Here is a 144,179-nt window from a genome sequence, read left to right as displayed (position 1 = left end):
TATGAGCGTTATAAGAGCGTAGAATTGCTGGCGCATGCCGATGATATTAACATTATCGGCCTTAACAACCGCGCTGTTAGTTTAGCCTTCTCCAAACTGGATAAAGAGGCAAAGAGGATATGTCTGGTGGTGAACGAGGACAAAACGAAGTACCTCCTGTCTTCAAACAAACAGTCGGCGCACTCGCGTATCGGCACCCACGTCACTGTAGACAGTTATAATTTCGAGGTTGTAAAAGACCTCGTTTATTTAGGAACCAGGATTAACACCGATAACAATGTCAGCCTTGAAATCCAACGCAGAATCTCTCTTGCCAACAAGTGCTAACTAAGGACTAGGTAGGCAACTGAGCAGTAAAGTCCTCTCGACGAACAAAGCTAACACTCTAAAAGACTCTCATCATGCACGTCCTAACGTATGGCGCAGAAGCTTGGACTGGTCATGTCGGCTGGGTCATGTCGTCCGAATACAAACGCTCCGCCTTTGAAAGTATTCGATGCGGTACTAGCTGGTGGTAGCAGAGGAAGAGGGATGACCCCTTTGAAAAATCAGGTGGAGAGGGATTTGGCTTCACTTTATTAAACTCGACCAAAATCGCGTAAGCGGTTATCGCGCCAATTAAGAAGAAGAAGAGAGTCAAGTCAGTTGTACTATACGGATGCGAGACTTGGAACGCGTCTGTGCGTGACATACATGACCTACAAGATTTTATCAACCACAGCCTATCTGCAACAACAATCTTTGGGCTACGACAAAGCAAACCCCCGTCCACCTTGAAATTCAGAGTTTTAGGGGGATATATACGGAAATGTATATATATATATATGATTCCTATATAGCAACCTTCTGAGCAATAATAATTGTATAGCAATTTCTTTTTGTTTCTTCCATTAATATTTTTTTTTTTTTTTGTCGGGACAACTAGCAAGTGCAGCACTCAGACATTAATTGAGTCCATTGTACTACACTTGGATTCCCTTTTAATTTTCTTTAAATCTACCCGATCTCCGAAGAAATCTGAGTAGATCTTGTGGTGCCAAGGAGCCAAGATGGTCGCTTCTTAACACATCAGTGCCAAAGACCTCAAACCTGATTCGGGCGAAGGCGGGGCAGACACACAGGAAGTGGTCCGCCGTCTCATCCTCCTCTTCACAAGCTGGGCAGAGTACACTGTCTGAGATGCCCAACCTTTCCATGTGCTTTGCCCACAGAAAGTGGCCCGTCATTAGTCCAACCAGCCGTCTGCACTCCCCTCTGCTTAATGACAGAAGGGTTTGCGACAGTTGATCGGACATGACAGGTAACATCAGTTTTGTCCATCTGCAGCCTCTCTCAGCCTGCCAAGCTCGCTTGTGGGTAGTAGTTACCCATTTGCTAACCGTGGCCGTGATGGCCGCAGAGGGGAGTGGCAAAGCGGGCTCTGGGCCAAAGAAGTTGGCTTCAGAGCCCATCTTAGCTAAGGAGTCAGAGGTCTCGTTACCCGCGATACCCACGTGTCCCGGGACCCATGTTAGCATCAGGCTGTTATGTCTGCCGACATAGTTCAGCCTGGATTTACAGGACTTCACTACCCCTGATGTGGTTTGAGGGCTGTCTAAGGCCATAAGCGCTGCTTGGCTGTCGCTGCAGACACAAATAGATCTGCCTCTCCATCGTTTTTCCACAACAAAGTTCATCGCTTCTTGAACTGCATACACCTCCGCTTGAAACACAGATGCATGCATTCCAAGAGCAAAGTGCAGTTTTGTCCCGCTGGATTCCACGTAGACCCCAGAGCCGGAGCCATGCTCGGTCCTGGAGCCATCCGTAAAAATGCGAAAACAGTGTTTGCCGGGCTCATTTTCTGAGTCTCCCCACAACTGAGCCTCTGGTAACACTACACTGTATCTCTTTTCAAGTACGACTCTTGATGGCATTGAGTCAAGGGGCATGGAGAGAATCGTTGGATCGATGTCCATGCCTTCTCTGTGTTCCAATGCTGGACAAGGGCCGTACCAGTTCCCACTGTGTTTCAGTCTGCAGATGGCCTTCAGGGCCTCTCCTCGGATGAAAGCATCAAGTGGTGGTAAACCAATCAGAGCATCTAGTGCCGGGCCTGAAGTAGTCGGAAAAGCTCCGGTGCAACAGATGGCCACAGTGCGTTGTAGTCTCGATAAGGTCCTCCTGACTCCCACTAGGGATAGTCTACTCATCCAGACCACTGATGCATAGGTGATAATGGGTCTTATCATAGCTGTGTAGATCCATAGGACCTTGCTAGGAGAGAGACCCCACGTTTTCCCAAAGACACCTTTGCACTGCCAGAAGGCTGTCAGCGCTTTGGATGCCTTTGTCTCAACGTGTGATTTCCATAGGAGCTTACTATCGAGGATTACTCCTAGATATTTAATTTCCTTGGATAGCTGGATTGTGACTCCTTTTAGCTTTGGCAGAACTATTCCGTCAAGCTTCCTCCTTCTGGTAAAGAGGACAATACCAGTCTTGGCGGGATTTGCCGACAGCCCGTTCGCACAGCACCAAGTGTCAATCCGATCCAGAGTTTTCTGCACTTTCCTGCAGATGTTCATAAGCGAAGAGCCTGTTACTAAACAAGCAACGTCGTCCGCATATGCTTGTGCGTAGACTCCCGAATCGTTTAAGGTGGTGAGCAGAGGATCGATTACCATGCACCAGAGTAACGGAGACAGCACGCCGCCTTGGGGGCAGCCTCTGTTAACCCCAGATGACACCAGCAGATCTTCCTCTGCTCGCACCGAAACGATTCTTTGGGCCAGCATCGAACGAATCCAATTTACTAGCACCCGGTCTACGCCGTGCCTACTAGCAGAGTTACACATACTATCAAAAGTGGCATTATCAAACGCCCCCTCTATGTCTAAAAAGATACCCATAGCGTAGTCCCTCCTGTCGATGGCCAGCTCTATCCTAGCAACAAGGTTTTGCAGTGCCGACTCGCAGGATTTTCCACTCTGATAGGCATGCTGAAATAGAGACAGAGGGTGAGCCTTCAGCGACTTCTGACGTATGCGCAGTTCCACCAGTCGTTCGAGACTTTTCAGCATGAAAGAGGTCATGCTGATTGGTCTAAAGCTTTTGGGGCTGGTGTAGTCGTCTTTTCCAACCTTTGGGATGAAAGCGACCCTCACCATCCTCCAAGAGCGTGGTATGTAAGCCAGTGCCAGGCATGCCGAGAAGATTTTCTTCAGGGCTGCTGTCACGAACTCTGCACCCTCCTTCAGCATGGCAGGAAATATGCCATCTGGCCCGGGCGACTTGTAGTCGTCAAAAGATTTGATGGCAAATCGAATGGCGGCCTCATTCACCACAGATCTGGCAACGAACCAGTCATGCCGAGAAGGTGTAGCAGCTCTGACAACTGCCTCTATCAATAAGGGCTGTTGCCGGCTGATGCTTATCTGATTACCAGGAAAGTGAGACTCCATCAGCAAGCTGAGTGTCTCACTTTTCCGCTCCGTGAAGGAGCCATCAGATTTCCTAAGTGACCCCAGCTTTGCCGTTGGGTCCCTTTTCAGGATCCTAACCAACTTCGCCGTGTCACTCAGAGATTCAATACCGCTGCAGAATTCCCTATATGAGGCTTTTTTCGATTCCCGAATAAGCCTCTTGTAGTTCTTCTGAACATCACGGTATCGCTCCCAGTCCTCTGCAAGGTTAGTCTTGAGGGCCCGGTTTAGAAGTTTTCTCGACTCACGCCTCAACATCTGGAGCTCTTGGTTCCACCACGGAACGGGAGTCCGGCTCGGGAGAGGTCGAGTTGGACAGGCTGACTCAAAACAGTCGGTTAGGGCAGCGTTAAGTTTCTCAACAGCCGCCTCAATGGCCTGTTCTTTTCGAAGTCTTGGTGGCGCAACGTCAAGGTCCCGCAACGCCTCCCTAAACTTCTGCCAGTCTGTTTTTCTTGGGTTTCTAGAGGGCAATGGCATATGTGCCTCCTCGCCACACTGAAACTCAATGTACCTGTGGTCCGAGCACGAATCTTCGGCAAGGACTCTCCAGTTCTTGATTGACCACCCAAGTTTTGAGTTTGATAGGGTTAGATCAATCACCTCCTGTCTTCTAGACGTTACAAACGTTGGCTGTGAGCCCTTGTTTTGTATGTCTAGGCAGGAGAACGCGATAAATTCGAATAGTCGAGAGCCCCGTCCATTGCACTTGCTGCTGCCCCAGATTGTATGCTGGGCATTAGCATCGCAACATAGGATGAGGCCCAGACTGCGCCGCTCACAGAACCTCACGAGACTAGTGGCCTTCCCGGGTGGTGGCCCTTCCAGAGCATCGTAAGGAAAGTAAGCAGATGCAATCACAAACTTCGACCATCCGCGTCTACCTCTATAACACACCTCAGCCGCTACCAGGTCTTGGCAACAGAATTGCTCAAGACCCGTCACAGTGAGATGGGATGATACTATAAGACCGGTCCTAGGTCTGCTAGAACTCCTGTCATATAGTAACGTGGCCCCTTTCAGCGCACTTAAGCCACAGAGACGGCCCCTAAAGACCCAGGGCTCTTGCACTGCTGTTATGTGGGGTAATGTGTGCAGCTGGGAAAGCCTTCTACTTAGTAGTGCAGTAGCGGCTTTGGAATGCTGCAAGTTAATTTGCGTCACCGTCAAGGGACGATAGCTACAGGAATCGTCCGAGTCAATCATTTGGGAAAGACATGGAAGCTGGCCGTCCCAAAGAAGAGACTCAGACGGTTTCCGTACCGTGAGCCCATGACATGAACACTGGCCTCGTCCACTCGCACCACAAGAGTAGCACCTTCCTTCCCGTCCCGGTTTTTACTCTTGGTGAACGAGACGACTCGCCAAAGCCTCGTGTTGATGCCCGGATTCTGGGCACGTAGACAGGATAGGACATCCGCCGTAGACAGGTCTGGATCCGGAATCCAGCAGATGGCCTTCCTGAGGGGTACACTCTCCTCGCTGTAGACGCGCACGTCACCTTTATGGTGCCGTCCTTTGTCTCATAGCCCTTCGCGTTGGCTTCCGGACCGGAGGCAATAACCCAACGCATCAGCTGGCTTTTGCAGTGTTTGATTTCTGCATCCGTCAGCTGATGGTCAGGCCCCAGTTTTCCAATCACAGCCACAGGTCGTGGGCCAGCAGCCTTCTCGCTATAGGATGGCTTGGCCGCACCCTTGGATGTGCTTGGGCGAAGGTCCAGCTCCCGATCCTCCACTGACGAAGATTTCGCCGGGCAGACAACTGTGCTGGACTTTTTGTCGAGGCGCCGATAGAGACGTGGCTCAGTAGAACCTTTTCCCGCCACATTGACTGGCGCCAAGACCGTGCTCGTACCTTGGGGGGTCGTGGCTCGGCCATTGGCGGCAACCGCAGGGCAGGGAGGTGTGCTGCTTTCAGCCGCCGTCCTTCTCCGCTTGCCTCGAGAGCGAGACAACTTGGGAGTGCCTGTGCCCACCGAAGACCCGGTAGCTTCCGTGGGTGTCACTTCCGCTGACCGAGGTCATTTGGAAGACACAGACGCAGAAGGGCCGGCAGAGCCACATGAGGATTTCTCCCGCATGAGCTCAGCCCGCCGCTTTCTTCTCTTCCTCCTTGCCGCGCTCTTCGATTTCCCTGCTTCTTTGGGAGGTCGTGCAGCCACCGAAGAGACCTCACAACTCAGGCCCTCAGAAGCAGGGAAACGTTTTTCAGACTCTGAAGGAGAGGGGATTGCGATAGCAACCCCCGTCTCCTCCAGGATGCGCTCTCGCTCGTAGAGCTGAGAGACTTGGGTAATGGTTGGGGCCTCCAGAATCCATGCCCCTGCCGCCGAAGCGGGTGGATTGCCACTTGTGTGGATTCCACCTGGAGTAGTTAATCCATCGTTTTCCATTACCTTTTTGGTTTTTGTTCAGGACTCCTCCCTAGCCAGTTTGGTTCGCGGCTGGCACCCTGATTCTATGCCAACTTTGAGTCATCACACGAGTGTTGAACCCACCCCATCAGGGAAGGCCACTCTTGTGATGCCAGGGCTCCCTATCCACCACCTGGGACGCGCCCGATGGGAGATCAGGCAACTCCACACCCATTAATATAATACAACATTTTCTGGTCATTATCGAAGGTTTGTTAATTTTTTTTTGGTTTGGTTTACCCTTTCACTGAGGTTTGATAGCTAATTTTGATAAAATTCCGATAAACATGAGGGAAGACAGCTACTGGTGCGTAGTTCACGACATAATGAATTACTTATAATTTTTTTCCCCCCCAATGCACCAAAGATCCAGTATGTGTAAACACTTAACTGCAAAATCCATCACTCCTCAAACAAAAAAGAAATTAAATGTGCCCTATGCGGCGAAAATCACATCGCAAGTTATAAAGGATGCATGGTCTACAAAGCCCTACAAATTCAAAAATTCCCCTCCGCCCGTAAAAAAGAACTACCAGCAACGCAAACGCCACCCTCAGATCAGTATCACAACACTGGTGCAAATAAACTAATAACCCCAGAAATACGCAGAAGCACTTGCCAAAAATATGCCTTCATCAACGAGCCATAAACAGCATTCTCCCGCAACTAAAACCTACCCGACACAACAACAAGACGACTTACAAGAATTGAAACAACTGATGAAACAACTAGGTGCTTAAATGACCAACATGATGAATATCATAACCATGCTTGTAACTTGTAACTGTAAAGCTTGTAAACTTGATAAATAATAAATTAATAATCCCTATCTGGAATGCTAACGGACTATACCGCCACTTACTAGAATTGAAAATATTTTTAACCGACAATGCAATTGCTATCATGCTTATTTCCGAAACCCATGCCACTGAGAAGGTATATATAAACATACCAAACTTCGATATTTATTATACAAGTCACCCTGACAACAAAGCTCATGCAGGCACAGCTATCATAATAAAAAGAGAAATAAAATGCGTAGAAATGGATGGCTATAAAGCAGAACATATACAGGCGACTACAGTCTGCATCAACACTTTGATTATATATATATATAATTGGCGCGCACACCTTTTTTTGGTGTTTGGCCGAGCTCCTCCTCCTATTTATGGTGTGCGTCTTGATGTTGTTCCACAAATGGAGGGACCTACAGCTTCAAGCCGACTTCGAACGGCAGATATTTTTATAAGGAGCTTTTTCATGGCAGAAATACGCTCGGAGGTTTGCCATTGCCTGCCGAGGGGCGACCGCTATTACAAAAATGTTTTTCTTAATTTTGGTGTTTCACCGAGATTCGAAGCTTCGTTCTCTCTGTGAATTCCAAATGGTAGTCACGCACCAACCCATTCGGCTACGGCGGCCGCCTGCTTTGATTGGCCCAATAAATATATCAACTGTTTATTGTCTACCCAAGTATTATATAATAATTCAAAACATCAATACCTCGATTATCTTAAATCAATTGGAAATCGGTACCTAGCAGGGGAAGACTACAATGCTAAGCACGTGACATTGTGATCTAGGATAACCACCACGAAAGGAAGACACCTATATGAGACCATTAAGGCAAATAACAACAGCATATTAAGCATAGGAGAACCGACGTATTGGCCAACTGACAATGAAAAACTTCCTGGCTTAATCGACTTCTGCATTACGAAAAACCTGACTCATGAAAACATTGCACTAAAATCATGCCTTGACTTATCATCAGACCACTCACCAATAATAATAACGCTCCAGGATAGACCTGTTGGAAAAATCACCACCTCGCTATATAACCATAAGACGAACTGGAATATATTTCGTGATGTCATAAAAGAAAACATTTAAACTCGAGTCTTTTTGAAATCCCCCACCGAGCTGGACAATGCAATTGTATACTTAAATGATAACATAATAAAAGCAGTAACACAATTGACACCAATAAAATAAACAAAATAAAACAAAAACGCAAACTCAGAAAAGACTGGCAACGCTCCAAACACCCAGCCTATAATACTAATCTAAACAAATCATCAAATGAACTCAAACAAATTCTCCAAGAACATAATGACAATCAACTGCAGTAGTACCTTAGCAGCCTCGAAACAACTACAGCTACCAACTATTCCTTATGGAACCACCTAAAAAACTCACTAAAACAACTATACACAAGCCTCGAATAACAACAAATTCCAACAAATGGGCAAGAACAAGCAAAGAGAAGGCTGTAACATTAGCTGACCACTATAAAACAATATTTACAAATATCATGGATAATAAAAACAATGAGCTGCCAAACATAATTGAAAATGCAGACCACGCAATACAAAACACCACAAAAGAAGAAATCAAATATTATATAAAGAAACTTAAAGACAAAAAGACACCGGGATATGACCAAATAAATCGAAAAATACTAAAGGAGCTACCCGATACTATAATAAACTACATACGAGACCTCTTCAACGGAATAATTAAGCTACAATACTTTTCAAAAGCATGGAAAGTTGCAAACTTCCAAACAAGAACGCCACTGCTGCTAGCTCGTGCAGACCAATTAGCTTGCTGCCCATCCTCTCCAAATTGTTTGAGCAAATACTGTTTGACAAAATCGACCCGATTCTAAAACAAGAAGACGCTATCCCCTCACACCAGTTCGGTTTCCGAAAACAACATTCAACTGTGCAACAGATTCACAGAGTAGTAAACAAAATTACAGACGACTTCGATAAGAAGAAATATTGCATTGACGTGTACTTGGACATCGCGAAAACTTTTGACAGAGTATGACACAGAGGACTTCTATGGTATGTAAGCTAAAAAACATTTTACCACTTAACATATTTAATATCCTTAAAAGCTACATGACTGATAGACACTTTTTTTTTAAATACGACGATGAGTGCTCTGAAATCTTGACGGCGACAGCTGGAGTACCTCAAGGAAGCATACTGGGCCCCATACTATACTTAGTATACACAGCAGATATACCAACGCCAACTACTCGAGGATCAATGATAGCTACATTTGCAGTTTTAATGTCAGCTAACAACAATGAAGAAGCAGTAACAAAAACACTTCCAGATACGCTATCAGCTAGAACACAATGGTTTGAAAAATGGGGCATTGAGGTCAATAAAGACAAAACACAACATATACAACCCAATCCCAAATTAAATTTCCGAACGAGTTTTTTCCCTTTCCGTAATCCTATTATCCTAAATAAAAATGTTTTTGCGGAATATCCCACTTTCCGCTTTCCTCCTATCCTAAACATCTTCGAAAAATTTCGAACACTAAAAGTAGGTATTTTAAACATGAAATTATTGCGGAAACTGTTCACATTCCGTTAGAAATTTTTCATCTGTGTGAGTATTTTAATAAAATGAGAGAAAAATTCAAAATTTGTTTGTTTAAGGACGAAATCAACAAACCAATAGTTAATCAGTGTATGCATGCAAAATTGGGAGAATAATTTGTAAATGCTTCAACTATACAAATGCGTACATTGTTTAATTGTTGAATCCTTTATTTAGGTATGGGCAGACCAGAAGAAATATGTTCGCCAAAAAGTGGTGAATAATATAAAAATGCAAAAAGGTACTGGGGGCGGCCCAAATATGGAGAGGGTACTTCCCCCCCTTGAAGAAGCAATTTTCAAATTGATTGGCATTAGGCAGTCAGTAGAGCGGCTGGCGGACTTGGATATGTCCTGTAAAGAAAACTGCCCAGAAGTGGAGTCACTAAATTTGACCCAAACTGGCACATTGGATGGATTTATGGACATCAGCGGAGTAAGTCCTATAAGTCCACCAGTTGTCTCTGTAGATTCCTTGGCGTTTACGAATGAAGACCTCTCTGCAGATAAAAGCGAAGTGGCATCATCAAGTAAAAAAGCATATTCTAGCCAAAACGCTTCGAAAAAAGAAAATTTCTTATATGCACTAGAAGAGGAAATAAAAATACAAAGGGAGATCAGCGCTAATATAAAGACTGCGGTTACAAACCAGGACGAGCAACGTGAAAACTTAAAAAAAATATACCAGAGGCTAATATTATATTAATTTTACAAAAATTTATAAGTAATTAAACATTTTGCTTCATGCAGGCTAGGTAAATTATATGAGCTAAAGAAGACGCATTTGAAGGCAATCGAGGCTATTAAAAAGGAGTAACTGTGGGAAATCAAAATTGCTAACGCTATCAAAAAAGAAAAGCTGGAAGAAAATAAAAGGCATAACTATGTAATGGAACAAATGAGAAGGAAAGTGATTGAACACAAATTAAAAAAAATAAAAGACTGCTTGGAATACAAGAACTGGAAACATGCAAGCGCCAAAATAATTAATTAATTTAATAATGAGACTTATAAGCTAAGATTTTATGTAACTGAATTACCTGTGTTTTGTTTTAGTTAATGTAGTTTTTTACTTAACTGATTTTTTATTAGAACATAAGCATTTTACTTACCTATAACTAAACTTACGAAAATTAAATGATCGAGCGTAGAAATAGCAAACATTTCTGTTCTTACATTTTAGTTATTGAGGGAATCACGGATATTATTTCTTATTGATCTCGCAACCTCCATATTTTGTGTTGGTATGTTGGAATGTACGTCGTGAATTTCAGGAAGGTTTAACTCCGCTTCGGCATCGGGTGTATCGGGTATATTCGGTCTGAAATGAATGCAGATGTTATGCAAGCAACAAGTAACATTTACAATTTGTGCTGCTTTCTCCAGAGCGTAGTGTAGTTCTCGTCCACCAAGAATGCACCTCCATCGGTTCTTTAAAACACCATTAGTTCTTTCAATTATGTTGCGACATTTTGAATGCATTTCGTTGAACTTAATTTCTACTTGGTTCGGCGTCCGATAAGGAGTAATAAGCCATGGTTTTAACGGATATTCAGCATCACCTTAATAAATAATTGGAAATAGATTTTCTCGGTTAAGATACATTTATAAATATGTGAGTATATAAATTTATAAAATAAAATTTAATAAATAAACAATTCTTACAAATGTAAAATTTTACCTAACAACCAGAAAGTTTTTGGTGGTTTGAAAATTGTGTCTCAAAATGTGAACGTAATTCGCTAACGTTCCAAATTGGCGAATCATGACTAGCACCCGGATGAGAAGAGTCGACGTAGCATATTTTTAATTCATGGTCACATACCTATTATTATAAAGAATCATTAAAAGTACTTCAGAAAGTATTTAATAACTTACCAGCATAACATTTACGCTGTAATAACTCTTTCTGTTGTAGTATAGGGAACTATTTTCGGATGGATGGCGCAATATCTTAATGTGCTTTCCATCAACGCAACCGACAACAGATGGAATTTTATGCTTAATGTAAAAAGCAGTCGCAATTTTACTTTTTTCTTCGGCTGTCACTGGAAACTGTATCCACCTTAGATATTTACATATATTGTTCAAATATGAAGAGGACGTCCGCAAGTGCTTTGCAGAAACTGGACTGCGCTAGCCCCACGTCGTGGTCTTTTCCCACACCCGTCTGGTAACCGCCTTCCGCAAAGAATCGCAAACATGCGCAAACATTTTCGTGATGAAGGGTCCAATTGTTGACGAGGTTGGGCCGAACCCGGGCGACGCGGTTTTTCAGCCGAAGGAGCACTTCTTTGTAAATGCCGCATTTACAGTGCTTCCTGGAGGTACAAACTGTTCAGCTTTACGCAAAATTTGATCGAGTAACGTTGCTCCAACGATCTCTGCATTTTCGCCACTGCAAATCCTAACACACTTTTAAAACAGCTTTCACACGCGGAGCGATGGTGACTGTACCGCTGTGGCCAGCGAACTGGGACCGGTTTCTAGTAGAAGGGGAAGGTCCAACGATCATTTTCCCGGAGTAACAGCAAACTGCTTCCTAGCTGGTTGTGTATGAGTCGTCACCACTTTTAGCAAGTACCTACTCAAACGCTGGTTTATTCAACCTGAAATACTTCTGAAATCTGTTTAAACAATTAAAAAAAGTTGAATATTTAGTTATTTTAACACACTTTTCTTCACTCGTTTACTTACAAAGATTGAGGCATCTCCAAGGGGTTCATTAAGTCCCGGAGTTTCCTCCTCGCCGCTCGTGGCCCGTTTAATTGCTCCCTTTCCTCTTCATTTATTTCACTCACTAACATACTTATTGCTAAGCTATTTATTTTTCAGTTTGCTATTTAAATGCAATTTATATTTCGCAAAAATAAACCATATTCACATTTTAAACGCATTGCAAAATTGACAACAATAAGCAAACCAGCTGATTTCGAAAAACACAAGAGAGAAAAAATCCTACTCGCCAAAAATCCCTTTCCCTAAGGGTTTAATATTGGAGGAATTTTTCTTAGGGAAATTAAAAATGCGGAAAGGAGAAATTCCGCAAGAATATTTAGGATTGGGCTGGTAATATACGCGTAGAGAAAATCTGCAAGACATCCAATCCAAATTAACGAAGAAGACATAAAAATACACTTAGTGCAAAATATTTAGGCATAACGATTGACTCAAAGCTCACATCGAAAAAACACATACTGAACAAGAGAGACGAGATGAAAAATAAATTCCGGCTACTAGAGAAACAATCAACCCAAAGCTTATTTAATAAACAAATGATATACAAATCAATAATCAGACCGACATGGACCTACAGACTAGAAATTTGGGGGACTGCCAGTAAATCAAACCTACAAATCTTGCCGAGAAGTCAATCTAAGATGCTAAGGGACATTTTAATTCCAAACCCTAACACCAATGAAAAAAAAATTGATAAATAAACTACTATTTTTTTTAAGCAGTTTTATTAAACCTTTTGGCTTATACAACTAATATTCTTCAAAATAGGACCCTTGAGCTACAATACACCGCTGGTAGCGCTCCTTCAACTGCAGGAAACATTTTTTAAATTCATCCGCCGCAATCGCGTTCAATTCGGCTGTCACAGCTTTTTGGATCGCCTCGATGGAGTCGAAACGCCTCCCCTTCAGCTTTGTTTTCAGGCGCGGGAACAAGAAGAAGTCCGGAGGGGACAAGTCTTGGCTGTAGGGAGGGTGGGGAAGCACCGGAACCCCTATCTTGACCAATACAGAGGTGCAGAGGAAGGCGGTGTGCGCCGGCGCATTTTCGTGATGAAGGGTCCAATTGTTGACGAGGTTGGGCCGAACCCGGGCGACGCGGTTTTTCAGCCGAAGGAGCACTTCTTTGTAAATGCCGCATTTACAGTGCTTCCTGGAGGTACAAACTGTTCAGCTTTACGCAAAATTTGATCGAGTAACGTTGCTCCAACGATCTCTGCATTTTCGCCACTGCAAATCCTAACACACTTTTAAAACAGCTTTCACACGCGGAGCGATGGTGACTGTACCGCTGTGGCCAGCGAACTGGGACCGGTTTCTAGTAGAAGGGGAAGGTCCAACGATCATTTTCCCGGAGTAACAGCAAACTGCTTCCTAGCTGGTTGTGTATGAGTCGTCACCACTTTTAGCAAGTACCTACTCAAACGCTGGTTTATTCAACCTGAAATACTTCTGAAATCTGTTTAAACAATTAAAAAAAGTTGAATATTTAGTTATTTTAACACACTTTTCTTCACTCGTTTACTTACAAAGATTGAGGCATCTCCAAGGGGTTCATTAAGTCCCGGAGTTTCCTCCTCGCCGCTCGTGGCCCGTTTAATTGCTCCCTTTCCTCTTCATTTATTTCACTCACTAACATACTTATTGCTAAGCTATTTATTTTTCAGTTTGCTATTTAAATGCAATTTATATTTCGCAAAAATAAACCATATTCACATTTTAAACGCATTGCAAAATTGACAACAATAAGCAAACCAGCTGATTTCGAAAAACACAAGAGAGAAAAAATCCTACTCGCCAAAAATCCCTTTCCCTAAGGGTTTAATATTGGAGGAATTTTTCTTAGGGAAATTAAAAATGCGGAAAGGAGAAATTCCGCAAGAATATTTAGGATTGGGCTGGTAATATACGCGTAGAGAAAATCTGCAAGACATCCAATCCAAATTAACGAAGAAGACATAAAAATACACTTAGTGCAAAATATTTAGGCATAACGATTGACTCAAAGCTCACATCGAAAAAACACATACTGAACAAGAGAGACGAGATGAAAAATAAATTCCGGCTACTAGAGAAACAATCAACCCAAAGCTTATTTAATAAACAAATGATATACAAATCAATAATCAGACCGACATGGACCTACAGACTAGAAATTTGGGGGACTGCCAGTAAATCAAACCTACAAATCTTGCCGAGAAGTCAATCTAAGATGCTAAGGGACATTTTAATTCCAAACCCTAACACCAATGAAAAAAAAATTGATAAATAAACTACTATTTTTTTTAAGCAGTTTTATTAAACCTTTTGGCTTATACAACTAATATTCTTCAAAATAGGACCCTTGAGCTACAATACACCGCTGGTAGCGCTCCTTCAACTGCAGGAAACATTTTTTAAATTCATCCGCCGCAATCGCGTTCAATTCGGCTGTCACAGCTTTTTGGATCGCCTCGATGGAGTCGAAACGCCTCCCCTTCAGCTTTGTTTTCAGGCGCGGGAACAAGAAGAAGTCCGGAGGGGACAAGTCTTGGCTGTAGGGAGGGTGGGGAAGCACCGGAACCCCTATCTTGACCAATACAGAGGTGCAGAGGAAGGCGGTGTGCGCCGGCGCATTTTCGTGATGAAGGGTCCAATTGTTGACGAGGTTGGGCCGAACCCGGGCGACGCGGTTTTTCAGCCGAAGGAGCACTTCTTTGTAAATGCCGCATTTACAGTGCTTCCTGGAGGTACAAACTGTTCAGCTTTACGCAAAATTTGATCGAGTAACGTTGCTCCAACGATCTCTGCATTTTCGCCACTGCAAATCCTAACACACTTTTAAAACAGCTTTCACACGCGGAGCGATGGTGACTGTACCGCTGTGGCCAGCGAACTGGGACCGGTTTCTAGTAGAAGGGGAAGGTCCAACGATCATTTTCCCGGAGTAACAGCAAACTGCTTCCTAGCTGGTTGTGTATGAGTCGTCACCACTTTTAGCAAGTACCTACTCAAACGCTGGTTTATTCAACCTGAAATACTTCTGAAATCTGTTTAAACAATTAAAAAAAGTTGAATATTTAGTTATTTTAACACACTTTTCTTCACTCGTTTACTTACAAAGATTGAGGCATCTCCAAGGGGTTCATTAAGTCCCGGAGTTTCCTCCTCGCCGCTCGTGGCCCGTTTAATTGCTCCCTTTCCTCTTCATTTATTTCACTCACTAACATACTTATTGCTAAGCTATTTATTTTTCAGTTTGCTATTTAAATGCAATTTATATTTCGCAAAAATAAACCATATTCACATTTTAAACGCATTGCAAAATTGACAACAATAAGCAAAACAGCTGATTTCGAAAAACACAAGAGAGAAAAAATCCTACTCGCCAAAAATCCCTTTCCCTAAGGGTTTAATATTGGAGGAATTTTTCTTAGGGAAATTAAAAATGCGGAAAGGAGAAATTCCGCAAGAATATTTAGGATTGGGCTGGTAATATACGCGTAGAGAAAATCTGCAAGACATCCAATCCAAATTAACGAAGAAGACATAAAAATACACTTAGTGCAAAATATTTAGGCATAACGATTGACTCAAAGCTCACATCGAAAAAACACATACTGAACAAGAGAGACGAGATGAAAAATAAATTCCGGCTACTAGAGAAACAATCAACCCAAAGCTTATTTAATAAACAAATGATATACAAATCAATAATCAGACCGACATGGACCTACAGACTAGAAATTTGGGGGACTGCCAGTAAATCAAACCTACAAATCTTGCCGAGAAGTCAATCTAAGATGCTAAGGGACATTTTAATTCCAAACCCTAACACCAATGAAAAAAAAATTGATAAATAAACTACTATTTTTTTTAAGCAGTTTTATTAAACCTTTTGGCTTATACAACTAATATTCTTCAAAATAGGACCCTTGAGCTACAATACACCGCTGGTAGCGCTCCTTCAACTGCAGGAAACATTTTTTAAATTCATCCGCCGCAATCGCGTTCAATTCGGCTGTCACAGCTTTTTGGATCGCCTCGATGGAGTCGAAACGCCTCCCCTTCAGCTTTGTTTTCAGGCGCGGGAACAAGAAGAAGTCCGGAGGGGACAAGTCTTGGCTGTAGGGAGGGTGGGGAAGCACCGGAACCCCTATCTTGACCAATACAGAGGTGCAGAGGAAGGCGGTGTGCGCCGGCGCATTTTCGTGATGAAGGGTCCAATTGTTGACGAGGTTGGGCCGAACCCGGGCGACGCGGTTTTTCAGCCGAAGGAGCACTTCTTTGTAAATGCCGCATTTACAGTGCTTCCTGGAGGTGCAAACTGTTCAGCTTTACGCAAAATTTGATCGAGTAACGTTGCTCCAACGATCTCTGCATTTTCGCCACTGCAAATCCTAACACACTTTTAAAACAGCTTTCACACGCGGAGCGATGGTGACTGTACCGCTGTGGCCAGCGAACTGGGACCGGTTTCTAGTAGAAGGGGAAGGTCCAACGATCATTTTCCCGGAGTAACAGCAAACTGCTTCCTAGCTGGTTGTGTATGAGTCGTCACCACTTTTAGCAAGTACCTACTCAAACGCTGGTTTATTCAACCTGAAATACTTCTGAAATCTGTTTAAACAATTAAAAAAAGTTGAATATTTAGTTATTTTAACACACTTTTCTTCACTCGTTTACTTACAAAGATTGAGGCATCTCCAAGGGGTTCATTAAGTCCCGGAGTTTCCTCCTCGCCGCTCGTGGCCCGTTTAATTGCTCCCTTTCCTCTTCATTTATTTCACTCACTAACATACTTATTGCTAAGCTATTTATTTTTCAGTTTGCTATTTAAATGCAATTTATATTTCGCAAAAATAAACCATATTCACATTTTAAACGCATTGCAAAATTGACAACAATAAGCAAAACAGCTGATTTCGAAAAACACAAGAGAGAAAAAATCCTACTCGCCAAAAATCCCTTTCCCTAAGGGTTTAATATTGGAGGAATTTTTCTTAGGGAAATTAAAAATGCGGAAAGGAGAAATTCCGCAAGAATATTTAGGATTGGGCTGGTAATATACGCGTAGAGAAAATCTGCAAGACATCCAATCCAAATTAACGAAGAAGACATAAAAATACACTTAGTGCAAAATATTTAGGCATAACGATTGACTCAAAGCTCACATCGAAAAAACACATACTGAACAAGAGAGACGAGATGAAAAATAAATTCCGGCTACTAGAGAAACAATCAACCCAAAGCTTATTTAATAAACAAATGATATACAAATCAATAATCAGACCGACATGGACCTACAGACTAGAAATTTGGGGGACTGCCAGTAAATCAAACCTACAAATCTTGCCGAGAAGTCAATCTAAGATGCTAAGGGACATTTTAATTCCAAACCCTAACACCAATGAAAAAAAAATTGATAAATAAACTACTATTTTTTTTAAGCAGTTTTATTAAACCTTTTGGCTTATACAACTAATATTCTTCAAAATAGGACCCTTGAGCTACAATACACCGCTGGTAGCGCTCCTTCAACTGCAGGAAACATTTTTTAAATTCATCCGCCGCAATCGCGTTCAATTCGGCTGTCACAGCTTTTTGGATCGCCTCGATGGAGTCGAAACGCCTCCCCTTCAGCTTTGTTTTCAGGCGCGGGAACAAGAAGAAGTCCGGAGGGGACAAGTCTTGGCTGTAGGGAGGGTGGGGAAGCACCGGAACCCCTATCTTGACCAATACAGAGGTGCAGAGGAAGGCGGTGTGCGCCGGCGCATTTTCGTGATGAAGGGTCCAATTGTTGACGAGGTTGGGCCGAACCCGGGCGACGCGGTTTTTCAGCCGAAGGAGCACTTCTTTGTAAATGCCGCATTTACAGTGCTTCCTGGAGGTACAAACTGTTCAGCTTTACGCAAAATTTGATCGAGTAACGTTGCTCCAACGATCTCTGCATTTTCGCCACTGCAAATCCTAACACACTTTTAAAACAGCTTTCACACGCGGAGCGATGGTGACTGTACCGCTGTGGCCAGCGAACTGGGACCGGTTTCTAGTAGAAGGGGAAGGTCCAACGATCATTTTCCCCCACCAGCCGATTGGGTTGATCGCTTGGCAGACGCTCCGCGCGGGAAGGCTTATTACTTTTCAATCAAACCCTGTATCTATAATTTTCATATATAAGTACGTTTTTCTTCTGATAACGGAAGCGAACGCTTGACAATATATGCGTATTTGGTATTGTTGAAATGCTTCAGAAAAAATAATTTTAATACCCGTGGAATAATTTCATGGAAATTGTAAAAGCTATGACAAAAAAAAAAAAAAAAAAAATACGCGAATATCTAGGATTCAACTTACTAAAGAACAAATTTTTAGTAAAATTCATCCATTTTAATTCTCATTTCAGCATTTTCATTTTCATCTCACCATACTTATGTATTAGGTTGGATTAAAAATTTTTTTTTAAATTCTTATTTCGGCCTTTGCGGGCCTCTTTTATTATCCGGTATACAATACGTATACCCAGGTATACGTAGAGTTCCAAAAAATCGACTTACATAGACAAAATATAAGAATTTGGTACAATTCTGTACCATCGAGCAGTTCATCAGTAAACCTTTTGCACTTGACGAATACACACTGCTCTGAAATGGGAAACAAGCGCTTTAGTGGAAGTTGGGACAAGAGTAAAGGTGAAAGAAAGAGATCATTTAAGGGGAATCAATTTACTACAGAAGCTGATACTGATTTTGTGAGTACAAGCGCAAAAAAACTGAAAGATAACAGTGATTTTGAAGTAAACCATGACTCTAGTTTCAAGTACGTTTTAATCAGTTTCGCTTTGGTGTTTGGTGCGTTAGAATCGCAGTTAAAATGTAAACTTTGCAACAGTGATATTAAATTTTTGAAAAATTCACCTAGAGGATTTAAATTATGTGTGAAGTGTTCGTTCCTAGAATATCTGATTAATTCGTGTCCAATGATAAAAAATGCGTATGAAATTAACCGACGATTTACTTATGTAATGAGATTGCTTGGCATCGGTCACGCTGGATTTAATTTAACTGGATTTTTGCTCGATGATGGATTTAAATAGTTTTCATAAGTCTCTCTATTATCAAGTGATACAGCAAATAAGTGTCGCTGTCAAATCTGTTACTGAAGTTGTGCTTAAAACAGCAATAAAGGAAAAAAACGAAAAGAACGTGGCAGAAGGTTTCCCAGAAAATTACTTGACTGTTTCAGGAGATGGTTCGTGGGCTAAGAGAGGTTTTTCCTCCCTTCAAAATGATCGCCATTACTTACACGAGCGATTTCATGTAGAAACAATAGCAAAAACGTAGTTGAAAAAAAGTGCGAAACAGGTTTTTTACTTAAAAATTCATTACTCAAAAACAACTCATTTTAGCTACTGGGCATTCAGCACAATTGAAGTTTGAGGTGTTCTCTTGATTTGGAAAAAGTTAAAAAAAAAACAAAATACACTTTTTGAAATATTGAATTTCGAAAAAGTTTCGAATCTTTTTTGTTTTTGCAAAATAAAAAATTTTCAACAACGTTTTCGCTATTGTTTCTACATGAAATCGCTCGTGTAAGTAATGGCGATCATTTTGAACCCAAAATTATTAAAATCGGTTCATTTTTGACTAAGTTATGAGCATTTAAAAAAAAAAGTTTCTTATATAATTAAAAAAATCGATTTTGAGGCCGAAAAAAAAATTGCCGATAAATCTTGAAAAAAAAATTTTTCGGGCGAACAAAAAAATACGTGTCTCAATATTTTGACCAGAGAGCAACATATTTGAGTTACATCGAAATCGAAGAACCTGACCCGAATAGCCCGGTTGAATTGAAATGGAAAGCACCTACTACTGTTCTCAAATGCAGCCTCGCATGGGCTGTCAAATTCTTAGTTATTACAAATCTATCCTTTAGTGATAATTCTATCGATTATACACTCTCCTCTATCCACTATCCAACTGAAATCTATCCCTCGTTTTTCTGTGAAGTCAACACTTAAATTAAAAAAGTACTCGTAATAATAATAACAAAGTTGTTCTACTTACGAGGGCGGGTCAATAAGTCCGTGACTTTTTCTATTTCTGACCTCTTTACTGAAAAAGAAATACTGCTTCTGTTAACAGGCATCTCTCAGTTGACTCCTGTCAAAATTTGAACGTGCTGCGTCAGTTAGTTTGTGTTTTACAGCTACCTTTATCATGATGCCTGTTATCAGGAGCAGTATTTCTTTTTCAGTAGAGAGGTCAGAAATACAAAAAGTCACGGACTTATTGACCCGCCCTCGTATATAAGGTATAAAATTTAAAATAACTAGCTTGTTCTGATATATATATCTATTATGGCTTTACGTAGAGAATTATTATTTGCAGTATTTGGCAGCTGCCGTAGCCGAATGGGTTGGTGCGTGACTACCATTCGGAATTCGCAAGAGAGAACGTTGGTTCCAATCTCGGTGAAACATCAAAATTAAGAAAAAATATTTTTCTAATAGCGGTCGCCCCTCGGCAGGCAATGGCAAACCTCCGAGTGTATTTCTGCCATGAAAAACCTCCTCTTATATTAAAAAAAATATCTGCCGCTCGGAGTCGGCTTGAAACTGTAGGTCCCTCCATTTGTGGAACAACAGCCAAACACTCAAAAAGGGTGTACGCACCAATTATATATATACATATTTGGATATGGACGGGTGCTTAAACCTAATGTTTTACCAAGTTACGAAGATGTAATTCTATGTTATTTGTGGATTAGTAAGAATAAGAAAAATCTATTTTAAAATCTTTCAAGTGACACTCCCGTGGAGGCATCTCTTAATTTATTGGATATTTTCAAATCAGCTTCGATTCCTACAATAGAGCTCGATCAGTTGTTCGAAAAATAAAACCGTATCATGATAAATACCATACCTTACTCAAACCGTACAAATCTAGAAAGGACCAAAATCAAAAATCAAGAGAAAATTCAAAACTTTTTAAAGGAAGCTCAATTTCTTTTCGATATTTTCCTTCTACTTAATTGGCGCGATAATCGCCTACACGATTTTGGCCCAGTTTAAAAAAGTGCGCCAGTCGTTTCTTTCTCGTGCTAACCGGCGCCAATTAGACACACCAAATGAAACCAAGTTCTTCTCCAGCTGATCTTTCCAACGCAGAGGAGGCCTTCCTCTTCCTCTACTACCACCATCTGGTACCGCATCGAATACCCACTTTCAGAGCCGGAGCGTTTGTATCCATTCGGACGACATGACTCAGCCAATGTAGCCGCTGGATCTTTATTTGCTACGCTATGTCTATGTCGTCGTAAAGCTCATACAGCTCATCGTTCCATCGTCTGCGATATCCGCCGTTGCCAACGTGCAAAGGTCCACAAATCTTACGCAGAATCTTTCTCTCAAACGCTCCAAGCGTCGCTTCATCGGATGTTGTCATCGTCCACGCTTCTGCGCCATACGTTAGGACGTGCATGATGAGAGTCTTGTAGAGTGTTAGTTTTGTTCGTCGAGAGAGGACTTTAGTACTCAATTGCCTACTTAGTCCAAAGTAGCACTTGTTAGCAAGAGAGATTCTACGTCGGATTTTAAGGCTTACATTGTTATCGGTGTTAATACTGGTTCCTAAGTATACGAAGTCCTTTACAACCTCGAAATCATAACTGTCAACAGTGACGTGGGTGCCGATACGCGAGTGCGCCGACTGTTTGTTTGAAGACAGGAGGTACTTCGTTTTGTCCTCGTTTACCACCAGACATATCCTCTTTGCCTCTTTATTCAGTTTGGAGAAGGCAGAACTAACAGCGCGGTTGTTAAGGCATCATGTCATCGATATTGCGTCATGTAAAAACTACCAATTCTTAAAAGATTATTTTTGACTGACCAGCGCACAGTAAGGAAAATGGGAATTGGTGGCACAGACATGAAGAATTCCATGAAGTTGAAAAAGAATGGAAAGAAAAAAAGAAGAAGTAACTTTGTTGAAGTTCACTAGTAGCTTGATACGGCTAACTACGAACGTATATCAGCCCCCGTCGGGGCCGTCGTAAAATGTATGGTCATCATCGTATCAAATCCCAAGGCTCCTTCTTCCTTCCCCTCTCCTCTCTCCTCTCCCATGTATGGCACCACAACGGACGAATTTCTTAACATTTGTCTAAGTGAGCCCTTTAGCTAGGGCAGCCATTTAACCTAACCTAACCTTGTTGACAGAAATAAAATAAGGCGTTCTCGTACTGTACAGGGAAATATTTTAAGTAATACGCTTTTGTTAATCTCGGGACCATTTGCGCTTTATTTTGATGGGAGAAAGGACAAAACTTATACAATGGTTGAAGGTTGTAGAAAAATTACTGTAGAGGAGCACATAATTTTATTAAAGAACCGAAATCTGAGTATTTTGGGAGTATTACAGTAGAAAGCGGAAAAGCAAAAATGGTGAGTATGAAAATTAAAGAATTTTTAGATAGAAAAAGCGTTGATAACAATAACATGGTTGCGGTTGGATGTGATAGAACTGTTTTAAACGCAGGATTTAAAGGAGGAGTAATACGATATTTGGAAGAAAGTCTTCAAAACCCTTACAATGGTTCATCTGCCAATTACACGCCAATGAACTACCGCTTAGACATTTGTTTGAATACATTGAAAGCTTTAACGGTGAAATAGGGGAAAAATTTAAGGATTGTGAGAAGCTTTATTTGTTCAAATATGAACCAATTATATTCACACTTCCAGATATATCCAGTGAAAATGATTTAAGTACGGATCAAAAATACCTTTTTGATATTGACAGCTTAAAAAAGAAAAACCCCAGAAACCCCTGGTGGCTTGCTATAGCGAATAGAATTTTAAGATTGTATGTATCAACAAGTCATCTTTCAGAAAATGTTATGATGTTAGTTCATTTTATTGTAAAAGTTTATGCACCAATGTGGTTTGAAATAGAAACTAAACCAACTTCCATATATGGGTCAAAACATATACATTCAACTATAGTCCGATTGAGATATCTAACGGAAAACGGAAATAAGATGGTGGATTCTGTAATTCAAACAAATGTTTTTTTCGGATATCTGGAGAACATGTTGTTGGCAATGTTGGCTGATGAAAAAATGGCCGTGAAGGAGTAGTATGAATTTCCCGGATTACAAGACGAGCTAAAAATATTACATTTTTAACATAACTATTGCCAAAACACTATCATTTTGACAATTGTAACATCAAAATTTTAACATTTTAATATTTTTCAAATTTTAAAATCGTTCTTTTTAACTACGTTAACTCAAAATTTTGACGTTATTTTTATGAGTTGGGTCGATTCAATAGTTTAACTATTTTAATTTTAAATATATATCAAATATTTAAGTTACGCGTTAATAATATTTAAAAAATTAATAATAGTTTAATTAAAATATTTCTAAGTTAAATATTTAAGTTAACGTACGTCAATATTCCAGGGGGAACGCTAACGTCCCACCTGAAAATACGCGTTAAGAATATTTAAAAAATTAATTATAGTTAATTCAATATTTAATATGAAATGCGTCATTAAAACAATTTTTAACATCGCCGATTTTACCGGCCATATTTAAAATGTTAAAGTTAAAATAGTATAAGTAAGTAATTTGTAAAAATTAAGTTAATTTTTAAATTAAAAAGAAAAGAACACTTTCATTTTTGCAAGTACTTTTTAAAAAGCGTTCCAAAAGAAAAAAGTGTTCCAAATGGAACGCAAAATATTCGAGATTCGAACTCGCAACAAAAATGATTGTTACACTTTCAATCGCATTGAGGTTAGTATTTAATGTGCGGTTGCACAATAGTATATTACTCGTAAACACCTACATATACTAAAAATAAGCACAATCCGTATGAAATATGAACATAAATAAGCAAAAACTTTAAAAATTTTAATGTAAATGAAGTTATTAAAAACTGAAATACAAAAGTAATTTAATAATAATAAAGTAATGAACGCGAAAAACATAAGTTATAATTAAAAACATGACATATTGCGATTTTTTAATATAACATAGAAGGTGGGTAACAAACAAAGCATTCTCAAACAACGAACAGAATAAGTTAAAGCAGATTACCTTTAATTTTTGTAAAATATCTCAAACTCAAATTCAATTCCCTTACCTACGCTTTTCAACCATAGAATATTTACGTATATACAAATTTACATAAACCAACACACAGTTTTTAATAAAATTACATTATGTACATAAGACTAATTAAAAGTAGAAGTCGAAAAGGATATAACGAGCTTTCTATTCTACAAACTCACTTCAATTCAAATTATTACAGTTGAATTGAATTAATTTTAAGACAAATAATTATAAACATTTCAACACGTCATTTCTCCATTAAGCAAAAACGAACTGTTTTCGTATGTTATTTTTGGCGCGTTTCTTCTGGCAGTCTCCCATTTCGCCTATCAGCTGTTCAAAATCACATAATGTGTGAGTGCTGCCAAGTTTTTAAACGTCCTCATGGGCGCGCTCTCTCTCTCAAAATGAAGAAGTTTCACATCTTATTATCTATGTATGAGTCACAAACTGCAAGATAAGCATTAGTCCGCGCGGACAAAAAAATGATTTCATAAATTTATTGAATAGTTTTTTGTAATTCTTCTTTATAAGCTTTTGTAGGAAACTTAAAATTTGAACTCTCTGAAGTTCAAATTTATAAAATTTACCTAATATTGGTTCATAATTTGAATCTCTTATTAAATATGTTATTGGATTAGAAGGATAAATTTTACAAATATAAAATATTTCTCGAGTCCAATTGTTTTTATATTTGTTTTGAAATAGTTTTTTATCTGACTGAATTCTTACTTTATCTCCAATTTTAAAAATTGGTTTTTCTAAATTATTTCTCTTAAAAGTAAAACAATTATTACCTCATCATGTTGGTCTCCTTGACGCGGGGATGAGGCTTAAGTGGTGGTCTGACCCCCATAGCATGGGGGTCAACCCAACACGAACTAAGAGGGAAGCTTCATATGGAGACTGGCTTGCCATCCATTCGCTTTACGGCGAACCTGGTGGCCAACCAATCACCATGCGAAGATCACCGTACCGACGAAGATCCCTTTGCCATCCCCAAACCCCTTACATCCCGTTATTTCCTCTCCTAGCCCACCCCCTAATCCAGGGTGTTATGCGACACCGTGCCCATTGGATGGTTTGCAGCCAGGGGGTTCACCAGACCGGCTGTATTTCAACGGCGCCTTCCTAACACCGGGCTGCCTTAGGAAGTAACTGTGGCCTTGCCACGGTATGGGGCGCTGCCGTGGTGGACCGTTTTGAATTCCCCATTATACAGATAGACCACTGCGCTCGCCTCGTCGAACAGGTGGTCGTACGAAAAAGATGAATACAGATAATTCAAGCAACAAAACTTCCATTGTAGCGGGAGCAGGCTACAGTGGTCGCAATCCCACTGCCAAACATACACAGAACGCTCTTCAGCACGGAGGTGCCGTTGTCAACGAAGACTCGGACCACGAAAGCGCCGGGAGCATCAATACAGCTGAGGAAGAGGCTCTTCTGCGTTCTCCGGCTAAGTCCAATGGTGCTGCTTCGGATAGCAAGAACAGACCAATGACCAAGCCTGATAAAGAGAAGCTGAAGGCCAAAGCCCGATACAAGGCTGCGGTCAAAGTTTGTGACCGATTTGGCAGCAAGTCCAACCTGACGAAGCAAGAGGAGGAACGGTTGGCTTGGGCCAGAGAGGAGATCAAAAATGGCCGGGCCTTCTACGCAGCAAAGCCAATGTTCGCAGCCTCGAACCCGAAATATGCGAACAAAATCGAAGAAGAGCTAGCCATCAAGAGGCAGCGTTCTGCGGATAGTGAGGCCTCAGGGCCATCAAAAAAGCAGAAGCACAGGCACGAGACGGCTAAACCTAAAAACGGAGACGAAGGACCTACGACGTCGAAAGCAGCGGTAGCGGCCAGTGAAATTGCCAAGAGACACCTCATAGTGGCACTCACTGACCGCAGCGACCAGCTGGGGCGAATGTCGCAGGAACGGTGGAAGGTAGTGGAGATGAAGCTACTGGAAACCTTGTTTACTAAAATGGACGCGGAGCCGAACGCACCCATGCCAGCATTCGACGGAGCAGGGTGGTTCAGCGGCGTCAAAATAATAAAGTGCAAGGATGACCCCACGCTCACATGGCTAAAGGAAGCGGTGAGAACGCTTCGCGGCCTGTGGGAGGGGGCATCACTGGAAATCGTTGATCGCAGCTGCATTCCCTCAATACCGAAGGCAAAGGTTTTCATTCCGCGAGTGGTAAAACCGGAATATGCGCTGCGACTACTACAACGTCAAAACACGGACGTGCCGACAGACGATTGGAAAGTGTTGAGCGTGGCAAAACCAACAACTGCTGATGGTGGCCAGGATTACATTATCCAAATCAACAAGCCGGCAGAGGACCTGCTTTACGCGCGATTCGGGAGGATGGCTTGGGGAGTTGGTAGCGTGCACCTTCGCCTCAAAAAGCGCAACCCGGCAGACGACAATCACAACACGCTCGCTGCGGGGGAGGTGGAAAAGGATCTCGGCATAGAAGAGATCCTGGAAGCCTCCCTCAATATACAGGAAGTGGAGAAGGGCGACTTGGAGGTAGTATCCAACCCCGAGGAGGTACTGAGGCTAGATGCTGAAAGTCCTTCAGATAAACCTCCACAAAAGTAAAAACGCCTCAGCCGAGCTCCTGCTCAACATAGAGGGAGTCGGCTACGATGTGGCTCTAGTCCAGGAACCATGGATAGCGTCGGGCAACATAGTCTCCGGTCTAAAGTCACAAAACTACAACACATACATCCCGATTGTAAAAAATAAGGTAAGAACAGCGATATTGGTCAAAAAAAGTATATGTTCTTATATTGATCATAATCTCTCTTCAGACGATCTGACAGTGGTGGCGCTGGAGGGCTGCAAGGATGAGACGCTACTCTTTGGGTCCTGCTATATGCCACATGATGAGGAAGCACCACAAGCGGAACTTCGGAAGCTGGTAGAAACAGCTGCCAGAAAGAAGCATGCTCTGGTGGTAGGAACGGACGCAAACGCACATCACACGGTCTGGGGAAGTGCAGACATAAACGACCGAGGTGAGTCACTATTTACCTATATTCTTCAAAGTAGTCTAGAAATAGCTAATAGAGGTGAGGAACCAACATATGTGGGACCAACCTCGAAGAATGTACTCGATTTAACACTCTACACAAGCAGGCATGTTATGGTTCAGGAATGGGAAGTATTGAGTAGGCCCTCATTCTCTGATCACAGATACATAAGCTTTCAGGTGATATTTCGCTCAAAAAACAAGCTTACATCCTTTAGAAATCCTAAGAACACGAACTGGGACTTGTATAGGGATATACTATCAAAAACACCAATAATACCCCGGAAATACAAGACAAACATCGCGCTTGAGAAAGGGGTTGAATTGTTTACAACTACGCTTGTTAAAGCCTTTAAAAGATCCTGCCCTCCAACACGTAATAGACGCAAGGTGAAGCCTCCTTGGTGGAACAGGGAATTAGGAGCACAAAGGCGTAGGGTACATGAATTCTATAGGTTAGCAAAAGTGGCTGACGATGAGTTCTGTTGGAAAGAGTATAAGGATCTGCTAAAAGTATACAAGAAAGAGATACGTAAAGCCAAGAGAGAATCTTGGAAAGACTTCTGTAGCAGTATGGAAGGCACTAACGATGTGGCTAGACTTAGGAAACTGTTATCCAAGAATCCGTCTATGCCAAGAACAATACGAAAAACTAACGGGGAGTGGGCTGACAGCTGTGAGGACTCTCTAGAAGACCTAGTCAGTACACACTTTCCAGGGTGTGCGGACACTGCAGATCTCGAACCTAGAGGAGATATTGTGCACGAAATCCCGACGAACGTAATTACAAACAACAAAATAGAATGGGCTATACAAAGTTTCGACCCATACAAATCGCCAGGACTGGATGGAATCTTCCCGGCCATGCTCCAAAAGGTAAGCCATCTTGTGGTACCATGGTTAAGAACGATATTCAGGGGATGCCTGAGGTTCAGCTACGTTCCTGTATTGTGGAGAGAGGCGAGGGTTGTGTTTATTCCAAAAGCGGGAAAAAGCAACCCTCTTTACTCAAAGGAGTACAGGCCCATTAGTCTGACCTCATTTCTCCTGAAAACGTTAGAGAAGATTTTAGACACATACATTAGAGACACAATTGCGCCGGACGAATTATCCAAGGCGCAGCATGCCTACACTAAAGGCAGATCCACTGAAACTGCACTTCACTCACTTATACTAAACATAGAAAAGGCGTTAGAATATAAGGAGTATGCTCTAGGAGTATTTCTAGATATATCAGGAGCCTTTAACAACGTGACAAAAGATGCTATTTTAAACAGCATTGAGTCTCTTAATGTGCAACCCGCGGTTTATCTATGGATAAGGCAGCTATTAGCTAGCAGAAAGATAAAAGCGGAGTGGAACGATGCGAGCGTCACCAAATATGCATGTAGAGGTACTCCGCAAGGTGGGGTACTATCACCGCTATTATGGTTACTTGTAGCAAATGAAATTCTTAAGAAACTTGACGGAGGGGCACCTAAACTAGTGGCTTATGCCGATGACATAGCTATAGTAGCTACGGGAAAGTACCTGGACACCATCAGCAATGTGATGAACAACACTCTCAAAACGATACACCAATGGACATCCCGCGCAGGGCTAGGGATAAACGCCGGAAAAACGGACATGTTACTTTTTACCAGGAAGTACAAAGTTCCGGCGTGGAACCTACCGAAGCTGGGCAATAACGAACTACTTCTCAAAGACTATGCGAGGTACCTCGGAGTAATACTGGACAGCAAATTGCTGTGGAAGCACAACGTTGAGGAGAGGGTGAAGAAGGCCAGTAATGCATTGTACGCATGTAAAAGAATGCTAGGCGTTACTTGGGGTCTATCACCCTCTCTGATGCATTGGTGCTACACAGCAGTAGTCAGACCGATATTGCTGTATGGAACCTTAGTATGGTGGACTGCGACAAAAAAACTGACATACTTAATGCCGCTAGAAAGGATTCAACGCCTCGCTGCTCTGTGCATAACAGGAGCGATGAAGACCACCCCAACGGCGGCACTGGAGAAGATACTCAGCATGCCACCTATTGACCTCATGGCGGAAAACCTGGCAGCGAAATCCGCGAGGAGGCTAATGGCTGCGGGGGTATTCACCTGCAGAACCTTCGGTCACAGCTCAATAGGAAAGTGGAGCTCAGGTGGCACGGACTACATGACTCCGTACTTTAATTGGGAGAGAAGGTTTCGCACTACAATTGAAGAGGAGGGATGGCACAAAGGCATGAAGCCTGGCCATAGAACTTTTCACATCTATACAGACGGCTCGAAAACTCCAGACGGAGTGGGAGCAGGTATTTACTGCTCAAAACTAGGAATAAGGCAGCCTATCAAGCTGCCAGACCACAGCAGTATTTTCCAAGCGGAAGTTTTTGCTGTGGGGAAGGCCGCGGAGCTAGCCTACTCTAGAACAAGAAAGAACTCAACAATTAATATATACGTGGATAGTCAAGCAGCAATAAGAGCAATAAGCTCATATTGTATTAAGTCCAAAAATGTTCGACGGAGCAGGGAGGCCATAGAAAGGCTAGCCGGAAACAATAGGCTGCATATCTACTGGGTACCTGGTCACAAAGGCATTATGGGGAACGAAATAGTAGATGAGATAGCAAAAAGTGCTGTGAGGCTACCATTTGATCAAGAGAACGACATACCAAAACCGCTAAACACAATATACAACGAAATGGACGACCACATGAAAAGGCAAGTGGAAGCTAGGTGGACTAACTTGACCACATGTAAAACAGCAAAAGTCATGTGTAGAACTAACGACAAAAAACTGACTCCATTCGTACTTACGCTCTCGCGAAAGGAATGCAGAACTATCATAGGTATGCTAACAGGCCACAAACTACTGGCTGCATATGCGTACAAGATAGGGATTGCTAACACGGACAAATGCAGGAAATGCAGAGAGGATGTTGAGGAGACTTTAGAACACCTTCTGTGCGCTTGTCCGGCATTACTAAAAACGCGACTAAAATGCCTGGGAGCCCCACTATTTGAGGGTCTGGAAGACGTCTCTAAAGCGGAGCTCCCAGCCCTACTTAGATTCGCTAAAAGCGCTGACATCCTACATGATGTCTACTTCAGGTATTCATAGAGGTCGGTCTCCATCTGGTATCGCTAGGGACCAAAAGGTCTATGCGCGGCTTATTGCCAACCAGGCTAACCTAACCTAACCTAACCTAAAACAATTATTAAAAATTAATTGTTAATTTTTTTCATTTACTTCACAAGGTTTCATACCAATAGTAAATGTACTTTTAGTTTTTCATTAATGGTTCTATTAAATCTTTCTACAATTAAAGATTTCTTTTCACTAAATGTTTGATACATTTTAATATTATATTTATCTAAAACTTCTTGAAAATATTTATTTAGAAATTCTTTACCAGAATCTGTATGAAGTAATTTTGGTGCACAAACTGCATTTTTAATAATATTTAAAAATGCTTCAGAAGTTGTTTTTCCATCCTTCGTTTTTAATGGTTCTATATAAGCAAATTTAGAAAATGTATCAATTACATTAAGCATATATTTGTATCATCTATTAATTCTAATATTAACAGTTGTCATAATTAGTAAATCTGCTGGCCATAGTTCATTTACGCGTTTGGTAATAATTTTTCTTCTTTCAAAATTTTTTCTTACTGGTTTATACAATTCTTTTGTTATTTGAAAATCATTATTTTTTTTATAACTTGATTTATCTTTTTCCATTTCTATATATTTAAAAAAAATTTTAAAAGTTTATTTAATTAAATAACTATGATATCAGATAAAATTTTAAAAGAATATACCTATTAAAACATAAAAAGAGTTGAACAATAAACTTCAACACTATAATTTAAATAAAGTAATAAAACAAGAAAAAATTAATGAAGATCTTCAAGCAATTATTCAACCATCAAATCAATCAGTTATTAATAATCACAGTTTAAATGATAGCTTTAAAAATTGAATAGAAGATTTAAATAAATCAAATCAATTATATAAAAAAACAATAGATGGGCATGAAAATATTTCAAAACCAATTGACAATATCAAACAAATTTCCAATGATAATATCAAACATCTTTCCAAAGGAAACGACTTGGAAAGCGAATATAATTTGCAAACTAACGAAGTTAATAAAAAGCAATTACATAGTTGAAAAGGATTTGCCAAGTACACCAACAGCTAGCACATGTTCGCGAAGCGAACGGTTGACTCCGTCAACATCAAAAAACGCTCTTGTTCGTAGTGCAAATGAAACTTTATCTACACCAGTACAATTTATTTCAGAAAAAATTGGAAATATGGCACTGAAATATTTAAATTTAAATAATTCTGATATGAAATTATGTCACAATATTTTTGGTCTAAGATCTGAAGATGGAGAATTAGTAATAATAATATTATTTTAAATAATAAAACTTATAGTGGAACAAAAGGGTTATGGGAATTAATAACTTTAAAAGAACCATCAACATCTGTAACAAATAATGATTTACAATATTATGAAGAAATTATATTATCAACAAATGCTTACATGCAAAATAATGATAAAAGTTCTAAACGTATTAAATCTAGCGTTGGAAATAAATATATGAACTTTATTAGACCAATATTGATTAAAAATAAAATTATAAAAGAAAAAGTAGGATCTGGTTTAAAATAAAAAAAATCTTTCAAAATCATTAAAAAATTTAAAAATTAAAACTAGTTTACCTACTGAATATTTTCTTTTTGCGAACCGCTCACAATGTGAACGTGTTTATTGGAATGATATTGATGAATTAAAAGATAGATTAAATTTGTTGTTAGGCGAGTATAATGCAGGAAATGATAATCCAGAAATACATAATGAAATTATGAATATTATAGAGGAATTAAGAGAAGAAAATATATTGTCTGTTTAATTAAATTAAACATAAATTTAAATAAATTAAAAAAATTTAATTCTAATAAATGGGAATTGATAAGTTTGGACAAAAATCTTTTTCAGAATTAAATTCATCTAACCAATTTTCTCTTAATAGAATAATATCGTTAGAAAATGATGTTGAAGAAATTCGTTCAAATAGTGATCAATCAGAAGAGAGTATAAGTAAATTAGTAGATTTAAATCAACTACTTCAAAAAGAAGTTGTAGAACTAGAAACAAGTTTAAGAAATAAAGAGGCAGCTATTATTGTTTTAAATATAGAAATAGAACAATTAGAAAATAATATAAATCATAACAAGTCTAATATTATTAACATAATTAAACGAGTAGATTTTATAGATACACATATTGAAAATTTTAAAAACAGTTTAGAAAAACAATTGGATAGTTATTTAGAAGAACAAGTTTTAATCGATAATTATATTTAAAATTTAGTTTTATAAAATAATGACAATATTAATCAAAATAATACAACTAACCAAAATGATGAAACTAATAATAAGATTGATAAAGGTATTCAAGTAGATGAGTTTATAAAACAGTCAAATATTGAAAAAAGTGAAACAGATGTTGAAGAAATTGAATCAAATATTGAAAAAAAGGAATCAGATATTGAAAAAAGTGAAAAATATATTGAGGAAATTGAATCAGATATTGAAAAAAGTGAAAAATATATTGAAGAAATTGAATCAAATATTGAAAAAGTAAACTACAAATTGAAACAAATATAATTGAAAAATAATTAAAAAATATATACTTATCTAAATGGAAAAAAATTAAAAGACAATTTAAAAAAAATAATAAGTACAATTAAAATAGTTTTCTTTTGGAAATAAGTTCACACCATATTTCATTTCGAAACTAAAAAAAACTTAATGTAGTGTAATATATTATATTATATTATATATATATATATAGGTCCCACCATTTGTGGAACAACACCAAACGCAGGCAACAAATAGGAGCTCGGCCTAACACCCAAAAAGAGTGTAAGGGCCAATTATATATATATAATATACATATATATATATATTACACCCTTTTTGGGTGTTAGGCAGGCAACAAATAGGAGCTCGGCCTAACACCCAAAAAGAGTGTAAGGGCCAATTATATATATATATATATACATATATATATATATTACACCCTTTTTGGGTGTTAGGCCGAGCTCCTATTTGTTGCCTGCGTTTGGTGTTGTTCCACAAATGGTGGGACCTATAGTTTTAACAACAAATATTTTTAATGAGAAGTTTTTTCATGGCAGAAATAAACTCGGTGGTATGCGTTTGGCTGCCGAATGGCGACCGTTATTAGAAAAAACTTTTTCTTCATTTTGGTGTTTCACGGAGTTTCGAACCAACGTCTTCCGAACAGTAGTCCCGCACCACCCATTCGGTTACGGCGGCCGCCTCCAAATATGCTAATATTCACTGTTGATGGTTTTTCCCTTCTCAAGATAGTCGATGAATATTACACTACACACATCCTAAAATACCGAGGCCATAACATTTTTTGCCGATTATTATGCTTTCATGCGCTTTGGACGAGGTACACCAATTGCTGTCCACTCAGATGATCGTTTTGATTCCGGAGTGAAGTCATGGATCAATGTTTCATGCATTGTCACATATCGGAAATTCCGATTTATTACGTTTAAATATGGCCAAACACTGCTCCTGATTATTCTGTTTTTGGTCAACAGTGAGCAAACGCGGCAATTTCTTTAAAATGCTCATGAAATAAAAAGCCAGCACGATTTTTGATATCTTTACGATGTCAGCTAACTCATGCAAACTACACTCTTCGATCATTCAAAACGACTTTGTGGATTTTTTGACGTGATAACGTCTTATAATTCGATTTAGCCGGCTGCACGCACGAAAAAATGTGTCGTTACATTGCTCATTAGTGTTACCTTGCTCATTTGTCGTTACCTTGCTCATTAGTCGTTACCTTGCTCATTGCCGTTACCTTGAATGAACTGCAAGCGAAAGCGCGGAACGAACAAAGCAAACGAACGGCAACGTTCGACATCTTGCTCTCTCCTACTTAAGTGAGCGTATATATTATATTATATGTATGTATATGCGCATATGTACATATATAAATTCACGTATTTGTATTTGCATATGCCTTCTTATTGATTATTATTAATTTGATTTACTGGAAGAATTTAAAATAAAACCAAGTTTGTTAATAATACCTGTTGTTTTAATGTTATTATTATTAATCTTTTTATTATATATGAAGGAAAAAATGTATGGTAATATTTACCATATACCTTATAAGATATGTTGTATACAATTTCGCGCAATTTTCAAAAAGAACAAATCTATATGTAAAGATGCATACAAGTCATATGGACATATCAAATATACGAATCTATTCCGTACGTAAGCAAATGTAAGCTAATGTGCTTGAACTGCAAGCGAGAGCGCGGAACGAACGACAAAGAGCACAATCGGCCCCCGCGTTCGGCAACGTTCGACATCTGGCTCTGTCCTACACATACTATGTATGTATATGTAAATTCACATATTTGTATTTGCATATGCCTTCTTCCTGTGTGCATGATAATGAACCATTTCTCTGTTGAGAATAGGACGATGATAGAAAAAGTAGGAAATGAAAGGGAGTGTTTCGAGTATAAAGTGTCTTGAAAAAGGCAAATCGATGATGGTGCCTCTTAGTGTTGTTGACTTATTAACGTCTGATGCACAATCGAAATTGAACATATCTTTCAAGAATTTTATAAATGTTTCGTCATTTTTCACGTTTGTGTAAATGTAACTTGACCTATTCCATTGCAATTCCATTTACCTCCTCCTCTATATCCATACAAAATATCTATCAAACAAATAAAATTAAAATTTTGTTTTGAAAATTGCAACCATTCCATCAATATTTTCTTATGACGTTGTCACGTTAAACTATCGTCAGTAAACCGACTTTACAGACAACCTTTTTTTTTGATGTTTTCTGGTGTTATTACCTCATTTGGATGTCCACTGCGTTGTGCATCATTGGTGTCTCCACGACCACGTTTGAAGTCAGCAAACCATCGTTTTATTGTTGTTTCTGATGGAGTGAAGTCGCCATAACACTTTTCAAGCTACTGCTTCGCTTTAACAGTAGTTTTTCCCATTAAGAAGCAATGTAAAATTAAAACACGGAATTCCTTTCGATCCAATGTTTTGAAAATAACAGAAGTAGCGTAACTCTTAGCACAATGCTCACCAACTATATCAGGAAATTTTATCAGCTGACTTTTTAAGGTTAGTATTATCTGAAAAAAAGGTGAATGCATAAAACTAGTGCCTATGTGATGGGCCCGGGACTTTTCAACCAATGTGTTGATCAGTACCAACAGAGTAATGAACTCTATCTACAACATCACCAATAAGGCGCTCTCAATCAACCACAAAATTCCTCAAGTACGTATCAAAGATTAAAAGACCCTCAAATTGGAGCAAGCGCTGCTAATGTAAGTGAATAAATATGATACAATGTTGAACTAATAATATATGCTTGAAATAACGACTGTTTTCTGTTTTTGCAACAATTTTTAATAAATTGTAAAATGTATCTATATGAAATGATGTTGAATAAAATCACATAAATACATTATATTGAAAAATAATAAAGAATTATAATTACAACACGTAGGTTAAAGTAAGTATTCGTATTATATTGTATTTTACATAAATGCATGTGCATGTGTAAGTGGCGACGGATATTCTTTATGTTGTATCTTAATAACGGGTGATCAATCATGAGGTGCTTTTTTCAATAGTTAAAAAAAAAAAACAAAAATGTAAATTATGTTCAAAACCTTCAAACAGCGAATCTTCTTCAATCTTTTCAAGAGCCCAATCAGCAAAACGGTGACGTGCAGGAAGATCATTTGGCTTTAGTTCTTGTACGAGCTGAATTTTGTATGCTTTTAAATGAAGATCCTTCCGTAAAATTGACCAAGTTGTTCCATACGACAGTCCAAGTTGCTGAGAACGGTGCCGAATCGATTCATCGCGGTTTTCACGTACACTCTCTGCTACTGCCGCTATATTCTCAATGCTTCTTGCTGGACGTGGTCTATTCGGTCGAGAATTATCCACCAATGAATATTCGGATTCAAATTTGTTGATGGTATGTCGAATAGTGTTTAAGGCAGGCCGATTATGTTGACCATAATGCGGTCTAAGCGCACGAAAAACATTTGTCACAGAACGCTGATTTTCATAATACAGTTGAACAATTTGTAGACGTTGTTGCGGTGTGAGTCTTTCCATGATGAAATGCCAAACGCTGTTCAACAAATCCACGATGACAGTTTGCCACAACTCGCGCGCGATCTGTAAAAAAAACGCAAATGAAAAAAACTCCTCTTAATTGATCACCCGTTACAATACACAATACAATTTAACTCAAAACATCTATAGAAAGATAGACAAAGAATTAATTTTAATTTTTTTAATTTAATTCTTATTTGTTTTCACTTCGGTTGTTGGTGAGGTCCAAGCAGGCATGTATATTGCCTAAAATATCCAAACGTGTTGTTGTTATGTTTCAATATTTAACTTGAAAATTTATCTTTCGAGAGGCTTAAAACACATTAACGCAAAAACGAACTGATTTCATCTCATATTTTTTGTGCCTTACTTCTAGCAGCTCTCTATTTTGACTGTCAGCTGTTCATCAGCTCAGAGATTGGCACTGCTGCCAAGTATTAAAACGAGTTCCTGGGCGCGCTCTCACATAAAATGAAAGAGTTTCGCATCCTATTGTCAATGTCCGCTCTGGACAAATCATAGACAAAAAGATGCGAAGCTCTCTCACTTTGTGTGAGAGCGCGCCCAAGAACTCGTTTCAATACGTGGCACCATTGCAAATGCCTGGGCTGATAGTCGAAATGGCCGGCTACCAGAAATAATATACCAAAATAACTGACTAAAAGATTTCGTTTTCACTTTTATTAAAAAATATCGCAATTTAAATATTTATAATTATTTCTTTCAAAATATAATTTGCGGTATAATATGTTTTTTATGAGAGCACTGACATATTTTGTGTACTTAGTTCTGCCATAAGTTCTGTTGCAAGTTAAGTCCGTTATAGATATGAAATTATAATACTTTTTTTAATAAAGTTAGTTTTATTTAATCATGTGAATATTAAACAAAAAAATTTTACACTTTCATTCGAAATGGTCACCATTTGCTGTTACATAAGCCTTCAAATGATTATTCCATATAGCTATTGCAACACACACGGTTTCCATGGATATTAACGTTGCTGCTCGAACCAAAGATTGATTGAGACTGTCCAAAATTCTTTGAGGTCTTCGGCAGGCCATGTTCTCAAATTCTGACCACAAACTGTAGTCCAATAGATTCAGATGTGGACTTTCAGACGGCCAATCTTCTGCAGCTATGAACCTTTGAATATTGCTTTTTGCCCAAACAAATTTTCACAATTTTGTTTTCGTTACCCAGTTTTTATGTTAAATTCAATAATTGCAATATTTTATGTATTTTCTTATAATTAAGTTTTTCGTATTCATTGCATTTGTGTCTCAATTTTGAATAATTTAATTTAAATCTAATTTTTTTAATTTGCTGTTTATTTATGTATTTTATACCGGTGGTGCTTATTTTTATTATATGTAGGTGTATACGGATGATATAAGTCTACTGGAGAACCACGCACAAAATGTCTTTATCTATATACTATGATACATAATTGCAGCCTAGACCACGTCTGCTCCCACATCCTTAAATATAAGTTTGTCGTTCGGGAACAGTCTTGTAGTGTGAGATATGAGTTTGTAAAGAGGTTCTTACATTCATCCGCATTATACCATACAATGAGGAACTTTCCTCAACCCTTAGTGCCAATCACTGACCATGTCTTATTTGAATTTGGAAGCACTTAACAATCCCGTCGCCGATGAAATTTTGCACGTATAATGTGACAAAATACTGCAATTTTGCTATGCCTATATTTTCCTTTTTAAAAAACTTTTTCCTGTTTTTTGTTCAATACCAAATAAATACAAAAGTAATCCCTTACTTGTGTTGAAGTTTAATAACAACTACATTCCTTAAATTTTTGTTCATCAAATTTTTTATTTATCCGGGTATGATTATTCGGCTACCCTCTGTTTTTTGCTGTTTTATACTCATACTGCGTGCGCATGTATGTATATACACATTTGAGCGAAAGGCGACGACGCTTTCTATCAATAAATCGTGCATATATGTATTTAGTATATTCATGCCGCAACCGTTAAAGGTGCAAATTTGGCTTCGTTAAATATAATACGGTTCGCGGTTACTAAAACACTGCATACATTAAGAAATCTAATAACAATTGAAATGAATGCCATTGTCGGATAAATGCACCTTAAAGGATGACAATGATGATAGAGAAAATTCCACCAAGAAGACAATAACCGTGGTAACACTGATTTCAACGCATACATAAAATAAATTTTGTGTTTCAGTTTTATTAAAAAAAACTAACGCTTATATATAATAATTATAATACAAGTAGTGAAGCAATTCAAATCATTCTAAAATAAACAAATGATGAAATATATAGTTTTTAAGTGTTACGAATCGATTATTCTTCAAGTGGATTGACTTCAGAGGTTGTAAAAGTAACGTTCAACCAAAACAAAAATTTGTGCAATTAAAAGAAAATCATTAGTTAAAATGTATGCTTGCCATACATTAGTAAATATTTATATATATAGTGGTCGTTAGGTTGAAAAACACTCCGATAATATTAAAGTAGCAATACTTGTTACTCAAATACCATTTTGATATAAGAATTATGTGCTAAGAAGGTCATAAACTCTGGTAAAAGTTCCTAATACATAAGGCTGGTGTAAATACATATATACATTCAAATAGGCATACATATGTGTGTATGCATAAAAACGTATGCACGTTCGACTATATAACATACGGAAAATTGTGCCAAGAAGAGTATCCCGGGATTAGTCTGCATGGGGTACAATTGGGTATTAATTCGACAATTTCGAGTCACTTATTTGAAGTTTGAAAGTAAAAAGACTAATAAGAAAACGTGAATAACCATGACAATAGTTTCATAATATGCTGGCTACAGTTTGCGATTCTGAAGGCGACGGTGCAAGTCCGCTCTCTGGCATGTGGATTTTTCAAATCAAATAAATTTAAAGTTACCTTGTATTATTAAAATTAAAAAACTGAATTTGACGGTTATCTTTTACTTTGTGGGGCACATTGAAAAATTGATAAAAAAAAGCGGAAGGGGGTGCCAATCGATGCGTATTGGTCCCGTATTCATTATCAGAAGGAGCGTTATTAACAAAACCACTTTTATAATAATGCTCTATTTAATCACTAAATACACGAAAGTAAATACACTCAGGGGTCAAGCTTCACTTTTTCTTTACACATGGTAATGTATTTTAAATGTGGTGTCTTCAAAACCCGGTAGATATTGACAATAACTTAAATATATTTATGTATTGTCTATAATTTAAATATATGTATTGTTTTCTTACAATGTTTGAGTGTCGAGCGAAAAATTAACCAAATCATCCTGGATATTGCCACTCTATTGTACCATTTCTTAATACATTTATAACATGTTTGGACTACTGATAATTTTTATTGGCATCATTAAACTTTTACTTTTAAACGCTATTTTAACGTATCTTAGCGATTATATAAGAGGCTATATAAGTAAATATGAAAGGGAAATTATATGAAATTAAATAAGCAATTTTCTAGTGTACAAACAAACTAAGATGCATATAGGTACTTATACTTATACATGCACAAATTCGTTTTTATAAAATAAGCCGTGATTTTATGTATATATGTAGGTATTGTGTAAGACTGAAAGAGTATTTTATTATTATTATTTATTAGAATAATATAAAATATTATACTAACTTAGAAAAAGAGCATACTAGCTGCTTGGGCCTTCCGTGCTTGGTAATTATGAGATTATGCTTAAGTTTTAAGGTATAAGATAAATGACAATTTTACAAGCTTTCAATTAGACTGATTGCCTTAATAAAGTTATATATAATATTTTAATGACATTCTCTGTTGTGGTATTTTTCAAAAGTTCGGAGGGGTTTTTCGGACTAAAGATAGGTACACGTTTAGTATTTAAATTTGCACAGATGTCTATTACGTGTATAATGTGAAGTTGGTCGTTACAGAAAGGACATGTGGGAGGAGACGTGGATAGAAGAAGGTGTTCATGGGTTAGCCTGGAGTGACCGATCCTTAAACGGACGAATACAGAAATTTGATTCCTTGATAATGAGGATGCATATATTGCTTTTTCACACTCTGGGTTAAAAGCTTTATACGGGTGCCTGAATTGCGCCCAGGATACATATTTTTGTCGAAGGAGATAGCTGTTTATGTAAGCTTGAAGGTCTTTAGAGACAAGTGTAGTAAATAGGAAGACTGGGGATTGGTGCATGTATTTGGCCGCTAGATCTGCCGATTCATTTCCCAGAATGCCTTTGTGACTTGGTATCCAGACGATACGTATTTTGCTTCAATTTTTCATTAAGTAATCCCGTATTTGAGAGAGAATTTGACTACTACAGTAAATGTTGGATAGCCCTTGTATTACCGAAAAGCTAATAGTAAATATGGCAAATTTACCTTTCGATCTCGACGCAAAGTCCACTGCTTTAAGAATACCGGTTGCTTCGGATGAAAATATTGAGCTATAACTTGGTAACAAGCATCCTGTTATCAGGGCACCATTGTTGTGTACTACAGCGAAAATTGTGCTATTGTCGGATTTAGACCCATCTGTAAATAGGTATGTGAGTTCTACTAGCGAACTCTTCTCTGTTGACTAGTTCGCCGAAGAGTTGCTTGAATAGTTCGGAGCTAGTGTTATTTTTATAGAACTTGTGAAGATCAGAGTTTATTGAGGGGCGAGAGAAGGTCCAGGGGGCCTGTTGACACAATTTAAGCGATGCTTTTAGGGTTTGAATTCGCAGTCTTCAAGGTATTAAAAGTCTATTGGTGGTGGTCAAAAGCTTCGGGATTAGCCTAAAGTTGAGAATTTTGTATCTATCAGGGACAGAGGGTAGGTCAGCCTTGGAATGTATGCACTTAGTAGGAGATGTTGGAAAGGCGTTAAGGCTTCTACGAACTGCGGTATGGTAAGGCTTGTTTAGTAATTTTAGATTCGAGACTGCGCAATTATTTTAATTTGAGTTACGTGTATTTAGTTTATTTTAAAATATTCCTTAAACATATTTATGTATTAAATACAAGGGAAATTATGTTTTTTCTTGAGTGATCAATTTAGAGGTATCGGATTTTAAATTGAAATAAAACAACGAACATTGATTGGGCAATATTTATTATTCTTGTATAGAACCATTAGTGACATTTTTTTTAAGGTAAACTCTTTCAAATGTTGGCCGCAACTACATCGTATTTCGGCCACCTGTAAACACCAATTTTGAAGGACTCGCTTCAGTCGGTATCTCGTGAATAACTTTAGTTATGTTGGCTTCCAATGCCTCAATCGAAGCTGTTTTATTCACAAAGCATTTAAATTTGACATAATCCTACAAATAAAAGACCAAAGGTGTGATATCACACGATCTTGGTGGCCAATCCATTGGTATGAGACAGGAGATAAATTTCTCAGCTAAACGACTATGTAGTAAATCCACTGTTTCACGAGCTGTATAGTAAGTAACGCCATCTAGTTAGAACCAAATGTTGTGGTGATTACGGGCTTTAATTTCCGGCATAATAATGTCGTTTATGATGACGTGATAGCGTTCGTCATTCGCTGTTACATTGACGCCAGCCTTGTGTTTGAAGATAATACCGATGATTCCTCCAACCCATAGGCCTTATTAAACGGTTATTTTCAATAGAGGTAAGGCAAATACAGCAATATTGTCAAAAACGTAGGACGGTTAAGCACACCATAAGTTGGCGTGAGCGCACAATGAACACTTCTCATAGAGCGTCGATTTTCGTAATACAATTGTACGAATCGTAAACTTTGTTGAGGCGTGTGTTTTCCATGATGAAATGGGAATGAATACTAAAAAAATTATGTATTTAGTTTGACAGTAGTGACGCGTGATCTGATCACCCTTTATTTATACTGTATTCGTATAGTATTATTGCAGAATGTGAGTTACTTACTTTGGAAATGTGTTCCTTTATATAAAAATTTTGTCTTCTTTGTTCAGATGTAAGAATATAGCGAATTATTTGCTTTGTTCCTGTATTAGTTTTGTTTACCTTGTGTATTGTCTAGAGGGTATTGATATAAGACTACAAAGGTAACTATAAATGTTCACTTGAAAAGTACTTTTCCTCGGGGAAGAGCTTTAGAGCAAATCTGCCGACTAAAGGTTCACCACGAGAAGTCTTTACTATCCGGGAAGAGCTTTAGAGCAAACCTACCGACTAAAGGTTCCTTTTAAATAAAAGATTTCTTTTTATTTAGTTAGGGCAAATTACTGCCTTCCAACTACCAGGCTAAGACTGAATTGCCCGCCTTCTGATAGAATGGCTTTATTTTATACTTTCTTTTTGCCTTCTCATCAAAAATATAGACTTAAATTTTGCTTAGGCAGACTTACTTCACAGTAAGCTATGGTTTTGCTTTGGAGTGAGGTATCATATGACAAAAAAAAATGTATTTGGTGTGTGCCATGTGTTAACTTATGTTTCGAGCTTCAAAAAAAAGGAAAAGAATTATGTCATTGAAATTAAAGAGTAAAGTAAATTGAAATAGTTTACATAATTTAAGTTTGAGTTCATTTACCTATTAAAAATATATTTCAAGAATTCGAAAGAAGTTTGAAAGTGAAGTGAAGGTACTCTACACCCCTATGGTTAAGATTGAAAATTACTGTGCTAAAAAAATTTGGTTAAATTTTGCAAGTTCAGTAGTTTTCAATAAAAATAATTTTATGACTTTAAAAGTTTCTTAGTATATTTAAATTTATTTTTAATTGTATGTTTTATAGTAAATTTTTCTTTAATTTATTTAATATGATAATATTTTAGGTGATTTTGTATTTCTTAAGGGTATTATTATGATATTCCTTAAGCTTATTGTTAATTTGTATTACAGAATTGACTCCCTTACGCTCCACTATGAGATAAGGACCATGATATGGACTTTGCTGTTTTCTTCTACTTTCTAGTTTTACAAATACCCAGTCACCTACTTTTAATTCTGATGTGTTACTGCTCTTATCATATAGTTCTTTTCTCTTTTGTTTTGTTAGTTTTATCAGCTCTTGTGCCCTAAGAAGTGACTCTTTTAGTCTAAGTTTCATCTCATTTGCGTAATTGTTTAAGTTATATACTGGTTGATTGTCCTCGATTATGTCAGTTGGTAAGCGTGGAAGTTTTCCGTATATTAACTCGTACGGTGAATATTCCGTCTCTATGTTCGGTGTGGTATTAAAAGCAAATGCAAAATAAGGTAGCCATTGGTCCCATTCGTGATTTTCTACGAAGTGTAACAGAAATTCATTTAGGACTCTGTGACTCCTTGCAACTGTTATTGTCTGATGGTGATAGGGTGCTGAAAAGGTCTGCTTTATATTTAGTATTTCGCATATATTTTTCATTAATTCATTTGCAAACTCTGTACCTCGATCAGATTTTAATGTATTAAAAAGTCCGTATTTTAGTATTACCTGTTCTACTAGTGTCTTTGCGATAGAAGATAGATTATGTATTTTGTCCGTTTTGTACCGTTAAAATATATCGGAAATCATTTGATATAATCAATGGTCCTACTGTATCTATGCTTAAATTTTCAAAGCTTGTACTAGGTGTGTCCGTTATTGTCATTTTTTCTTTTATGTACTTTGTCTGTTTGTTTTGAGTACATTCTTTACAACTGTTTATATATTGTTTTATTATTTTTCTCATGTTCTTCCATATGTATTTTTGTTTTAATTTTAAGATAGTTTTTCTTATACCCAGGTGTCCTCCTAGTGCTGAATTGTGATACTCAAAGATTAAATTCTTTATAATTTCTTCGTCATTAATTTGTTTTGGGGCTTTATATAAAATTATTTTTAAGGGTCTTAAATTTTGTTCTAATCTTTTAGTTTGCAACTTGTTGAATGCTTTCTTAAAATGTTCAATATTCATTTCTCTTAATAAATTATCTTTTTCTAGCGCTAGCTTTTCTATATTTCTTTTAGTCGCTATTGATGATAGTTTCGCCATGATTGAAACGTATTTCAGAGGCTCCTTACTATATCGGACTATTATATCCCCATTTTTATTTATCTGTATTTCGGATCCTTTCATTTTTTCTTCGTATACGAATTTTAATCTTTTTATATTTCTTATATCGGCTGTGGACGTACAATCCCAAATGTGAAGTTGGCCTGACTTCGAATGAGAGTTGTAGTTCTCCTTGTCTACCCTGGTGTTATTTTTGGCAGACATTCCCCTTGTTATTACAAACATTTTATTATTGTCATCACAATCCGTTGGTATAATTTTTTTTTAGTATGTCTGAATCTATCTTTATTCGTGATAATGCATCGGCATTTGTGTTTATTTTGCCTTGCTTGTAGACTATTTCGAAATCATAGTCTGACAAATCAAGTCTAATCCTTGTCATCTTGGACGAAGGATTTTTGTGTGAAAATAAGGAGATAAGAGGTCTGTGGTCCGTTACCACGGTGAATTTTCTACCCATTAGGTATGGACGGAATAAATTTATTCCCCAGCGAATCGCGAGTAGTTCTTTTTCTATGAGCACAAATGGTTGCTCGAAATTTGGATATTGTAAGATAGGTGGATTGATTAGTTTTCCTTTTAGTGATTCGAATGCTTTCTGACATTCGTCAGTCCAATCAAATACTTGTCCCTTCTTTACGAGATTATTTAGGCACTTGGTTATTTGAGCAAAATTGTGTACAAAACGTCTATAATAATTGCAAAAAGCTACAAATCTCCTAACCTCGTCACTACTTTTGGGTACGGGGTAATTTTTTATCACTTCAAATTTTGATGGGTCTGTTTTTATGCCATCTTGCGTGATCAGATGTCCTAGGTACACGACTTCGGATTTTAAAAATACGCACTTTCTCGCATTTAGTTTTAAGTTATATTTTCGTAGTTTTTCAAAAACTGCAATTAAATTACTGTTGTGGTGTTTTAGACTACAGCCAAACACTATAATATCGTCTACGTATAAAAATGCATTGCTATCTAAACCACTCAAAGCTATTGTGAGCATTCTTTGAAAGCTATTGCTAGATATTTTGAGTCCAAATGGTAAGCGTTTAAATTGGTAATGACCTTGTCTTGTGGAGAATGCAGTCAGGTGTCTTGAGTGTTTGTCTAGCGTTATCTGGTGAAATGAGCTTGTCATGTCGAGCGTTGAAAAATATTTTGCGCGACCCAGTTTGTCTAGTACGTCTTCTATTCTTGTCAAATTTATCATTAATAATCTTTTTGTTTAGTTGTCTATAGTCTACTACAAGCCTCAATTTTTTTGTGTCTCCGCTACTTTTCTTTGGTACAATCAAAAGAGGTGAATTATAGGCGCTCACTGATGGTTCCACTATGTCGGTTTGCAATAAATTTTCTACTTGTTCTTCTATTTCTTCAAGCTGAGTCTGGGGTAATCTGTAATTTTTTATGTATACAGGTGTTTTATCGTTCATACTCAAATGTTGGGTATAAAAATTATTAGTGCTCAAATCCCTTGCAATTTTGTCGTCTGAATCTAAATTTAAAATTTTTATTAATTTTTGAAAACGTGTTTTGTCAAAATTATCTTTATTTTTCTGGTTAATTACGTAATAGTTATTTAAGGGTTCTGTTTCAAGATTTAGATTTTTGATACGAATTTCACTGTCGTTAACGTTAAGTAGTCTTATGTGAGCAAATCCTTCCTTGGGTACTATGGAGTTTCCTAGAAATACGCCTTTTTGAATTTCTTTATTGAACACGACGCTGTCTTCAGTTAGATCTAATTTTACTCGGTGAATTATTTCCGATCTTGCAGGAATAATTATATCCGAAACTTCAGATAAATCTGAATGAATGGGTAAAAGGATCTCTTCATCATCAACAACGAGTGTTATAGTATATGTTTCTAAATCGATTTTGCAAAGGCAATCTTTCAGAAAATCCTGTCTACTATGTTGAATTTTTGGATATGCGATTTCTCTCCAAAATCTAATTTTATGTCTGTTACTCCTTTTGAGTGAATAATTTCGTTTGATATCCCTGTTAATTTACATTTATCTTGGTCGTTGAAAAATAAGTCGGCATTTAGATTTTTTGGCTTTATGATAGATACGTCTGCTCCCGTGTCTATTATGAAAGTTAGCTTTGTATTTGAGTCTGCACATCTTAAAGAAATTATATTCGTAGCATTATTTGAAATTCTAAAAATATTTAATTTTGGGTACCCGGGGATTGACTCTCGTTCGTTTGTCCTTCCTCCGGGGCAAACTCGTTTCCCTGTTGCATTACTCTAATTCTGTTATTATTATTATTAAAGTTTCCGCGGCTGTAAGTGTTCCCACGGTTATTGTTTTGTCCCCTGTTGTGCCCACGATTGTACTGATTTCCAAAATTATTATTGTATCTAAAATTATTGTTATAATTATTTCTATTATAATTGTTATTATTAGCTCCAAAATAGTTATTTGCATTATGATTTTGTCCACGGTGTCCATGATTTCCTCTGTAATTATTTCCACGGTGTGAATTTTGTCCAACATAGTTTTGGTTAAAGGTATTACGTCCTTGTTTATTTGTGTTATTATGTCCTCTGTAATTGTTTCGTCCTTTGACATGGTTTTGACTAAAAAACATAATTTGTCCAGACGTACTGGTAGTCCTTTCTAGGTCTTTTGCCAAGTTTATGGCTTCTTGTAGTGTTTTCGTTTGGGTTAAGCATATCGCTTGTCTTAGGTTGTCGTTTAGATTATTTTTAAAAATGGTTAAACCATATTTTTGGTTATTTCTAATGACGTCGTCTTTTCTTTCGTTTGTTACTGTTCCTTCCATCTCTGCGATACATTACACATTCAATTCAGAAATAAGTTGCAGAATATGGTCACTGAATGTAGCCACATTTTGATTTCTCTGCGTATAGCAATTAAGTTTTGAGTACATTTCTGGAATGGTCAATGGATTCTTGTACAGCTTTGTTAGTTCAATTTGTTATTTATCAAAATTGTCAATTGGGTCTAAAATTCCAATTGCTGTCCTTACTTTGTTGTTCAATTTTACTTCCCTAATAAATTCTATAAATGTTTTTTTACTCTGTTCATTTAATGTCTTATAGATCAACTCTGCGATTTTTAAAAATGATGGTAAGTCCCTGTAGTTTCCAGTAAATTCTGGGACTACTTTTAACGATGTATTTATATCGAATTCTGACATGTTTTGTGTTGAAATAGTATTTGAACCGCTCTGTTCTGATTTGTCTTAAACTATCTGCCTACTTCTATTCAAGTGTTTATGTAAGTATGTTTTATAATATTTGTTAATTCTGTGTACAATGTATAAAATTATGATAAAGATAGTGAATAAAATGATTACATCAAGTGTTATTATTTTGTTTTCTAAAAAGCTGCTGTTGTTGGCTTATGTTTGGTTGAGGATGATTTCCTCCTTCTTTTCTGTTGACCACCAGTTCCCCATAAGCGTAACTTTTTGTATTTTCTATGATTTCCCAAATTTTATTTTTCCTCTGGTGTAGTTTTGCCTTAAGTTCTTTGTTTACTTGTTCTAGAGCATGGTCAGCTGCTAACGCTTTTGAGAAGTTATTGCTTGCTTGTTGGTTCACTGTTCTTCTTTTGTCATGAAGTTTAGCTTTTTCCACTCTAAGGCGTTTTTTATATCCTCCTCGGGTTTTAAGTTTCAGATTTTCCTTGGGTATAGCCACACGATGGGTATCTTTGTTATCCTCAATTCTATTTCTGTACTGATGTATAAAAAGCTTCTTTGGACCTTCCATGAAGTTGTTAAAAAATTTAAAGTTTTTGGTTGAAAATTGAAAGGTATTTCAAAATTTAAGGATCGTCCGTAGGATCGCCATGAAAAGTACTTTTCTTCGGGGAAGAGCTTTAGAGCAAACCTGCCGACTAAAGGTTCACCACGAGAAGTCTTTACTATCCGGGAAGAGCTTTAGAGCAAACGTGCCGACTAAAGGCTCCTTTTAAATAAAAGATTTCTTTTTATTTAGTTAGGGCAAATGACTGCCTTCCAACTACCAGGCTAAGACTGAATTGCCCGCCTTCTGATAGAATGGCTTTATTTTATACTTTCTTTTTGCCTTCTCATCAAAAATATATAATTACAACCAAACATTGTTACAAGTAAAAATCAATAACAAAATTATAAATTCATAAAAATACTATACAATAAAATTTTGCTTAGGCAGACTTACTTCATAGTAAGCTATGGTTTTGCTTTGGAGTGAGGTATCATATGACAAAAAAAATGTATTTGGTGTGTGCCATGTGTTTACTCATGTTTCGGGTCTCAAAAAAAAAGAAAAGAATTATGTCATTGAAATTAAAGAGTAGAGTAAATTGAAATGGTTTACATAATTTAAGTTTGAGTTCATTTACCTATTAAAAATATATTTAAAGAATTCGAAAGAAGTTTGAAAGTGAAGTGAAGGTACTCTACACACTGTTTAATAAAGGGCTTTATACAGAATGTATTGTTTTTTTTTTAATTTTTAAATTAAAAATGGCAGCTTAGTTCCAAAATTTAATTTAAAGTAATTCAAACATGGCAACGTTTCACTGTACTTAAATGTAAAAAAAACAATATATCTTTTGAGAAGTCAAAATATTTTTTCTAGCAGTTCGCGCTACTGCCGCATATTGAGTTGACTCTATTGAGGTCGCATCCATATCAGTAGGCCATAACACTTAATTTGGCCGCGTTTGCCTTGAATATTATGCAAAACGCAATAAGTTTTGCCGTTCGATAAGAAAACAATTTTATGGATTGAAATGCTCTTTATTATTCAGTATAGTCTCCATGAACATCAATACACTTGTTCCAATGAGATTCCAATTCATGAATTCCATCCCTCAAGTGAGAATCTGGAAGAAAAACGCTTTTTCCTAATCTGGTGAATACGGTGGATGCTCCAACAATTCGAACTATAATTTATGGAATTTAGCCATTGTCAAAATCCCAAGGGCATGGTGCATTTTCCTGATGGAAAAGAACTTTTTTCTTCTGCAAACTGGGTCTCTTTTTTCACGATTTGTTTTCTTCAGCTGGTCTGTAACCTTTTAGACCAGCTTATATCCAAAATTTATTGATGTGATATGATAATATCTAATGATATTATCCGAAATGATATGATTAAATCCAAAATTTATTGTTTTACCAGTTGCCAAAAAATCCACAAATAATATTCCTTTTGTATCCCAAAAAACTGATGCTAACACCTTCGTGGCCGGTAGGTAGGTAGGTAAGATGGCAAGAGTACCCCAGGTACACTACAAGTAGCACTTACGTGCCGTTTTGATACCATAAAGTGGACCACTACCTGTGAAAGGATTAAGGTAGGAGATAAGCCCGTCTACAGCCATCCAGTGCTGTTGATGTAGCGAAGGAGAGAAAAGGGATCTAGGCTGGAGAATTTCATCAAGTCATCCCCAAAGGGGACGCTGAGGAATCTCAAGCGCCTAACCGCCAAGGCCGGACATCTGCAGAGAAAGTGTTCCACAGTCTCTTTCTCTGCAGGATCCCCACAGCTTCTGCAATGGGGGTTGTACGGAATTCCAAGCTTCTCCGCGTGAGTGCCGATCACCCAGTGGCCAGTGATCACCGCAATGAGTTTGGAGATTGAATGGCGGGGAGTTCCCATCACCTTAAGCGTTCTGTTTATGTCATATTGAGGCCATAGTGCTTTTGAAATGGCACACGATGAGACAGACCTCCATCTGTCTTGCGCCTTTCTTAGAAAGAAGTGGTGTAGTTTCCCTTTAACGACGGCCAAGGGGATGCCGATGTCTGAGAAGAGGGCAGCTGGATTTGGTTCTGCCGCCCCCTTCCTGGCAAGCTCATCGGCAATTTCATTTCCCTCTATATTCCTGTGCCCAGGAACCCAGATGAGGGAAATGTTTCCTGCACGTTCGAGGCGTTTAAGTTCCTCCTTGCAGGAGTTCACGAGAATAGAGCTGCAATTCGGCGACGACAGTGCCTTGATTGCAGCTTGGCTATCGGAAAAAATTTTAATGTCTCCCTCCCAGCAGCGATCCCGAAGCATTTTGCATGCCTGCAGGATCGCGAAGACCTCTGCTTGAAAGACGCTGCTTGTCTCCGGCAGTTTATAGGAGACCGAAATGCTGGCTGATTTGGAGTAGACCCCCGCTCCCACTCCAGATCCCATTTTGGATCCGTCAGTGAAAACAGAGGCATCTATATCCGCAACAACTCTCCCCTCTTTCCAATCTTGCCTGCTCGGAAAGATAGCCCTAGCACAACCCTCAAAGCACAGTTTGCGGATGGAGAGGTCGGTGCGAATATCAGAGAAGGAAGGGGAGATCTGCTTCAAGATGCTGCTATGTCCTACCGGGAGTTGTCTCCAAAGGCCAAACTCCTTCAGTCTAATAGCACTCTGAGCAGCAATGGACTTAACCTGCAGATCCACAGGAATTAAGTGGAGAATAACGTTGAGCGCAGCGGTGGGACATGTCCTACAGGCACCAGTGATGCCTACACATGCAGTTCTCTGCACTCTCTCTAATTTAGTGAAGTTGTAGCCCTTCTGAAGAGCTACCCACCAAACTAGGCAACCGTATGTTAAAATTGGCAGAACCACTAAATTGTACATCCAGAGTACGACACGTGGCTTGAGGCCCCATTTTTTGCCGAACATAGATTTACAGGCGTAGAAGGCTATATTAGCCTTCTTAACTCGATTCTCTATGTGCGGCTTCCAGTGGAGCTTGGGGTCAAGTATTACACCAAGATACTTTACTTCCGATGAAAGTGTAAGACACTGGTTGTTAAGTCTAGGAAGCTTAAAGGGTGGAGGCTTGTATTTTCTGGTGAATAGCATCAACTCTGTTTTGTCAGAGTTGACCCTGAGACCGCAACTGGCGGCCCATCTGCTGAGTGTAGCCAGTGCTCCTTCCAGAATTTCAGCCATTACTGATGGGAAGGGACCTGAGACCATCAGGACCAAGTCATCGGCATATGCTACCACCTTTACCCCCCCCCCTGTTTAAGCGAGTTAAGGCTTCATCTACAGCTACTAGCCAAAGGAGAGGCGAGAGGACGCCGCCCTGCGGTGTGCCCCTATGTACGAATCTGGTGATTCTTGCCCCTCCTGCCACCGCATTAATTTCCCTACTACCAAGCAGGGACGAGATCCAGCGGTAGATAGGTCTTTCCACCCCTAGCCTGTTTAGAGCCGTGACAATTGACTCCGCCGTAATATTATTAAAGGCGCCCGCTATGTCTATAAAGGCCGCCAAAGTGAATTGTTTCCCCTCCAGAGATTTCTCTACAGTCTCTACCTCATGTAAGGCTGACTCGGTGGATTTCCCTTTCAGGTAAGCGTGTTGGGCTGGAGAAAGTCTGGTTTCACAGTGCTCTCGGATGTGACAGTCGATCACTCTTTCAAACACCTTGAGAATAAAGGAGGTAAGACTTATAGGTCTGAAGTCCTTGGCCAGGACGTGGCCCCTCCTTCCTGCCTTAGGAATGAAGACCACTTTGGTTTTCTTCCAGCTAGCAGGTTCGTGGCCGGTATCTGGACACGAATTCGTTTCACTCTTTAGCCTCTTGTTTTGATTTAGGATCATGGTGATAGATCCAAGTCTCAACCATAGTCTTGAATCTACGAGCAAAATCCACTTTACTTTATCCTATCGAAAACGCTCTAAATATTGTTGGGAAAGTCGCATTCGAAAGTGTTTTTGTTTAATCGTTTGCGAATGCGGCACATATTGCGCACACAGTTTTCTGAAACCCAATAGTTCAGTCAAAATGCTATATTGCTTACACTGTCTAATGAGATGCCTAGGGCTTCTTCTAAGTCTCTTTCAGGCACTCGCCGATTTTCCAATATGAAATCCGGTATTTTTTCTATGATTTCAGGTGTTGTTGCTGTTTTTGGTGTCCTTGACGTGGATCTTCTTCAAGGTTTGTACGAGCACATTTAAACTTAGTAGCTCATCTTTCTACTGTACTAATTGATGACGAAAAGTCCTTATACACTTTGAACATTCATTCATAAATTTCCTTTGCTTTTAAAACTTCCAAAACCTACTACTGACCTACCTACTTAATTCTTTCCATTGTAGAAAATACGGTAACGCGTCGGTACTAAATGATTTGTAAACAAAGAATGAATTTAAAGATTGAAACGAAACTTCACATACGTTCATATAAAGAGTGTACCAATATAACAAAAAAATTAGGCTAGTGGCAATGCCGTCTCTTGTCGAACTACAAAACTTATTGAACAACCTAGTATTTGTCCGGTAATGTTTAGACATTTTGCATGAGCTTCGTTGAAACTCATTTGCGTTGAACCTTCCTCCGGAGTTATATAAAGTGTCAAAAGTCATCATCTCCTTATAAAATAAAGCAAAAGTATTATTCACATTTGTATTCAAGTGCATATTAGCGTAACCATATTACCTAAGAAACAAAAATTATTACCTTATCGCATGTACTCTCAAAATGACATACCAATATAACCTTCAAGCTGTGGTATCATTTTCTATTGTAATAAATGTGAACGTCCCGCCTTCAGTAAAAAGCCTTAAACACCCACTTAATTTTAATAAGGTATCTCCCTTGCAGAATCGCAGAAAGCTTCTTTGCAGACTCAGAAGCTTCTACATACTAGCAAGCCCAATAGATACTTGAATGCTGGTTTGTACTTCTGAAACTTATAAAGTAAGAAAATTGCCACATAGACTGATTTTAGCTATAATTTTAACTTATAAAGACTGAGGTAACTCAAAAGTTTTCACTCCGCCCTTGCTTTGCTTTGACTCTTTAGAAGAAATATCAAATCTGCATGAAAAAACTGAAACTTATCGCTGAAAGATTTTTTCTCGGGAGAAGCAAAATTATTCAAAATTGGGTTGTGCATACATTTTTATTAACAGTATAAAGGATCTTTCAAAATTGACGCCTAGATGTCAGTAGTGGATAATTCCTATTTTTATGTAATCTTTGACATTTGTACAGTTGTGCAATATTAGAACAACGCGATAAAGTTATTATGAAAATTGTCCATCTCTGAGAACAATATATCGCGAAATTCGAGATTTTTCGGTAGAAATAATCGTCGGAATGAGTTGACAATTTAGAGGTTGGTGAAAAAATTTCAAGAAACTTGTTCTGTCAATAATAGAAAAAGGACAGACAGACCAAAAACTGTTATATTATGTTGAGAATATTGCTGCTGTAGCGCAAAGTGTTGCTGAACAACCTTCAACAACAAACAGATTTTATCTGTAGACATGCTCATGTTGGACATTTAAATTATGTAGTTTTTTTCACATATATATAATAGTTAAGAGTCGTATTTTGAATAATGAAACCTGAAAGAATCTAAATTTTTTTATGTTAAGACAACAAATAGGTCATTTGGATGACCTTTTATTTAAGTTATTACCAATGTTTGCCGAATTTTTGAAGAAAATGCACTTAAAATATGTTACCACGTACAAAGGAAAAGTGAAGTTTGACCTTGACCCCTAAGTGTATTTACTTTCGTATATTTAGTGATAGAAAAGAGCATCAGTATAAAAGTGTTTTTGTTAATAACTTTTAAACGGTCGAAACCAGTACGCAATGATTGATAATCGATTCCAGGACGAAAGAAAATAAATATATATACAATTCTTTGCCTGATTTGAACTCCAGCACACATGTGTGGTACGTTAATGCTGTACATTATCGACAATTCTATCGAAAGAGCCAAATCTTAATTTTATCTCACAAAGATATAAATTTCGAAAACGACTAGACTCACTTGATACAAAAAAGTTTAAAATTCAAAAGGGTAGTCTCATCAAGGGCATACCAAAACAAAAGTGCATACTTCATCCCGTATAAAGATATCAAAAGTGCTAAAACAAGTGAGAATACTAAATTGAACACGATTATTGTATTTATAAACATGATACGTGTACGAACTGAGCTTTTGTTTGAAGGTAAGAACTTCGGCTTGTGTACGTTTACATAAATCCTATCCGATTTGCTTCCTTGACTTATAACGGAATAAAGGATTCGAAATGGATACAGACTATAAATATGTCGAAATGCTCAAAATGATGAAAAGGGTGGACTTAGTCACGTCTTTTCGTGCGCATGATAACTCGAGCAAATTTTATTACATTTCAATGAAACTTGGTGCGTATATTACTTTTTGTCCATCGAAGGTTGATATTTCGAAAAAGGGCAGTTACATGCCCACAACTTAACAGAATCCGCTCTAAAATTCGGTGCACGTATTGTCTCTTGACCTCATTCAGATCAGACTTAAATATTACTGATATCGAATAAAAACCACTCCCCCTCTTTATATGTTGAGCCTAAATTTCCGTCCGTCCGTCTTATGTTACAAGCTATAACTCGAGAAAAATTATTTTGAAGCTCAGCAAGGACATGTACCCTAATAAATGGTAAAGTTGTGTTCAATAGAACAATAACCACGTCCACCTCCCATACAACGTTAATTTTTAAAAAAGGAACTGTTACAATTATATATATGTATATATAAATGACTTAAATGTGGTAAAAATATTAGTCTAATATAATTAAAAAAGAAATACGCCCACTTCTAGGTAAATGCTTGTATGTAGATAACTTGATAAGACTTGCCTAAACTTACTACACGTATTACCTTCACTTATATAAATAATATAAAGTAAATATTATTGATATCGGGGAAAAACCACGTCCACTTTTATTTCTTAAGACTAAATTGCCGTCCATCCAACTGATGTTCCAAACTGTAACGTCATTGTCTAAAAGTTTGCTTAGTTCCAAAAATGAACAGACAACCCAAATTACAAATTTACCAAAAGTGGGGGCATATAGCCCGTGAGGATATTTCAACTTTGTGAAAACCTGTGAATGTTATGCTGCAACTATTTAAATATGTAAAATATATAGCTTAAACATATGTTATATACATACCTATATAGCTTAAATATACATAATCAGATGCAAAATTTATATAAATACTTTTTTGACTCGTGATAGTTACACAAAAAAATTTGATCAACGTGCTCTGAATATTCGATCGCTTGGCATCGTTTAAATATATAAACACATTCATATATAAATTGATAAGTAACCTCCGTGTAAAACATTCCACCGCATAGTATGGCCTCGGTCGCCGCTTGGCTGCCATTTGCACGGGCGGCGGCCATCGGTTGGGTTCCAATTGCTACTCACCCACTACCGCCACCACCTATACCAAAGGATAGGCGTAAAACAGATGACGAAAAGCTATTGATCAATGTTTCCGGCCGTCGCTTTGAAACATGGCGAAATACACTCGAAAAGTATCCTGATACATTACTAGGTTCCAATGAACGTGAATTCTTCTACGATGAAGATTGTAAAGAGTATTTCTTCGATAGAGACCCAGACATCTTTAGACATATTCTCAATTATTACCGCACTGGAAAACTTCATTATCCAAAACATGAATGTCTCACCAGCTATGATGAGGAGTTGGCATTCTTTGGTATAATGCCTGATGTAATTGGCGATTGTTGTTATGAAGATTATCGTGATCGCAAGCGCGAGAATGCCGAACGTTTAATGGACGACAAACTATCCGAAAATGGCGATCAGAATCTACAACAATTAACGAATATACGACAAAAAATGTGGCGTGCATTTGAGAATCCACACACATCCACTGCAGCTCTAGTATTCTACTATGTAACTGGATTCTTTATTGCCGTCTCAGTTATGGCGAATGTAGTAGAAACAGTTCCGTGTGGCCATAGGCCAGGGCGAGCCGGCACACTGCCATGTGGAGAGCGTTATAAAATAGTATTTTTTTGCCTAGACACCGCCTGCGTTATGATATTTACCGCCGAGTATTTGTTACGTCTGTTTGCTGCACCTGATCGCTGCAAGTTTGTGCGCAGCGTTATGAGTATTATTGATGTTGTTGCCATACTACCATACTACATTGGATTAGGCATCACTGATAACGATGATGTAAGCGGCGCTTTTGTGACGTTACGCGTCTTCCGGGTTTTTCGAATTTTCAAATTCTCACGACATTCACAAGGATTACGAATTCTTGGTTACACATTAAAATCGTGTGCTTCCGAATTGGGGTTTCTAGTATTTTCGCTGGCAATGGCTATTATAATATTTGCTACTGTTATGTTTTATGCTGAGAAGAACGTTAATGGTACGAATTTCACGTCCATTCCGGCCGCTTTCTGGTACACTATAGTAACAATGACAACTCTTGGGTAAGTAGTATATACAAGGTGATAAAAAATAAGTGTATACAAAAGCTTTCATTCCAGAACTCATTATTAAACAATGTTAAAAAAAACACATTCATTTGGACTGGTAAATACACAACTTCAAACGCTTTACAAAATTTTGAGCAATTTACAGCAGCTCCTTAAAAGTTAGTCACATTCCGAACACAGCACTGCTATAAACTCCAAATGCTTATGTCGAGTAACACGAGCCTCGAAAACCGACCATATTCTGTAATCTAGCGGATTTCAATCTGGAGAATATGGAGGCCATTCTTCATGGGAAATAAAGGCATGGAAGTGAGTTCTGCATCATTTTGAGTTATTCCTGCCCTGTGGGCTTGTACTGAATCTTGCTGGAAAGCACTATGGCTTCCAATATGGAAGGAAAAATGTAAAATTCGGGAAAACAAAGCGTTCTTTATGAACCCGAGCATAATTCTTGATCGGGCAAACTACAACCGGCTATTATTACTTATATATCGGTTGCTTTTTAGGGTCTCATGAGAATTATATGTATCGATAACTATGGTTTGACATCTGAGAAAATGGTAAACTGTCCTAACATTTCTGTTCAGTACGGAAGCAAGATCGACAAAATTGGGTTTCAACAAGACGGCGCAACTTATCATACAGTGCCCCTAACAATCAATATTGCAATATTCAAGCCACCATTAAAGCCATCTGTCTAGACTTATTGGAAAAAGTATTCAAAAATTGGACCCGTGGCAGACATATGGGGGATGTTATATTTAAAAAATAAATGCGAAATTATCTACCAGTTTATTATAAAAAAATTTTTTCCAACAATATTTATGTTTTGTATTATGTTTTCAGTTCCCAAGCTCTTAAAAACATCCGATACATAGTAGTCATGTTATTCCTATTCCAATTTATTTTGCTATATACGTCACATAAACTTTGTTCATTAACTTTTCCAATAAAACTTATATATATAATATATATATAATATATAATTGGCCCTTTTTGGGTGTTTGGCCGAGCTCCTCCTCCTATTTGTGCTGTGCGTCTTGATGTTCTTCCACATATAGAGGGACCTACAGTTTCAAGCCGACTCCAAACGGCAGATACTTTTATGGCGAGCTTTTTCATGGCAGAAATACACTCGGAATAGCTGATAAGCTTATTTGAAAATGTAATTCAAAATATTATTTCGCTTGCTGTAATCATAATTATAATTGCTTTTGTGCTAGCACTAGCAGTTACACTTTCCATAATACCATCAGTATTCGTTTTTTCATTCTTTTGTTCGAATAGATGTAAAGGTTGTCTGGTTGTCTAGTAGTTCGTCAGCTTTCTCGTTCCCGCAAATACCGGCATGACCTGGTAGCCATTTAAATTTTATGGGATCCTTATGTTTTAGAAGTATTTTGCGAACTTTTTCAAATAGTGGGGTGTTATTGATGTGGTTAGCAAGGGCTTCAAATGTAGATTTACTACGAGTATCACTTCATATTAGATATTTATTTCCACTACGGGAGGCAAACCGTACCTCTTCAAATAATGCAGCTACTTCAGCTTTAGATATCGAGCAATACATTGGCATTGCACCGACCGAAATCAAACCACCAAGCTCATTTGTCAGTAGTGGTGGTGTCAGACTTCGAACCGTCTGTATAAATACACTCTCAGTTGCCTCTAAGAGTTTCAACAAATTTGTTATAGAGTGGTCTGTATATTAAGGGCTGGTAGAAGATTTTGGATATTTTAATAAACTGGTGATGAAGATAGATCTTGCAGCCAACCACTGAGGATGCTTTTGGATTGCTGAGAGCGCTGGTTCAGAAACAATGTCGAGGTGCTTGGATAAGTTTAAAATGCGCGATATTGCTGATGGTGAGTTAGACTTGTTTCTTTGAAGCCATTCTGATTCAACGTATGAGAACAACAATTTGTTTCTGCAGAGAAGCATTTTTTGAATTAGCATCATATTCTTTGCGAAATAGCTAGCAGTCCTGCTTCGGCTAAAATTACCTTTATTGGGGACGTGGGGAAAGCGTGGATACTTCTCCTGGCCGCAGCATGATATGGTGTTTGTAGGCGTTTGATAAAACTTCTGGCGCAGTGTACGTATATTATGAGTCCGAAATCGGTTTGAGAAAGTATTATGTCTTTTGTTATATTGACAAGAGTTCTCATATGTACTATACAATGTTTAGATAAGAGGTATTTTATAATAATTCACTATTATATAGGTTGTCAAAAAAGTCCTGCGGTATTTTTATTGAATTTTTAATTGTTCATAAAATTGCTTATAATAATGCGACTTAAGTCAAATATGCGCCGTTTTGTTCGATGCTGAGTTCCCAACGAGATGCCAACTTCATAATACCCCTCTTATAGAAGCTCGCTTCCCTATTGTCAAAAAACTCGGAGAGCCAATTTTCACAGGACTCTCTTGTGGACAACTTCCGACTACCAAGCTCGTTCGCCATGGACAGAAATAGGTGGTAATCACTTGGTGCGAGATCCGGACTATACGGTGGATGCAAAAGAACCTCCCATCCGAGCTCCCGGAGCTTCTGGCGCGTCACCAAAGATGTGTGTGACCTGGCGTTGTCCTGATGGAAGACAATTCGGCCTCTGTTGATCAAAGATGACCTCTTCTGCATGAGTGCTGCATTCAAGCGGTCCAGTTGTTGGCAGTACAGGTCCGAATTGAGCGTTTGGCCATAGGGGAGCAGCTCATAGTGGATGATTCCCTGCCAATTCCACCAAACACACAGAAGAACCTTCCTGGCCGTCAATCCAGGCTTGGCCACCGTCTGGGCAGCTTCACCGCTGGGCAGCTTCACCGTTTGCGCTTCACGTTGTCGCAAGTGACCCACTTTTCATCGCCAGTCACCATCCGCTTCAAAAACGGGTCGATTTTGTTGCGATTCAGAAGCGATTCGCATGCATCCATACGGGCAAAAAGGTTTTTTTGCGTCAAGTCGTGTGGCACCCATACATCGAGCTTCTTTTTGAATCCAAGCTTCTTCAAATGGTTTATAACGGTTTGATGACTCATGTCCAGCTCTTGGCCGATGCTACGGCTGCTACTATGCCGGTCTCTTTCGATCAATTCAGCGATTTTATCGCAATTTTCGACGACAGGCCTTCCGGACCGTGGCGCATCTTCGATCACCTCTGCACCAGAACGAAAACGTTGAAACCATCGTTGTACGGTGGAAATGGAAACTGTATCGGGTTCATAAACTGCATAAATTTTATTGGCAGCATGAGATGCATTTTTGCCTTTATCGTAGTAGTACTGTAAAATATGCCGTATTTTCTCTTTATTTTGCTCCATGTTTGCGACGCTATAACTCACGAACGAATAAAAGCAAACAACAATTAATCAAACACGTGTTAGCACGTGAAAAGAGCTTTCCAAAAAGCTCTAGCGTGAACCGATGCGACGAATACAACTAGAACTACGCGCTTGCAAAGACAAGCTTGCGGAAATACCGCAAGACTTTTTTGACAACCTTTATTAGTATGGGGACTGGAGAGTTAAAAAGGAAAATGGTAGGGACAACGCTTTTATGTTTCCTTCAGATATGGAAAGATGAGCTTTTGTTAACAGACAGATTAGCTCCGGATATTTTCTGACCAAGTGTTTAAGTCCGCCAAGATGTTAGAGAACGCAGTTTACAATAAAGGTTTTTGATTTTTGAAAATATAAGGACGCTATCGGCATAAACGAAATGTTAAATTTCTGCTAATTACGTCGCAATCGCAAGTATAACTGATAACAGCGAGCCTTGAGGGATACCATTGAAAACGGGAACAATTTTTGATTTCTGATTACTTGCACGAACAAAAAATTTTCGAATGCAGAGGAAAGATCTTACGACATTGTATATTTTTTCACCAACTTTCCAACGGTTAAGTTCTTGTAATACGCAATGCGGCCGCCGTAGCCGAATGGTTTGGTGCTTGACTACCATTTGGAATTCACAGAGAGAACGTAGGTTCGAATTTCGGTGAAACATCAAAATTGAAAAAAAACATTTTTCTAATAGCGGTCGCCCCTCGGCAGGCAATGGCAAACCTCCGCGTGTATTTCTGCCATGAAAAAGCTCCTCATAAAAATATCTGCCGTTCGGAGTCGGCTTGAAACTGTAGGTCCCCCCATTTGTGGAACAACATCAAGACGCACTCCACAAATAGGAGGAGGAGCTCGGCGAAACACCCAAAAAGGGTGTACGCGCCAATTATATATAATACGCAATGCGCTCAAATTCTGTCATATGCCTTTTCAAAGTCTAAACTAATTATTGAGACGTAAATTTTAAACGATAGGGCTTTAGTAGTAAAATGATCAAGTAATAGAAGAGGATCTATTACGCTTACACCTTTCCGAAAAGCAAATTGATGTGGCTTTATTAGATTATTTTGTTCGGCAAACCACACAAGTCGCCGAGAAATTGTCTTTTCTAATACTTTTCACATGCAAGGTAATAGCAACATTGGTCTTAAATTTGAGATCGGAGAATTGGGTCTGTTCGGTTTTCGGATAAGTATAATCCCAGCAGTTTCCCATGCCTGTGGATCTAAAATCATATTATATAATCTTACAAGCCTTGATTTCACAGCAAAGGGAATATTTCGTAAAATAGGATACGATATTTTGTCTGCACCTGGAGTTGTGCCTTTCATTGTGGAAATAGTACTGTCAAATTCAAATAGTGTGACAAGAGCATCAGCGCTTGAACCAGGGAGTGTAGGAGACTTGATAGTTTTCGTTTTTGGTGCTTGCATTTTACGCATTAAATCTGGACTAAAATTTGAGGAGTGTGAGTAGTCTGACCATGTGCTTGCAAATTTATCGACTATAATTTGGGGATCGTAGATCGGGCCTTCTGGGGAATGAATAAAGGCGATGTAATTCCGTTGGGGTGACGATGTAAGTGATTTTACATCAACCCATACTTTTTTTGGACTAGAGGACGGAGAGATTTCCGACGTAAGTTTTTCAAGAGATCTTTGTTTTGAAGATTTAAGTTGTCGCCTGAAAAGAGCATTGGCGTTTTTGTAATTTACATAACTTTCGTCAGTTCTGTTCCGTTTGTATTGACACCATACGTTTTTCTTTGTATTTCTAAGTATTGATAAAGGCTGTGACCAATAAGGAAATTTGGTAGAGAACTTTTTTGTGTTTGTCTGTGGTATCGCAAGGTGATCAGCTGATCGAATTGTCGATTTGATTGTAGATGCCTTTTCATTGATGTACGTTGAATATGGCTTATTTCTAGACAGATACTATATAATAAAGAGTTGCAAAATGTTGGACAATCTGATATGAATTTGGCAACAGGTTTAACTTGGTAGGAAGAAGGGATTGCAGGAGAGGATATGATAGGGAATGGATGATAGTTTAAGAGCTTTGGATGCTGAAGGTAGGATGATATCAGGAGGAAAAGGTTTTATGAGTGGAAAAACGAGTTGTGCACAATCATTTAGAACAACTAAATTTTTGTAGACGATTATGTCCTCTATTATGGTTGCTCTTTTGTTGGCAGAAGCAGAGCATTAGCCTAGTAATAATATGATTGGAGTTGAAACGGGTCTTGAATATTGATAAGATCACTGTTATTAAAATTTTGATTTGTAGGAGTGTAGCACGTAATTATTGTTACTTTAAAACCAATGTCGGCTTCAAAAGCTAACGATTGGATGTTTGAGTTCATAGGTGAGGATAATGGATAGCTGATTTTTTTCACAAATACCGCAATGCCTTGTTTATTGCAAATATTTGGGGACTATTATGGAAATAACTCACAGAATTATTAAGGGGATAAGCTGATTTTCTGGCTGGGATATGTGTCTCTTTTAGTACTATTATTTCGGAACTAAAGTATTTTCTAGTATTCTCATGTTTCATTATCATTCACTACTGTATTGGTGGTTGGTTGGTTGGTTTAAGTTGTGATTCTTCCAGAATCCAGCTAGCGCTTTCGCACCATTTTGTTGCCACATCCTCGTTACCAACTTGTTTCCAAGTTATTTACAGCATGACTATATCCAGTCTGTGTGGTTCGGGAAACTTATCAGGTTGTTGACATCTAAGCCAGACAGCTGTTTCAGACTCTCGAATTTTGCATTTCTGGTCTCTCCATCTACAATCTGCGATTCTGAGATATTTTAGGGAAATTGTACTCTCGACTGCACCTAATGGTGTGAATACCGATTCTGCAAGAGCGTTATTCATGGTAGATGCCCTTCTTGCCAGATCATCCGATTTTTCATTACCTTCAATGCTCCGATGTAGCGTAGATTAAGGTGACTTTATAGTTTTCGCTCAAAGTGGTAAGGCTAGTCCTGCTTTGTTCCACCACTTTAGAGGTTGTTGTAACCGAACCCAGTGCCTGGATTGCAGCTTGGCTATCCGAAAGAATAGCGATATTGCCCTTAAAAGAGGGATCTGCGAGTAGTAGCCTACAAGCTTCCCCAGTTGCCAGTACTTCCGCCTGGAAGACACTGCAAGCATTAGGGAGATGCACATATCTTTCAATTTTAAGTCTAAGAGAATATATACCAGCTCCAACACACCGCAGTCCATTTTACTGCCATCCGTATAGACTGTAGTGTCGAAGTTACTTAGAGAGAATCCCTTATTCCATTCTTTCCGAGATGGAAAGAGAGTGACAAAATTTCTACTGATTGATACCGTCGGGACGATGTTGTCAGTCCTCTTCGAGGTATACTGGGTTTATCGCAATAATAGATTGGCATGACCATGAGTTTTTTCCTTCCAGCGACCCGCTTCATTTAACCTAAATGCACTCTTTGTTGCCATCTTCTTGATATGTAGCTCTACCGGATTAACGTGTGTCAGAGCGTTCAGGACATGGTCTGATTGCACCGAGTGTTATTGCACAGGCTGGTCGTTGTATTCTGCCAAGTAATTTGATGTTGTATTCTCTCTCCAGAGCTTTCCACCAAACTACCGAACCATACGATAAAATAGGTCGTATAACCGCCTTATACAACCATAATGTATACTTGGGTTGAAGACCCCTTCTTCTTCCTAACATACGTTTACAGGCATAAAAAGCGATCTCTGCTTTCTTCACCCGTTCTTCAATGTTTAATTTCCAGCTAAGTTTGGAGTCCAGAATTACCCCTAAGTACTTTGCACTGCTTGAAAGTGAGAGGGTTGGTCCGTTAATATTTGGCAAAGTAAAAATCGGTACCTTATATCAGCATCAGTGCTAACGTTATTAAATACGCCTTCTATGTCAAGAAAAGCTGCCATGGTGTATTATTTGCTTGGTAGAGACCCCTCTATTGTTCGTCGATTTGCCTTTGAGGTAAGCACGTTGCGCAATTGATATACTATGTAGTGTTCTCCATTCAGCTTCTAATATGGATTCCTAAAAGCCTTTCAAAGGTTTTTCAAAGAAAGGACGACAGACTAATTGGCCTTAAGTCCTTCGCTGATTCATGCCCCCTTCTGTCTACCTTTGGTATGAAGATGACTCTAACAGGTTTCCAGCTATTTGGAATATAACCTAGGTTTAAAAATTTCTATTAGCCATGGCATAATATTATCAAGAGTTCCCTGTAACATCTTAGGAAAAATCCCATCAGGGCCTGGAGATTTGAAAGATGAAACGATTTGATTACCCATGCAACCTTCTCTTTTGTGACTATTACATCGGCAAGATGCTGTGGGTCATAGCGGCTCCGCCGAATTCTCCTATCATCGCTACCGTTAGCGCTACATCCCAGAAAATGAGTATTTAAGAGAAGTTCTAGAGACCCTTCTGCCGTAGAAGTTCAATTGCTACCTGGTTTCTTGATCCAAGAAGCCATTGAATGATCTTTGGACAAAATACGGCTGAGCCTCGCAGAATCTCTGGTAGATTCGATCGAAGAAGCTCTCCTTCTTTGCGGCCCTGGTTGCCTTTTTGTACTGTCTCCGACTTTCTCTGTACAGTTGCTAAATACCTGTTGAGTAGCTAAGATTAAAATTTGATCTGGATTCTTCCCTTAATTTCCAGAGCTCATTGCTCCCCCAGGGAGGATAAGATTTTTTGCTGTATTTAATTGGACACGATGTATTGTAGGCCCTACTGAATGTCTTCTCCAATGTTGTAACCCTACTTTCAATGTTTTCCGTGAGAGTGATTTGGCTGATCGGAATTCTTCCCAACCTATTATTCATTATATTTTTGAACTTTTTCCAATTAGTTCTTAGTGGGTTTCGATGCGCTATGGGTGTATTCGCCCACAGATCCAGCTCGTAAGGGATCAAGCTGTGATCCGAGAAAGAATTTTTGTTGGAAACCCTTCATTTTTCTACTCATACTAGACTGTTTTCGGACAGTAAAGTAACATCAACGCCATTCGATGTTAGAGTCTGCAAAAAACGAATGGAGTTTGGTATCAGCCATGCACCTTTCAAACGCAATTCGAAGCTCCTTCTCGGCCCCGACGAAATTCGTCCCATTGTCAGAAGAAATGACCTTGCAAAAACCTCTGTGGCTTACAAATCTTTTAAAGGCATTGAGGAAGCTCGATGTTGATAGATCTCCGACAAACTCTAAATGCATCGCCCCGGTGCACCTGCAAATAAAATAGCAAATATAACCCTTGGTGACCCTCGCTCCTCTCCCATGAGTGAACTTGTAAGAGTATGGTCCAGTAAAGTCGACAGCAGCGTGGATTAAACAGCGTGCGTAGGTGGTTCGGATCGCAGGTAATTCCCCCATTGATTGTGCGGCGAGATTGCGGTTGAGACAGGTGCACTTTACGCATTTGCGATATGTGCTACGAATTAGGCTGCGGGCGCCAATAACCCAATATCGACGTTGCAGGATGTTTTGCATGATGTGGGGTCCAGCGTGTAATGTGGGCAAATGAGCAGTTTTTTGGCAGGATAACCGGGTGTCTTACGTCAGCAGCTACTTCAGTGTTCTTGATCCTACCTCCTACTCGCAAGACGTTTTTCCCATCGAGATATGGCTGCAATGTCAAAATACTACTCCGAAACGGAATCGGCTTTCTTCTGTTACAAAGAGAAATTTCATTAGAAAAATACAGTAATTGTGTATACATTATCAAGCGCAGTTCAGCTTCGGATATCTCTTGACAGCAGGGAGGACCGACCCGTTTAGGAGCGTTGATTCGTGTCTTAACTCGAGTGTTGACGAAGAACCTTAACACATAAGCAATGATGCGGCGCAGCTTGGAGTACGATGAATATCTCATCAATACCGGCCAGTGGTCATCTGAGCTCGTAGCATGGGCGACGACCTTGCTACGAAAGCCCAACTGAGTTGTGTGGTGCGAAGGTGATAGCTTCCAGAAATGGTCAGGACCTTTTAAGAATTCAGGACCAGACCACCATAGTTTTTGATGCAGTAGTTCGGACGGAGTTACACCTCTAGAAGCGCAATCTGCTGGATTCAGTTCAGAGCGGATATGTTTCCAACATTCAGGCGGTAAAACTTCTTGGATGTCCGCAACGCGATTGGCAACGAAAGTTATCCACTTACTAGAATGCGCCTGAAGCCATGCCAATGTAATAGTTGAGTCAGTCCAAGCATAGATCGGATAGCGGAGATCACCCCAGCTATGTAACACGCTTCGCGCCAATTTAGCAGCAAGATGTGCAGCGCACAATTCTAAGCGAGGCAGGGTTGTTGTTTTAGGTGGTGCTACCTTAGTCTTCGACGAGATCAGCACAACAGTAATACTGCCGTCGTTGTGTAATGTGCGCGCGTACATTTCGGCAGCGTAAGCGCGTTCGGAAGCGTCAGCGAAAGTGAACGACTCACCTGCTCCTGAGCCAAACCAGCGACTTACCTTTAAACTTGATAGCAGTAGTAATTCCGAGCGATGTTGTCGCCACTGTGCTGTGATGCAGTCTGGAATAACGTCATCCCAACCGACACTCATACGCCAGATCTCCTGAAACCACTTCTTTGATCTTATGGTCGCTGGAGCGAGCAGACCCAGTGGGTCGAAAAGCTGCTAGCATCAGACAAGAATGTTCTCTTCGTTAAAATAGTGGGTGGTTGATTCAGATTAACCGAGAACGTGAAGTAGTCCTCCTCTGTATTCCATATCAGGCCCAAGGCATGTACATCTTTACTATCGACTAGGTAGTGTGATATATTTTCCGATGCATTCGAAACATTTTCAGAAAGTTCCGCACAATTAGACGCCCAATGTCGAAGTTCGAGGCCCCCTTCCTTCAGTATTTCGGAGATGTTTCGTTGTAAACATAGCAGCTCTTCTTTAGAAGACGTACCAGTGAGGAGATCATCCATGTAAAAGTCCTTATAGATGACGGCAGCAGCCTTCTCAAAAATGTGTGACGAATAGTTTGCGGTTTGTTGCAGCGATTTAACGGCTAAGTAGGACGCAGCGGGAACACCATAAGTAACGCGCAGCATGCGATAATCCTTTATGGGTAACGTCGGGTCACGACGCCAGATAATGCGTTGTAAATCGAGGTTTTTCGTGGACATGCATATTTGGCGGTACATTTTCGCGATGTCCGCGGTTGCTGCGTAGCGATGCGTGCTGAAACGTGCTAAAATTGAATATAAATCGGGTTGCAATTGGGGACCAACAAATAATGCATCGTTCAACGAATTCCCGGTGGTGGTTTTGGCGTCAGGTGACCTTCTGTGCGTTTTTTTGAAAAGCTCTTCACAATAGCGTTCTTCGTAGGTGAGGTGGGCCTTTTTCGGTGCTTCTTCTAACTCCCAAAGTCTAGTGAGCGCTCGATCTAAATGAACTTCACAATGCAGAGACTGTAAGCCGAGCGAAGTGGATTCGGATCCATCGACTTTCCAAACAACGTCCAACCGAAAACTGTTCGTTGAGCCATGGGCGCACCGGGTGGACCCTTACGAGGAGCTGTCCCATGACGTCCATTCCGACCAAGATATCGATACGCCCGGGTTTCATGAAGTGCTGATCGGCTAAAAATAGATCTTGTATGTGCGGCCACGGCGAAACTTTCACGGGCTGTGTTGGCAAATCGCTTGTGATTTTAGGCAGAATCAATGCGTCAACAGTAAAGCATTGGGCTGAAAAATAAGATGATAATGAAAGTAATGCTTCACCCCTAGAGCGTATCCCTTGGGAGTAACCATTTCCAGAAATCAATATTGCGGACACTTTTCGCGGTAATCCCAAGCGTTGTACACATGACTCGGTTACGAAGGAAGCATGCAAACCAGAATCAAACAGCAAGCGAGCGGGTTGCCAATGACCAGAGCAATCGCGTACCTTGACTAAGGCGGTCGCCAACAGCACAGTTCTTTCTCTTGGATGAGGCTGGTTGGGATTGGCATTCAAATATGAAGACGTACAGGCAGCTGCGGTGTCTGTGGAAGGACCGTTAGTAGATGAAACGGTTGCGTTCGTTTGATACATGACGTCTGCGGCGGGGGAGAAAGGCCTAAGAGAGACGCTGTTGACGAAATGAGCAACGGTTGTAGCGTTAGTTGTAGTGGCAGTATAGGAAAACAGCGTGTGATGGCGTTGATGGCAAATCCTGCATGCAGATGTGCTGTTACACTTTGCCTTATAATGGCCTGAACTCAAGCAGTTCATACACACGCGCGATTCTCTCACAAATTTCGATTTACCGTTTGCGTCAAGGTCCCGAAACTTTTCACACCTGTATATTTTGCGTGGCCCGTTACAAAATGTACAGCCCGTGCTGTTCTGATCTTGCACTGCGTGAAACACATTCGTAGACTTACACACCGACGCAGTTTTACCCTTAGCTGGCAATAATACCGTTGACGATGATAGCTTTGATAGAGAATGACATCTAACTTCTAAAAACGTCTTCTTCTAATTTATTGACTAGATCGTACACTAGCCAATCGTTACAAAATTCCATTGGGCGTCCCAAAGCCTTAAGCTCGCGTGTATATTTTGCTGGAAGGCGTCGATCACTCCCTTAATTGCGTCGGCGGTATCACTAGCTGCCCTCTTTACGTTGGCCATAGCTCTAAAATGTCCTTCAACTATAACTCGCATGACCTTATAACGCGATTTTAGTAGGTCCCAAGCTTCTTCATAATTAACATTACATATTTTAAACCCACTTATGATTTTTAACGTGTCACCCCTTAAACAACTACGAAGATAGTGAAGTTTTTGACCATTTGGCAATGCGGCATTGCAGTCGACCAAGGCAGAAAATGCGTCAAAAAAATCGATCCACTCAGTGGAGTCCCCAGAGAATTTAGGCAGCTCCATCTTTGGCAGCCGTATTGCTGCAGACACAGGCGTTGACACGGACGCGGGTTGCGCTTCGGCACGACACTTCTGTACGCGATTGAAATTTGCTAAAACCGTAGAGCAGTGGTCGCCAACCAGTCGATCGCGAGCTACCGGTAGCTCGCAAAGGCAATTCTGGTAGCTCGCGCTGCAAAAAATCCAAAAGTCTGAAAATCATACCAGTATTAGCATATTTCAGAAATTTTCATAATAAATAGATAAACAGCGGCAACTCTGCGGTAAGCGATTTCGCGCCGACAAATACGCTGGAACCGATTAGCGTGTTCGAGAATTTTTTGGCTTTATATAATATATACGCAATGCACGTCGACATTGCGCTCAGTTTAATACTGAACGGCATTATCAACGTTCTGCGTGCAGCGGTTGGGTTAGAGTTCGAAACATTATGGCAAGCAGTAGTAAGAAGGCGAAGACATACCATTTCCATTCGGAATTGGAAGAACAATACTTCTTCACAGAAGTTAAAGGCAAAGTGTTTGTTTGTTATGTAATACATCTGTGTCAGTTCCTAAAAAAGGAAATATTGAGAGGCGTCATTAAACTGTACATTCGAATTTTAAGAAGGCATTCCCGTTAAATTCTGCCACCAGAAAAGAAAAACTGAAACATTTAAAAATCCAGTTAATTGGACAACAGTCAATATTTTTGAAAACAATCGACAAAAATAAGGCTGCAACTGAAGCATCTTATCGTGTTTCCCAGATAATTGCACAAAAGAAAAAACCTTATGAAGACGGGGAAATCATAAAACAAGCATTTTTGGAAGCTGCAGATTCTTTATTCGCCAACTTTAGAAATAAAGACGAAATAGTGTCTGCTATAAAATCTATGCAACTTTCTGCTAATACAGTGATGAGGCGAGTAGAAATAATGAGCAATGATATATTTTAACAGTTAAGAAGTGACTTAGATAACTGTATTTATTTTTCACTGCAACTGAATGAATCAACAGATGTAGTTGACACCTCACAGCTGGCCATATTTGTCAGGATGGCTTTTAGTGATTTTACAATTAAAGAAGATCTTTTGAAGTTTATTCCACTCAAAGGAGATACTACTAGGCTAGAGCTGTTTTCTCATTTAAAAACTCTCATCTCTTCTGAGAAAATTCCAATATCAAATTTCTTAGTTATCACTGTATTATACATCAGCAAGCATTATGTAGAAATTTTCTAAACTTGAACAACGTTATGAAACTGGTGGTGAAAATTGTGAACAAGATTAGAGCTCAAGCGTTACAAAGAAGATTATTTAAAACCTTGGCTGATGAAATTGGCTGTCAATACGGAGAGCTACTTCTTCACTCTGAAGTGCGATGGTTAAGCAGAGGACGAGTGCTCAAACGTTTCAATGATGTCCTGCCTGCTATACTCCAATTTTTCAAAGAACGCGATGAACCGATGCCTGAACTGGAAAATTCGACTTGGCTCAGAGATTTTGGTTTTCTTGTGGACATTACAGAGAAATTTAATGAGCTTAACTTGCAGCTTCAAGGCAGGGATAAAGAATTAGCGGAAATGATTTCTGATATGAATGCATTTATTAAAAAAATTGAATTTTGGGAACAAAACCTAAAAAACCGCGATACTAAGCATTTTCCTATTCTTTCCGAAAAGATATCCAAAAATCTATTAGAGCCCTATGACAGTAAATATTATTTGGAAATAGTTTCTAACTTGAAGGAAAACTTCAAAAATCGTTTCAAGGATTTCAGCAAAATTGCTTTAGTGACGCAATTTGTTGTTTCACCCTTCATGGACATTGATATACAACAGTTTGCAACTTGTGTTATGAACAAGTTTGGCGAAGACATTGCCGTGACAGAAATGGAACTGATTGCTTTTCAAAGTGACTTGACTTTAACCCTAGAACACACACCCAGAAAATACCACGTAAACACACACCCGGGATACGTTTGTACCCGGGACCTTATTTTGCGGTTTTTTTAATGCTTATTCAACCGATTTCTATGATTTTTTTTTTGAAATGTATATTTTAATATATAACAAGTATTTTGTCTTTTGTTTCATTCGAATATTCCTACTGGTTCCAGCGATATGGGCAAATAAAGTCAGAACATGCAACAGTGGATTTTTGTTTTTGTTGTTGTCCTGATAAATGCAAAACAAAATAATATAATTTATAATAATATACTTGTAGAGTAACAACGAATACACATTTTGGTTTTTATTTCATTGAAATATTCTACCTGGTTCAAAAGATATGTGCAAAAGGGTCGCGCAAGGTATGGGTACGTAGGTAGCAAATACACTGGTATAACTGGTTTTTGTATTTTATATGCAGCTGCAAGGGTTGTTTTCACACGAGGTGTTGTGATAAAGGCTGCCTGTTGATATTTTCATTATTGTTTTGGTGCTCAAAAGTGTAAGAAGTGAAAATATAAGTGAAAATAAATATAACTGAAACTATAAATAACTGGATACGAAATGACTTCAAGAAGAAACGAATATTTATCAAGTGCAGCATATAGAAGGTAAAAAATGTAAAATAAGCAACAATGTAAACATATACTAATTTTTTTTATCATGCAGGCTAACTGAGGAACAGCGAGAATTATATATACAATCTTTATTTGATGAAATTTGTGACGATGACGCTCCCTATGACTTTGACTCAGAAGATGAAGAAGAAATTCAATTCAATGACATTGAAATTGCTGATGGCGATGCTGAAGTTTCGCAAAGTGCCGCGGAAGTATTACCTGATTATGCGGACTATGAGGATGATGAAGAAGACGATGAAGAAGAAGAAGTAGAAGTAGAAGAAAATAATGAATTACCTGCTAGTGGCGAAAAATTTGTTGCACGTGATGGTACTGAGTGGATGAAAGAACCAAATGTAAGTCGTCAGGTACTCAGACAAAATATTATAAGAGAACGTTCTGGACCAGCTAGATGCACTGAAATGTTGTCAATAGAGCAAACATTCAAATGTTTCATGAACGTTGAAATGGCTGCGCCACACAAATAAGTTAGCAAAAGAAACTTATAATGCTTACAACAATGCGCATCCAAACACAACTCCTAAGTCATGGACGCCTGTGTCAATAACAGAGCTGTATGCATTTTTTGGCATACTTATTATGACTGGTGCGAACCATAGCAATGGAGAACATGTTCGAGATTTATGGAGCGTCAAAAACTATCCTTTATATCGCGCCACAATGGGAGTCAACCGTTTCTGTTCGATATTGCGGTTCCTAAGATTTGACGATAAAAACACTCGTGCAACACGCTTACTAACTGATAAAGCAGCACCGATCAGTGAGTTGTGGACGATGATGAACAATAATCTTGCTGCACATTACAAGCCCAGCTCATGCTTGACGATTGATGAACAATTATTTCCTTACCGTGAACGCACACGGTTTACGCAGTACATACCGTCAAAACCTGCTAAATATGGTGTCAAGGTTTGGTGGATTTGCGATGCCACAAATGCATATCCACTGCATGGACAAATATATACTGGCCAAGCAGAAACTGGTAAGGAAACGAACCAAGGCGAACGAGTGGTGAAGGATTTGTCTGCCAAATACCAAGGAAGTGGCCGAAACATTACAATGGACAATTTTTTTACGACCTTGCCAGTTACAGAACTGCTTCTCACCTGGAAACTCACGATCGTTGGAACTTTGCGCAAAAACAAATCATATATTCCTCAAGAAATGAAGCAGAACAAAAACAGGACAATTGGTTCAACGACATTTGGCTTCAAAAATAATGTGACAATGTGCTCTTATGTTCCCAAAAAAAATAAAGCAGTTATTTTGCTTTCGACCATGCATAATGATGCTGAAATAGCTGACAGTGGGAAACCTAAAATAATTGAATATTATAATCGTACCAAAGGTGGTGTTGATCGAATGAACCAAATGTTTGCGGAATATCCAACACAAAGACAAACAAAACGATGGCCACTAGCGATGTTCTTCAACATGTTGGACATTACAGCTCTTGCAGCCTACATTGTCTACGATTTGAATAACCCTATGTTGCCTTGGAGAACAAACAACAAGCGTAAGCAGATCCTGCGCAGCTTGGCTGAAGCATTGTGTATGCCCATTATTGAAGCCAGAGCCATAAATCGTCAAGTGACGCGAAATTTTTCGACTAAAATTGCTATTGAAGCATATTTCAACCGACCGCTGGAATCAATGGTGTCAACAGCAGCATCAACATCTGCCGCAGCGCGCACGCCAAAACCTGGGTCCGGATCTTGCTATTTATGTTACGCACAAGAGGAAAAACGCCGTAGAAAAACCAGAAAGCTGTGCGCCAAATTTAAGAAGCCAATGTGTCTTGAACATTCGGTCACATCAACAAATTGCTCTATTTGCCATGATTTTCCTTAGATATAAGATGCATTTTTATAATTTTTATAATAAAAGTCAATAATATAATGTGTGAAATGAATATTTTTAATTTTTCAAATAAAAAATAATATAAAAAATGTTTTTTTTTTTATTATTATGAGGATTTTTACTATTGGGGTACAAACGTATCCCGGGTGTGTGTTTACGTATATAATGTGTTTGGAAGGCTGTAGCTCCTGAACCAATGGTCCGATCTGGTTCAAATTTTGAATTTGAACTCAAAACTAAATAATCTTCCTAGATCCGAGTAGCGGTATAGAGGTATAGCGGTTCAAAAGTTACAACACTTCAAAGTTGAAGTGGATACATTTGTACCCGGGTGTGTGTTCTAGGGTTAAAATCTTTAGGTTCAAATACAAAATGTATATGGACTTTAGTAAGTAAAGATAAGTATTCAGTTTTATGTCGTGTTGCGTTGAAAGTGAAAGCGTTATTCAGTTCAACTTATTTGTGTGAATCTTCTTTTTCCAATATGAAATTTATTAAAAATAAATACCGCAATCGGCTTACAGATATACATTTGGATAACTGTATTCGAATGACTGTATCAAATTATACTGCAAATATTAAAAAAATTATCGATGAGTCAGAATGTCAACCTTCTCATTAAATATGCTCTTTTTATCTGCCCATATTTTATTTATATAATAATGTACTATTACTGTTTTGTTGTCTTTTTAAGTCGCTTGTGATTTGCCATTATAACTGCAAAAAATTTTGTTACGATTGATAGGTGTGAACATGGATGTAGTTATGCATAAGTATAAGCACTATAAGTTATAAGTTTATTATATATAGAACGTATATTAATAAAATAAATACATGTATTGTATGACGAATATAACTTTGTGCAAGTATTTTTTTTTTGTTTTTTTTTTTTTTGTCGGGACAACTAGCAAGTGCAGCACTCAGACATTAATTGAGTCCATTGTACTACACTTGGATTCTCTTTTAATTTTCTTTAAATCTACCCGATCTCCGAAGAAATGTGAGTAGATCTTGTGGTGCCAAGGAGCCAAGATGGTCGCTTCTTAACACATCAGTGCCAAAGACCTCAAACCTGATTCGAGCGAAGGCGGGGCAGACACACAGGAAGTGGTCCGCCGTCTCATCCTCCTCTTCACAAGCTGGGCAGAGTGCACTGTCTGAGATGCCCAACCTTTCCAAGTGCGTTGCCCACAGAAAGTGGCCCGTCATCAGTCCAACCAGCCGTCTACACTCCCCTCTGCCTAATGACAGAAGGGTTTGCGACGGTCGATCGGACATGACAGGTAACATCAGTTTTGTCCATCTGCAGCCTCTCTCAGCCTGCCAAGCTCGCTTGTGGGTGGTAGTTACCCATTTGCTAACCGTGGCCGTGATGGCCGCAGAGGGGAGTGCCAAGCGGGCTCTGAGGCCAACTTCTTTGGAGTCAGAGGTCTCGTTACCCGCGATACCCACGTGTCCCGGGACCCATGTTAGCATGAGGCTATTATGTCTACCGACATAGTTCAGTTTGAATTCACAGGACTTAACTACCCCTGACGTGGTTGGAGGGCTGTCTAAGGCCATAAGCGCAGTTTGGCTGTCGCTGCAGACACATATAGATCTGCCTCTCCATCGTTTTTCCACAACAAAGTTCATTGCTTCTTGAACTGCATACACCTCCGCTTGAAACACAGATGCATGCATTCCAAGAGCAAAGTGCAGTTTTGTCCCGCTGGATTCCACGTAGACCCCAGAGCCGGAGCCATGCTCGGTCCTGGAGCCATCCGTAAAAATGCGAAAACAGTGTTTCTGGGCTCATTTTCTGAGTCTCCCACAACTGAGCCTCTGGTAGCACTACACTGTATCTCTTCTCAAGTACGACTCTTGATGGCATGGAGTCAAGGGGTATGGAGAGAATCGTTGGATCGATGTCCATGCCTTCTCTGTGTTCCAATGCCGGACAAGGGCCGTACCAATTCCCACTGTGTTTCAGTCTGCAGATGGACTTCAAGGCCTCTCCTTGGATGAAAGCATCAAGTGGTGGTAAACCAATCAGAGCATCTATTGCCGGGCCTGAAGTAGTCGGAAAAGCTCCGGTAGAACAGATGGCCACAGTGCGTTGTAGTCTGGATAAGGTCCTTCAGACTCCCACTACAGAGAGTCTACTCATGCAGACCACTGATGCATAGGTGATAATGGGTCTTATCATAGCCGTGTAGATCCATAGGACCTTGCTAGGAGAGAGACCCCACGTTTTCCCAAAGACACCTTTGCACTGTCAGAAAGCTGTCAGTGCTTTGGATGTCTTTGTTTCAACGTGTGATTTCCATAGGAGCTTACTATCGAGGATTACTCCAAGATATTTAATTTCCTTGGATAGCTGGATTGTGACTCCTTTTAGCTTTGGAAGAACGAGTCCATCAAGCTTCCTCTTTCTGGTAAAGAGGACAATACCAGTCTTGGCGGGATTTGCCGATAGCCCATTCGCACAGCACCAAGTGTCAATACGATCCAGAGTTTTCTGCACTTTCCTGCAGATGTTCATAAGCGAAGGGCCTGTTACCAAACCAGCAACATCGTCCGCATATGCTTGTGCGTAGACTCCCGAATCGTTTAAGGTGGTGAGTAGAGGATCGATTACCATGCACCAGAGCAATGGAGACAGCACACCGCCTTAGGGGCAGCCTCTATTAACCCCAGATGACACCAACAGAACTTCCTCTGCTCGCACCGAAACGATTCTTTAGGCCAGCATCGAACGAATCCAATTTACTAGCACCCGGTCTACCCCGTGCCTACTAGCAGAGTTACACATACTATCAAAAGTGGCATTATCAAACGCCCCCTCTATGTCTAAAAAGATGCCCATTCGTAGTCCCTCCTGTCGATGGCCAGCTCTACCCTAGCAACAAGGTTTTGCTGTGCCGACTCGCAGGATTTTCCACTCTGATAGGCATGCTGAAATAGAGACAGAGTGTGCGCCTTCAGCGACTTCTGACGTATGCGCAGTTCAACCAGTCGTTCGAGACTTTTCAGCATGAAAGAGGTCATGCTGATGGGTCTAAGGCTTTTGGGGCTGGTGTAGTCGTCTTTTCCAACCTTTGGGATGAAAGCGACCTTCACCATCCTCCAAGAGCGTGGTATGTAAGCCAGTGCCAGGCATGCCGAGAAGATTTTCTTCAGGGCTGCTGTCACGAACTCTGCACCCTCCTTCAGCATGGCAGGATATATGCCATCTGGTCCGGGCGACTTGTAGCCGCCAAAAGCTTTGAGAGTCATGCCGAGAAGGTGTAACAGTTCGGTGTAACTGCCTCTATCAATAAGGGCTGTTGCCGGCTGATGCTTATCTGATTACCAGGAAAGTGAGATTCCATCAGCAAGCTGAGTGTCTCACTTTTCCGCTCCGTGAAGGAGCCATCAGATTTCCTAAGTGACCCCAGCTTTGCAGTTGGGTCCCTTTTCAGGATCCTAACCAATTTCGCCGTGTCACTCAGAGATTCAATACCGCTGCAGAATTCCCTAAATGAGGCTCTTTTCGATTCCCGAATAAGCCTCTTGTAGTTCTTCTGAACATCACGGCATCGCTCCAGTCCTCTGCAAGGTTAGACTTTAGGGCTCGGTTTAGAAGTTTTCTCGACTCACGCCTCAACGTCTGGAGCTCTCGATTCCACCAAGAAACGGGAGTCCGGCTAGGGAGAGGTCGAATTGGACAGGCTGACTCAAAACATTCGGTTAGGGCAGCGTTGAGTTTCTTAACAGCCGCCTCAATGGCCTGTTCTTTTCGAAGTCTTGGTGGCGCAACGTCAAGATCCCGCAACGCCTCCCTAAACTTCTGCCAGTCTGTTTTTTTTTGGGTTTCTAGAGGGCAGTGGCATTTGTGTCTCCTCGCCACACTGAAACTCAATGTACCTGTGGTCCGAGCACGAATCTTCGGCAAGGACTCTCCAGTTCTTGATTGACCACCCAAGTTTTGAGTTTGATAGGGTTAGATCAATCACCTCCTGCTTTCTAGCCGTTACAAACGTTGTCTGTGAGCCCTTGTTATGTATGTCTAGGCAGGAGGACGCGATAAATTCGAATAGTCGAGAGCCCTGTCCATTGCACTTGCTGCTGTCCCAGATTGTATGCTGGGCATTAGCATCGCAACATAGGGTGAGGCCCAGACTGCGCCGCTCACAGAACCTCACGAGACTAGTGGCCTTCCCGGGTGGTGGCCTTTCCAGAGCATCGTAAGGAAAATAAGCAGATGCAATCACAAACTTCGACCATCCGCGTCTACCTCTGTAACCCACCTCAGCCGCTACCAGGTCTTGGCAACAGAATTGCTCAAGACCCGTCACAGTCAGATGGGATGATACTATAAGACCGGTCCTAGGTCTACTAGAACTCCTGTCATATAATATCGTGGTCCCTTTCAGCGCACTTAAGCCACAGAGACGACCCCTAAAGACCCAGGGCTCTTGCACTGCTGTTATGTGGGGTAATGTGTGCAGCTGGGAAAGCCTTCTACTTAGTAGTGCAGTAGCGGCTTTGGAATGCTGCAAGTTGATTTGCGTCACCGTCAAGGGACGGTAGCTACAGGAATCGTCCGAGCCAATCATTTGGGAAAGGCATGGAAACTGACCGTCCCAAAGAAGAGACTCGGACGGTTCCCGTACCGTGAGCCCATGACATCAACACTGGCCTCATGCACTCGCACCACAAGAGCAGCCCCTTCCTTCCCTTCCCGGTTTTTGCTCTTGGTGTACGAGACGACTCGCCAAAGCCTCGTGTTGATGCCCGGATTCTGGGCACGTAGACAGGATAGGACATTCGCCGTAGACAGGTCTGGATCCGGAATCTAGCGGATGGCCTTCCTGAGGGGTACACTCCCCTCGCTGTAGACTGCGAAGCGAGTGGTCCCCATGGGGGGCACTTTATTGACCACGGTCCTGATCCACTCGAAGTTGGCCAGAGACGCGCAAGTTACCTTTATGGTGCCGTCCTTTGTCTCATAGCCCTTCGCGATGGCTTCCGGACCGGAGGCAATAACCCGACGCATGAGTTGACTTTTGCAGTATTTGATTTCTGCATCCGTCAGCTGATGGTCAGACCCCAGTTTTCCAATCACAGCCACAGGTCGTGGGCCAGCAGCCTTCTCGCTATAGCATGGCTTGGCCGCACCCTTGGATATGTTTGGGCGAAGGTCCAGCTCCCGATCCTCCACTGACGAAGATTTCGCCGGGCAGACAACTGTGCTGGCCATTTTGTTGAGGCGCCGATAGGGACGTGGCTCAGCAGAACCTTTTCCCGCCACATTGACTGACGCCAAGACCGCGCTCGTACCTTGGGGGGTCGTGGCTCGGCCATTGGCGGCAACCGCAGGGCAGGGAGGTGTGCTGCTTTCAGCCACCGTCTTTCTCCGCTTACCTCGAGAGCGAGACAACTTGGGAGTGCCTGTGCCCACCGAGGATTCGGTAGCTTCCGTGGGTGTCACTTCCGCTGACCGAGGTCTTTTGGAAGACACAGACGCAGAAGGGGCGGCAGAGCCACATGAGGATTTCTCCCGCATGAGCCTTGCCCGCCGCTTTCTTCTCTTCCTCCTTGGCACGCTTTTCGATTTCCCTGCTTCTTTGGGAGGTCGTGCAGCCACCGAAAAGACCTCACAACTCAGGCCCTCCGAAGCAGGGAAACGTTTCTCAGACTCTGAAGGAGAGGAGATTGCGATAGCAACCCCCGTCTCCTCCAGGATGCGCTCTCGCTCGTAGAGCTGAGAGACTTGGGTAATGGTTGGGGCCTCCAGAATCCATGCCCCTGCCGCCGAAGCGGGTGGATTGCCACTTGTGTGGATTCCACCTGGAGTAATAAAACCATTGTTTTCCATTACCTTTTGATTTTTTCGGGACTCCTCCCTAGCCAGTTTGGTTCGCGGATGGCACCCTGATTCTATGCCAACTTTGAGTCATCACACGAGTGCTGAACCCACCCCATCAGGGAAGGCCACTCTTGTGATGCCAGGGCTTCCCTATCCACCACCTGGGACGCGCCCGATGGGAGATCAGGCAACTCCTCACGGGCAACTCCTTGTGCAAGTAGCTCGCTGTTTATTTAAAAATCTTCAAAGTAGCTCAACACATTGAAAAGGTTGGCGACCACTGCCGTAGAGTATCACGTCTCAGCTTGAATTCGCACACTTTCTTCAATATCTACATTGTCACTTCCACACGAAATTTCGACCGCATCGTGAGCGCTATTAAAGCGAGTCCACTGTTCACTGATCAGTTGCATATAACTTTTTATGCTTTCTACATCCATCGTAAAGACATCGTCCATACTCTTAGCCATATACCGCTTAATGGCGTTAAGTGCAGAGTCGCGTGTTTTTACCGAGCTCGACATTTTTCTTGTTCTTGTAGATTTGAAGGACGATATTCGCACTGCTATCACGCACAAATCAACGCACTAGAGCTTCCTTTTTGTTTTTTTTACCTTGTTCATTGGTTACTTATAGTTAATCGTTATTTAACACTAATTAATCGCGATAATTTTCATTTAATTAACCGAAATCGATTGGTAGAAGGACCAAAAAAATGCTAATTGCGATATGTCGTACTTGTATGTACCTTAGCCAAAATCTATTGGCTAAACTTTAAATGTTCGCGGGACTGACTTATCCGGCTCGAAGGACCAGAAAATGTTGACGCGGATTGCTTGAAGAAAAACACGACAGTTTCGTTTCAATAGATTCTTATATTTTTCTTAACAATTAACGCGGTTGCATTTATATGCATTCCCTAAAGCGGTAAGTTATGCGGTAAAAACATAAGCGGTAAAATATGCGGTAATTGCGGGATGAATAACAAAAGCAGTAAATAAAATCTAAGTTCAAAGACCTCTAATTAAACAGCAATATGTACCTACGCATGTACATATGTGTAAGAACAAAGGATATAGCAGAAAATAGAATATAACAAAAGCGATTAAGTGTTTACATTGCTGACACTAACCCTTAAGCCTCCGATGTTCATATGGGTCTGGCCAGACCCATTCGATCCTTAAATGCATGTAGATATTTTATTTTTAATATCTGAGGCTTCTTAGTCCATGACTTCCTAAAATGTAGTGTGCTAAACACAATGAAGTAGCAAAATTAAGATTTTTGCTACATTTGTTGTAAAAATAATAATTTTAAACTAATTTCGTTAATTAAGCTCACATGGGTCTGTACAGACCCATATAAGCTTCTCATGTAAATTGGTTAACCGTTAGGTGTAAACAACTAAACTGTTAGCGGAGGCAGCGGCAGAGATAATTTTTTAGTTAACATTTGAAAATTAAAGTGAACGCGTTTGCTTCGTAAGCTAAGTGCAGCAAATGTGAGTCCGGAAGAACGTCAGCGACTTCAGGCACAAATTGAAGAAATTATTGGACAGGAGTCCGATCCATTTGAAACAAGTGGCGACGTAGAAGATAATGAATATTTTCCAGATGAAGATGATTTCGGTGAAGCATCAGATATAGAACAGGAAATCGAGTTAGAGGCTGTTCTGTATGAAAACCATGATGATATTGAGGATTTGTATAGAGAAGCTATCGCCCTTCAGGCTTCAACTACAATCCAATCTTGCAGCACATCTATTACCCAGGGCCTTATATACAGGTCGAAAAATGGTAAGAGGTTGAATTCAAATCCTCCACCACCTGGAAGGCCTCGTTGTCACAATGTTACAACTTTTACTCGTAAAGGGCCACTACGAGGAGCGTCACCGAGTCATAAAGCTCTTTTGAAGCTATTGCTGTCTCCTGAAATCGTAAGTATCATTGTGCGGAAAACCAACAGAAAAGCCGTTGAAGCGTTCCGTCTATGGAATGAAAAGCATCCCAGTAAAAAACAGCGTTCTTGGGTAATGACTAACGAAGACGAAATGTATGCTTTTTTTGGGATGCTACTTATTGCTGGTGTATTCCATTCGAACTCTCAGCCAGCGAAAGAATTGTGGGCCAGTTACAATATGCCAATGTATAAAGCCACTATGTCATTGAATCGGTTCAAGAGCTTAACTACTTTCATCCGTTTCGATTAGGGGTGGGATTATTTTCGAATAATATTCGAATAAACATTATTCGAATAAAACGAATAACACTGTGGAACAAATTCAGGTTAGCAAAAGTTAGGTCCATTCTGAGAGTGGCGGGTGAAAATAGAGGCGAAATTAGAAGACCCGTATCGCGGCGTTTGTTTATGTTAGTTCGAATTTTTTTTTAATCGGCCTTCGAAGTTTGCAGTCAAATGCCGATTTTCAGTATATTGTTTATATGGTTTTTTGGCTATAACTCGTCGACTAATTGATATTTTTTCAATCTGTAAAAGCCAAATTATTGCTAGAGACCTGTGCAATAATTACAATTTTTGAAAAAATTGATTTCGAAAATTTTTATGGTACTTATGAGGCAAAATGTTGGAAAAATTATTTTTTTTTCATGTTTTTTGAAAATATTTTCAACAAAACTAAGTCTTTTTTACATTTTGTGTGGTCTATAATATGCTTCTCAGTTTCTTAAATAAATGTAATTTGAAAAGAAAATTACGGGATTAAATACTTTGGCAGCTACTTTGACGAAAGTCACAAAATGTTCGAAAAATTAACGTTTTCCTTATTATTTCTTAATATCTGGCAAGCAACTCATTTTTTTCGCTTTTTTTCTTATCTAAAATATAGTTTTCAATCCATGACATAAATATCATGGAAAAAAATATAGTATCAGTCGAAAATTTGTGCGATATACACACATTCATTACATAAAACTAATGTAAAAAAACCCAAAATTCCTAGTAAACACATAGTAATTAAAAATTCCCGAAACCATTAAATAAATATCGATTTCGGTAGAAGTAGTTAAAAAGGGATGTTTCAAGAATTAGGAACATTCCAAAAACAATTAAAGAAAAGGAAATGCTAAGTATGGATTAAAAAAGGGATTTTCCGAGAAGAATGCATGTTCCAAAAATAATTAAGGAAAAGGAAATTCCCAGAATACAATTAAGAAAGGGAATTTCCAGGAACAATCAATAGCTAATAAAATAATATTTGTAAACATTTGTGTTGCATGCGAACTAATTTTAAAAATAAAGATTCAGTTAAGACTCGAAACTCAGCCGAAGCTGATGTCTTTTAATTTTCGCTCGGTCGTGATAAAATTTGCTATTCATTCTTTTGGAACCTATTTCATTTATTGAGTGATTTAAGTTAAGTGTATCAGTTTCATAAAATTAACAAAAAAAAACATTCTATAATATATATTGTATTAAAAATGTCGGAACCAACATGTAAAATGAACCATTTTTGTAATATTTGTGGACGTTTCATAGTAAGCGATGAAAAATGCGGCAATGTGACTGATTCTTTTTTGGAAATCTATAGACAATATTTCTCGCAAGAGTTTATCAATGACGTAAACTATGCCCCTAAAAAAGTTTGCTTTAATTGCTATTCAATTCTTATGCAATGGAAAAGTGAAAAGAAGAAGGCTATGCCTTTTGGTGTACCAATGATTTGGTCAGATAATAGCCCACATCAAGAAGAAAATTGCTATGGATGTACCAACTACAATAAAACTTTGAATAGAAGGAAAACAAAGAATAAAACTTATGTAGCAGTGTCAAGTGTCCAATTACCATTACCGCACTCAGAATTCGTTCCAGTACCAACATACCGAAGTACTGATCTTCAAACAGGTATCAGTACTACAACCACCCCTGCCACACCCATGGATTTCTCCTCAGAATTCAACCCTGCTGAAGGTACATCAAATAAAACATCAAAGGACCCAATCCTAATAACACAAAACCAATTGGATGGAATTGTTGCAAATTTGTGTTTGACTCAGAAAAAATCAGAACGACTGGCGTCATTTTTGAAAGGAAATAATTTGCTGACGAAAGGTACAAAAGTAACAGCATATCGAAAACGCCAAAAAGAGTTACAAAAGTTCTTCAATGTCAATGATGCAAAAAATTTCGCTTATTGCAACGATATTGAAAAGTTAATGGAGGCGATAGGGTTAACCTATAAAAAAGATGATTGGTGTCTCTTTATCGATAGTTCACTAATCAGCTTAAAAGTTGTGCTTTTGCACAAGACAAATAGAATGCCTTCTGTTCCGATTGCGTATAGCACTGACACTAGTGAAACTTTCGATAAATTGAAAGACATTCTGGAAGTAGTCGAATATAACGAACACCAATGGCGCATTTGCTGCGACCTCAAAGTAGTTTCCTTGATTACAGGCTTAACAGCATCTGGCCGTCCAAAATATCCGTGTTTTTTGTGCGATTGGGATTCACGATACGGAGAAGGTATTAAAGGAAGAAACCAGTACAAACAACATAACTGGAGTAGTCGAATTGGGCGAAAATGGCCTAATGACAATAGGCTACACGAAAGTCTTGTTCCTGAAATGAAAATTTTGTTGCCGTTGCTCCACATTAAACTTGGCATTGCTAAAAATTTTTTGAAATGTATCGCAAAAAGACCAGCAGTATTCAACCGCTTGAAAGATATTTTCCCAAGACTAAGTAAGGCCAAAATTCAGGAAGGGGTTGTTAATGGTCCCGACATACGGAAACTAATGAGTCGTCAAGATTTTGAGCAAGTTCTGACAGACCGAGAATTAAATGGATGGCTCGCATTGAAAGCAGTCATCAAAGGACTTTTGGGTAAAGAACGTGAAGAAAACTACAGGCAATCTGTTGCAAACATGTTGGCAGCTTTCGCTGAAATTGGGGTTAATATGTCATACAAAATTCATCTCTTGCATCAGCATCTTGAAAAACTCGCTCAACAGTTGCCAACTGAATCTGATGAGCAAGGCGAACGTCATCACCAAACTGCGCTTCCATTTGAAATAAGGTAACTATAGAGTGTGCATATTTTGAATTCCTAGATTTTTCTAATATCTTGGTCAGAGTGCACAATTTAAACATGTTAACGATTGAAAACTATTTTCGTTTCAGGTACAGAGGAAAGAAATCTCCAGATGCGATACTCGCTGAAATTTGTTGGTGGTATAAAAACACCTTTGAAGAAGAGGAAGACGAGGAAACAGAGGAAGAAGGGGAAGACACAGATGAAAATCCAGAATATCTGTTGGACGAAATAATCGATCTCTCTGATGATGATGACGATGACCAAGACATTAGAGAGAGCAGTGATGTTGATCCACAGCCGCCTGCTAAACGGCAGCTGGCCAAATTATTAATTTAATTTATTTTATTTTTCTACTTAAAACTTTTCATTATTAACATTTCAAAATTATATTTTTTTCCATATTTTTATATTTTCTTTTTCTATGTTTCTTCAAAACCAACACTGAACAAAATTGGTAAATAAAAAATGAGAAATAAATTAATATTAAGCTCAAAAAACGCAAGTTTTGTATTATGACTGTATGCCTAAAGCGCAAATTGTCGACTAAGACAATTTTTTTTCAAATTACATTTATTTAAGAAACTGAGAAGCATATTATAGACCACACAAAATGTAAAAAAGACTTAGTTTTGTTGAAAATATTTTCAAAAAACATGAAAAAAAAATAATTTTTCCAACATTTTGCCTCATAAGTACCATAAAAATTTTCGAAATCATTTTTTTCAAAAATTGTAATTATTGCACAGGTCTCTAGCAATAATTTGGCTTTTACAGATTGAAAAAATATCAATTAGTCGACGAGTTATAGCCAAAAAACCATATAAACAATATACTGAAAATCGGCATTTGACTGCAAACTTCGAAGGCCGATTAAAAAAAAATTCGAACTAACATAAACAAACGCCGCGATACGGGTCTTCTAATTTCGCCTCTATTTTCACCCGCCACTCTCAGAATGGACCTAACTTTTGCTAACCTGAATTTGTTCCACAGTGTAATACTATTCGTTTCAAATAATTCGAATAGTTCATTATTCGAATACCTTACTATTCGAATACCTCACTATATATTCATTTATATCAGGGAGAAAATGCTTTTAAAAATATAAAAATTACATTGGCCCTTCTCATGGTGCTAATCAGTTTTTCTCGAATTTTGAACATTGTGATTTTTTGATTTGACCGCTTCATGTTTCAATTAGCTAATATGATAATATTTCTTTGGTATTGTTCTTGATAAAACATCGACAGGTATACATACTTATATGTATGTGCATAACTAAATGTGCATAAAAACATCAGAGCGTTTCTAAAAAAATATTTGGTTTTCCCTCGTAACAATTCTTGTGTTTAGACGCCTTAATATTAATATTAGGGTGGCCCGCACCGCACTTTTCAATTTCCCATATAAATTCTATGGAGAAATATGATTTCACATTTTCTATGTCCGCATCGGTTTTAACATTGTCGGTAACGGATCGAAATAATGGTTTTCTCTCAAACGATAAATATGGAGCCTTAAAATCTTCTTTTGCTTAATCTACAGATTTAAAAGTTATTCAAGGCCAATAATAGGATAGAATTATATATGTACTTATTTATGTACACATGCAGATTGCTTTGAAATTGGATTGATGCGCAAATGCATGTGTGTATGTATCTATGTATGTATGTAATTTCAAAAAATTACGCAATAGAAGAAATTAAATAAAAATGTCACTTACTTTTTGTTGCTAATGTGTGTACAACAGATACATGACAACAACAACAGATACATACATGACATATGTATGTATATGTACATGTACCTACCCTGCTGAGTGGTCAATAGTAGGTAGATATTTCTTTGTATATTTAGTTATAAGACACTATTTGTGATAAATAATTATCATAGTAAATGGTTTTTGAAGTATTTGTGTACGTATGCTTTTGCTAACGCTCTTCCTTTTAAAGTAAACAATTTTTTTTAATTCGATAATAAAATATATATTTTTTATTTCTCTTAAAAAGAAGTCTGAAATAGATTACGTATTTCAGTGTCACATGCAGTTTATTGCCTGAAATGTCCATATACATACATATATAATTCTCATCGCCAGTTACCTAAGCGTATGCATGGTCGTAGGACTGTCTGCACTCGTTTATCGGGCTTAGGTCAGTCAGTAGCAGGTAGAGTATATGGGTATATGTATGTATGTGCATATAATAGTACTGCGAAAAGCAAAACACCTAAAAGAAAATAATTTCATGCCTCAAGCAAGAGTAGTCCGCTAATCTAAGTAAATATTTACCAAAATATGAAACAAAAACAAAGCGCCGACACAATAAAAAGTAGGTAGTATTTTCATTTAACACGTTCCCTGTACGCTTAGCCACATATGGTTCAGTAAACGTTTGCCTGATAAGCACTGATACGTTCCTGAGCCATATGTGTGTCAGCATAGAAAAAGTTCCCTGAACCACATGTGTTTCATGAACATGCAGAAGCAAAAATGGACCATATGTGTTTCAGGTAGAAATACCCTGCATCCGTTTTTTTTGTTTAGTTATTATTATTACTAAAGCTATCCTATGACTACAAAAAAACAAATTTTTCAAAAAACCCTGTTGGACTTGACGGTCAATTTTGCATTTTTGTATTGGGACAGGGAACGTGTTAATATAAGCCTTTGCGTGGTTTTTGAATTTGCATACATAGGTACATGCACTTGTACAGAAACCGATTAGTAGTCCGCTTATCTAAGTAAATATTTACCAAAAATATTCGAATAGTGAAGTATTCAAATAGTAAGGTATTCGAATAGTAAACTAGTAAACTATTCGAATAGTGAGGTATTCGAATAGTAAGGTATTCGAATAATGAACTATTCGAATAGCATTATTCGAATAAACGAATAAAAAATTCGAATAAACATTATTCGAATTACGAATACCTCTCGAATAAAAGATTTTATTATTCGAATAATTTTTATTCGAATAGTCCCACCCCTAGTTTCGATAACAGTGGTACTCGTGCTGAGAGGTTAAGCAAAGCAAATCTGCTGCCCTGGACGATGTATGGCTCATGCTGATGGCCAATTTAGCTAAAGCATACACTCCGGATTGTCATGTAACCGTCGATGAACAGTTATTTCCATATCGTGGGCGCACTCGATTCGCCCAATATATTCCGAGTAAGCCGGCAAAATATGGCATGAAAGTGTGGTGGATTTGTGACTCTGTTTCAAACTACCCTTTGAAAGGTATAATTTATACCGGAAAACCACCAGGTGGCCAGCGACAAACGAATCAAGGTGAACGGGTCGTCATGAAATTGATGGAAAATTATATGGACAGCGGTAGAACTGTTTATGCTGACAATTTTTTTTCAACATACAACTTGGCAGAAATGTTGATGGATCGTAGAGTGGCTTTCGTCGGTACCGTAAGAAAAAATAAGACCTTCATTCCGCATGAATTGCTTAACCCGAAGCGTGATGTTAAAAGCACTTTATTTTGTTATCACAATAATAATATCGCTCTGTGCTCGTATATGGCAAAGCCGAAAAAGCCAGTAATTATGTTATCCACTGCCCATTACCGTCAAAGCACCGATCCATTGCAAGGATTCAAGCCAGATCAAATTTTGGACTACAATAAATTTAAAGCGGGGGTAGATACAATGGATCAAATGTTGACTGCCTATTCGAGCAAACGCTCGACAAACCGTTGGCCGCTGGCAATGTTTTATAATATGCTTGATATTGCCGGTTTGGCCTCATTCATCATCTATGACGAGCTGAATCCGGCAAAGCAGAGTGATAAGAGGCGCTTATTTATCATTGAATTGGCACGGCAGATAGTTATACCACATATGACGAAACGGGCGACTAACCCATTAGTATGGAGGTTTGCTCATATAAAACAAGCAATGAATCTTTTCAATATCAAGGTGAGCATGAATTATATACACACCTACATATATCTCCGCGTATAAAGATATGAGTATGCATGTATTCATATTATATTTTTTAATTTAAAATAAATTATTTCGCTACTTTTAGGTACCGGAATCTTGTCCATCGACATCAGATGCAGCACAGTAACTGCTGCTTCTTCTTCGAAAAAGCGACGTAAAACTCGTTATACCTGCAGCAAATGTAATCGTCCCATATGTCTTAATGAACATTCCATGCAACTATATAGTTGTAAAACCAATTGTTCTTCGTAATTAATACTAATCCGTTCAAATAAATAAATAAACTTATTTTTAAAACCGTATTTCTTATATTACATTATTTGTATGGGTCTGGGCAGACCCTTATGATGAACTTACCGCATCATAAGGCACCGACCATCGGAGGGTTAAGTAATATTATAAAATTAAAACTTAAATTAAATGCATAGACGGACTCAACAGATAACATTGTATTTTTTAATTCTAGCAGTATTCAATTTTGATTGTTTGTAGGACTATTTGCCTCAATATTTTCTTTAATTACGTCGACATAGCTAAAATTAGGGCTAGTGAATTTTCCAGTGGTGCTTGTCTTAGCAGCAATGAGGTTATGTTTTCTTAATCTAATTTTCTGCTGCAGTTCTTTGTATCGGTCGCAGGTTTTGTAAGATGCTGGGTGTCCAAACTTCTTGCACAAGACACAGTACAAATTTTCCCTCTCCGTCAAGGTTCCGCTTGAGGAAAAACAGTCTTCAGTTTTATGTGCTCCGCTACATTTGACACATCTTGGTGGTAGGTTACAATTAGCTGCACTATGGAAGAAGCTTTGGTAATTCCTGCATTGAGTTATCTCAGGCCTACGTAAGTGTTCCCATTTAATGCAGTGGTATAAAATGGCTTTAATTTGTTTCAATTCGTTAACATTGCTTTCCGCACTTATTTGAACCATAAAATGTGGTAGTTTTATTTTTTGTTGTGTTGAGTTTTTAGTAGTGAATTGTGTCACTTTGAGGATTTCAAGGTTATCGTTTTGATAGTTGCAAAGTTCACTCAAAATATCTTTGGTGTCGGTGTTACTGTTTAGCCCTTTCATTATTATAGTTTTTGTTTTCAAACATTTAGGCGTATATGAGTAGAATTTCACTTTAGATTTTTCTAAGTATCCTCGAACTCTTTTATAGTCGGCAATGTTTTTTTAGTAAATTGCTAATTTGTTTTGTTTATATTCTTTTATTGTGAATTGTGTTATCCTTAAACCATCTTTTATTAGTTCTTTAATTTGTTTCGTTCTATATCAAATGTATTTATAGGGGGGATATTTTTACTATTGTTTTTTTGTTTGACATTTGTGTTAGTTTTTGTTTCACTGTCATTGTTTACATTAGTAAAGGCAAGTGGATTTGTAATTGACTTTGCACTTGTTGGTGTAACGGTGATATTATTTGTTGTATCACCAGTTTTTATTTGTTCACTTATTTCGTTGCTTAGATTGTTGGTATGTAAGTACTGCTCAAATTTTTCTATCACTTCATTACACTCTTCTAGTTCATTGTCTAGAATAGCATAGTAATTGCTATGTTTTGACATTGTGTCCTCTATCATGTTGTCATTTTTTCTTTTTTTTTTTTAAGTCACTGCTTGCAGAGTTTTTAGCATTTTTAAATGCAAATTCAAGCGCATTGCGCTCACACATCATTTATGAAACCACTGACGAATGGTTTTAGTCCACATCTAGCACTCCCGAAAACAAATTAATCGAATTAATCTTATGCTTAGAAATTCGCACGGGCTAATTGAATATTTTTCTGAGCAGTACGTGTTGATTGTGAGTCCGCATTCGGCAAACTCTTAAATTAATATATTGCATGAGTAAAAAACGCAGTTTCAAGTTGATACATGCGCATCTTGCTCGCTAATTGGACTACATAATTATCTACAAATGGGGAAACCAAAGTGCGAAGTTACAAGCGAAGTATTCAAAGACTGCAAGTGAAAGCGTGGTTGACTTAAAGGGCGCTATCAAAGTAATCGTTGAGTCGAACGTCATCGTTTAACAAGTGTCATTGCTCATGAAATCACTTCAGTCATCCATCATTCTCGGTCTCGGCTTGAAGCATTGAATCTAAAATTATATATTATATTAACAAAATAAAAACGGATGTATCTCTACTATTGAGGATCAGGCATCGCCGGACGCATTGATCGCTTTTCTAAAAGTATATTGACATATTTTCGCTAATCTTGGGTGGGTATAAAATGCTCAAAGCTAATATTAACCATTTGAGTCCGGGGAAGCGCTATCGCGCTTCACTTGGTAGCACAATTTACGCAATTATTGAGAGCATTTATAATAATATCAGGAGCAGTTTTTATTCAATTAACTCAGTTGTGGCTTTTAACAATATAAGAATTAAAAATACTTGTTACGTAACAATTAGTGTTAATTATAATATAACCATTTTCAGGGTTTCCCAAAAAAATACTATATTACTTATTTTTATACTTTTAGCATATGCATAAGAAAATTCCCGTACTCAAACGGTTAAGTTAAATCCTAGCATTTTACTAAAAATGTTCAGGCCTTACAACTTCCCGTTTACCTTACGTGCAGAAATAGATCGCCTTATAAGTGCAAATATTATTAAACTGATATGTACAAGCGAATAGATGGCACGTACAGTGGTTGCGCTGTTGAACGGGAAGATGAGAATATGTGCTGATTTTAAATTGGCTGTTAATTACCAAATCGAAATCGATCGATACCCTATTCCACGAAATCGATCGATACCCCATTCCACGCATTGCAGAGCTTTTTCGTAAGCTTCAAGGTAGGGGTCAGCATTTAACAAAACTGATCTAAAGTGGGGCATGTTTGGAAATAAATGTCAAAGCATTTTATGGTTATAACAACAATTTCGAATATATTTTTGCATCCAGGTTTATTTAAAAAATTTATAGAAGAGGTGTATAGTATAGTAAGTTGGTCATATTATAATAGCCATAATTCTATAACTACAGATGAAACCGTCGGAAAAACGGGTTGACGTTATTAAACACATGCTTATTTGCAAGAAATCGAAGATCTCACGAGGGTTTTCTTTCATGTTTTGGCTCAATGATGAAAATACAGAAAAATAAAAAATAAAATTATTTGATTGCTTTTCAAATTATTCTGCTTGGAAAGCAATATACTTTCGCATTCGCTTAAGCCAATTTTGGCGCTCGGAAGTACATAGATACCAACACAAACTGTTTAAAGGCGTCAACAGCTTCTTCATGCGTTGTTACTTTAAAAAATTGTGAAGATTATAAAGTAACTACTTTTGATGCTGTTAATTATCGTTCTGTTACAAAATTGCTAACTTACGAAGATATTCCCTGGTTCAGTTACGAAGCCAAAAAAAAAGGTCAATAAAGGAAATAGTAGAAAGCCTCATGTTCACTCATGTGACCAAGAAATAATTGTAAGTGATATTATATAAAAAATCGAGATCGTAAGCAGATAGTGCAATCAAAAAACTTAAATGGAAGACCAAAGAGCTCATGATATGTTTCTTTTGAAATTTAGTCCATCTGAAGATGTGAAACAAATTTATGAAATAAAAATCTTATAATAATATACAATATAAAAATGAATGAGGAAGATGATGTTATTGCGCTTGTGCATTATTGTTTCTCATATACAAATGTACATACATACATATGTGTGTAAATGCTGTCGAATACATAAACTATAAATTGACGTACAATATAAAATTAGTGTTGATTTATCCTAAACCGTTTTTTGGCGTGATAACGCACGAAAAAATGTGTCGTTATCTTGTTCATTCGTCGTTATCTTGCTCAATCGTCGTTATCTTGCTCATGCGTTGTTACCTTGCTTAAACTGCAAGCGAGAGCGCGGAACGAACGACAAAGAGCACAATCGGTCCCCGCATTCGGCAACGTTCGACATCTGGCTCTCTCCTACGTGAGTGAGCATATGTATGTAAAAATGAACAATAAGTAATTGTCAAATTTGTATTTTATAGTATTTGTATTTGTGTAAAAATGAAGAATCAGTAATTATAAAATTGTAGTTTATAGTATTTGTATTTATGTCAAAATGAACGTCTTCGCTTTACGGCTGCTTCACAACTACTGACTATTCGCTTGTTCACTCATGTGACTTCTGCTCCTTGTCGCAGGGTTACCATTTGTCACATTCGGTCATCCTGTTCGTCATCTGTCCCAGATGACCCGTCGTTCTCAGCTGCATAATGCGCCCAAAGCTTCATATTGTCGACGCTGGTAGAAGTAAGGTGCGGCCCAACGAAATCGGCTGCTTTTTCAACCTCGTACCGCCCATTACCTTTATCTTTGACCACGCTATAAGGCCCGATAAACTTGTTCCCCAACTTTTTATCTCAAAACTGTGTTACTTTTATCCCCACCAAATCCGCCTTTTGATATCCCTGACGACTTTTACGCCTCCTGTCGAAATTTCGTTTATACACTTCTTGGGCGGCTTGGATATTGATTCGAGCCTCCTCTCTTAGTTTGTTGCGATCCCCTTGGAATGCGACCAACATTTTATCTTGGAGCAACTTAATTATATCGGTAGACATTTCGTTTCTCATTTTTACACCAAACATAATTTCGTAAGGTGTAAATTTTTTTGTTGTATGAACATGTGCGTTAATCGCTTTTTGCACCATCGCTGTATAATTATACCATTTGGCTGAATTATTAGCTGACAATTTTGCCAACATAGAAAGTATAACCCTATTGACGCGTTCAATTTGTCCGTTGCCTCTCGGGACACCCGTTGTTATTGCAATATGCTCGATTTTATTTTCCTTGCAGAAATCTTTAACTAAATTTGATAAAAAAGCTGATCCTCTGTCGCTCACAATTCGTTGCGGATTCCCAAATGTTGTAGTCCATGTTTTTAAATGCTTTACTGCTTCCTCTGCGTCCGTTGACTTGGTCGGAAATATCCAAACAAATTTCGAAAATCCATCAACAATCGCAAAAATATACTTATAATTCTTCGCCGTAGGATCTAAAATTCCCAAATGGTCTATATGGATAGTAGACAGTGGAGAGTCACCCTTGTCAATACAATGCAGGAAGTACTCTTGCTTTCCCAACTTTCGATTATGTACTATGCACTCAATACAATTCGAAATATGCTGCGTTACCTTTTTTCGAGATGCGGTATAAAATAATCTTGTTGAATTACGTGAATCGTTTTTTGTGTGCTGAAATGGCCGAAGTTATGAACATTTCTTTTAATTTCCTTTTCCATACTTCGGTGTACAACGAGCAGTTCTAGGCAATTTAATTGTTTAAATAAAACTCCGTTTTTCAAAACATAGTCAGCGTAAGGTTTCTGTTCGAGAACTGCAGTTACTGCCTTCAGATGTTCATCATTTTGCTGCGCTTTACGAATTTTTACTTTTATGTGTGACTCGATTACCATAACCGGATAGCGGCTTAAGGTATCTACGTGTTTCATTCTATCTGCTGAACGATGCTCAATATTAAAGTCAAAATCTTGCAAGTACATGAGCCACTGAACTACTTCACGTGGCACACCTTTTTTGGCAGCTGTCTGCTTAAACGCTGCGCAATCTGTTATTAGGTCGAACCGTATACCCATCAAATAATGACGAAGACGTTTCGTCGCTAGATATGCTGCCTTCACTTCCAGAAAGTAGCTGTGAAGTTTTTCTTATTGTGGTGACGTCTTTCGGCTCCAGTAAAACACCGTATGCCACTTGCTCTCATGCTGCTGCACCAATGTTGCCCCAAAGCCATGCTTTGATGCATCGACATGAAGTTGAGTTTTTTCGTTTTGTTTGAAAATCTTTAAAACGGGGTCTTGAGTAAGTGCACTTCAATTTCTGTACTGCTTGCTGTTCTGTGACACCCATTACAAATGCTGCATCTTTTTTCAATAACTGCGTTAGTGGCCTAGCTTTAGTTGCATAATTTTGGATAAACTTTGTAAAATATCCAGTTAATCCTAAAAACGCTTGAACTCCTCTAATATTTTTCGGCATAGGAAATTTTTTAACAGCTTTTATTTTATCTTTACCTGGCCATATGTTGCCATTCTGAATTTCGTGCCCCAAGAAGCTAATTTTATCTCTTAAGAACGTACACTTAGCCCATGCTGTTTGCAACACTTTTCGCACATTTGTAAGGCATTCATAGCTTGTTTGACCAAAAACTACTATGTCGTCTACATACATTTCCATTATTCCCTCGTTTATAAGCTGCTGAAAAATATACATAACGTACCGAACGAACACCGCAGGTGAGTTGCAGAAACCAAATGGTGCCCTAGTAAATTCATATAAACCCTCTTCCGTAACGAATGCCGTGAACTTTTGGCTACTTTCTTCGATAGGGACGTGGAAAAAACCATTTTTCAGGTCCATCACTGAAAAAAATCTAGCTGACTGCATTTTCTCTAAAACCTCGTCAATAATCGGTACGTCAATCTTTTAAAACATTGGCATTCAGTTTCCTATAGTCTATGCAAACATGGTAACTGCCATCTTGCTTTTTTGCTAGGACGACTTTGCTAGCTATATTTGCAGTGGATTCACGCACTATACCTTTTTCTAACCATTCCTCAATTTGCTTTTTAACAACGCCACACTCTGCTCCAGACATTCGAGTTGGACTCTCATTAAAGTTGAGTAGATTTCCCTTTGTTACAATTCTTAATTGAATAGGGTGTACAGCAGGGTTAGCAACCGGCTTATAATTATTGATTAATTTCATTACAACTTCTCTGTACTGTGGTGCAACGTCAATTTCGTGCCCCGATTCTACAACATTGTATACACACTGAAATGTCCCATCGTGCTTCTGATCAATTTTTTCAGAAAAAAAATACCCATCGGAATTAAATTCCAATTAGAATTGCTGAATGAAATCGTAGCCCACAATCACCTCGCAACTTATTTTGCTGTCAGCTATAACAAGGAATGTATGATCGGATTTTATCTTATCCACCAAAACTTCTGCTTTGAGTGCACCTTTAACCGTAGTTGTTATATTTCCCAAACCATACAATTTCGCAGCACTTTTACTCAATTCCAAATTGCTAAAATGTTTCTCATACACAGTTTGCTGCATCAGCGATACATCTGCGCCAGTATCAATCAGACGTGAAAAATATTTGTTGTTGATCTGCACTCTCTTGTTTCTCTTGTCATTCGTTATTATGCTTACTGTTACTCTTCCCGTTCGATTTGTCACAATTTTTGCAATGTGTCCACTACCATTGCACTTGAAACATTTTGACTCTGCTTCGCATTGTAACCGTACGTGTGAAGTTGACCCGCAGTTGAAACAATGTTGTTTCGAAACTCCACGCAGTTCGCTGCCGCCGTCTCTGCCCTTCTGCGCTGGCTTCGCGTAGTTTTGCTTTTGCTCTACCAGGTTGTTGATTTGATTGCCGCTCATCTGCTGTATAACTTCGAAACGATCTCGCAGCTCTTTAAAAGTTTTGGCGCTATATAAAGGGTATTTCAAGTCGTCACGTACCTTTAGACCATCGACGATATATCGAATGACTGATTCATCTTCCACCGTTCCTAGCGCTGCTAGCTTCCCCATTTGAAGTACGTACTCGTGAAAATTCTCTTCATTTCTCTTTTTCCGTTGTATCAACTTCTGATGAACGTCGGCACTGCTAAGTATCACGTCAAACTCTTCGACTAGTGCTTCACATAAAGCTTCATAGTTTGAGACACTGACCGTTTCGAGGAACAATTTGGGTGTTCCTCTCATCTTATTTCTTGCATTCACATACTTCTCTTCATTTCTCTTTTTCCGTTGTATCAACTTCTGATGAACGTCGGCACTGCTAAGTATCACGTCAAACTCTTCGACTAGTGCTTCACATAAAGCTTCATAGTTTGAGACACTGACCGTTTCGAGGAACAATTTGGCTGTTCCTCTCATCCTATTTCTTGCACTCACATACTTCTGTTTTTCCGTTAAATCGTACGCAGAAGCATTTTCGTTGAAATTCTCCAGCCACGTTCTGATTGGAACTGTTATACCATTATAATCTGGTATAATTTTTGCAAATTGTTCGACTGTTACGCTCCTATTGGCTTCTAGAATTCTTAACATTTCGAGAAATTCAACTGAATTTACCGAATTACTGCATACACTTGATGTTGACTGCATATTGTTCACGTTAAAAACTTCAGACTCTATCAACTTTAATCCAATTTTCTCAACTTCCACTGAAATATTTGCCGTTGACTTTAGCTTCGAATCGTCTTCTTCCCCTTCTTCTTGACTCTTTTTTGTTGCTTGCGGCTTCCCACTTTTTTCAACTTCCAACTGAACTTCTACCGGTTTAGGTTCTACTTTTTCCTCTTCTATTTCTTACTGAACTTCTGTTGCTGCTTTACACTTCTTTTTGCTTGATCTACATACATATAGGCATTCTCGAACATTCTCATGCTTCGACTTTTTCTTAGTATTTTGTTCAGAGGTTGAGCCCCCATGTAAAAATGAACAATAAGTAATTGTCAAATTTGTAGTTTATAGTATTTGTATTTATGTAAAAATGAACAATAAGTAATTGTCAAATTTGTAGTTTATAGTATTTGTATTTATGTAAAAATGAAGAATCAGTAATTATAAAATTGTAGTTTATAGTATTTGTATTTATGTCAAAATGAACGTCTTCGCTTTACGGCTGCTTCACAACTACTGACTATTCGCTTGTTCACTCATGTGACTTCTGCTCCTCGTCGCAGGGTTGCCATTTGTCACATGTATGTATGTATATGCCCATATGTATATAAATTCACATATTTGTATTTGCATATGCCTTCTTCCTGTGTGCATGGTAATGAACCATTTCTCTGTTGAGAATAGGACACAGAAAAAGTAGGAAATGAAAGGGGGTGTTTCGAGTGTTATGTGTCTGGAAAAAGTCAAATCGATGATGGTGCCTCTTAGTGTCGTTGATTTATTAACGCCTGATGCACAATCGAAATTGAACATATCTTTCATGAATTTGATAAATGTTTCGTCATTTTTCACGTTTGTGTAAATGTAACTTGACCTATTCCATTGCAATTCCATTTACTTCTTTCTCTATATCCATACAAAATATCTATCATCAAAGTTAAAATTTTGTTTTGAAAATTGCAACCATTACATCAGTATTTTCTTATGACGTTGTCACGTTAAACTATCGTCAGTAAACCGACTTTACTGACAACCTCTTTTTTCTGAATGCAAATACCTCCTATTGACATGTACATACATATTATGTATATTGTCATATACCATCATTTATGTAAACGTTCATTTATGTATGTATGTAATGAAAAACTTCATGAATTACTTTCAGAAATTTATTAAAATTAATTCGCGTCGCCCGCATGTACAAAACCTTGGTTCACAACGCAGGCGCAGAAACTAACGCACTGCGTATTTATCCTCCCCATGTGACTCGGCATCAATTCTCGGCGCCAATTTATTTTTTTTGTTTTTCTTTTTTAAATGTGTTTTTTTTTTTACAGTAATCGTAAAAAAATTTGTAATAAATTTTATGTATCCGCTTATCATTTCAAAAGTAACAAAATGGTAAAAAATAAGCAGTCGAAGAAATAAACGGACCGCCTATTTTTCCTCGCCACATGTTAGACTCGATATCAATTCCCGGCAACAACATTAGTTTTTTTTAATGTAATTGAAAAAAATGTTGTGTAATAAATTTTACGTATTCGCTTATTATTTAAAAATACGAAAATAGTAAAAATTTAATTGGTTTAATGTCGAGGTTCTCATGTATGTATATTATTCCCTGTAATAAAACGCAAATTGAAAAAAATTTAGGTCATGGTTGCTGCAGTGCGTATGCACTCACTATGTAACACCATAAGAAATGAAGATGGAATTGAACTTTTGCACAAACATAATATACATACTATACATATGTATATATTGAGAAACACTTGTATGCTCTATGAAATCTCGTCTAAAATTAATTTCGACTCTAGGAATTAGTAAAAGCTTGCATCAAATTTGCATGTAGTTGTAAATTTACACAGTGCACATTTTTTGGCTTCTGTAGGAAATTAAATTGGCGAATGGCCGACGGCATTTTGGAAGGCAATTGATTGTGGATTTCTATGTTCCCTTAATATTTTGGTGCGTGCGTTTTAGTAAATTTAAAACTTTATACAAATTATGTTAGTTATGTTTGTACAAAAGAGCAATTGCATCTTTAATTCCATAGTGCTACACACATATTATATCTTCTTCTTAATTGGCGTGATAACCGCTTATGCAATTTTGGGCGAATTTAACAAAGCGCGTCAGTCGTTTCTTTCTCGTGCTAACCGGTGCCAGTTGGACACACCAAGTGAAGCCAAGTCCTTCTCCACCTGATTTGCAACGCAGAGGAGGTTTTCCTCTTCCTCTACTACCACCAGTTGGTACCGCATCGAATACTTTCATAGCCGGAGCGTTTGTATCCATTCGGACGACATGACCCACCCAACGTAGACTCTGGATCTTTATTCGCTGACCTATGTTTATGTCGTCGTTAAACACATGCAGCTCATCGTTCCATCGCCTGCGATATTCGCCGTTGCCAATGTGAAAACGTCCAAAAATTTTGAGCAGAATCTTTCTCTCAAACACTCCTAGCACAGCTTCATCTGATGTTGTCACGCTTTAGAGCCATACGTTAGAGCCGCCATGATGACAGCCTTGTAGAGTGTTAGTTTTGTTCGTCGAGAGAGAACTTTACTCTCAGTTACCTACTTAGTCGAAAGTGGCACTTGTTGGCAAAAGATATTCTACGTTGGATTTCAAGGCTGACATTGTTATAGGTGTTAATGCTGGTTTCTAAATAGACGAAGTCTTTTACAACTTCGAAATCATAACCGTCAACAGTGACGTGGGTGCCGATAGGCGAGTTTTGTCCTCGTTCACAACCAGACCCATTCGCTTTGCTTCTTTGTACAGTTTGGAGAAGGTAGAACTAACAGCGCGGCTACTAAGGCCGATGATGTCAATATCATCGGCATACGCCAACAAGTGTACGCTCCTATAAAAAATTGTGCTTGAGCATCTAAGCTCTGCAGCTCACACTCCTCTCCAGAATCAGTTTAAAAAAGTCGCAAGACAGCGAGTCACCCTGTCGGAAACCTCGTTTGGTATCAAACTGCTCGGAGACGTCTTTCCCAATTCTGACGGCGCTGCTGGTATTGAGCAACGTCATCTTGCAAAGCCGTATTAGTTTTGCGGGGATAGTAAATTCAGACATCGCGGCCTACAGAAAGCCCCTTTTCGTACTGCCGAATGCAGCTTTGAAGTCGACGAAAAGATGGTGTGTCGTCGATTGCCCTCTCATGGGTATTTTCTAAGATTTGGCGTATTGTGAATATTTGGTCAATGGTAGACTTTCCAGGTCTGAGGCCACACTGATAAGGTCCAATCAGTTGGTTGACGGTAGGCGTCGTCAGCCTTTTGGTTTAATGTCGAGGTTCTCATGTGTTGTGTGTTGAGGTGAAAGATGTGTGGTGTTTTCAATTTTTGTGTGGGCAAAACTCAGTGCGGTGTCTATAAGCTCGGTGTGCTAAATTTCCTTGCTACAAATCTTTCAAATCTCAATTGTACTAAAAAAAGCTCACAGTAACATTTGCACCTTCTCATTGCATTAACATTCTCTGCTGCAGCTGCGGTTGTCGAGCATTTAGAAAGACATATTTACATACATATATTGATGCATACATATGTACGGAGCCGCGGGCATTCGACTTGACAAAAATTCAAGATTTATCAAATATTGGCAAATAATTCTATAAGAAATATCCCAATATTGACTACTTTTGAATGGTCGAGAAAATTGGCATATGGGCGGCTCGTTTTATGAACGAAAGTACTTTGCTCGTAGAAATATGAGCTCGAATTTATCAATGAACTTTTTGATTACGAGTTTCTGTTGAACAATACAATAGTTGAAACTGTTCGGCGCCGCCGCTATTATTTTAGACTGTTCAGCACGATGGCACCTAGAATGATGGCCGCTACGGCTGCGCCTATTAATGCATTTATTTCTTGTAGTTGCTAGGTATAGAATTTTAGCTTTGGAGTACATGCGTATTTAGAGGAATAAAGTGAGTGACCTGTGTGTGCGGTTATATGTACATGCATATGTGTATATCAGTTGCTGGAAGTTAAGAATACAAATATGTACGTACATAGGCTGTTGTGCTTACGCACATACAAATATGTAGATGCATATGCAAAAGAGAATTGTTTTAGCATTTGTTGGGCAGGAATTCGATTAGTAGGATATTTACTCCCTAATTATTGCATGAAATATGATAAGACGATGCTCGGGAGGCGGGTCATTGTAGCTTCAGTGCATACATATGCATCAACACTATATTTATTAAAGATGCAATCGAACTTAGTTGTCTCATAGATGCAAATACGTTTCTTTGAAGTTTTCTTTTATTTATTTTAAATTTCAAAGTTTTAAGCTATCTAGAAAATGCATACATATGTATATTATTCCCTGTAATAAAACGCAAATTGAAAAAAATTTAGGTCATGGTTGCTGCAGTGCGTATGCACTCACTATGTAACACCATAAGAAATGAAGATGCAATTGAACTTTTGCACAAACATAACTAACATAATATACATACTATACATATGTATATATTGAGAAACACTTGTATGCTCTATGAAATCTCGTCTAAAATTAATTTCGACTCTAGGAATTAGTAAAAGCTTGCATCAAATTTGCATGTAGTTGTAAATTTACACAGTGCACATTTTTTGGCTTCTGTAGGAAATTAAATTGGCGAATGGCCGACGGCATTTTGGAAGGCAATTGATTGTGGATTTCTATGTTCCCTTAATATTTAAAAAAAGGAATTTAAACAGAGTACGAAAACGAACTCACTGTTTGGTGCGTGCGTTTTAGTAAATTTAAAACTTTATACAAATTATGTTAGTTATGTTTGTACAAAAGAGCAATTGCATCTTTAATTCCATAGTGCTACACACATATTATATCTTCTTCTTAATTGGCGTGATAACCGCTTATGCAATTTTGGGCGAATTTAACAAAGCGCGTCAGTCGTTTCTTTCTCGTGCTAACCGGTGCCAGTTGGACACACCAAGTGAAGCCAAGTCCTTCTCCACCTGATTTGCAACGCAGAGGAGGTTTTCCTCTTCCTCTACTACCACTAGTTGGTACCGCATCGAATACTTTCATAGCCGGAGCGTTTGTATCCATTCGGACGACATGACCCACCCAACGTAGACTCTGGATCTTTATTCGCTGACCTATGTTTATGTCGTCGTTAAACACATGCAGCTCATCGTTCCATCGCCTGCGATATTCGCCGTTGCCAATGTGAAAACGTCCAAAAATTTTGAGCAGAATCTTTCTCTCAAACACTCCTAGCACCGCTTCATCTGATGTTGTCACGCTTTAGAGCCATACGTTAGAACCGCCATGATGACAGCCTTGTAGAGTGTTAGTTTTGTTCGTCGAGAGAGAACTTTACTCTCAGTTACCTACTTAGTCGAAAGTGGCACTTGTTGGCAAAAGATATTCTACGTTGGATTTCAAGGCTGACATTGTTATAGGTGTTAATGCTGGTTTCTAAATAGACGAAGTCTTTTACAACTTCGAAATCATAACCGTCAACAGTGACGTGGGTGCCGATAGGCGAGTTTTGTCCTCGTTCACAACCAGACCCATTCGCTTTGCTTCTTTGTACAGTTTGGAGAAGGTAGAACTAACAGCGCGGCTACTAAGGCCGATGATGTCAATATCATCGGCATACGCCAACAAGTGTACGCTCCTATAAAAAATTGTGCTTGAGCATCTAAGCTCTGCAGCTCACACTCCTCTCCAGAATCAGTATAAAAAAGTCGCAAGACAGCGAGTCACCCTGTCGGAAACCTCGTTTGGTATCAAACTGCTCGGAGACGTCTTTCCCAATTCTGACGGCGCTGCTGGTATTGAGCAACGTCATCTTGCAAAGCCGTATTAGTTTTGCGGGGATAGTAAATTCAGACATCGCGGCCTAGAGAAAGCCCCTTTTCGTACTGCCGAATGCAGCTTTGAAGTCGACGAAAAGATGGTGTGTCGTCGATTGCCCTCTCATGGGTATTTTCCAAGATTTGGCGTATTGTGAATATTTGGTCAATGGTAGACTTTCCAGGTCTGAGGCCACACTGATAAGGTCCAATCAGTTGGTTGACGGTAGGCGTCGTCAGCCTTTCATTGGTAATTGGCACAGATTGCAGGATAACCCTTCTTATGGATTGGGCAGAGCACACTTAAATCCCTATCGGCAGGTATGCTTTCATCCGACCATATTTTGCATAGAAGCTGATGCATGTACCTTACCAGCTCCTCGTCGCCATGTTTGAATAGCGCAGCCGGCAGTCCGTCGGCGACCGCGGCCTTGTGTTTTATTTGGTAGATGTACGTTTTTTGCTGCACAGAGGCGTATGCGCTGTTTGGCTGCAACGAGATAATGATCCGAGTCGAGAAGCGTGCCTTCCATCTATCACAACATTATCGATCTGGTTTCGCGTTTTCTGATCAGGAGACAGCCAGTTAGTTTGGGGTATCTTCTTATCCTTTTATGTGGCGGGTTCCAAACCCAACGCACAACCAGCTATATTCGATCCTTCGCCTTCTCACGTTGGCTCGCTCTCGAACGGGTGTTCGGAAGCTACCCAGCTACCTAGACCCGGAAGTTGTGAGCTGCTTGAGCCATATTTAGAAGAATCATCTTGGGCACTCCCAAGTGAATGGCGATCAGTAATAATTAGGGAGTAAATACCCGAATGATCGAATTCCTGCCTAACAAATTTTAAAACAATTCTCTTTTGCAAATAGATGTACATATTTTTATGCAATTACAATGCTAATTAGTATACACATATTCATGTATGTTTATACAACCGCAAACACAAGCCACTCACTTTAGCGACTACAAGATCAAAATGCAGTCATACACGCAGCTGTAGCGGCCATGATTCTAGTTGCCATGGCGCGGGGGCGCTGAATAGTTTCAACTATTGTATTGTACAGCACAATAAAGCAAGCAATAAAGCAGCAAAACACTCTCATTCATTAAACGAGCCACTCATATGAAAATTTTTCTCAATGATTACAAAAATTTACTTCTACGAGTAGGATTGAAGAAATCAAATCGAAATAGTCAATACCGGAATATTTCCGACAGAAATATTTGCCAATGTTGGTGTAGTTTCTACTTGTCAAATATCAAAAAATAACAGCTTCAAAAGTGGCATCTACCGAAATAGCGGGCTATTCAAAATAACACCTGTTATTGGAAAACCCTTTATTTTTGGATGATTTGCTCTTTCTAAGTCACTATTGAACTTAGCATATTTGTTTTTTATGAGAAAGTGCCTGCAACATCGCGAATTTTTGTCATGTCGAATGGTCGCGGCTGCGTACATATGTATGCATCAATATATTTATGTAAATATGTCTTCAAAATGCTCGACGTCTGCAGCTGCTGTTCGTCAAGTGCGCGCATGAGCGTACAGTGAAATGCAGAAGACAGCAACAAGTAGCTTATAAAAAAGTTCTGTCCCGGGCATTTCGATACTAGAGAAAATTTCGATACAATTATTTTGAGTTCTCTGATAGTAGAAAATAATCCATAAGTATGTTACTTTACATATATAGTTCTCCAATTGATAAAAGGTGCACAGCAACATATGTTTATATTTGTAAAGTTAAAAACGTACTCTCAAATCCGTAGATTACCAAGAAATTTTATTGGCACTTGATAATTCATAATTTATGGCACTGTTGTGCCTATGAATGTGCGCTGGATTTCTTGAGAAGTTTTAGGGAATCGAAATATTTTTTGCTGTGGCAAGTGCACAGAGCATAGGTATATACGTACATACATACACACAGCATATATATATGCGTATTTGTATATAAATTGACATAATTAAATTTGCATATGCCATCTTCCTGTGTGCCTTGTATTGAATCTATTCTCTATGAAGGAATTAATTCAACAAAGTTGAGTGCCTTAGATTGACATAATACGAAGTCTATCGGTTGGTAAATTACAACGTTATTCAGCGTTTACATACCGACATAAAAGATGGCGCACCTTTATTATCAATCACAAACTGCGATCTTTTTTCTGGGTTTGTCATCACCTTGTCAAGCATTTCGGGTTTTATAGTGTCGATTTCGCGTTATTTCGGTGTAAAGCGATCCATGGTTGAAATTGTACGGAATTGACGTAGCGAAAACATGTACATATATATGTTAAAGTCGATCGGGTGGTAAATAACAAAGTTATTCAGCGTTTACATACCGACATAAAAGATGGCACACGCTGTATGTCTGTGGTGAACAACGCGCGCAAAAGGAGTACCTCTAAAAATTGGTTCTCTGCACTTGTCGAGCTTTTTGCATTGCACCTATTCTTTCGCTATATTTTGCTTCCTTTACCTCCGATAGGTTCTTTTTTTGTTTTTCGTTAGTTTTAAGTGCACTTTCGAATTCATACTTGTAATCGAGCAATCGTAAACCATTCTTCTCAACTACGTTCTGAATTTCTTTAATTGTAAGGTAAACGTTATTAATATTTATAATACATTTTTTGCACATGTATAGAAGTTTCCTGAGTCAATTACACCCGCTCACCTTATTCCTGTCTCTCGGCGGATTTGCAGTTTGCACCTTTTGCAGTCCATGAGTTGCGAATATTGTTACAATACTTTTTTTCACACGTTTTTTAAAGAGTGTTATTCTTATGAAATAAAAGGTTTTACAGAGGAGAGAAAAAGGAAGAAAATTTCTAAAATATGTTTTACCACCACCTACATAGAGCCCCTGCCTCAATACGAATAAAAATGTGTCCAGATTTGGATTTTGAAAACACATTTTTGCAGAGCGGTCCGAAACACTTTCGTTGCGCTGGACAAAATTCTTCTTTCTGTGTTCCAGCTAGAAGCTGAGGAGTCATCGACCAACGTAGAGAATTCAGGACTGTCATCAGGAATAGACTGGTGCGTGAAGATGGCTGCAATATCGGAAATTCCATCGCGGTGTTCGCAAATGGCTTCAGAAATATGATCATGGTCATCGCATATGGCTTTTCAGTGGGCATAAATATCGTCATGGTCATCGCAATTATCATCGGAAAGCTCGGCATATATGTCAAAAAGGTTCACAAAATGGTCGTCATAGATAAATTCGCTGCTGAAGAAAAACCATCTTGATTATCGTAAAGGCGAAACTGACGAGGACGAAGTCCATCAGACAGAAGAAAAAGAAACTGCGGACTCTGCTGAAGATAAATCAGATGTTATTAAGGGAATGTTGGAAGAGGCAACCCAAAGCGTTATTACTGACAACACAAATGGCGATGCGGATGTTGTGGTGTATGAGGACTACATTGAAAAAACGGAGAAGACATATATGACGTAACAATTAGAAATAAAGTGGATAAATGAGATACTAAGCAGTACTATAGTAAATAATAAAACAACAAACGAAAAGGAATCTGATAAAATAGTATTTCTGCCATGGAAAAGCCCCTCATAAAAATATTTGCCTTGCTTAAAAACTGAAGGTCGCTCCATTTGTGGAACAACATTAAGACGCACGCCACAATTATGTAGATGGAGAGGCTCGGCTAAACATCCAAATGAGTGTAAGCGCTAATCTATACTAATATTATAAAGAGGAAAACTTTGTTTGTTTGTTTGTTTGTAATGAATAGGCTCAAAAACTACTGGACCGATTTTAAAAATTCTTTCACCATTCGAAAGCTACATCATCCACGAGTAACATGGATCATATTTTATTTTGGAAATAAGGCTCGAGATATAGGTCAAAACGTGGACCCGGGTAACCTTCGGATGTGTATGTACAATATAGGTATCAAATGGAAGCTGTTGGTGAATGCTTTAGTCCAGAGTATCCTTCATGCCGCTCCGTGACTAGGGTCTCGAGATAGAGATCAAAACGTGGACCCTAGAATGTGTTTGTACAATATGGATATCAAATTGAAGCTGTTGGTGAATGCTTTAGTACAGAGTATTTTTCATGCCGCTCCGTGACTGGGGTCTCGAGATATAGGTCAAAACGTGGACCCGGGTAACCTTTGGTTGTGTATGTACAATATGGGTATCAAATGAAAGCTGTTGATAAGTGCTTTAATACGGGGTAATTTTCATACCTATTGATGACTAGGGTCTCGAAATATATGCCAGAACGTGGACCCGCCGTGTCTTTGCACCGAATTAAACCAAACTTACACACATTGTTAAGGAGGTATTGAAGATGGTTTCCGTATAGTTTGGATACCTATTGGTAGATAGGGTCTCGAGATATAGGTCAAAACGTGGACCCGGGTAACCTTCGGATGTGTATGTACAATATGGGTATCAAATGGAAGCTGTTGGTGAATGCTTTAGTCCAGAGTATCCTTCATGCCGCTCCGTGACTAGGGTCTCGAGATAGAGATCAAAACGTGGACCCTAGAATGTGTTTGTACAATATGGATATCAAATTGAAGCTGTTGGTGAATGCTTTAGTACAGAGTACTTTTCATGCCGCTCCGTGACTGGGGTCTCGAGATATAGGTCAAAACGTGGACCCGGGTAACCTTTGGTTGTGTATGTACAATATGGGTATAAAATGAAAGCTGTTGATAAGTACTTTAATACGGGGTAATTTTCATACCTATTGATGACTAGGGTCTCGAAATATATGCCAGAACGTGGACCCGCCGTGTCTTTGCACCGAATTAAACCAAACTTACACACATTGTTAAGGAGGTATTGAAGATGGTTTCCGTATAGTTTGGATACCTATTGGTAGATAGGGTCTCGAGATATAGGTCAAAACGTGGACCCGGGTAACCTTCGGATGTGTATGTACAATATGGGTATCAAATGGAAGCTGTTGGTGAATGCTTTAGTTCAGAGTATTTGCATCCGCTCCGTGACTAGGGTCTCGAGATAGAGACCAAAACGTGGACCCCAGAATGTGTTTGTACAATATGGATATCAAATGAAAACTGTTGATAAGTGCTTTAATACGGGGTAATTTTCATACCTATTGATGACTAGGGTCTGGAAATATATGCCAAAACGTGGACCCGCCGTGTCTTTGAACCGAATTAAACCAAACTTACACACATTGTTAAGTAGGTATTGAAGATGATTTCCGTATAGTTTGAATACCTATTGGTAGATAGGGTCTCGAGATATAGGTCAAAACGTGGACCCGAGTAACCTTCGGACGTGTATGTACAATATGGGTATCAAATGAAAGCTGTTGGTGAATGCTTTATTACAGAGTATTTTTCATGCCGCTCCGTGACTAGGGTCTCGAGATATAGGTCAAAACGTGGACCCGGGTAACCTTTGGTTGTGTATGTACAATATGGGTATCAAGTGAAAGCTGTTGATAAGTGCTTTAATACGGGGTAATTTTCATAGCTATTGATGACTAGGGTCTCGAAATATATGCCAAAACGTGGACCCGCCGTGTCTTTGAACCGAATTAAACCAAACTTACGCACATTGTTAAGTAAGTATTGAAAATGGGTTTCGTAAAGTTTGGTTGTAATTCGGAGCACTGGCAACGGGTACAGCGTTCTTTTGAACCAGCCATAATGTCGCTTACTTTTTTAACGCTTGGGGCGGAACTGAACTGTCAAATTAACAGTGTGACTTACAATGTGTCAATATTTCTTTCTGATTTGGATGCCATAAGGAAAAAACGTAAGTGCAACATGTAAAAATTGTTTGTGAATTTTTATGGAGTGGATTTTGGAACAGTGAATAATTTCTTACGAAATTTGAGAATTTAATGTGAAATCCGAATGTTCAAATGAAATTATGTGTTCGTGGAAAAAAAATTTTTTTTCGTTTTTTTTTTTGAAAAATATAAATGGATAATGGTTAAAAAAGCTCCAATGCTTAATAAAACATATAAATTGAAACGAAAAATTCATGGATGATCAGGAAAAAAGACGATTGTTTATTCATATGCGTTGATTTGAAATTTAAAAACAACCTTCTTTTTTCCTGATTTTCAATTTATATTTTATTTACTCAAAAACAAATAGAAAAACAAAAAATATTGTTTATGCCAAAGCGCTTGAATAAAGAATAAAGAAATAAATAATATGAAAATCATATATTTTCTGTTCTAAACCATATCTATTCTATTTTAGTGTGCCCAGCGAAGGGGGCCGGGTTTGCTAGTTATATATATATATATTTATAGCAGTTGTCGCAAATGAGTATTAATGGACCCATTTATTGCGAACAGCGACTCTCAATTCGGTATTATCACTTGAGCCAAGAACAATTAATGATTTCTTCCGCTTTTTATTTCTCACTCAATTGTTAGCCAAACCTTCGATTGCATTAAAAGATAATAGTTGAAGAGCAGCCGAGGCAGAGGAGAAAATAACGCCAACAGCAGCAACCGAAGTATTAACAGCAGCATGTGCGTTATCATCAGCCAAAGAGTTAGCACAAAAAAGAAGATAATCATTTTTGTTTAAAGAGCGTAGAGTAGGAGAGCGTTTGTCAGATGTTTGGGTAATTATAGAAACAACACCAGCAACGCTGTTACACTAGTTTACACCAAACGCAAAATGGTCCTCGACCAAAAAGCGTTTTTAAACTAATTTGAGGTCGCTGAAACCAAAAATGATTTTTTTTTTTAAAGAACGGTTTCCTGTTTTTTGGGCAATAGTGCAGTTATTACCTGCAATCTCGAAAACAGTGCGCGCCATTTCTTTGAAGTGCATAAATTTCGAAAGGCGCACATATAACCTACATGGCAATATATAATTCGTGTCAATGGAAGTCGTAGTTTTCGCAAAACAGCTGTTGAAAGTTAAAAAAAGGCATTTTTGACGATTTTCACTAAATTATCAAAGTTTATTAACTTTTTTCTGGAACAAACAATTTTTTTATATCGACATAAGATAGGTTTTCTGAAAGACAATTTTGTCACCTACATTTTAAGCCTAAGTTTGTCTGAATCGACGAAAAATTGTAGAAGTTATAACGTATTATGTGAATGAAGACAATTTCATCGTCTGTCGTATATCCTTTTGATGTATACAATACGGTTTCGAACAAAAGTAAATCATGCCAGCCTGCGTATTGAGTCACGCAAAATAACTGTTCTTAGCCTCACTATAATTAAAAACAATATTTATTTCATACAAATAAATAAAAATATATAGGGGAAAATGGGGAGTTGTGAGACACAGGGAGTTGTGAGACATTGTTACCTTTCGGCATTATTCATTTGTTTACATTCGATTTTAAGTGTCAACAAGTGTTCTCGATGCGATCTCACTTTTCAGCTAGCATTGGTCATATTTACACGCATTCGACGTGTCTCTCCAGTTACTGTGTTTTGGAATTTCTCAGTAAGTTTTTTTCATCATTTGTTTTGCGATACATTCGATCAGTTGTTGAAGCAAATTGCAAATGTTAATATATACAAATTATTAATTGTCCTATTAGCTTTGAATTTACACATTCACTTGGGCATGAACGTTCGATGTGTTTATTACTACGCGGCCATTTATAAAAAAAAAACGATTTGGGGAGTTGTAAGACAACAAATGTGGGGAGTTGTGAGACACCGTTTTTTTCGACGTTTTAACGCATCTTTCATAAGTACCTCGCAATATTCATGCATTGTTTGTATATATATCATTTTTGCATCATCTGCAAAGATGCAATGCCAAAAAAATTAAGCAGAAACAACTCCATTCATTGCAATGTATGCGATCGAGCTGTGCACCTAAAGTCTGCCAATTTACGAATTGGTTATTATACATGTTCTCACTGCGAATCATCAGATTGATGGCATTGCATTTTTTATACACTTTTTTATAACAATTGTCTTTTCTTTTTTATTTTTCATCTTAATAAAGAACCAACAACTAAAATAAGTCATTTTTATTGATTTAAACCATGGTGTCTCACAACTCCCCACATTTTTGTATTTTGTATTATATTTTATATTATTATATAATTACAATTTTAATTTTAAGGAAAATTGTAGTTTTGTTAAATAGGCCATACCAAAAGCTTCCAGTATTCATTGACTAAAGATTCCATCGTTGACATATGCAAAATATTAAGATTTTGAGTAATACGGGTCCAAAAACAAAACCCGTCTCACAACTCCCCATTCTCCCTTATAACTATTATATGTATATATATATGTCGCAGAAGAGGCTTATTTGCCCATTGTACCAATTTCAGCTAATTGAACATTCTACCAATTGCAGCTAAATAAGAGCTAGGTATGACCCTTGTACGTCTGTGTATATTTTTCGGTGGCGCCATATTTCTGCAGGTATAAATTTGTGCACGACAACAGATGGCTAATGAAGAATTTTGTGAAAGCTTTGGCAATAAAAACCGGAAAACATAGCCCTTAAATACTTGAAAATGAAGTTCCCAAGATTGTCAACAGAGAAAATCAAAGCGGGTATATTCGTCGGTCCACAGATAAAGAAATTGTTTACGGACACAGAATTTCAACAATGCCTTGACAGTTCCGAAGCTAAAGCTTGGAAAGCTTTCCAAAAAGTTGTTCATGGATTCTTGGGAAACAACAGGAGCAACAACGACCGTCAATTGATTCATACAATGATGAAATACTTTAAAACTATTAGTTAGTATTATAAAACGTACATACTCCAAAATATATTTATAATATAAAATGATTGGAAACTTATTGGAAAATTTACAATTAGCTTTGTTTTTGTTAACAGGTGCTCGAATGTCGTTAAAAATGCACCTACTTCACAGTCATTTGGATTTTTTTCCTCCGAATTTGGGGGCTGAAAGTGATGAACAAAGCGAGCGATTTCATCAAGATATTGCTAGGATTGAAAAGCGTTATGAGGGCTTTTGGGATCATGGAATGATGAGCGACTGCTGCTGGATGCCACTTCGTGAAGATTCCGTGCAACATAAAAGAAGAAGTTTGAGAGTAAAAGCGTATTTTCGACCTCAAACATAGCCAAGTCAAAAGCTGCAAAATCACACGTGTTGACTTTATGGGTCATAACTTCTACAATTTTTCGTCGATTCAGACAAACTTAGGCTTAAAATGTAGGTGATGAAATTGTCTTTCAGAAAACCTATCTTATGTCGATATAAAAAATTTTTTTGTTCCAGAAAAAAGTTAATAAACTTTGATAATTTAGTAAAAAGCGTCAAAAATTCTTTTTTTAACTTTCAACAGCTGTTTTGCGAAAACTACGATTTTCATTGTCACGAATTATATATTGCCATGTAGGTTATATATGTGCCTTTCGAAATTTATGCACTTCAAAGAAATGGCGCGCACTGTTTTCGAGATTGCAGGTAATAACTGCACTATTGCCCAAAAAACAGGTTTTTTGGGAATATCTCGGAAACCGTTCTTTGAAAAAAAAAATTCATTTTTGGTTTCAGCGACCTCAAATTAGTTTAAAAAACGTTTTTTGGTCGAGTCCCATTTTTGAAAGTGAAAAGTCGTAAACTAGCGTTATCCGCCTTGGGAATATTGGCATTTCTTACAGTAGCACCCACATCAACAACAACAGCGTTAGAACTCATGTTCAATGGCAAATTAGTAATGTTAGCGACGTTAGGTTTCGGGCGTGAAATTATTAAGAAATTTTTATCCACCGCAATATTATTGGCCGCAGTGTCAGTAGCAACAATGTTGTTAGATGCAATGGAGGGATCTTGATTTCTTAGAATTGACATACCATTGCACACGTCACATCTACTATATATATCACATTCTTGCATAAATTGACGAGCTTTAGGTAACTAGAACTTAATTTGGTACACTTTAGATGAAATCTAAGCGACACAGAGTCACTTGCGGTACATTGCGAACCACAATTAGCACATAAGATCATTGCGCACGACAAAATAATTCAAGGTAGACAAGAAGCTGTGCGAAAACACGTATTTGCTCGGCGCGAGTTATTTCGAAAAACCTCTGTTTTTTTGTAAACCAATCAGCTGATTCTTTAAACTTCGCTGAGAGCCGGTTAACGGACTAATGTCGGGCACACTTTCTGAATGTGTTTCACCATATTGTTCAGACGTCAACGTAACAAAATGGGTAGATACAACGTTGAGTTCTTTAGTATATCACCACGGCAATCTGAGTTTTGTTGTAAACAAACCGCCGTCACAACCCAACAATATATAAGCAGAGGTGCATGTGCATAGGGTAATCAGTTGGAAATTGAACTATTAACTGTATGACTTTTATTTGACAATCTAATGATCGAACTCAGAGTAATTATGAGACATTTTATTAAGTAAAAACGTAACAAATTCGTAACAATTGGTGTCAGAAGTGGGATTTTTGAATAAAGTCCCAACAGGATTTTAAAAATAAAAATATCAAAGTTTATAAGGCTTAACATTCAGCAACTTAAGAAGGTCACAAATAATATCGCAAGTGTCACAAATAATATGGGAAATGTTATCGCAGATTTCACAAATCATCATCAGCACGGATGTCATAAATACGCAGGTCGAAAAATGTACCCTGTACCTATGTCCAAATTAGCAGCAGAGAAGATTCATATGACGTCGCAACTGAAAATGATTAAGGCTGACGTAGATGCCGTAAATACTCGCCTCTGTGAACTGCAATTGAATTGTCCGTATATGTTAACGTTCCAAAGTAAAAGCTCCATCCTTCGACGGCACTGCCCTATATTTTAGCTCCAGTTGGAAATGGACTCAACAAAGTACTGCAGACAAAGTTACTACGTTGCTTGTCTCGCTTAAGGCTCCCACCGCCGAAGTACTGTAGTGATAACTATGAGAGTCTGATGGCAGCAATAGAGAGACGTTACGGGAGTGACTACAGACAACAAATGTTTCAGAAAGAACCGAGTAATCGCTACCAGAAGGGAAGTAAGACCTTGCAGGAATACTCCACAGAAATCGAGCGTTTAGCCCATTTGGCGAATGCAAAGCAAACAGCCGATTTCGTAGAAAAGATGAAGGCCAAGCATTCATAAGAGGTACACGAAAACCGGACTCAATACTGAAGGGAACGTTTGCTGATACAGTGTCTTCAGCATTGACACAGGAAGTAGCAGCTCTCTTCAGAAAGCCCCTCCGAAAAGTCTATTGGGTTGAGGAGCCTAACTCGTCGGAGCAAGCGATGAGGAAAGTAATGAGGTAGTCCTTTTCAATTTACACTACCCTAAACTTTAAATATTACAACTGCTGTAAGACTGGGCATACGGCACGGATAGACACCGGTGAAACGATCTGGATCATCCAGTTAGAACCATTGGTTGGCTACAAGCTTCAGAGAGCTACGACTTCCGGAAAGGTAGTTAGTAAGGACGTTATTGGAGTTTTGGCGTATTTAAGTTTGGTAAGAGACGAGAAAACAAATGAGCTGTTATTGAAAAATGGCGAGCTATAGTAGTAAACTGCCACAACAAAAAATTGCAGAACTCTAGGAGGCAAGAAGAAAAACCCCCGACTTCATAAAAGCACCACCAATTCGTCGAGTTCCAGTAGCAAATCTCGAATAAGCAAATCAGAAAGTCCAAGATATGCAGCAAAGTGAAATAATTGAGTCATCAATAAGTCCGTGGAGCTCACTGGTTATGTTGGTTAAAAAGAAAGGTGGAGGCGCCCTATTTAGAAAGCTGAACGAAGTCATAAAAAAGTCACCATTACCATGAATAGATGACATTCATGACAATCTATCCGCTGCGAAATAGTTTTCCACGCTTGAGTTAAAAAGTGGTTAGTGGCAGGTGGAAATGTGATCGTGAGAAGATAGCTTTGAGCATATGAGATGGGTTGTGGATGTTTTCTGTGATGACATTCGTGCCTTTGTTAGAACAGAAGTTGGGTATCTTGAACATAAGGTGACAACCGAGGGCATCACGACGAACGAGGAGAAAATAAAGGCAGTAAAAATGTGACCACACAAAGAAATGTACACGAAGTGCGATTTTCCTAGAACTGTGCTCGTATAATCGTCCCTTTTTTCCAGGATTCGTAAATGTTGCCTGGAGTCTCCATAACCTCACTAAGAACAACTAAGAACGCCTTTGTGTGGCACAAAGAATAGGAGGAAGCGGTCCAGCGGCTGAAAGAGCTTATTTGGACTGCGCCTATGTTAACGTATCTGGTCGCGGGAGAAAAGTTCGTTGTGGATCCGGATACGCTGGAGCGAGACCATCTTAATCTGAAATGGCGATAGAAAGTCCTGTGGCTAAGGCATATTGGGTACAGTGAAATAGCCTTAAAATAATTTATGGAATTCTGCATTGCGTAAGGGAAAGCGAAGATGGAAATCATTCCCGTGATCTGATTATTGTTCCTAAATTTAGAAATACATCCGTGTTATAGGAATTCAAATATGATCCAAGTGGAGGTCATCTGGGTATCACTCTGGAGATGATTAAGCAGTGCGTTTAGTGCGTAGAGAACAAGTTGCTAAATCGATTCGAAATTGCACGCAGTGTATGGCAGCGAAAGGCCCAACCGGGAGAAGTGAAGGAAAATTACACTATCAAGTGAAGCAAAATGTCAAGCTTATGAGTAACAGGATAAAAGAATAGATTTTTATTTATCGAAGATCTATTTTTCGACCCCTTATAGCTCCTGTAATCTAATTTTGAGAAAAAAAAGTGAAACAGGTGGGAGAAGGGAATCACGATCATAATTTTACTTTTAAGTTATTTACACACATTCATTTTAAATTATTTTATACTAAGGCCCATATTTCGATCTTTGAATGCCCATGTCTCGATTTCGGATATTACAAAGTCGGAGAAATTACTTTCTTACTTATAACTCAATCTCTTAAAAAAATTGCATTGATCCAATACTCACAAAACAAGTTGATTTTGCCGTATAGCGTTATTAAGCAAATGTATATAAGCAGAGGTGTATGGGCATAGAGTATTCAGTATTAAGTTAAGCGTGTGGGAGTTACATACATATAATATTTATGTTGACACATTGGAAATTGCAAAATTGACTTAATAAAATATTAATACTGACAATTTGTGAAATGAATGATTTTCAGCAATATCAATTTCCAATGAATTGTGAAATAAATCAAATTAATTAATGCTGATGTAATGCAATAGTTAAGTTTAGCAAGTAAGAAAATCAAAAATGTAAATTTAGTCTGGTAATTGACTTAAAAGTAACAAGTTTACTAAAATAAATTCTTCTAATTTTTTTTTAAATCTGAATATTGAAATTTATTATTTAAATGCCGTAGTCGGTAGGATCCTAACAAAAGTAAAAGGATCCAGTGAAACGTATCTAACCGTAAAAATGATTAAATCATAAATTCTGTGAATCCTACGGGACCCTCCAGGATTATTATTAAAAAAATGTTGTGCAGTGAAAACTATAAAGTCAACACCACCAACAAAATTATAAGTGTGGTGAAAGCTAAGAAGGCGAACCACAAATCAAAATTCGGAGAAAAAGGCAACAAACGTTCGACGAGAGAAGAATGGCTCAAGAATCGGCCCAAATACCCCCAGCACACCTGGTGGAGGAACTGGCTAGGAGAGAATACCAATTAGAATAGATGCGAATAGCATATTCAGAACTACAAAAAGACCTTGAGAGAGACAACAATGCGATGCAGAATTTGACAAAAACAATCAACTACTTGCCAACCTTTACAGGAACGGGAGAATTCACGGTTAATAGCACAGTCCTGCGAGGGTGAGTTTCTAGAATGGCTGTACTTGTTTCTTGTAGTTTTTTATGCGCTGAAAACGAATCTCACCTTCAAAATGCTCCATCACGTCAGGATTTTTGGTAAATGAAGCCTAAAAGGTCAAAAAATGGCCATTTTAGCCATTTTTGATAATTTTTTTTGGGATAGAAATTTTTTTTTTTCAATTTTCGACGAAAAGTTTGCATAGTACAACTCTTTAGCTTTAAAAACCATTTTTTTTAATTATTGTACGATTTTTTTAAAAAAAGTTATGACATTTTGAAATTAACAGTTTCAGTTACGCCAATAGACGTTATACCCAACGTATACGTAACTGAAACTGTTAATTTCAAAATGTCATAACTTTTTTTAAAAAAGTCGTACAATAATTTTAAAAAATGGGTTTTAAAGCTAAAGAGTTGTACTATGCAACCTTTTCGTCGAAAATTGAAAAAAAAATTTTCTATCCCAAAAAAAATTATCAAAAATGGTTAAAATGGCCATTTTTTGACCTTTTAGGCTTCATTTACCAAAAATCCTGACGTGATGGAGCATTTTGAAGGTCAGATTCGTTTTCAGCGCATAAAAAACTACAAGAAACAAGTACAGCCATTCTAGAAACTGAAAAAAGTTAAATTTCGCAGGCCTGTGTAGTTTTTTAGCAGCACGGAGTACCTGCTGTCAACAATAAATAATGAGACACTACGTAAAGAAGCTGTGAAGATGATATTCTATCGGAAGATTCAAGGACAAGCTAAAGACGTTATAATTAATCTGCCCACCCCGGACAACTGGCAGCTGATCAAAGAAACTTTGAAACTAAGATACAGATCAGCCTTGGAACCTCATCAAATTTACAAAATGATAGTTAACTTTAAGGTTAAATCGGTAAGTGAATTGATTGTTGAAATACCAAATATGAAATATAAGGCAGACGAATTAAGTGTTTATTATAGAGGTGACCATTGTATTGACCTTTCGAACACGGACGGTTTATTAACTAACACAATTAAGGAAATGGCGCAAGGAACGTTATAAGACAAAATGTATGACGAAGGAAATATGAATGATATAATATATTGAAAATTTTAACTAGGAGAAGATTTGCAGATAGTTGTATCCGACCGGAATATAGAAAATGAAATGGTATAATAAAGTTCCAGATACTACTCGTAAGTATCATAATCAAAATATAAATAATTATCAAAACAATAATAATTTTAATAGACATATTTATCAGGCACAGAATAATTTTAACCCGCGATACTATCAGGAACGAAATTATAATAATAACTTTAATCAATCAGGAAGATATCGAACCCAATATAATAAAGATAATAATAATAATTCGGGCAATCGACAGAGGGTCGCTCAGGTAGGAAACCATAGGCCAAATTTCAGTCAAAATCGCTGGAATCAACCTAGGCAAGACCAAAACGAGCCGATGGAATTGACAATATGGAAATGATGGGTAATTCCCAACAGTTCGCTCAGGTAGCACACCCTAGCTCAAAATGCCTGGAGTCAACCTAGGCAAGACCAAAGAGAAATGAGGGAATCAGGAATCAATCAACAATTGCTGTCAAGACATGTGGAGTTAAACTTAGGCTAATGTAATGTAAGTCAACATGGAAATGGCAAAAACGAACAGGATCATTTTTTTTCAAAAACAGCCTCCGACTTTTCACCCGTCATAACAATTACAATTAATGAAGAGAAATATAGAGCTCTAATAGATACAGGAGCAAATTTAAGCTTAATTGATAATAATATAAAAGATTTAAAAAGAACTTTATTAGACCAACGGACTGAATTTAGTACAATAACAAAAAAGATGTAATTAGATATGAAGTAGCAAGCACCGTATTCACCTGATATGGCTCCATGTGACTTTTTCCTGTTTCCCAAGCTCAAGTTGCCGCTCCGTGGAAAACATTTTGAGACAATTGAAGTCATAAAAGAGAATTCGAAGAACCACTCGAGCTTGACTTGTTTACAGTAGGACAGGAAACAAACTATGTGACATATCACGCTGAAATTTGCCATGTAAGCTTATAACAGTCCTACCAAAAAACAAAAAAATTATTTTTTCCATATGTCATCCGCGGACCGTTTTATTGATACCGTCTCGTTCATATTTGAGTAGAAGGTATACCTAGTTAAGAGATGAAATCAGATATTTATAATGGAACAGGACAGAGAAAAGACTGCTTTCGTAACAACACATGGACTATACGAATTCATTAGAATGCCGTCTGGATTGAAGAACGTATCAGCGACATTCCCACGGTTGATGAACGAAATTTTAAGAGATTTTATTAACAAAGCATGCGTAGTATACTTAGATGATATACTAATATTTAGCACTTCATTTAAAGAACATTTTAAGGCTATAACTGACATTTTCAAAGTACTGGAGCAGACAAACTCAAAAATCCAGATTGACAAATGCAACTTCATGAAAAAAGAGACAGAATTTTTGGAACACATTTTGACAAAAGAATGACTAAAGCCAAACCCTGACAAGATAAAAATTATTCAATAATTACAAATCCCTAAAACGGAGAAACAAATAAAAAAGTTTCTTAGGCTTAACAGGTTACTTTAAAAAATTTGTCAAAGACTATGCTAAGGTAGCACAGCCGATAACAAAATACCTAAAGAAAGATGTAAAGATAAATACGAAGGATCCAACATATATAGAGGTGTTTAAAAAATTAAAAGCATGAGTATGGCTTTGATATAGCGTACATAAAAGGAAAGGAAAATCAAGTGGCTGATTTTCTTAATAGAAATGAAAATGAAGTACGCATTAACCAGAAAAAAGACGAAACTGAAGATTTAAATGCAATAAATAATGATGAAGATGAAGACGTATCAATAGCAGCAATCCATTCAGCCGAAGAGAATCTACATGATCATTTTTATATAGGTTTTTCACTTTAAATGAAAGTTTTTTAATTTAAAATTAATTTTTTCTTAAATTCAAATTAAAGTTCTTGTATTTAAAATTAAAGATTTTTAATTTCAAATAAAAATTTATAAAATATGATTTTAAAAAATTTAATCTGAAATAAAAAACTTTGATTTACTTTTAAAAAAATTTAATTTGAAATTAAAAGACTTTAATCTGAAGTTAAGAAACTATATAAAGGAAGAAATTGTAAACAAATATAGAACATAAATCATATTAACAAACAACAAGGTGGAAGAAATAAAAATGTTGCATGGAAATATAATAATTCTTATAGCAGAATATGACGTCATTAAAATTGGGGAAATATGTACAAAATATATTAATAATAAAATAATATAAATAATAAAAATAAAATAAAAAAAAAGGAAAGGTAAGAATATTTTCTGAATTATCGGAACATAGTTATAATATAGTCCAGGAAAAGTTAATAGAGATATTTTCTAATGACAGGCAGATCAAATTTACAAAGTGTACAATAAGAGCTCAGGATATTGAGAGGGAAGTAGAAGCTGTTAAACAAAGTCAGAGAAAGTGTATACTCAGGCATTACGGAAATATATAATCAAACTAAACATAAAATATACAAGGTGGCGCAAAAGTAACCTTGCGATGTTTTTTGGCTGTAATTTAAAAAAAAAGAAAAACTTTGATTATTCTTGTGGATTATTTTTATTTGGTCTTTTAATTTTTTTTACATCAAGTCGAGAATATGATGTCATGTAAATGGCCGCCGCCACAGTTGATTGCCATTTGAGCCCTTTTTATGGCATTTTCCCATCACTTTGGCCAAAACTTCCGGCGATAGGTCCTCATATTCTTGACGGATATTGTCTTTAAGAGCTGCAAGAGTCTGAGGCTTGTTAACATAAACCCGCGACTTCAAAAAGCCCCACAAAAAGAAGTCTGGAGCGGTCAAATTAGGTGATCTTGCTGGCCAGCGCAAATCGCCAAAACGGGAGATTAGGCGCACGGGAAATGCATCCTTCAGCATATCGGTTGTGGCACGTGCAGTGTGTGCCGTTGCACCGTCCTGTTGGAACCACATGTTTTCCAATCCCAATTCATCAAGTTGCGGCAAAAAGAACTCGTTGATCATTGCTCTGTAGCGCTCACCATTCACAGTAACCGTTTGGCCCGCGACGTCTTCGAAGAAAAAAGGTCCGATGAATCCTCCAGCGAAAACAGCACACCATACAGTGACTTTGAGCGGGTGTAATGGCTCTTCGTGGGTTACACGCGGATTTTCAGTGCCCCAGAAGCGTAAATTTTGCTTATTTACGTACCCGCTAAGATGGAAATGGGCCTCATCACTAATGATAATTTTTGATTAAAAATCATCTTCCTCTTGGTGGTGATTAAGGATGGCTTGAGCGTATGTTAGACGCGATTGGCGGTCAGCAGCTAACAGCTGATGCACCGTCTGGACTTTGTACGGAACCATCTTCAAATCCTGTACCAAAATTCGCTGTAAAGACCGTCGACTGATACCCATTTGCGTGGCACGTCGTCTGGTCGATGTCGACGGCGCTTCCATGACATCCTCGGCTACAGCAGCAATATTCTCTGCAGAACGGCTACTCCGGGGTCTGCCACGCCTAGCAGCATCTCGTGTTGTGCCAGTCTCTTCGAGGCGAGCGGCTAAACGTCGCAGTGTTTCACCAGTAGGCGTTGGACGGCGAGGAAATCTGCGACGAAATTCACGTTGGGCCAAAGTCACCGACCGATTATTGGTCAAATAAATAGTCAGCAATATTCCGCGGTCTGGAGCAGTGTAGCGTAACATTGTTTATTAAGGTGTATTTCGAATGTTTTTACTACACAAATGTCAAAGCAGAACTGACATTAGGGGTCAATCGCAAAATTTATAGCATTTTCTGATAGGAGGATTACTTTAGCGCCACCTGTTACTATCCGAAATTGTTAGAATTAATTCAGCTAGTCATCAACCAATGCGAAATATGTCAAGAGGTCAAATATGACAGTAATCCAGTTAAATTAAAGCTTTCATACACAGAAACACCATTTACAAAGAATGAAATAATAAACATAGTCAGGAACTATAACACTGCGTTACAAAAACGAACTTTTTTTCTGTCCTATGAACCAAATATACTTTTTCGGAAAGGGGAGAAAAAATAAAAATACACGTGTATCGGTGATTTTCATGTACACGTCAGAGTTTTTTTTTATTTATGTAATATATAAAATATAGAGCTCGTAGTTCGCCTGTGTGAAAAACTTTGGATCAATTTTTAACCCTTTTTCCGTGATCCAATCGCGCTGAATTTCTGCAGGCAGGCTCGTGGAAATGTTTTTATTATGTAAAATTAAAAAAAAAAAATTTATCAATTCTCAGATTTTTTTCTAAAAAAAAAAATTGTTTCTAAATTTTCAGCATAACTTGAAGGGACTCCAATTTTTTAAACAACTTATTAACCTTTAATTTATCGTTTCATACAACACACTCTGTGCCGTTTGTGTGTTTGTTACAGTTCCGGAAGTTCCGATCATCTGACAGTTGCGCTAATAGGAGACGTATACTTTGACAATTGTTTTAAGTTCTGTTGCGCGAAAACGTCTCTCTGTATATTTCATCTTACGAAAAATGCAGTGCCCGACTCGAAATAACTTTTGTTACGTTTGTGGCTTATTCGCACCTAGTAAAAATTTTAAAGATATTACGAAAACAGTGGTTAATTCGTTTCAGAAAATATTCAAGACTGCTTATGATCCTTACTTGTGGTATACTCCGGAAGTCGTGTGCGACTATTGCTATAGAAATTTATGCAAGTTTACTGATGGAAGGTCAACAATAAAGTACTTTGTACCAACAATTTGGCTACCACGTACGGAGCACTGCAGTGAACTGTGCTACTTTTGCAAAACTTTTACTCAAACTAAAGGGTACCAATACTTTCGCCGCAACGAAATTCGCTACGCTAATGTAGAATCGGTTATTCCAGCGGTTTTGTACTCACCAGAAGAACGTATAGCGGCTTCAATGGAGATTTTTGATGATGTTCCCGAATTAAGGGATGGAGAACCAACAGTAGCACCAACAATGCTATCAACATATCTTGCATCGAATGCGAGATGCGGGGAACCAGAAGTATTGGAATTTGTACTAACACCCAGTGAACTTGGGACTGCAATGCCGCATTTAGTAACGCAAGCCGACTTCAATGACCTTGTACGAGAAGGAAATTTGTCAAAGAGAACAGCCGAACTCTTTGCATCACGCTTTAAGCAGTGGAATATAGTGGCGGCTGATTTTAAAATAACAGCCGCTCGTGATCGACGTAGCAGTATTCCATATGACGAATTTTTTAAATTGCACGAAGATCGGGAAAAACGCTGCTTATTATTGTGATATTGATTCGATGTTTGAAAAAATTGGTTACCCTCATATTTCAGAGGAGTGGCGACTTTTCATCGATGCATCGGTCAACAGCCTTAAAGTAGTGCTGCTTCATATCGGTAACAAACATCCAGCTGTCCCGATCGCATATGCCACCAACCTCAAAGAAACATACGAAGGCATGGAATTAATATTACAGCTGATAAACTACCAAGAGCATAATTGGAAAATATGCTACGATCTAAAAGTGGTCGGATTACTCATGGGTGTTAAGCGTGGATTTCCAACCCACCAGTACTTTTTGTGTACATGGGAAGGTCGCAAAAGAGATCAGCATTACACTGAATTTAAGTGGAAGCCGCGAACATGCTACAAAGTAGGTGTAGAAAGTATAGAAAATCTACCATTAGTGCAGCCATTTCAAATCCTTTTGCCATCACTACACATTAAGCTCGGTGTCGTATCAAATTTTGTTAAAAAACTGGATCGTGAAGGCGAGGCGATTGCAAGTTTGCGCAATATTTTTCCGAAACTGAGCGGTGCAAAGATTCATGCGGGGTTTTTTTTACGAAGGCTTTCAGTAACTTTATTTTTTTAATGATGTGTATAATTTAAGGTGTTTTCAGTGGTCCGCAGATAAAAAAATAGTTGCAATTTATGAATTTTCATCAAAATTGAATGCTAACGAACAACGTGCATGGAAAGGCACAGTTGCCGTTATTGAGCAGTTTTTGGCAACAAACGAGCTGACAATTATAAATGCAGAAATGATTTCGGCATATGGCGAACTGGGCATATTAAAGATCTAATTTCCAGCACATTCATTTAGATTGTTTCCCTGGTGATTTAGGAACTTGCAGCGATGAACATGGCGAAAGGTTCCATCCGGACATTGCGGCTATTGAAAAGCGCTTTAAAGGACAAGACATTACGCATATGCTTGGCGAATACTGTTGGTCTATTTGTCGCGATACTGACATAAATGCTTACAAACGCAAAAATAAAAGGCCTAAGTTTCTTTAAAAGCATTAAAATTTTTAATGTAACAATTTTTAATTTTAATATAATAAAATTAATAAAAAAATTCGGGGTTTTATATCCCTATTGTAATGCAGAGTGAAATACCTTTCTTTTGATACCCACATCGGCATATCTCATGCAATTTTTTTTTTAATTTCGAACAGGTGGCAACCCTGTGAAACATTGGCAGTGGCAACACCTAGGTGAAAAGTCTAGAAATGTGATACACTATCTGTGTGCCCAATTTCATTCAAATCCGTTAAGCTAATCCTGAGATCGTGTGAATATACAGATATGCATACAAGAATTGCTCGTTTAAAGTTATAAAATACAAAAAAAAAAATTGTGACGTGTACATGAAAATCGCCTATACACGTTTATTTTTATTTTTTATCCCCTTTCCGAAAAAGTATATTTGGTTCATAGGACAGAATGTGTGTAACGCGGTGTAATGAGCGATATCATTCAGCTATTAAATGCACACCCAACGAAGTTCAACAAGGAAAAGTAAATGAGGAAAAAATTGAAAAAAATTTGGAAGACAATAAAAGAAAAATAATAGATAAACTAAATAAGTCAAGGGAAGACTATAGGGAAGAAAGGGTAGAAGGATTTATAAAGAATTATAAGGCAGTCAGACACAAGAAACAGCCGAAATATACGTAAGCAAAATTAGACAAAATACTACATCCGTACATCCGTGTAATATTAAACGACCTTTGAAATTTGCAGGTATGGACAACGTTAATGGCAATACTAATATGGATACCAATGACTAGAGGAATGATGACTACAGAACTTTTAACAGATCAAACAGGATTTATAGACATATATTATACATAAAAAATCACGAAATTGTAAATGAATCGAACATAATAGGACATACCTATATGTAGTTAACTACATGAAGTAGAAGACATTGTAGACAACATAACTGAAAATATTATTTTGATGGAACTGAAAAATAAAAATCTACTTCATTTAGAACTAATGGACATCAGAAATAAATTGGTACCAAATCAGAATAAACAAAGAAGTGGACTTATAAATAGAATAGGAAGTATGTCTAAATTGTTATTTGGAACAATGGATCAAGAGGACAGACAGAACATACAAAATCACCTCTCAAACATTAATGGAATAATGACAAATATCATTACATCATTTAAAATCAGTTATATGTAATGATAGAAAATCAATAGAAAAATAAATAAATTCAATAAGTAAAATATGAGAAATAAAAAATTGAAGAAATTTATATCTAGAACAAATAACTAACATACAACTGTTGAAAAATAAGATACAACAAATACAAGGTAATGTAATTTCTGCACAACATAATATTGTACATCCAAATATTTTAACAAGTTACGAAATACAAAAGTATAAAATTGATTATAACAAACTTAAACATACACAACTTGGAACGGCACATTTAAATAACTCTTATTTCGTCTTTGGTATTAAAATACCAAAAACATTTGAAATAGTTAAACTAAAAACAATTGTACCTATACCAAACGTTGAAGAAATAGATTATAAAATAAAACAAATTTTTCAAGTCGAAAATAAAATTTATAAATATGAAGAAAACAAACACTTAAAAGAATAAAAAATAAGCCCACACGCAAAGTTAATAATAATTGTGAACTTATAAAACAAAAAGATTTTGAAGTAGTAGAACTAAATATGGACAAAATTATAATTAAAAACGCAAAAGATATTAATATTAACCAAAGTTGTAACTCTGAAAAAATTGTTTCGATCGGTAACTATTTAATTAGCTATAATAATCGTTCAACAAGAATTTATATACTACTATAAACATGGCACAAAAAGAAATACTTCATAGTTTTGATGCATTAAATTTTACTAATAAAATAACATCAGTCTAACGCAAGATATATTAAAGATTTAAATTACCATAAAAAAATTACATACAACTGTAACATATTAATTATAATCAGGAGAATTCTTATATAAGGGAGGAGAAGTTACATATATAGCTACCGAGAGAAACAAAACTACAAATAAAGTCGACGAACTTGACAATATAATAAAAGCAAACGCAACTATAGACAAGTTCGACGACTTCTTAAATAAAATAGGGCAAACAAAATAAATGCTCACATTGGGAATTGCAAAATTAACTTAATAAAACATTAATACTGACAATTTGCGAAATTAATGCCGAAAAACCAAATATCAATTTCCAATGAATCAAATTAATTAAAGCTGATGTAATACACTAGTTAAGTTTAGCAAGTAAGAAAATCAAAAATGTAAATTTAGTCCGGTAATTGACTTAAAAGTAACAAGTTTACTAAAATAAATTCTTCTCATTTTTTTTTTTTAAATCTGAGTGTAGAAATTAATTATTTAAATTGGGCGTGTAAACAAAGCAATAAAGTGATTCACTAATGCAGTGATCTTCGATATATGTAAACGAGTCGAATTTGATGAGACTTTCACTGATTGGAGTAGGAACTTTCGAGTAGTTTATAGATAGGATTATTTTCGAAACAACAATATTACCTACTAGGAGACCCTGATGCCATAAAATTATTATTGATGATTTGATTCTACTTATATTCAAAATATACTTGTACATTGGCTAAGCGGCAAACAATTTTCTAAAAACTGTTTAGCTTTTGTTCAAATTCTCAGTTTTAGTTCAAATTCAGAATGTATGTATATACAGGGTGAACTATATGAAGTGTTACCTATTCAAAACACCATAACTTTTTTGTGTGAAACTAGTTTTTATTGATTTCAAAGACAAAATTGTTCAAAAATGATTACAATTTTAACATATACTCACTGTAGCTCGATATGACCACCTTTTGCCTTGACTATGGCCTTCAAACGGTCAAAAAAATGAGTTGCATGCTGCACGAATGTGATCTGGAGGTATTTTTCAGCGCATCCATACTTGCATATTTTTTAGTCCTCACGGTTCTAAAGCAGCCCAGTAAAACATTTTCCCGATAATAAGTCGCGTTCACTTTGACACCAGGCTCTATAAAAACGATTGGAAAGCGTCCATCAGCGGTCACTGTGGCCCAAACCATTACTTGCGATGGGAAATTGCTTCGAGTGGCCATACATAGGCTCAAATTCTCGTATGAGCGTTCGGTCAAGTAAACACCATCGTTTTGAGTGTTTATGAACTGCTCAGTTGGAACATTTTATTCATCAGAAACAAATGCTAGGAAATTCGCCACGTTCGTGCAAGCGCAACAACTTCTTTGCTCTTTCGCACCGAACTTTTTTTGCTGGGGTGAAAGATCGTGTGCTTTTTGGAACTTGTAAGCCTTGACCTTGAGCTCATTTTTCAATATGCGTCGAGTGCTGTCTTGCGATATTTTCAGTCCTTTGGCCATTTATCTTCCACCTCGACGTGGACTTCGTTCAAGTCGAGCCTTCACTTTCCGAACCATTTCTGGCGTTGTTGCGGTTTTTTTTTTGGTCCACCTCCATAGCGTTTTGCAATGCTACCAGAATCCTTGTAACGTTTTATAGTGCGATACACAAACATTTTATTCACTTTGAGGTGACTGAGCTCACGAACAATGGCTGGTTGTGATTTTCCAGCCAAATATGACGCAATCACACTATTACGTTAAATCCCGCACAGGAAAAATTCGACAAAACTGAGTCGCAAATGCTTTTGATGGCTTATAAACAATATATTGAACTGTCATTAGAACAATTTTGAGGTTGATGCCATGAGCTGTTTTACAGATACAAGCAGTGTGAAGTTGGTAACACTTCATATCTTTCACCCTGTACATATGTCACTGATTAACACTTGCTTCGTGAGGACAATCTCTAGGGTGACTGAATCATGCATTTGTGGCAAACCAAATCTATGGTTTTTAAATTTTTTGATAACGTCTATAGGAGGACGCCCTCTATGATAGAAGGCGAATGCAACAAAAAGCGGAAATGAGTTACATATAATAAAGCGCCATACAAAAACATTCCTCACTAAAATCGGTAGAACTTTAATTGTTAATAAATCGTTTCTTAAATATATTTTTTTTTTCATTGTTTCTAGTTACGGTGACATGGTGCCTGAAACTATAGCTGGCAAGATCGTAGGAGGAGTCTGTTCGCTCAGTGGAGTACTTGTGATTGCTCTACCTGTACCAGTTATTGTATCGAACTTCAGTAGAATATATCATCAAAACCAACGAGCCGATAAACGCAAAGCACAACGGGTAAGATTAAAATTGATACCTGCCGGATAATATGGGGTCGCTCGGGATACATAAAGAGGAGGTTTCAAACTTAAATAATTCGCTACATCCGTTCGTATAAAAGTGGTTTTATTTTATTTGTTATAGGAAGTATATATTATGAGTACCTAAAATATTGAGAGAAATCCATATCTCCGCGATGGTTTTCATCTACTGTACGCCATGATAGGTAGTACATAGTATTTACTACATCTGAGAATATTGAGAAAATGCCATTGGAACCAAAACATTATAAGTGTATGTCGTTTGGTCCACAGAAAGTGCCACTGAACGATAATAAGCAAGTTGGTTACTGTCCTACTCCAATTATTTTCAAATTATGATTTACTAAAACGAGCACAATATGTGTATTAAGTTCGTTTGCATTTGAAGTGGTAGTATTTACATATGAAGCAATTAGTTAAACATCGTCCACGTTTCTGCGCCACATACATAAAAATCCCCTTAACAGGTAGAACATGATTTTTGCTCTTCGAGTTATGTTAAGGTTCTACTGTTTAATAGCCTACTAAATCCTACTTCACACCTGTTGGCAAGATATGTCCTTCGTTTGATTTTCAGACCGACATTGTTGGTTCTATCAAACCCTAATTTTAGTGACGTGTGTCTCAATACGCAAAACTCTTTCTTGTTCGCTTTTACATGGGTCGAGGATGGCCCTTCCGATTTGGATTTAGCTGAATGTTATGCTTATCGGATGTTATGTCATATAATTTGGCAAGGATCCCTAAACTAGTTAGGGCGTCATGCAGCTTTATTCATTCAAAACCCAATAAAAGGTGATCCGTGTCGACTTACTGTTCCAGGATTTAACGAAATCGTCCTGGTTGCGTAGAAGAACATGAGCTTCAACCATATGTATTGGTCAGGTTTCTTCCTCCCCATAGTGCCACCAGTATTTTTATTAAGTAGTGTTGAGAAGAGTTTCCTTTATAACTTAACTGTACCTTGGATGTTTCCGGGTTTCAATCTTTGTATTTGTCCTTGTAGAAATCAGCCCTAGTCCTGGAAATATTTGAGTACTGCTTTATTTTCTAATAGAACTTTAAGGCTACATTTTCGCTTCTCAAGCTCTTCATACTCATGCCCTTTTGTCATTTTTTCTTCTTCTTCAAAGACGTACCTTCTCACTCCGATTTTCACAGTAATACGACACTCTTCATAGAACCAGTTATTCTTGCACTGACGACGGTATCTGAAAACCTCCTTCTTAGCGGATTGGAAGTAGGAATTCCACTTTTCATTGTAATTGAACGATTGGAAGTTGCTTGCTTGAGCAGAATTGAGTATAGTTTAACATTTCTTAGCTGTCCGTTGTGATTGCTGGCTCAATGTCAAAATTTCGTTGCTCTGCTTGGCGCACACTCTTTATCGCACAGAGACGCACGCGTATTTCGCCTGCATCTAGGCGAGATGACTTAGATGACTGGATACGAAACTCTTTTTCTGGGTAGGTAGGTAGGTAAAATTTCAAAGTATCAGTTTCCACACCATCACTGACGTTAATATTAAGTTCTCGGTTCCCCAAAAGCACAATCAGTATCTAATATATATACATATATATATAATATAATAAAAAAAAATATATGTATATAATATAAAAAGAAACAGATGTAAAATACCCGGACCAAATTTTTTTTGATGTTGAAGACGGGTTAATTTCTTTAGTGAAGGTTGCTATTTATGCTCTTTTGGCTTCTTTGGCACGTTTTTTAAAGAGGGCGTTAGCTTTCTTATAGGCAATTAGAATACGGTTGGAAGGCAAAGATTTGTAGGTTTGCCAAAGCGATTGCCTACTGGTTCGAAGATTGTTAAGGTCTTAGTTGGTTGGTTGGTTGGTTAGAGTGGTGATTCATCCAGAATCCAACTAGCGCTTCCGCAACATTTTGTTGCCACATCCTCGTTACCAAATTGTTTAACAGTTATTTAGAGCAGGACTATATCCAGTCTGTGCGGTTTAGGAACCTTATTAGGTTGTTGACGTCTAAGCCAGACAGCTGCTCGAGACTCTCGAACAGCGGTTTGCCCAGGCTTGACATTCTGTCCTTCCATAGAGCAGGGCATTCACAGAGAAAATGGAAGATTGTTTCTTTTTTCTCCGGTTGTTTACAACTATGACAGTATGTGTTGTGAGGGATGCCCATTTTGGCGGCTTGTTCTCCGATAGACCAGAAGCCAGTTATGACTACCGTAAGTCTACAGGTGTCCCGTCGTTTCATGTTTATTAATGTCGACGATTGCTTGAGGTTGTAGGTGGGCCATAACGTTCTGCTGATTTTGCATTTCGTCTGGTCTCTCCATCTACACTCTGCAATTCGAAGGTATTTTAGGGAAATTGCATTCTTGACCGCACCTAGTGGAGTGAGTACTGGTACTGCAAGAGCGCTATTCATGGCAGATCCCCCTCTTGCCAGTTCATCAGCTTTTTCGTTACCCTCTATGTTCCGGTGTCCCGGGACCCAAATTAAGGTTACTCTATGGTTTTCACTCAAGTTGGTGAGGCTATTCCTACTTTGCTCCACCACTTTAGAGGTTGTTATAGTCGCATCCGGCGCCTGGATTGCAGCTTGGCTATCCGAAAGAATAGCGATATTGCCCTTAAAAGAGAAATCTGCGATTAGTAACCTACAGGCTTCCCCAATTGCTAGTACTTCCGCTTGGAAGACGCTACCGGTATTAGGGAGACGCACAGATTTTTCAATTCCAAGCCTCTGAGAATATATACCAGCTCCGACACCACAATCCATTTTACTGCCATCTGTATAGACTGTGGTATCGAAGTTGTTTAGAGAGAATCCCTTATTCCATTCTTTTTTAGATGGAAAGAGTGTGACAAAATTCCTATTGAACGTTACCATCGAGACGATGTAGTCAGTCCTCACCGAAGTTAACTGAGTTTGTCGCAATAATAGACTAGCGTAACCATAAGTTTTTTCTTTCCAGCGACCCGCTTCATTTAACCTAAATGCACTCATGGTTGCCGTCTTCTTTATATGTAGGTCTATTGGAATAACGTGTGTCAGTGCATTGAGAGCCTCTCTAGGACATGATCTGATTGCACCAACCGTTATTGCACAGGCTGATCTTTGTATTCTGCCGAGTAATTTGGTATTGTACTCTCTCTCTCTAGAGCTTTCCACCAAACTACCGAACCATACGATAGAATAGGTCGTATAACCGCCTTATACAGCCATAATGTATGCTTAGGTTGAAGACCCCATCTTCTTCCAAGCATACGTTTACAGGCATATAAAACAATTTCTACCTTCCTTACCCGTTCTTCAACATTTAATTTCCAGCTTAGTTTGGAGTCCAGAATTACCCCTAAGTACTTTGCACTGGGTGATAGTGAGAGAGTTTGTCCGTTGATATTTGGTAGGGTGAAAGTTGGTACCTTGTATCTGGTGGTAAAAAGCATAAGTTCTGTTTTACGCGGGTTTAAACTTAGTCCACATCCTGTGGCCCAAGAGTTAAGCTCGCCTAACGCCCTTTGGATGATCCCACTGATCGTATTTGGACACAGTCCTGACACCATTAGCACCACATCATCAGCGTACGCCACCACTTTTACCTCACCTCCGTTAAGTTTTATTAAGATTTTGCTGATCACACATAGCCAAAGAAGTGGAGATAATACTCCCCCTTATGGAGTGCCCCCATTCTTGGTTATGTTGATATTACCCATATTAGCTTTGATGATCCTGGTTTCTAGCATGGAGATGACCCAGTTACTAACGCAACTGTCCACCTCCAGGTCTATCAACGCACGTTGGATGGCATCTGTGCTAACATTGTTAAAGGCGCCTTCGATATCCAAGAATGCCGCCATGGTATAATGTTTGCTCTCTAGAGAGCCCTCTATAGTTCGGATTACCTCGTAAAGCGCTGTCTCCGTAGATTTGCCTTTAAGGGATGCGTGTTGTGCAGTTGATATACCAGAGTTCTCCAAAGAGCTTCTGAGGTGCATATCCAAAAGTCTTTCAAAGGTTTTTAACAGGAAAGACGAAAGACTGATTGGCCTGAAGTCCTTCGCTGATTCATGTCCTCTTCTACCTACTTTTGGTATGAAGACGACCTTGACTAGTTTCCAGCTATCCGGAATATGGCCTAAGTTTAAACACGCTTCAAAAATTTCCTCTAGCCATAGTAGGATACAGTCCAAGGTTTCCTGTAACATCTTTGGAATTATCCCATCTGGCCCCGGAGATTTAAAGGGACAGAAAGATTTGATTGCCCATGCAACTTTTATTTTGGTAATAATTTCATTTGCAAGATGCTCTGGATTATATTGGCTCCGCCTAATGTTTCGCCTCTCACTTTCGTAAGCGCTGCATCCCGGAAAATGCGTATTTAGCAGAAGCTCTATCGATTCTTCCGCTGTAGCAGTCCAAGTTCCATCAGGTTTCTTGACCCAAGAAGCCATTGAGTGGTCTTTGGAAAGAACACGGCTGAGCCTAGCAGAATCCCTGGTGGATTCGATTGACGAACAAAATTCCCTCCAGCTCTCTTTTTTGGCGGCCCTGATTGCCTTTTTGTACTGTCTCCGACTTTCTCTGTACAATTCCCAATTTCCCGTCGAGTAGCTGAGGTTAAACGTTGATTTAGATTTTTCCCTTAGTTTTAAGAGCTCACTGCTCCACCAAGGAGGGTGAGTTTTTTTGCTAAATTTTATGGGGCAGGCCCTACTAAAATGCCTTTTCCAGTGTTATGACCCTACTCTCAAGGTTTTCCGTGAGAGTGATTTGAGGGATAGGAATCTCTCCTAACCTATTGTTTACTGCATTTTTGAACCTCTTCCAGTTGGTTCTTAAAGGATTTCGATACGGTAGGGGTGGATCTACCTTAAGATCCAAATCGTAGAGGATCCAACTATGATCAGAAAAGGACGTTTTATTGGATACCCTCCAATTATCTACCCTTACTGAGCTATTTTCAGACAGTAGAGTAACATCAATCACTTCCTCCCATCCTCTGAAGTACTTCGTACTAGGAAAGGTGAAAGTGGGAGTGTTACCCCTGTTACATACCGATAAGTTAGTATTAATAATAAAATTATATAAAGACTCACCTCTGTGGTTTGTCTCAGAGCTTCCCCACAACGCATGCCTCGCGTTGGCGTCGCATCCGAGTAGCAGGGTTTTGTTTCTGGTTCCTTCAAGCACAAGGCCACAAGCCTCCTCGGGCGGTGCTGGCCGATCATGTGCCATATAGATGGATGCAAGTGTGATGCTGACACCGTCAGCAGCTTCCACCTCAACGGCCCTAGGAGAACGGTTAGGTTGTCCGTTGCAGTTTGTGAATGCTGCAGGTTAATTTGGACAACCTTTAAAACCATTTTTTATTGGTTTGCTTCCGCAGGTTCGGCGTCATTTAACTGCATGCCAGTCAGCAGTTCGCTGGTGCCGTCAACCTCATCCTGCTCCTCCTCCGGATTCGCAGAACGGAATATCTTCAGCTGGGCCTTCCGTATGCCAAACCGAAGTCTGTTTTCCACTTTTTGCAGTGGTTCAAGGCTCTCTTCTGTAATTTGAAGGAGGAACGACACGTTGTGCTTTTGCGGAGCCTCCGCTTTGATGATCGACCAATCGGCCATCGGCACTGCGCGGTTGTGAGCCTGGAGAACGGGAATTGACTGATTGGCTTCAAACTCCATGTTTGGTATCCAGATGCGAGCCCTCGGCCTTCGTGGTATCTCGCTAGCTGGAATGAGCTTGAGCCTCAAGCCATCCCAGCTGTTCTGAATTTCGCCAATCGCTTTTGTCAGGAAATGCAATGAGTACTGGTCATCACATTTGATTACCCGGCAACCGCGAACCACTTCCACCGAGTCGAAACCTGGCGATTGACCCTCCGGGTTCGCCATGACTTGGTCGACGATTATGCGAGACAACCGTGCCTCAATCTCCGACCATTTGTCAAGCACAGGTTTGCCGCGGTTGGAAGTTTCGTCCACCAGTGCCATTTGAAGATGGTCCCGTGCCACCTCACTGAATTGGTTGGTAAGTTTGGGGACAACCGCACCCTAATCTGAGATCTTGTGCTTCTTTGTTGCCCTTTTGTTTTCGTCTTGCGAACGGTTACGTTTTTTGGCCTCTGTCTTTCGGGTGGTTTGGAATGCCAGATATTCGTCCACCACCTTTTGACGCCTTGCCTTGTCCGCCTCATCTTTGGGATGAGCTTTACCTACGGTCTCGTTCTTAGGAATCCTGCCAAGGATAGCGAGAAACCTTTGGTAGAGCTTATACCTTGATGGGCTTTTATTGGCGCGCTTTTGCCCCATGGCTTTAGCGGATGTTGTCGGTTCATTTATTGTTGTTGGCGTGCTGTGGCCCACAGCTTTACCCTCAACTGCTTCTTGGCTAGAGGCCAGGAGCTCATCCTCCGTGGAAGATCCGATCCCCAGTTTGTCATGGGTGACCGATTGCTTGTCCTGTCGCTTAGTATGTGTGTCCGTTTGTCTGTCTTGTGCTGTCAGTGCGTCCGTTTGTCTTTCCGTCACTTTGTCCGTCTGTTTCTCGCCGCCATCCGATTTTTGTTTTTTTATTGGTTTCATTATTCTGGTTCGTACGGTCACCTGCCCCGCCCAAGGAGCTGCGCATGTCGCCATGCGCGGTGACCAAGGAGGAATTAGGGGAAATAACCGGTCGACCATGGTAGCGCCCCATACCATGGAGGGGCCACCGTTACAACCTGAGGCGGCCTGAATCAGGAGGGCTCCGTTCAAAGATAGCCTTGTTTAGTCCCCCGGCTGCCAAACCCACCCAACAGGCCAGGGTCGCATCACACCTTAGGTTGAGGGAGTTTTTTTTAACGAAGTTTACGTCTTCGGCCTGTGTGGTTCGCGGGAGACCTACTCCCCTACCTTCCATATCTGGGAGGTGTTCCCCTATCCACCAGCTGGGGACGCGCCCTCTAGGGATAACAGGCTCCCCCAAGGGTTTGGGTTCCACTATGCAAAATATTTCTTTAACTGGGAAGTATTGCTCTGAGGTATAGCTTCATTGGCTGCTGATTTAATGACTTTAGTAATTTTTGCTGCGAATTGATGAACGTTGGTGGAGCTACAATCAGAGAAAGTTTTTTTACACAAAAGTTGGTATCGATTCCAGTCTGCGGCGTCCGTTTAAAATTTGGGAGATCTATTAAGGTCACATGTGGTTAGTCTTGCGCAGAGAATAGGATAGTGATGACTGCCATACAAGTCTTTTAGAGCATACCAATTACACCTGGGGCTTAACTGTGCCTCCACTAGAGTAAGATCAATGTGTGTGCAAAAGTGGTTTGGGGACCCGTTGTTCAAAATAATGAGATTTTTTGTTATGGCAACATTTTCGATGGTGGTGCCGCGAGCATTTGATTTTGGCGAGCCCCAAAAAGGACTCCAAGCGGGAGTATGTGGACTTTCGGAACGTGATAAAAGTGTGAAAATGTCATTTTCGGAAAATGATTGGCTGGTGTTTATTATTGTAAAAGGAGGTGAAGTGCTGAACTCTATGGCTATGGATTGTGGGGTACTATTTTGAAAAATTACCCTGTGTCATGATTCAATTATAGAAGGTTAGGTAAGTAATGACAAGGGTGCTTTGACACTCCCTTAGTTTAGGACTGCATATACAAAGGATGGAGAATGAAGGATAAATGTTTTTCCCTTCTTGCCTAAAAGTAGTAAAAAAATACGTACAGTAGCTAATTAGTCCTGTAATAAGAGAAAAACTAAGTATATTAGTTATTTAATCTACATTAAAACAAAACAAGAGAAAAAATTTTGTTTTCTTTTAAAGCAAATATAATTTTATTTAGAATATTTTCGAGGTTTATCTAACAACACAAGAGCACGGAGAACTATGTGATGTTGCTTATGTATGTATTTTAAGCTAGTTCGTGGTTGTGAAACAAATATTAGTTAGATGTGAAACGAGACAAACGTAAAAAATGGAGTCTTTCATTACATTAAAAAAGAAATGCTGCTAGTACACAAAATAAGCTTTTACATATGTAGATTTGCGAGTGTATTTTTTACGGCTCCTCCCAAATGTATAACAAATTTCGTTGGTTGCGAATTATTAAAAGGAAAATGACGCATAGAAGTCATCTATAAAAACACTAATATCGAAATAATAAAGGATATTGAATAAACTATCAGGTCAGTCCATAAGTTCGTGCGTATTTTACCCATAATTTCACTTTTGTACGATTATTGCATACAAAAAATTATTCGAGGGATATAGCGGAACTGAAGGGTGATTTTTCAAGAGCTATAGGAAAGTTTTTCAAAAAAACAGACGTAAAATTCACAAAAAAGCGCGAAATTTTTATTTAAATCGATAGTACAGTCCATATAATTTGATGTTTGAAGATTATTTCATGCAAATGTTGACCGCGACTGCACTTCAAATAGTCCATCCGCTTATCCCACTTTTGGCATACTCTTTCCATGTTTCGGCCGGTATCTCACATATAAATGCTTTAATGTTGTCTTCCACTGCGTTAATTGAAGCAGGCTTGTCTGAATAGATATGAGCTTTAACATAGCCGCACAAAAAATAAGCTAAAGGCTGGTGGGTGGCCAATTGACAGGTCCCGAACATGAAATAAAATGTTCACCGAACTCGCCTCTCAACAAGTCCATTGTTACGCGTGCTGTGTGGCATGTGGCACCGTCTTGCTGAAACCACATGTCATGCAAGTCAAGCTTTTGCATTTTTGGCAAAAAAAAGTTGGATATCATATCACGGTAGCGCTCACCTTTCACAGTTACGTTACGATTCGCAGCATCTTTGAAGAAGTACGGTCCAATGATACCTCCAGCCCATGAACCGCACCAAACTGTGACCTTTTCTGGATACATTGGTCGCTCTTGCAATTCTTCTGGCTGATCTTCACTCCAAAATCGACAATTCTGCTTATTTACGTACCCATTGATCCAAAAAGGGGATCTTAAACTTTCTTAACAGAACACGCATTTTCACTCGTATAATAAAATTCAATGATTTGCAAGCGTTGTTCGTTTGTAAGACGATTCATGGTTAAATTATATGTAGACCAAACTGAAGATGTTTGACAGTGAAACAAAACACGAAACGTGCGTCAGCTGTTTAAACCAACTGTTTAAAAAGATAATAGCTAAAAAATCACCCGTTACTTTAGGCTTAAAAATACAAATGTATGAATTAATGTTATTTGTTGGTTGTATAATTTGGGTATTTTGTTTGTAAGTATTCTTCGATGGAGACTGGTTGCGTGGGAGTGAAGTTTGTAATGTTGCTGAATGATAGCATTGAGGCTTCGGAGAATTGAAGTTTTGTTGGCTGTTGTGTTTTGAGAGTTTCAATATCCATAGTTTTTACATTGCTGATAACGATGGCTGTTTGTTGTTGTGGGAGAGTCTCTATTTCCATTATGTCGTCGATTACAGTACCGCTGTTAGTGCTGTTGGCAGAGTGAGTACGCTCTGTACCGTTTATTAAATCTGCTGATGAGCTGGTTTTTTCATTGTCCGAAAAATAGTTATTGCCTTTAGTAGTTTTTAGTATTTAATTATTGTTGGTGATTATTTCCGTTACTTTTGTTTTTTCTGTTGAGTTATTGTTTGTTGAATTCTTTTGGCTTAGATTATTTGTGTTACGTATTACAATGTATGAGGGGAGTTTTGTTTCTATGGTGGTTGGTTCATCCATGCTATCTTAACTTTGTCTGGAAGAGTATAGCTATTGAAGGTCAATAGTACAACACCAGTGTACTGTGATTTCCCTTGGACTACACTTTGAAACTTGTATACATTAGTCACGTTGTACTCTTTTAGTCTTTCTACGATCTCGTCTTCGGATGCATTGCGCAAGAAAGGTGCGTACACTGTTCCCTTCACACTATTAAGGTTTTCGTGGTAGTTGACGGTAATGTCACTTTACCATAATGACCGCTCTAAACATATAATCAATTGATTCATTTTTCCACTGCTGTCTCCACAATAATAAAACCGATTGGTTTTACTTTCGAACACTATTAACTTTAACGATTAACCTTAAGCACCCACTCAAGTGCAATGAATGCTGTCGAGCACTTCATTAATTCTCCTTAGCATGCGGCATAGAACTCAATACCCTCCCTCACCAAGCGACAACACCCACAAGTATCTCTGATCGTTAAAGATAAATTAAAAGAAAAGCGACAGACAAGAAAAACATGTTAAAGAAGTAAACATCCTGAACAAAAAAAAAAGAATATTAAACTCGCTCAGTCAAGGGCTCAAAGATATTCTAAAAAAAAACACAGTACACAACTCCAGAATTACCTCAGTAGCCTCGATGTAACCCCTACCACTGACTACTCACTTTGGATAGCTGCCAAAAATATAAAAAAGCTAGATTTAATACAATCAAACATTAAAATAGAAAATAGTAAATGGGCTAAATCATATTTCGAAAAAGCTAACACATTTGCCTGGCAATTATCCTTGAACCCCATGAAAATGGACCCTCGCTAAGCACTGCTCGGCTAAGCGTCAACCCCAATAAAACTGAACTCATCCTATTTACCAGGAAACATAAAATTCCAAATATAGCTCCCCCGACAATAGGTGGAACGACACTGTCATTTAGTGATGAGGCCCGCTACTTAGGTCTAATACTAGACCGAAAACTAGCTTGGAAGGCAAATGTCGAAGATAGAGTAAAAAAGACGACAATAGCACTATACTCTTGTATACAGCTGATAGGACTAAGTTGGGGTCTCTCCATCTATCGCATATTGGCTTTACCCAGCAATTGTCAGACCAATCCTAACATACGGTATATTAGTATGATGGCCGGCTTTAGATAAATTATACATTAAAAGAACCATGGTACATGTACAAAGAATGGTCAGTCTTTGCATCTGCGGGGCCCTTAGGACCACACCCACAGATGCACTAAATATTATTCTTAATATTTTACCAATAGAGCAATTCGGTAAGGAAACAGCTGCCAAAGCAGCTCTCAGACTAAGAGAAATCGGCCTACTCAGAACGAACCAAAGGGACACTCTTCAATTTTAGAAAAATTCCCCTACATTCCTGGCACAACGTATTTCTGTAAGACCAAGGACATCAATTTAAATAAATCCTTTGTCACAGTATTTCCCTCCAAAGAGGAATGGCATAACGGGCTTATTGTTAAGAAAAATGATGTAAACATCTACACAAATGGCTCGAAACTGGACAACAAAGTAGGTGGAGGGGTTTACTCCAATAAACTCGGAGTATGCCAATCATTTCGCCTACCTGACCATTGCAGTGTATTTCAGGCGGAAGTCACTGCCATAAAAGAGGGACTTACAGAAATAAAAACGATAGTATTATCCACAAATGAAGTCTTCATTTACTCGGGCAGTCAAGCAGCAATAAAAGCGCTTGAATCAAAAACGCACTCGTCAAAAACAGTTCTAGAATGTTTTAAACTACTAAATGACGTATCTAAGTGCTACAAAGTGCACCTTATCTGGGTACCGGGCCACAGGAATATAGCTGGAATGAAGTTGCACGAACCGGTACAACGCTCGATCTCGAACCGGATAAGGCGCTGATACCCATGCCTATAGCCACTTGTAAATTACTTATAGACAGGGAAACCATCAAAAAGGTAAATACAAGCTGGCAAAACCTCACAATATGCGAACTAAGCAGACAGACATGGCCGAACTGGAACAGCGGTCGATCATAGATCTTGTTAAGATTTAACAGAGAAGCTATAAAAAAAATGATAGGTGTATTAACTGGTCAAAAGGTTAGGACTCACGTACTTCGATTTCTGTAGAAGCTGTCTTAATACAGAAGAAGAGGAAACAGTCAGACACCTTTTATGTGAGTGTGAAAGCTTAGCTATGAGAAGGCTGCGCACTCTTGATACAGCATTTTTAACCGATGTAGGTGCATTCCACTGTTACGTACAGACAAGTTCAACTAATTTTCGGCTTATATTACATATAGCATTTAATTGTTTTATCAGATATATACTTTTTTTCTCTAATTTAATAGATTATATACTAGTCTTTAATAGTGCGAAGAAACATTTAAAAAGAGTCATGAAATACTGAAGAAAAATGCAAACAACCCACGTCACGTACGGGACACATCAAGTCAACCAACATTCGAGATCGTTACAGTTTTATTCAGATTTCAGCGAATAAATTACCGGTGCATAAAAAGTGTCTTCGAAGGAAATTATAACTAAGAATCAAGCTTGTTTCTAGCGAAAAACAATATTTATTAAAACACATATTTAATATATAATTCAAAAATATTTTTGAAGTGAAACTTCTTTTGTCTCGAAGGATGAAACGCTGTGAGGAGTAAAACCATAGCGTTTCATCGATATGTGACGCTACGCCAGCGCCATCTGTTAAAAGCGTGGCGTGGATGAAACGCTGTGAGGAGTAAACCTACGCTAAACTACGTAAAACTCACGCTATGCCAGCGCCATCTGTTAAAAGACTGGCGTGGCGTGTCGTCGTGAATGTAATGCGGTCGTTTATTATTGCATTCTTATCGAATGTAATTTGTAAATATGACATTTGATTGACGGCCGCCGTAGCCGAGTGGGTTGGTGCGTGATCACCATTCGGAATTCACAGAGAGGTCGTTGGTTCGAATCTCGGTGAAAGCAAAATTAATGAAAACATTTTTCTAATAGCGGTCGCCCCTCGGCAGGCAATGGCAAACCTCCGAGTGTATTTCTGCCATGAAAAAAATCTGCTCATAAACATATCATAAAACAAAATGAAATAAATGCATAAAAAAAAAAAAACAAAAATTTTCTTGTGATTCGAACCAAGGATTTCGGATCGGAAGCCCACATTGCTAGCCGCTGGGCTATCGCGCTGTGCTGTCGCCGCAAAATAATGTATCATAAATCTGTTTACCATACCAAAGACCATACACTTTGCGAACGCATTTCGGTGGAAACAGTTGACAGTTATCCCAAACACAATATTATATTAGTAACGCGAGACGCGTCATAGAGTGTGTGTGTAGTTTTGAGCAAATCTTACAAACATATTTTGTTTTGTTGATTGATTTCTGTTAAATATGGCATCAAATCAACGAAAACGGAAACCGAAAACAGGTGCTGAACGGCAACGTGAGTATTTGGAGCGTAAAAAATTAAGAGCTACTGTTGAACACCGTGACAGTGAATCCTCCGGTTGTACGATAAGTGATAATTTGTAGTACCAACAACAAGATGCGGAACTACCATTGATGCAGTATTTCATCGATACCTTGATAGATTAGAATGTAGATCATTTTTTACGTATTTCAGTTACCATAAAGCCCTTGTTTCATTTTTGGAAAACGAATCCAATAATGATAATGACAATGCCGAGAACCAAATGTAATTGAGTACAATAAATTCATTTCTTTTTATATTAAAATAAATAAATAATTTTGTTTAATAAAATTCCATTCCATGCTTTCCATGACTTCTGCATGCATTATATTGAAATAATAGTTAAATTATTGATTTGTTGATAAAAGAAGTTTCACTTCAATCGTGCGGGTTCCGTGAACTACCACACACTTTCTTTTTTTTTTATATTTGTCACGTACAGACAAGTCGCGTCACGTACGGGACATAGTTCAACTTATATCTATAATATATGTAAAAATCAATAGGTAAATACAGTTTTGTCTTGGGAAAGGCAATGTTTTCTGCCCTCCACAACTTTCTCCTCAGCTTTAATAAAATGGAAGTTGGAAACTCCAGTTACCGCTTTGGCATTGTCCCACGGCGATGTACTTTTAATCCTTTCATAAATTTCAGAGGATGGCACATAAATCACACGGGTTTTTGTGACTAATTGAGAAGCTAAATCAGAAAAGTCCTTGGCTGATTGGACGACAACTTGTTCATTTTGGTTCATCATTTTCTCTCTTACCAGTCTTTTGATATTTCCGCCAACTCCGTCTATCACACCTTTTCCATGCGATGTAGCAAAATATTTCCAATAAAAGGGCCTTTTGTACTTTTCACTCAATATGTTAGTTTAACCATATAACGGTTCTTAAATTCCGATGAAGGGTCGACACTCCAAATAATTTCCGCTGAAAGTAAGTCTTCATTTTCTTAATGCATCAAGTCAAACAACTTATTGATGAAAACAAAAAACTGTATCCTTGTCTTTCGAATTTGCATGTGAGCATATAAGATATGTTTGGCAATTGCCTTTGTAAAAACTTGCAGCAGTAAATAAAGAACACTTGTTCGTGACCAGAGTGCGCTTTGAACTTCATTCTGGTATTTACAGCCAAAAGACATCGCAAAATCAACTTGAAGGATTCGCACATTTTCGTTGCGTTGGTCTTTTTGAAATTCACCGGCTTGAACTCGTTTTAAATTAACATGCTTCATCATAATATGGATAGAATCAATCAATTTTTCTTTAAGTTCACCTGAACTTGTTTCGTGGTTTTCTAAACGTAGTTTATTTTCTGAGTTTTTTTCCCATTCCTTCCATACTTGTACTTAAATCCATAGAAATTAATATTTTTTTGCCATCAGAACAAGTATCACATTCATTTTTCCAGCACTTCGAATCCAAAGAAGGATCACATAAAATCATAGTCCACCAGTCGTTACAATAAATTTGTTTCAAACCCTTCAATTTGAATATAAAATTTTCATGAGTTAAACATTTGCACTGGTCTGAAGGTGTGTCTTTCATTAGAAAAACGTTTTTCGGTCTTAGACTACAAAATTTTGAAAATCCAATTTCGGTATTAGGAAAAAATTCTTTAAAAATGAAAAAGGCTTCTCGTAGGTACAAAGTCAAATAATGCTTTTGGCACTTCTTCTTAATGCCGTTTTCCCAAACAATGATGAAATCATTTGCGCCTGGGCAGGTATACACAATATCCCTACGATAGTAAAATGCTTTCACATCGTCATAACGTGTATCGTCACCTGATGTGCTAATGTTTGGGCTTCCTGCTAGAGCAATGTTCATTTTACGCGCTAGTTCTGTAACAACCGCTTTTTTCTTTCTTGGTGATTGAGGCAGTGCTTTTAGAGACTTTTGAACAGCTTTAGATAAAGTCTGTTTCGACTTGTACGGAGATTCATTACTTACAGGAGAATCAGTAGGAGTTTTAAGTTCAACCCGCTTTTTTGCCCTTTGCAATCTCTTCTTATCCCTTTCCTTAGTGAAATTGCTTTTAACTCACCTTCAGAAAGATTTTCTGTTTTCCGTTTACGAAGCTCACGCAATCTTTTAGTCTTATTAGAGGTAAAGCTTGGATCTTTCTCTTTTTGCAAACGCCAGTAAAAGTTGAAGATGTCAGATAACTTATTCTTCGGCGTCACGTACAGACACTTTATTATCACCAAGAATATATTGTAAGCAAAGCGATTTCAAACAAAATTGTTTCACCAGTTTTTAGACCGCTAAAAGTTAGCTGTTAACAGAAAAATTCAATTTGTATAGTCGACTTGTTTTACAATTATTAATAGAAAAAGGAATTAAGTGTCACGTATGGGACATCGAAACTTACCTTTCCGTTATGAGTAATTTCTTATCAAAAAAACACTTAACCAAAAAAAGGAGTATGCAGTTAAATACAGCGGACCATACACTATAACTAAGAATAGAAATCTAGTTTCTATCTGATAAACAATAGCGGCAGCGACCTCGCAAAAATTTGTGTAAAGACTAATGAAAAAATCCGACTTGTTGTTACTCTCAATAAATAACGGTATTTACAAAAAATGGGACATACTCACTACAACTTTTGTAAATTATTTTAGATGAGAACATAATCTCACTATGTACGTGCAATAATAATATATATAAAAAATTCATGTTTGTAAAACAGTTCAGATTTCCACTTTTTCATGGAATGCTCCTGTAGCGGACATAGCCTATCTAAAACTAACGAAGCTCTGCTCGTTTATTAAAGCTACCGGATGGTTTGAAAAGGAACACGTAGGGTAAAGATAAGCTCCAGTGGTATCACAATGGACCTGCGGAAGGTATAAGTGTGTCTTTATGACAACCACCCTACCTAAGTATTGCACACCCGCATTTCTCGACATATCAAAAGCCTTTGGGCCCAATCCTATACGTGCCCTACACCCACCATCGTTGGAACTTTAACTCCTCTGTTCCCGCAATTGACTCTAACCCCCATAAAGATTCTTTTAAACTCCAAAAAGGACCAAAGATTGGAGAATAAAATCCAATGAAACAAAACCAGTTCAAGTAGTTTTTACACTCAATCGAAGTATTTGCTTTACCGTGAAGCACAATAATCAGAGAACGTTCATGTATAGAGAAGTCTCAATGACAGGAACGTATGGAATTTTGAGGGGTACTCGTCTCACGAAGACTAATCACCAAAGACACATTTTTCACCAAAAGTTAACAGTAAGGGACTGAATTATGTAAATTTAGCAGCAGTCGATAAGAATTTTTTGGTGATTGGAATCAAAAAATGTTAGGTAGCTTTTTAATATGACCTATATATTTGAATTTTTTCCAAATCATCCATAATTATATACATATATTATGTCTGTCTGTCTGGTGCTCTGTAGAACTTTATTGAATTCCTTCAACTGAATCAAAATCCTCTATAGAAAACACTTCATCACCAGGCCCACAAGAAGATGGCATATGCAAATTTAAA

The 144,179-nt window shown here is 38.4% G+C and overlaps 3 protein-coding genes across 3 annotated transcripts; 2 read left to right on the top strand and 1 right to left on the bottom strand.

Moving 5' to 3' along the window:
- The first annotated feature begins 26,673 nt into the window (after positions 1–26,673).
- LOC129250661 (uncharacterized) lies at positions 26,674–30,750 on the top strand. The gene is made up of 2 exons (XM_054890265.1): positions 26,674–27,276; positions 30,738–30,750. The coding sequence occupies exons 1-2, from the start codon at positions 26,684–26,686 to the stop codon at positions 30,748–30,750; spliced, it is 606 nt and encodes a 201-aa protein (XP_054746240.1). The 5' UTR covers positions 26,674–26,683.
- A 7,621-nt stretch (positions 30,751–38,371) lies between these two features.
- On the top strand, positions 38,372–132,755 carry LOC129250660 (potassium voltage-gated channel protein Shal). The gene is made up of 4 exons (XM_054890264.1): positions 38,372–38,744; positions 55,363–56,600; positions 127,327–127,489; positions 132,615–132,755. The coding sequence occupies exons 2-4, from the start codon at positions 55,486–55,488 to the stop codon at positions 132,753–132,755; spliced, it is 1,419 nt and encodes a 472-aa protein (XP_054746239.1). The 5' UTR covers positions 38,372–38,744; positions 55,363–55,485.
- Positions 132,756–132,866: 111 nt separating this feature from the next.
- On the bottom strand, positions 132,867–133,490 carry LOC129250659 (uncharacterized). Its single transcript, XM_054890263.1, has one exon. It carries the CDS (start codon positions 133,488–133,490, stop codon positions 132,867–132,869), a length of 624 nt encoding a protein of 207 aa, XP_054746238.1.
- Between the last annotated feature and the right edge of the window lie 10,689 nt (positions 133,491–144,179).

The sequence above is a fragment of the Anastrepha obliqua genome, chromosome 6 (genome assembly GCF_027943255.1).
Source record: "Anastrepha obliqua isolate idAnaObli1 chromosome 6, idAnaObli1_1.0, whole genome shotgun sequence".
NCBI lineage: Eukaryota > Metazoa > Arthropoda > Insecta > Diptera > Tephritidae > Anastrepha > Anastrepha obliqua.
This window is presented reverse-complemented; position numbering and strand designations above follow the sequence as displayed.

Coding starts and splice junctions, on each gene's coding strand:
- LOC129250661 (XM_054890265.1), top strand. CDS start 26,684: ATGCTGAAAGTCCTTCAGATAAACCTCCACAAAAGTAAAAACGCCTCA.
- LOC129250660 (XM_054890264.1), top strand. CDS start 55,486: ATGGCCTCGGTCGCCGCTTGGCTGCCATTTGCACGGGCGGCGGCCATC. Junction 56,601..127,326: donor GTAACAATGACAACTCTTGG/GTAAGTAGTATA, acceptor CATTGTTTCTAG/TTACGGTGACATGGTGCCTG. Junction 127,490..132,614: donor ATAAACGCAAAGCACAACGG/GTAAGATTAAAA, acceptor GGTTTGTCTCAG/AGCTTCCCCACAACGCATGC.
- LOC129250659 (XM_054890263.1), bottom strand. CDS start 133,490: ATGGCACTGGTGGACGAAACTTCCAACCGCGGCAAACCTGTGCTTGAC.